This window comes from Pecten maximus, chromosome 4 (assembly GCF_902652985.1).
Source record: "Pecten maximus chromosome 4, xPecMax1.1, whole genome shotgun sequence".
NCBI lineage: Eukaryota > Metazoa > Mollusca > Bivalvia > Pectinida > Pectinidae > Pecten > Pecten maximus.
This window is the reverse complement of record NC_047018.1, coordinates 33250770-33394948: the sequence shown is the minus strand read 5'-3', so window position 1 is coordinate 33394948 and position 144179 is coordinate 33250770. Positions and strand designations below refer to the sequence as shown.

The following is a 144179-nucleotide window of genomic DNA, read 5'->3' as shown; positions in this document are numbered from 1 at the left end:
AACATTATCTAAATGATATCAAGGTCTAGATCCATGACACTTGTTAGAGGTCAACATTATCTAAATGGTATCAAGGTCTTGATCCTTGACACTTGTTAGAGGTCAACATTATCTAAATGGTATCAAGGTCTAGATCTGTGACACTTGTTAGAGGTCAACATTATCTAAATGGTATCAAGGTCTAGATCTGTGACACTTGTTAGAGGTCAACATTATCTAAAGGGCATCATTGTCTAGATCCATTACACAAGTTAGAGGTCAACATTCTCTAAATGGTATCAAGGTCTAGGTCCATGACACTAGTTAGAGGTTAACATTATCTAAATGGTATCAAGGTCTAGATCCATGACGCTACTAAGAGGTCAACATTATCTAAATGATGCCAAGGTCTATATCCATAACATTAGTGAAAGGTCAACGTAAAAAGCTTTTTTTTTTAGTGTGAAAAATCGACTTTATGATGATATTTTGAATGACGTACATGGGATCATGGTACTTGACCAGTTGTAACCTACAATAAAAATTAAAGGTTACTTAAATTTATTAATCCATCTTCGTACAGGGTCCAAAATGGTATAAATTTCAAATGTGGAAAAGGTTATAAGCCGAAAACTTGTTATTGTGTGAAGTATTGAACAGTCTAAGGAAAGTAGTGTAAATCTTGGCGGCCTTTCTGTCACTCAGTACACAAAGTTTAGTTTAGTGTGGTTTTGTATTTTACGTCATCAAGGTCATATGAAGACGTTAAACATGAAAATTGGGCCGCTGACGTACATTATAGTGTTATCACACTAAAATGCTATATCTAGACACTGGCATAAGTGATCTTCGGAGTCAAAGGACAGTGTCAAGACCTCGTAGTTTATTTTCGGAGTGCATTGTTCAAATTGATGTTTAAGGTGTTTCTCGTAAAAGTGAGCAATGAACATATTTGAGAGTTTTGTTAACATGATGGACCATTAATGGAATAAGAGTACTAATCAATATGCTATATAATATAACAGAAATATCATTATGATATTAAAACTATGTTTTAATGTTATAAAATGGGGTCATAACCATGAATTATAAAGTGATATGAGGACGTGTGTCAGGAAGTTATCCTTCTGCGCCCAAGAGATTGATTGATTGATTGATTGATTGATCAACCCGTTGACAGCCTGGATCATTTTGAGGCGGTGTCCCCTTTGCAGTTATCAGTGACTACCTCACTGAACAACATGCGGGAGGCCCATCGCATGCCATCATGAGTAATTAGGTAAAGTGTCTTGGCAAAAGACACAACCACGACAGCACAGACCGGTCCGTTTCTCTGCTTCCCGACTTAGCTATCGCGTCCCAACGAGAGGGAAAGGAGGCAAAAAAAAGACAGGAAGGAAAGGATTGGAGACAGCAGAGCATTTTTTGAGGGGTCTCAATGTCGGTAATTAGAAGATACGAAACATAATCTAGTAGCCTCCCACCATCAACATACAGTTGGCTACAGCGTCCTCTAAACAGGAGACATCTCTAAACCAACCGGGAGACTTGAGTATGATCCCACAATTAATCGCCTCTGTATACAGTTGGCACACCTTTTTCTCTCTCCTGCCCAAGTGGGTGGCGTATTAAAGCAGCGTGGTGGAGGGTTTGTTTCGATACAAACCTACTTTTAAATGACCTAGCGGGTCGAATGCGTTGACGTTATTGGAACTTGTTGTTGTTGTTGTTGTTGTTCGTTTGCTGTTGTTGTTGTTGTTTTTATTGTTCTTGATGTTCTTGTTGTTCTTGCTCTTTTGTTTTTGTTGTTATTCTTGTTTTTGCCCTATGTTGTTGTTGTTGTTTTTCTTTTTCTTGTTGTTTTCTTGTTATTGTTTTTCTTCTTCATCTGTTTGTCCTTCTTTTTATTCTTCTTCTTTTGTAAGCAACCCCGGTATAAGGATGATTACGTTTATTTTCATTAGTTGTGTGTAGTGACATGGGAGAAATGTCGGTGTGTCTTGCACAAATCACGGACACACAAAGACATATTAGCTTTATTAAAACTATGACACACATTATTTCAAAGACATCATAGCAGGATGTATCAACGTTAGGGACATCATACAGCTGTTTTGTCCTTCTATGACTCGTCAGTGATGGTAGGGACATCATTCAGCTGTTTCATCCTCCTAGGACTCGTCAGTGATGGTATGGACATCACACAGCTGTTTCATCTTCCTAGGACTCGTCAGTGATGGTAGGGACATCATACAGCTGTTGCATCCTTCTAGGACTCGTCAGTCATTGTAGGGACATCATACAGCTGTTCCGTCCTTCTAGGACTCGTCAGTGATGGAAGGGACATCATACAGCTGTTGTATCCTTCTAGGACTCGTCAGTGATGGTAAGGACATCATACAGCTGTTCCTTCCTTCTAGGACTCGCCAGTGATGGTAGGGATATCAAACAGCTGTTCCATTCTTCTAGGACTCGTCAGTGATGGAAGGGACATGAAACAGCTGTTTCATCCTTCTAGGAATCGTCAGTGACGTTAGAGACATAATACAGTTGTTTCATCCTTCTAGAAGTCTTTGTTGATGGTAGGGACATGATACAGCTGTTCCGTCATTCTAGGACTCGTCAGTGATGATAAAAACATCATACCGCTGTTCCGTCCTCCTAGTACTCGTCAGTGATGGAAGGGACATCATACAGCTGTTTCATCCTTCTAGGAGTCTTTGGTGATGGTAAGGACATCATACAGCTGTTCCGTCCTTCAATGACTCGTCCAAGAACAATAAGACACGGGAAAGAATTTAGGAAAAACGAAAAAGCCAATGTTGTTACTAAATTACAAATTGCAAAGAAGTATTGTATGTACACATTTGTCACTTGATATGGACACGTTAAATGAATATGTAATCTTATTATGATGTTAGTATAAAAAACCCACAAATAGCTACATTACGGAACAGGGTTTACTGGTTGCTATGAACAGTGCACATAATGGGGATCAAATAACCTGCTTGAAGTCTAAATATTTATCAAGGCCGAGTGATCTAGTCCTATATATTCATTAAAAGAGTACTTATAACCTTAAACAATCTGAAGGTAACTGGTTTGTTTCGTTTTGCTGTTTTTAGTCAAATGCTTAATGGCCTATCAACAAGTCACATGGGACAATTAGTTACAGAACACAAGCCAACCAATCACATCAAACAGACTGAACGTTAATATAGATCCCATGACGTCAGATAGATCAATAACAACTGGCAGGCGATTGGGGTGATACGGTACTGTCAGGAGCACTATAAAAAATTCCAAGGCGCAAATGTAAAAGAAATAAAAAAAAATGTACAGAAACAATTTAAATGACTGCCGAATGTCGACCCTGCGAAATTGATTCAACATTTACAGGACCGAAAAGAAAGTCTGGTGTGTTTTTCTCATTTTCTCCAGGGTACAATTGCGGTAGCGTGCGCAAGGGACACTGGGATAGATTGCACTGCTGTGCTGTAACAAAATTGTTGGGATTTCAGACCAAATAATATTTTACCAGACGGATACTCCGGACAGGTTTGGCGAACACTAAATAGAAGGAAAGGTTAGAAAGAGATCATATTAAAAAAATAACACGAGATTCGAGAAAGCTCTCCAACTGAATGTCGTCTATATTGCGTGCCCCCTTACCGGCCACCATCAGATCTCCATAACGTAGTTTAAAATGATCATCTAATAATCTGGGCCCAGTTGTTCAAAAGGTGATTAGGTTAATCAGATTTAATAACAAATAACAACTCCTGATATGATCATTTATGGTAGAACTAACTTGACAAAACTTTCTGAAATTCTGTAATTCTTAGTTCTCTTTAAACTGGCATAATTTCAAGACTATATACAGTACGCACAGGTTTTGCAACAAATGAGAAATGAAATTTTCACTAATCAAGTGATTAAGCTAATCACCTTTTGAACAACTGGGCCCTGATTGGTCTTTGTTGGTTTTATGAAGGACTAATCTATACTTTAATTTTCTTTCTTTCCTCTTTTCCCCTTAATAATTTGATAACAAGAAATACAGCCTACTTCAGTTAAGATCTTTATGTACATGTAGTCACCATTAACACATACTTTAAGGGATGATTTTGGTGTTTCTGTAAGTTTATAAATCTTCATATCTTGTTCCTTTGACCTCTGTTGTTAACTCCAATTGAACATATAAATGATGTACATACAAACTTGATATGTTGTCATCATATGACATTGAACTGACCTATTTTGTCAGTATACTCCTTGATATGTCGTCTTTATCATCACGTGGCCTTTATTAACTGTTCTATTTGTAATCATATGACCTTGAAGTGTCCTATTTGTCATCTCATGATCTTTATTAACTGTTCTATTTGTTATCATATGACCTTGATGTGTCCTATTTGTCATCTCATGACCTTTATTAACTGTTCTATTTGTTTTCATATGACCTTGATGTGTCCTATTTGTCATCTCATGACCTTTATTACCTGTTCTATTTGTTATCATATGACCTTGATGTCTTATTGTCATATGACCTTGATATGTCTTACTTGTCAACATATGACGTTGACGTCTTACTTGTTCAACATATGACGTTGATGTCTTACTTGTCAACATATGACGTTGATGTCTTATTTGTCATCATATGACCTTAATGTCTTATTTGTCATATGACCCTGATGTCTTATTTGTCATCATATGACCTTGATATGTCTTATTTGTCATCATATGACCCTGATATGTCTTATTTGTCATCATATGACCCTGATATGTCTTATTTGTCATCATATGACCCTGATATGTCTTATTTGTCATCATATAACCTTGATATGTCTTATTTGTCATCATATGACCCTGATATGTCTTATTTGTCATCATATGACCCTTATATGTCTTATTTGTCATCATATGACCCTGATATGTCTTATTTGTCATCATATGACTTTGATGTCTTATTTGTTAACATATGACCTTGATGTCTTATTTGTCATCATATGACCTTGATATGTCTTATTTGTCATCATATGACCTTGATATGTCTTATTTGTCATCATATGACCTTGATATGTCTTATTTGTCATCATGTGACCTTGATATGTCTTATTTGTCATCATATGACTCTTATATGTCTTATTTGTCATCATATTACCCTGATATGTCCTATTTGTCATCATATGACCTTGATGTCTTATTTGTCATCATATGACCTTGATGTCTTATTTGTCATATGACCTTGATATGTCTTACTTGTCAACATAAGACCTTGATGTCTTATTTGACATCATATGACCTTGCTACATGTATGTCTTATTTGTCATCACATGACCTTTATTATCTGTTCTATTTGTTGTCATATGTTGTCATGTGACCTTGATGTTTTATTTGTCATCATATGACCTTGATGTCTTATTTGTCATATGATCTTGATATGTCTTACTTGTCAACATATGACCTTGGTGTCTTATTTGTCATCATATGACCTTGATATGTCTTATTTGTCATCATATGACCTTGATGTGTCCTATTTGTCATCTCATGACCTTTATTAACTGTTCTATTTGTTGTCATATGTTGCCATGTGACCTTGATGTTTTATTTGTCATCATATGACATTGATGTCTTATTTGTCATATGACCTTGATGTCTTATTTGTCATCATATGACCTTGATATGTCTTATTTGTCATCATATGACCTTGATATGTCTTATTTGTCATCATATGACCTTGCAATGTTCTATATATCCGTATATGACCTTAATATGTCCTATTCGCCATCATCCATCTTGAACTGTTCTATTTGTCATCCTCGATACACCCTACATTAGTATTATGTTGACATATGACCCTAACATTTCCTATGCAATCCATCATAAGACTTGTGTTATGATGTTATTCAACCCCAAAACAGATAAAGAGCTAAGAAAAAGGTGATACATCTTCAACCAAAGAAAGTATACACAACAGAAATACCTGTTATATGTGTTTATTTATTATTATTTATGACACCCATACAATATAACAGATATTGACTCCATATACAAATGTCAATCTCTAACCCAAAATCATGGTCTGGGTACTTGAGTGATCACTTGTTCATATGTAAGCACTATTTTGTAGTTCCTCCTGATTACCATTCCGACCATCTGTAAATCAAGACCCCTCCCTAACAAATCCTTTCAAATCTAGTTCTTCTGCAAGTTTCCAGACACTTAAAATGTTTGTTAAAAAACCATGTTGATGATCTGTTTACATTGACAAGGTATCAAATATGACCTCAATAATCAACATATTAATAAGTGCTACATGTGATAAACGAATTTCAAAATATGCGATAACCATAATATTATACAAAACAAATTACCAGGTAGTTCCTTTTTCAACTATACAATACTTTAAGCTTGCATGACTTGCTGCACTGCAGTACACACTAGGTATGTATGCTGACACCATCAATCACCAGGGATTGCTGCCACAACGTATAACAAGTTCCAATACAGGTCAGGCACTTTTACTGAAGGTCACAAGTAAAGGTCACAATGATACAGAGCATTTTTTACACTAAAAAATCTCCAGAAACATGGCAGAAACTGGCTGAGACTCCACAAGACTCTGACACAAAATTTGGTATAGATGCCAAATTTTCTTCCCCAGGGTGGATACAGAGACAAGTTTTGATGTGCTGTTGACATAGCTGAGTTACGGTGATCATCAACCATTCAGCTGGAATTGTCTATAGTCAGAACACAGATTCCTGTCATACAAGTTCTCCACAGTTTGTAATTGAAATTTTATCTGTTGGTTTCCCAGACTTTGTTCCACAAGCCTTAAAGTAAATGACAAGCACATTTAATAACATAGCCATGCACAACCATAATCTACCATATCTCGGACACAATCACACATTTACAGAGTGTGGAATCTTTATCCAAATTCTTTTTCTAAATAAATGTGTCTATGGGTGTTTTTGTCTGGTATAAACTGCTATGAAAACTGAAATTTAAATATATATATGAATTACAGTCTTTGGAGTTTATCTCTTTAAGTGTAAAAATAATTTATAACCAAGGGTTAAAATACCAGACCTCCATCCATTAATACATATCCTTTGGTAACTATGTAGAGGGAATTCAAATGTCAATAGCTTAACTGGCATAAAACTATAATCATATTTCTTGTAAAATGAATCCAATAAAACTTCTATTATCTGACATCTGTTCAAAATTTTGCAGTCCATTAAGTGTTTAATTGTAAAAGTTGGGTGTATAAATTCATGGAAGTGTATTTCAAAATAAAAGACCTGTACCAAGGAAACATCACAAGGAATGAACAAAAAAGTAAGTCAGATTTTAAAAGTTTACAGTAATCAAATTTATTTTACCTCCATTTTCCTCACGATCTCGTAGCCTTCAATTACTTTGCCAAACACCACATGTTTACCATCCAGCCTGTAAATCAGAAACACAAAAAGCTAACATTTATTCTTTCTTAACAGCTTTTATCATGACTTCCATTAAGATTTCCACAAAGTATCAGATTTAGATGGGGTGTAACTAATATGTTCATCAGCAGCAAAGCAATAAAATCAAAAGTAAAGTATGCAGGGTTTACACATATATAGCCACTCCCAACTCATCAGTATTATATATTAAAATGATACAGATAACTATTTACTATACAAATTTACCTGTACATTATGTTAAAGTTTTTTCCAAAATGGTCAAGTATGACCTTTGACGACTCTTTACCATTCATCCCTAAAACCTAACTAGGTGTACAACTTGATGATATGATACATGTTCCAATGTGCTTTAAAATATCAACTACTACATTTGTTGATAAGTTCACGAAACATCTTGTACATGTGTGGTAATCAATCAAATTCTTCATTTGTAGGTCCCTGTCCCTGTAAGAAGTGAAAGTTATGAAGCTTTTATGTACTCTCTCTGGTATTTACTGTTCAGCCACGGTATCTTCTCCATCTGTTGGAAGGGAGATAACTTGTTTTTTTTTAGTAACTGATCCTTACACAACTTCAAAGCTTAAAAGATTTTTTTTTTCTCGCCATCTATTTTCTCTGTCTCCATCAAAATATTTGAATGTCCACTTTTCCTTTTTTAACCATTAACATTTTGCTTGACAAACTATTTGCGATACAAAATTTCAAACCAAAGATTAGTGAAAATTTGTTCAGAGTCAGCCTTGACCTGCAGTCTATAATTCCAGGGAAAATATGATCTAAAGATGAAGACTGTGATTGGTTACCCACACAATATCATACTATTTGGAATTTTGGTCACCTATATGTACAACCATAGCCAGGGGAGAGATTTGGTCAACATGTCAATGAATTAGCTCCTCTAAATACACAGTCTGATGCTCCGCCCCATACATACAAAAAATCTGATAAGATTGGCTTCACAGTGGACCCGACCAAAAATAAATTGCAGTGAAGTAGTCAGGAACCTTTGAACAATTGACTACATGGGAGGATAACAATTGTCAATTGGTATTTTTATCACAGGATATTGAATTTTAAAGCCAATTACCAGTCAGTTTTGTCAGTACAAATGAAGAACTGAGATCCATTACTATTGGGTCCGGAGTTGGCCATCGACATTGTACCTGTTGTAAATAACAGAAAATAGTTGTAAACACATCAGGGTTTTCTTATTATTGACAGACGATAAAAAAAATACAATGAATCCAATTAAGCTTCGAAATAAACAAAATAATGATTTATGATAAGAGAAACACTAAACTATATTAACCTATAAATTTTATTAGGAATACAACTGATCAGTTATGTGCATTCCATTATGAAAACACAATAGATTCCAGTCACTAGGATTTTCTACTTAACATTATCACTTGGTAAATTTTGTAGAAAGAACATTCAATGTCTTTGTTAACAATTTTCTCCTTTATTTAAGTCTTACCTGGTGCTGTGTGCTTTAAGATGAAATTTTCATCTTCAAATTTACGCCCATATATGGACTTGCCACCAGTTCCGTTGTGGTTGGTGAAATCTCCTCCCTGGCACATCTACTTCTGGTTAAGGAATACATTTATCTAACAAATATGCATTCTTTGTCATAGTCAATTATTATCTTATTAATATACTCTATAGCATTACATATTTGTGTGCACTTTCATTCATTATTTGGCATGGTAAGCCCATGAAACAATAATACACGTGTTTATATTCAAAGTTCCATAGCAACCACGAAAAACAACAAAAGTTTATACACAACGAACATTTCTTGTTATACAGTATTTATCTTCAGATAAGACTCCTTCTATACTTTTGCAGATCGTCTAAGAAAGGGGGCTTATCTATTAGAATATACCATTTCTCTTTGAAAATCTGTTACAAACACAGGGAATTGACACAAGTTTCACTCCCACTTTCATACAGTATAACAATGAAGGATACAAATTGTGGAATAACCCTGTGAAAACTGCTGCCTTTAAAACCAAAACCTTTCTCGTGAGTGCAGAGACATCGAAAGTTCTCTGAAATGTAAAGTTATATTGTAGTATTACCAATCAAAACACTGCTATATTATCAATCAAATTAAATCAAAACATTCAATTCCATCAATAGTTTAAGCTCATTATATTATCTGGAGGTTTAAACCTTACTGTTCCTATAGTAATGGGTTTCAAACTTCATCACTTTTTAATTTTATCACATTGGAATATACATGTGTATTTTTTTAATTAAGCATTGATGTCATCTTTTTTTTAGTTTCATTGGGGTATGAAAAAAAATTATTTGCAAACTATGAATCTGCATAGCAGATTCTTACAAAAGTTTGCAAACAAGTTTTTTTCATACCCATTGAAACTAAAAAATAATTGACATCAATGCTTATAATTAATTTTTGAAATTGATTTTCAAGATTAAAACATGTTTTATGTACAATTGATCTGATCTTATAAGGGATTCTTTTTCATAAATCAATACGCAATGTCAATGGCCGTGTTGTGACGTCACATATTTCGCACCATTTTCGGAATTTTTTCATAGAGGTATGAAAAAAAAATTTCAACCAATCAGAAAGCCGCATTCTGTGTATAAACACTGGACAATTAATTATATTTCTTTGAAAGCTTACCTGCAGTTTTAGGAACAATGTCTGCCCGCAGTTCTATGACCACACGCCCAGATGACCGATTGCCAACCTTGATGTCTAAGTAGACCTGCGGATTACCTTTGCTCCTCTTGGGTGCTGATGCTGTTGTCTGAATTAGAACCGAAAAATGTTAAATTAATATTTTATGCTGCCACAGGCCATCAAATTCTACACTGTCCTTGGGCTGTTCAAAAGTACATGTACATAAAACTATAAATATTTTTTTATCTCAATGTTTGTGCAAATAAATTAAAGTAGAACCATTTTAAAAGTATTTCATGGTACAGTATAGTGTATTGGTATTTCAAGTTTATAATGATTTCTTTACTAAATTACATACCAATGCTAAAGATTTATAATTCCTTAATCCAATATACACATGTGTAGATGTATCTATGGTTTTCAGGGGAAAATTTCACACAAACATATAATTTCTGAATTGATGTCACATTATTTTTGCTGCATGTTTATGACTTGATAAGGATTTTGAGAACATGATTGAAAACAGGATATATGTAATTCTTTAAAGAATTAATATGAATCTCAAATTTTAATCTCCAAAGTACTGAGAATTTGTATCACTGTAGCTGTGAGAGTAGCCCTATTCCTATGTAGGTTGTGTACACAACTTATTTTTGTTCAGTAACGATTATTATTGTTTTTTCGCGTAGTTCTACAATGATATTAGCCTCTTTATAAGCCTCCAACCTACCACATCTGTGTCCTCAGCAGCCCTCTTCACTCCAGTAGCACTATCTCCCTCATTTGCCTCCTCGTCCTCTGTTTTGTCAGGTAGTGTCTCACCGGCATGCTTCTGTAGCCATGTGTCTTCTGACCAAACTGTTACAAAGATACACACAAAATATCAAGTGTTACAACAAGTAATTTGTATTTCTCTGTATTCAGGTATTGTGCGTTAATGACAAGTGTTTTTTTTATTATCCAAATCATCTAAAAGGCATTTAGTATAGCTTTAAGCAAGAGGGATAAATAACACACCAATCTGACGATTAAACCTGGTGCTTCCAGTTATTAAAGTGTGTGACAGTGAAAAAAAAAGGAAAGTTGCAAACATGTTAACAATTTGTAAAAATAGCATCATGTTCACAATATGCAAATCAATTAACTTCATTACATGGTAATTAATCATTTGACTGCACTGTACATGCTGGCCTCTGCAAAAACTTTTTTTTAAAAACTTACTCCTAAATTTGTTGCCTAAAAACTTAATAAGATATAATTTATTTATTTATTTTAGACCCCACGATGGGTAATGAAATGTAAAAAGAGATGCTCAAAATGGAAATAATCACCCTCTATATTCCGTTCTAATTTTTGACAAATTAGTATTCAAATTCTTTAATCTCTATCATGATTTGTATCTATAATCTCTATCATGATTTGTATCTAACATGTTGACAAAGATAACCATTTACAAATGGTTTTATTGAATCCCCTGGAAAGGTAATACACACAACATACCTGCTCTTGATGCTCCCTCCTTGATTTTCATTGGTTTAGCTATGTTAACTCGGATTGTTCTGCCAAATAGCTCTGATTCATTCTGTAAACAAATAAATAAAAATCATTTTTTATTCAATTAAAAGCTTTTGAGCATTTTTTATTCAATTAAAAGCTTTTGAGCATATGGTCACCAGTTTTCATAAAAGACCATATAACATGTGTTTAATATTAACAGACAATACAGCATGATTTGTTTATTTCACATTATTAGAAAATAATAAAACTCACCATGTTATCAACAGCAGCTGCAGAATCCTGAAACAAACAAAATTTACATGTATCTGTTTCTGTAACCAATATAATAGATTTTACATTTTATATCGTAATTCATATAAGATAACCTAATTAATTATATTTCATATTTTTGCAATAAAGTATGATCAAAGCTTTAAATTATTTTTGGAAATTTTCAGCCATACAGTTATCAGTAAAAAAGGGCCAACATTCCTGTATAATTTTTGGTACCAGTTATTATTATTAAATTAATCGGTAGGTGTTTCTTGACAGTTTTATATATATTTTTTTTTTTCCTTAAATGTAATTTATGCATACCTAAATTATAGTGAATATAAGTGTTAACTTTATTCCAACCTGACAAAGTGGAATAGGTGAAACATTATTGTGTAAATTTCTTTTATTTGATATTTCAATTTTTAAATACCAACCATATACTGCAAATATTTATGAAATTTCTCAATCTTACCTCTAGAAGTTCAAATTCTATGAAGGCAAATCCCCTGTGCTTTTCTAAAATAAAAGTGTAATTAAGAATAAAGAATAAAGAAACCCATCTCAAATGCAAATTCGCAATAACAGCTGATCAGCTGATATGAATTTTGTGAGGTTCATTATCAAACTTAATAATGTCTGTAAGATCATATCTGTTCTGCCTATATATTGTGGCTGATTAAATGCTCTACTACCAAATATCTTACTCTCATTATCTTGTAAATGTATGAATCATTATGGTCATATCCATCAATTATGGACCTTTGGTGAGGTCAATATAGTGTCATACTGACCTCGTAGAATCAAATATTTACCGAGGGTGAAGCCCAAGGTCAATATTTTAGATTCTATCACGTCGGTATAGCACCATATTGACCGAATCAAAGGTCCATCATTTTTATGTTATATGAAACTGTGAAATGGGTGGAATTTCATTACCTTTATCTTGATAACAGGAAATTTACAATGGAGCATTCATTATGACATCACAATGATAATGACATCAAAAAGCAAAGCTTACTTGGTGTTAAGAAAATATATAGAAACATCAGGTTAATTTCACAAAATATTGACCTGCACAAGACAATGTTTTAGCCAGTAAGAACTGAGAAAAATCAGACGATATCTGATATTACATCATAATTCCTTTACTGCTGTATTTTCATCTTACCTGTTTCATAATCCAGTGGAATCTGTATGTCTGTGATATCTCCAAAGGGGATGAAGGCTGCATGTAGAATCTTTTCATTCACCTCCTCTGCCAAACCGCCTTAAGATTATGTTATGAAGATAACAAATTTAATAATCAAAATTCACAAAATTTCTTAATCTTTTATGGAATTGTATAAACATTGACAGTACATGCAGATCACCTTACTAGCTCTCACTAGTGGGAATTTCCCTTTAGCTGAGTAGTAGTAGTAGTAGTATAACTTTCGAGAGACGAAGATGTCACTGTTTCGAGTCACAGCAGAGACTGGGTATTTTTTCATTAAACCTTCCTATTATAGAGTTGGTGTTATTGACCAGTCAACATGTAAACTATAAGAGAATGAAAGACTTCATCTGAGCTAAAGAATTTTAGCTCCATGTGGTTGCAATTGTCTTCGGGGGTCAAGACATGCAAGTCTGCAGCACTGGTAGTCGCAGATTGTTAATAACAAAGATCTTTAGATGTTTTATTATGTCATCATAATAAAGACTTTGTGAAGGAAGGAATAGTGTAAACACTAAGAGTACAAGTGTTAAGACTAATGGGAAATTCCGTATAGCTTAGTGATAGGATGTTTTCTCGGAATAGCGAGGGGTCGCTAGTTCATACATCAGCGCAAACAGGGTATCTATGTTTCACTACTCAAACAAGTTACTGGTTTGCTAATAAACACCTGAATAAGCCTATATAGAGAAGATCGTTCCATATATCTGCCTATAATATGTATATAAAAATGTATATATATATATACATATTATGTACATCATGTGCACGCACAAATGCTTGTATCTGGTTACTGTTCATAACCAGATAAAATACCTGTGATAATAGCTACTGTTGAAGCCACTTGTCACTTTTGAAGAACACACCGGCCGGTGAAGCACATGATAATATCCTGATTTTGAAGAATGGTATACGCGCGGTGGGCCTGTTCGTTTATGCGGACAAACCGGTTCGTCAGTTTTTAAATGTAATAATTCAAAGATTTATCATGGCGGACCTGCAAATGTTAACACAGGCCTTGGAAGTCTTAGTCAATGCTCGTCTGAAAACAATATAAAATCACCAGGTCCGTCTTTATTTCATAAACGAACAACACCGCGGTCCAACCGTCCAAACCACAAACATAAACCGAAAACGGCCCTATATTGACCGGAAATCTCCAGAGTCAGTTTGTTTAGCTTTAAATTTACAAATTGCACTTATCTCTGATTTGATTTTACTGGGTTGCCGTGAATCACAACTCATTTAAAATTTGATATATACTAACAAACCAAAACTTACCAACATAGACGATACGTTTTGAGTTCGTGGTCGCCATGTTTTTTCTGTTGTGATACTAATTGCCGTCCGGCCATTAAACTACGTTTTTATGGACAAGATAAATACTAATGTCTAACCATTGAACTTAGTAAAGATAACATCACTAAATTACTATTTCTTAAATTTATCTTTTGTAATAGAAAACAACCTGATTATACAAAATGACCTTTATTTATAATCACGTTACACAAAATATGTTCTCTGCTTGGCGCGCTGTGTTTCTCCGGATAAGTATTACAGCCCTTATGACTTTCACATGCACTAAAACGTTTGTCACGCAAAGTTTGCTATGCAAAGCGTCTAAGCGATAGATATTGGCTCGAAATTCAAAAGTATATGACGTCTGCTGCAGGTGCTTATTTTGAAACGGGTAAGGCTTTTGTTGTAGCTAATTTTTCATGTTCGCATAGAACTTAAAGCCAAAATGCATTTGACCAATTGTTGCATTTTTTATCATTAGGCTACGTGAACACATCTGACGAAGGAAATTTTGGGAAAATGTCTCTCGGAGTTTCTTTTTGGCGGTCAAGTGAGCAATCGAAGTTGTATAACAAACAGTTTGAACGCAACAATTTCAGAAGTCAAACCACTTTCTCAGAAATCTGAAGGGTCACAACATTCAAATATACCTATATCAATATCCTAAGAGTTAGATAAGAATTTTGGGAATCAAAGCATATTCTCAAGGGTCCACTGATCAAGAATGCCTTCACAGGGGCTTGGCACGATTTTCCAAATGATAGTCTATATATATATGTATACATATATATATGGACTATCATTTGGAAAATCGTGCCAAGCCCCTGTGAATGCCTTGTAACACTAACAGCCAACATTTTAATCATATTTATTTATCGGGCTAGAATCTAAGTGGCTCCACCATCATATCCTGAATGACCTTACTCACAAAATAGAAAACTATTAACTATGAGGTGTATACTTATATAGATATATACACAGGCCAGCTGAATCATCAGAATGACTTTCTTGATGATTAAAAAAAAAAGTAGGTAAAAAAAAATTAAAGCGACATGTTGAAACAAAAGTTGCTTGTAACTACATTAACAATAGGCAAAATAGATGATGCAGTTACATATATCAATCAGGTGCCCTAAATTCCAAAATTTTGATATATATGGCACACTATTTTGTAAAATACAAAGATATATGTGTAATATATAGCTCCAATCATTATATACCATTAAATAAACTGAAGTCTTTAATTACTACTAGTGTAATGGTTGCAATTGATATAGTACCTGTGCCTACCGGTAATTACATTTTGTGTATTTTTTCAGATTTGCTCTTATACCAACTGCAGCCAGCAAGTGAAAGCCAACAGTCATGGTGATGGTGGATAAGATTGCCTATTTCCTCACCAGCTGTGATACTGACACAGTTAGCAAATATATCAACTGTGTGAAGACAAAGCTTTTAGACAAAAGCAGCAATTCAACAACAGGTCACTGTCTAATTATACAAATGTAGTTCTAGAAATACTTCTACATGGATCCAGCAGATAATACTAGAGCTTGATCATGAGAGGACCATGGACTCCTTATAATTAATCACTGAAGTTTTACATATTGGAAATGATCATTTTTATTTTCATCGAAAATTTTACAATTAACATAGGCGATAATTAAGATTACTTTTAAATTTGTCTTTCAGAGTATTGTCAGTCTAGATTATCCCACCATCAGATAGTCAGCTTTTCAATTTGGCTTTATCTGTGTATATGTTAATGTATCGTAGTATTCCTTTATTGCTTCCTTCCTGTAAACAAATGTTGTCATTGCTATTTCTGATAAACTGCTGATAGGAACTTCTTGAAACTTCAGTTCTTTGTGTATGTGAAATTTCGAGCTTCAATGAAATTAGATTTGTTAAAGATAGCCACCAGCCAGTGTTTTGGATTTTGATATTTGACGTTTTTTAATGCTTTTTCACAAGACTACCGAATAATAAAGTGCTGTTGTTCATTCTTTAGAAACATTTTCAGTAGTATTTTAGGGGACACTGCTTCAAATTTAGCCTTGTGGAGCATTCAAGAATAAAGATGGCCACAGTGTTGGAAATGTTATCTACAAGTAGATGCAACTTTACTTGTAAACCATTTTAATCTATTTTAGCACATATATATACATGTATATGATAACAAGTATTAACATTTACAATTCATTGATCAGGATGAAATAATAACTATTCAAACTCAAAAGTTAAAATGAAAATATTTATACTGAAACTATTCAGGACATTATTTGCCTTACATTAATTAATTTCATGTACATATTTCTCTTTTCCAGAAACACGATCATGTGTGGTGTTAGATTGTGGAGGTGGGAATGGACATGAAGGAGTCATTAATTTAGCCCAGTACTACATGTCCCTTTGTCGTAAATACAGCCTTCTCCCAAATGAACGGACAACTCTACTTTCAAGTATTGACCAGGTTATAGCACTACAGCTCTGTTTGGCAGAAAAAAATAAGCAGGTACAGTGAACTGTAATTTTATAAGTACATTGAAGTAGTAGATTAATATAATCTATCATGGGTCTGTTCCGTGGACAGGGAGATCTCAACCCGAGTGTAAGACTTTGGCCAGTCAGCACGAGGCTCGCCGAGTGCTGGCCAGCCAAACTCTTACACGAGGGTTGAGATATCCTTGTTCGCGGAACAGACCCATGATTGATTATTTTTCTCACATACTTGCATACTTAAGTTTTTTAATGAGTTTTTCATTACGCTTTCTTCAATGCTCCTTGGAATCTGCGTCAAAATTTATGACGTCATCATTTACGCCTTGGTTACTCAACGTAAAATGATGACGTTACGTTATTGTGACAGCGTCATATAGCGTGTGCCTGCCGTCTTTACCAACCCTGTGTAAGATCGATTTATCTTTTCCCTAGCAACCGCCGGATAACCCTGTGAAGTATGGGAGAAATGTTTTTCTCTTACACTGGACAAAGATATCCACAATTTACTGGTGTAAGGCTAGGGTTGAGGCAAGCTACACAATATTGTCATGTTCTGTGCAACAATAAAAATAAGTGTATGTTTTGATGATGTGATGATGTCTTACGAAATGACAAATTTTTCAAGCTTTTTTAGAGTATACTTCAGTTTTCAGTTTATACACTGATAAACCAATTTACCTATGTAAAGTTTAATCCTTGAAGGGATTGTGATCAAAATGACAGATGAGGTACAGAGACTATAAAACTGTTTAGTACTTGTCATTGGTTCAGCTTAGCTACAAATCTAGAAAACATCTAGTAAAAAATTATGTTTCTGGTTTATATTCTGGATAATAATTTATATCAATAGTTCATTGTATTGTTAAATCCATTGTCTGAACATAAGTTGATATTTCAAGCTGATTTGATAGCTTGATATATACTTCATGTTTGTTCAAATGAGGGTGTTCAAATGAAAATTTAGACCTGTCCAATTGCAAGCTGTCATTCAAAATAGACCATTGGTAATTATTTTAAGTATTTTAGTCTTTAATACTATGAAAAATTGGTCAGTTTGTTGTGTTATATGATAATATAAATGCAATGTGTACTTCACATTGTGTTGGTTCTCTGATGTTGAAAACTCATAACATTTCTGATTTTACTACATTGGTGAAAGTGTTCAGTATTGATGCTAATATTATTGGTAATAATTTCTGCTATATGTGTGCACGTGTCGGACACACATAGAAATTATTACCAAAATACTGAATACTGATGGACAGTCCATGATAAATTTTGACAATATTTTAGAATTTCGAGAATTGGATACTTTCACTCATGTAAGTTGTAACTATTAACAAAACTTTCATTTAAGGAGAGAGGAGAGTTTGAAGTTGAGACCAGTACTGTGATACAGGCCAACAAAGACATAGTAAAATACAAACTTTCTCTGGTCAAGGCAGCTCAGGAGTGTGTTGAACAAAGTCGTCTCCCTTCCATCGAGACAGAAGATGTTTATCCTGTGGGAGATGAAATAAGACCAGAGTACCAAGCATTTCTAAAACACTGTAATTATATAGACATGTGTGAGGTGCTACTGGCTGTGTGTAAGGCATATCACAACAATCTAAGTCTTCAGGCTGAACTTGGTATAAAAGATATCATTATCATTGGACTTCCAAGGAATGAAACAGAGGTATGCAGAATGCCTGGCTAGTACAATTTCTAGATAAATGTTTTCGTTTGATAAATGCATATTATACAAAGATTAAAGCTAGAGAGCAGTGTAAGATTTCAAACTGATCTAATGCTCAGTACTAGAGCTAGTTTACTCTATTTATAAGTTTTTGAAGATTTTTTTTATGTTTTATGTTTTTGATTTATTCTATTTAATTGTTTTCGGTATAAGTTTGGTTTAATGTGTATCCCTGCAAGTCATGAAATATTGCCCTTAAACCTATCATTGTCTTTGATACAAAAACCTATACCCTATTACAGTTTGAATAGACAAGAAGATTTTGTCAGTAAGATTGTTAAAGTCACAAATTGATCCAGTAATTAGGCAGAAAAGCGAAATAATGTACATTTTGTATGACCAAACAATTAAACTTGGTGACATCTGCTATAAACACCTTTGAATTAGGATTATATATATTGTATGTGTTTCAGAGAGCAATGGTTGAATATCTTTGTGAGGGTCGTTTGATAAAGAACATTACTTTAGAGGTTCCATTGGAGATGGATGATGAGACTGATGTCAAGGAAGAAGATATTAATATTCTGTACAGTGAAGTCACTATGACAGAGGCTTTAGGGGAAAGTGGTGGAGACAAAAGCTTCTTTCAACCCACACCCAAGTCAAGTCGGCCCAAGTCACTCACAGAGGTAAGCACTCCCCATGTATCTTACAGTGGTACATCTCGGAGATGAGTCCCAAGTTTGTTATTTCTTATGTATAGTGTTATAGACATATGATATTTCAGGGCCATGCCCTAAGTTCCCTACTGTACCCTATTCTCCAATAGAGGTCTTTGTTAACATACTGTAGATCTTATACAACAAAAGACTTTCAATGTGTTAATGATTTGCTATTATATGAAACATACAGCATTCATCTACATCACTTGATTTATTTTCAGCTCTCCAAGTCCAAGATTATTTGATCTTGGTATTTTCTCTTTTATTATTCTTTCATACTGATCAATGTGTTTCCTTTCCAGAGCTATATCCAGCTGGTGTATGGGTCCTACTTGGAACTTCTGGTGAACTCTCGTGCAGAACTAGCCCTAGCTCGCTCTATCAATGTACCAGAAAGGGAACTAACTCACCAAGCTTTCACTGATGTCAAACGTGAATCTAAGACAAAAAACATGACTATGTATCAGGTTAGTGTTGTTGACATCATTGCTTCTCGAAACACTTGACATTGTAAGCTAAGGTTAACATACAGTATGTATTTGGCTGAGATTTGTTTCCTAATTGTTTTGAGGAAAAAACACCAGATTATACAAACATGTTGTTGTGCTATATATATATACTAGCACTTCTGTTGTATGGTAGTAAATTAAAGGCAAAATTTATCAACAGAATACAAGTCCACCTGTTAACATACATTTTATTTGCTTACAGATTTTGAACCCTATCCAAAGATTGTTGACTTTGAATAACAATGCTTATATATATAAACTTTGTTGTTGTTTTTTAAACCTGATTGAGGAAACTTTGTTGTTGTTTTTTAAACCTGGTTGAGGAAAATTTGTGTCATCAGTTGTGTATGCTTGTAGACTGCTGTATCCTATGTAATGAAGATTCGTCTTGGAGGTAAGGGGTATGCACCAGACCCAAATAGCCCCCTGGCTCAGCATGTCAAAGGCCTTGGCGAGTTTGTCACCCTTGTTCATAAATTACAGACTGTGATAGAGGAGGAAACTGATAAACGGTATGTCATTACAACAAATAGTTATAGTGATATAGAAAGTGCACCACAACTACCAAATATAATTCTTCAGATCTTTATATATAGACTGCATGATTTGAAAATCTATGCTATTAAAAGTTTACCTCTGTGTCTGAAAATTTCTTTCTGTGACAATCTACATGTTAGGATATCATTATTATTGGTGTGGAGACAAGATACTGAGATATTGGTGATGCTATACATAGAGGATATTGAATGGTTTCCCCTGCTGTTTAATATAACATATATTTCACGGGTATGACAGAATATCGATATTTTTGTCATACGAGTAAAATATATGTTATATTAAAAGAGAAACCCTTCAATTTTCTTTTTATTGCATTTTATATACTTAAGAACAAAATTAAAAACAGAAATATTGATAATGTCAAAAAGGGCGGGAATAAGTAACATAATTCATGACGTCATCCCTTTGTGACGTCACTCCACATCAACTTGACAGCGCCATTTTGAAAGAATTGATCAACGCATTTTAAGCGTTTTCTGCTGTGCATGAATAGCTAACGTCTAGTGAATAATTCTTCAAAAGCTATTCAGAATATTTCAGAAATAGAGCAAAATAATCTATCAATTCAATTGAAAAAATTGGCAAGTTTCAATGAGGTGAATACAAAGGTTCGCTCTGATTGATCAAAAACAAAACAAAAACCCGTATATTTTCACTTCTCATCGCTCCAGTGAAAATATAAGTTTTACTAGTTTGATAAATGTCTATATTTAACTGACAAAAATGTAATAAAGGGGGTTATTTTTCAAATATTAATAAAAAAAAAGTTTAAGTAAGATCTAGTGGTATATTATGAAAACTTGGATAATGTACATGTCTTTCAAAATTGATATAATGTATATTATTCCCTTGTGAGTAGTCATGGAGTGGATATATAGGAGCTGACTGTACAAACTTATTTGCAAACTTCTGACATCCTTGCTCTACTGACTTATTTGTTACCTGATTGCCACGAGACTTGAAACACATGTTCAAAACCAGGATTAGGTACTGGGGTCAAAAAGAGGTCACTTTATGATTATTACAAATAAAAAAAAAATGATTATTACCAATACAATTGTTCTTCACCTTGTTTTACCAGCCCAATGTTAACCCTTTTTATTTTGTATCTGATACATTTCACTAACAATTATTACAATTCTGATTACACCTGAGATGAGAGGATCAATGTCATTTGTGATGCCTTGTAGGTAAGGTGCCAGCATTAACTATCCAGTGAAAAGCTTTAGAGGCTGGTAAAGAACTGTAATGGTTTGCACTGGATATTTCATTCATGTAAATAGGGTCATTTTCAGACATAATGGTGTCCCTCTGTATAATTTAAATGGGATCCTTTCCATTTTCTATGCTTCAAATTACAATGTGATTACAGTGTATACAGAAACTTTATATGTACTTGAAAGAGTCCTACACAATATACATGTAAATGCAATTATTTTTTCAGAGTATCCTGTCGTAAAGTGTTGAACATCATCAAGAAAGAGATCATCAAATGTCGTGAAAATCGCTTACGTATCACAAATGTTGAGTCTGTGTGTGAAAAGCTCCAAAAAGAGGTGGTTCGTGTCATCAACATGTTTGACTCTTCTGTCTCCAGCTCTCCAGATAAGGTGAGACATAAATATGGAACATCTGCTTCAAATCCCCAGATGAAATAGAAAGTCAGGAAAATTAATAAAATGTTTTAAGCATCTCAGATAAAGTAGGTTTTCACCATAAATCCTGTCTCCAACTCCTCAGATAAAGTAAGTCTTCACTATAAATCCTCCGTCTCCAACTCCTCAGATAAAGTAGGTCTTCACTATGAATCCTCTGTCTCCAACTCCTCAGATAAAGTAAGTCTTCACTATGAATCCTCTGTCTCCAACTCCTCAGATAAAGTAGGTCTTCACTATGAATCCTCTGTCTCCAACTCCTCAGATAAAGTAGGTCTTTACTATGAATCCTCTGTATCCGAATCCTCAGATAAAGTAGGTCTTCACTATGATTCGTCTGTCTCCAACTCCTCAGATAAAGTAGGTCTTTACTATGAATCATCTGTCTCCAACTCCTCAGATAAAGTAGGTCTTCACTATGATTCGTCTGTATCCAACTCCTCAGATAAAGTAGGTCTTTACTATGAATCATCTGTCTCCAACTCCTCAGATAAAGTAGGTCTTCACTATGAATCATCTGTCTCCAACTCCTCAGATAAAGTAGGTCTTTACTATATAAATCATGTCTCCAACTCCTCAGATAAAGTAGGTCTTTACTATGAATCCTCTGTCTCCAACTCCTCAGATAAAGTAAGTCTTCGCTATGATTCATCTGTATCCAACTCCAGGCCCTGCAGGTAGGGCGTAAGAATTGTACCTGCTGCCCCCATTGCATGATCGTAAGAGGCGACTAAATTTGGGATCTTATCTTTTCTCTTTCTGAACAACTTTCTTCTTCCTAATGTCTCCCTTGACAATGCCTCACTTTTGGCCTTTAGTTGAGCGTTCGCCGCTGTGAGGAAGGCTTTGGGTTCTGTCCCCTAGCCGAGACATACCAGAGTCTTTAAAAATGGTAGTTGCTACTCCTGCTTAGCGCTCAGCATATTTGGAGTGGGACGACTGGTTTGCCCGTTGTCAGTATAATGTGACCGGGTGTCTTCGGCAGTATGCTTCAGTGAGGTAGCACTCTAAATCGGCAAAAGCTCCGGCCTATCACAAGGAGACTTCACACAAACATACCACAGCCTCCCAAAACACACATACGCACTCATCACACGCATACATGTCGCACGCACGGGAGGCCGTCCTTAAATGACCTTAGCTGTTAATAGGACGTTAAACAAAATAAACCAAACCAAAGTATCCAACTCCTCAGATTAGGTAGGTCTTCACTATGAATCCTCTGAGGATATAGGTTGTTCTAAACATGTTCTTGTATATCTGTTTTGAGCTATATTTTAGAAATAGAAAGGTTTGACCTGTTCATTACTGGTATGTTGTGTATCCTCAGATAAAGTAAACTCATCACTCTAGGTCCCCAGATGAAAGAAGTCAGCAATATAAATTGTCTCCAGCTCCTCAGATAAGGTCACTCTCCTATTTTTCTTGAATTAAAATTAAAGCCCCGGTACATATACCTTTTCAGAGAAAAGAAAAAAAAAATCTGATTTCTGTTCTTTTGTTATTCTAAACATGTTCTTATATATCTGTTTTGAAATATATTTTAGGAATAGAAAGATTGGCCTGTTCATAACTGGTATGTTGTGTAGTTTGATGTCGTGACTATCTTTCTTTTAAACCAAGATAAACCAGCTTTTCATTTGTCTTCTAAATTTCAATTACTGTTCATTTTACCGTACAATGACATGTTACAGGCTGTGCGGGATGGTGGATCTGCTGTTGGTAGACACACACTCAAGGTATTGCGATACATTGTTGATAAGCTGGTGTCAGGGATGGATGACTTTAAAGTACAAACCCTTGATTTCCTGTGTGATGGGTTCTCTAGTCAAAGAACACCTGTACACTTCCCCTGTATCATGTCACAGTTCAGGTATGTTCTTATGTATCTGCATATGTAAATTTTCTGATTCTTTTTCCATTTTGCATCACATTTCCCATAGTTTTCATAGCTTAATAATCTGTCTGCTTCAATTGGATCAAGTTGGTACTCAGCCTTACAGATAATATACATACATAAATTTAAGTTTTTTCAAGATCCGGATGACTTTAACAAGGATTGGTTGTATCAATTAAACTGTTTACAAAAAAAATAACAAAACTGATTATGTACCTTTAGATATAGACATCAAATTTCAAATCTTCTATTAGCAACATCACTGTGGTGTTTTAGTTATAATTTAAACCTTGTTTTATACAGGTCTCCCTGAAGAGTACCCAGACAATCCTGATGACCCTTGCAATCAGAGTTTGTCTGACCGTCTTCTGTCCCAGCAATCAACAGAGGTACCTTTTATTGTTTATGGCTGACAGACTGTAGTGACTGATAGTTTAAATCAGAGTTAATTTTGGGTAAAACATTAAGATTTCTGACTTGAAGGCCTAGGAGCAATATATCTCCTCCCTGTAGATAATAGTTTAGAAAGGGTACATACAAGGCCTACGAGCCAGTGGAAGATTTCCCTATAGATAATCAGACTCAACAACTTTATGTTTATCATATCAGTAAATCAATTATAAGGCCAAAGATCTATCCAAAGTAGGGTACATCCTATTTATGGATTCGATCATATATTGATTATATTTTTCTGTGACAGACACCAATTCATAAAAAGCGGTACAAGTCTTGCATGGACTGGGCTGGCCCTACACATGTGGTGGATATCAAGGACAATGGGCAGGACAGTGATATTGTACTTACACAGTCAGAGGTTGTAGTCATCCCAAGGTGTGTATATAGGTATTCACTCTACTGTAGTATACGGTTACCACAATCAAGAGGTTCTTTTAAAAAGTTCTTACCATTGATAATGTAATATTCATTGTCTTTTGATAAAGTAACTATTTCTCTGTATGGATTTATGCCATCTTAAATTGATGTACATGTGATGAAGTTGTTTTAAGTTAATTGTGGTGTGGTTCAGTTAAGATTTACCCAAACCTAGGATTCCCAAAGTTCATCACTCAATCACAGGGGCATGTAGCATTGTTGCATGCCCTTGTGCTATTATCCATGAGTAGGTGTCCTGCCTTAATTTTTATGCAAATTATTAGATTCATACCTGTCTTAAGTGAAATCCAGCATGCAATGTCTAACTTCAGTTAAATATGTACATTCCTGTATATTGTAGAATTTTATATGCAGTCACAGTATAATGCATACTTGTCTTGTTTGTGATTTGCATTTTAGTCTTATTTTATCTCCAGCAAAACAATTGTACACGCTGGGAAGCACACAAACAAGGAAATGGGAGTTGCCAACCGGGTAGCGGAGACCCTCAAAGACCAGGAGAATGTTCCCACAACTGTAGAGGTCACAGAAATATCGAGTCAAGGGCAGAAGGAAGCAAAGATCAATGAACCAAAAACCAACAAAATAATTAAGGTGACAAAAAAGAATCCAGGAAAAGGACAGAAACGACCCCTTGTGTCTGGAGATTCTCCCCCAAAAGCCAAGAAGAAAACGAAAACAGAAACCAAAACCTGTCGTCGAAAACTACTTCCACAGGTCAAAGGTCAACAGCAATTAACAAAATTCTTCAGAGTATAAATTTATTGTTTACATGGAATTTTAGTTTAGTGTTATTGTAATATATTCAACTTTAGCAGACTATGTATACTGTCAGATTTGTATGATTCATAACTTTTTTAATTGTATGTACATAATTATGTATGTGTTGATTTCCTTTTTTTTAAGTTTCCTGTTTGATCATCAAAAATATTTTTTCCTTTAATAACCTGTGAAAAAAATACTTAGCCATGTTTTAATGATGATGTAACTACATATATTGTTTCTAACTGCATAGACATAGTTTTACTGAGCCAGTACAATTACTTATCTCTTAGATACATTGAATGTGATATATATAGGTTGTAGGTAGAGAATATACAGTAAACCTTCAGTCAGTTCAAACAAAATTAATATAGTTAAAGCTATACATATATATAGGATCTTATATGAGCTTATAAAGTTGAAACTTTGAAAGGAGTTTCATAAAATATATGAAATGAAAACAAATTTAAGATGTTTTTCATTACATGACTAGAAAACTTACATTTTCAGTCTTCATAGTCTAAAGGTGGAATGCTTAATCAAACAGCCATTTTGTTACTCCATTCACAATTCATGATATTACATCATTTTCATTTCTGACTGGCATAGCCAATTAAAAACATGCCAGGTTATATTACTGTCACCTGTGCAAAAATATTACTGAAGCAAATTGATTGGATAACAGGCCGATTATGTGACAAAACATTTATATAACATGTTTCAATTTACAAAATGCTACTGTAAAATGGCTTTGAAATTAAGCTTATATCATTCCTCCATACTCGAGTAGGGAGGAAAGACTAGAGCACAAGTTTTTGAAAGGATCTTTTAGCTATAGTTCATAAGTCTTTTCCTCAACACCATTTTCAGTTTGGTGTATATTAATGCATTAAAGTAAAATAATTTTGAAATATTTTGTAACTTTTTCAAATTTAACCATGTTTTGGACTTGTCACAGTTATTGAAAGGTATTAATTTAGCATTGAGAATTCAAATCCTAATGAATTTCTAAAATTTTAACATTTATAAGCATTTTGCAATAGCAGCCACCAGTTCAATGAGCTTCACAATCATTGATAGCACTGGATTTTATTCATAAAAAAGGTTTGTTCGAACTGCTGAATTGAACTGACCGGAGGTTTATTATACATTAATATATACTCAGGAAAAGGGGTATGCAATTATTTTTAAATATGTGATCTGAAAAACAATATTATATAAATGAGCCATGAATGATATTATTTTAATGAGTTATTATTTTTTTTTTTTTTTCAAAATTGCAATAATTTACTATTTATGCTTCATGAAAATTAATTGTAACAAAAATGGAAACCACTGTTTTAATTTATTGATCTTTGTATTTATATAATATTTATTGTGAATTTATTTTTAATAAACACATTTTCTTTTGCAAATATTTTCAGTATTTGTTATTTTTTGACTACTATATAAGCCATTTTATTCTTTTAGACTTAACTATAACAGTACTATTTACATGAGAAACAACAAAAAGTAAAATCATAAATGACAAACAATCGACCATTATAATAGTAAAATATTTATTGTGATTTAAAAACAAAAAAAATCTCATATTTCCCAGCACCACACTTTGTACCTGACAAAATGTGCAGAAAAATATGTATGATATAACATAGTTATACATATTCTGATTCGTATTGAATGGTATGTAACATAGCTACACACAGCAACTAATGTATTCCTACCAGCAATTTGGCGAAATTTTTACGCAAGTGATTTCATTGTTTTACAACAAGCCTGTCTCCATCTAAGAAACTGATATTTCAATATATAATTATTATTTTTGTCAGCTAAATGAAGCAGTGACCTTAACTTCTAAACCGATAAGATAATCATTTTCTACTCTCATAGATAATGGCTTTACCAAGATTCTCCACAAGGCTTCATGTAGTATGGATATGTAACCAGATATGAACTTAAAAGTTATCATTCGATATTAAGTCCTGTTGACAGATATTTACATACTTAAAAAACCTTGTGACAAATAGAAATACAATTCATACTTAAAGCATATTTGCAACTTGGGCATAAAAATAACTAAAAAAAACATATCCCTTAATAAACCTGACATCTGTTAAACATTATTTTAATAAAACGACAACTTTATGGTGAATAATTAGGTTCAAGAGATTAACGAACTTTAAGAGTAAACAACATTCTATGGGGGCAGAACACTTGTGTAAAAAATAATGAGGTCTGAACCATCTGGTAGTTAAATTATATACTGCTCTTAGTCATGTGAATTTGCATAATATATATGGATTTCGTGTACAAAATAACATCATCAATAAGCTGGTGTGTCAGGAAACTGCAATAATTTCATCTTATCTGTTGCAGTAATCTTAAGTACTTTGCAATAATTTTCAGAAAATAAAAGTGTCTATGTTTTAAAATTCACTGGATATGTACAACAGACTTAAATTATAATTGGGGTTATACATTCTGACTAAATACAATGGTTTTTTAACACTGAATCTTATTGTGATTATTGGTAATAGTCCTGTAACTCCACTCCTTCACCATACACTTTCAAAATCTTACACCATCACATTTGTGTTTAAGTAGCGGGGGGTGACCATTGGTATTAGCCACTAAGTGTACTGCCTGGAAAATTGTAACTCACTTTCATTCTATTGAAACGTCTTCAATCCAGAATATCTGGTAGCATATGCCATATAGGTAAGCTTTTACAGATTTATTTAAAGGAGCAGCTTTACAAGTCTTATTTTATTTATAACAACTATACAAAATGTATGGACATCACAGGGAAAATATATCCATTTGTTTTCAATAACACAAGTATTGATTAACTTCACAATATGTATTTAGGATAAAAATTTTATGCTACATGTACCTTACTGAACAGCATGTGTTTTATATAGAAAGATATATCTTCTAACAATAAGGAATCGCATAGCACTATCTATTAATGCTATTAATAACTATTAATTGTGTGCACCTTGCAATTGTGTCATCAATTCTTGGGTACCTTTTAATTATTATATATAAATGTACCATCAATTAATTTTTGTACACTTAGCCATTGTGTCATCAATTCTTGGGTACCTTGTAATCAATGTGCCATCAATTAATTCTTGTGTACCTTTCAATGGTGTCACTAATTTTGTGTACCTTTCAATATTATTGCGTCATCAATTTGTGTATTCATTTCAAATGTATAATCAATTGTTTTCATACATTATAAAGGGATTTGTTAACGTCTTAATAGTAGCTCCAACTTTCTATTCATCAATTTTGAAACTCTTTTGTAAAGGAGAAACAGTCATTAAGGTACACCATATAACCTTAAGTGTGAATAAATAACAATATCTACACCAATCTGTTGTAATGTTTGGCCAAAAAATCAAGCTGCCAAGCTTATAACTATATGTATATGAAGGGAGGTAACTGGTAGAGCCGACTGCTAAATAATTGATAAATACTTGTACCAAGCACAAATTGTCTAGCAGATGGGGGAAAACAAACTTAACAACAACACACTCAGCACTTGTGTTTTACCTATAACTACAGCATACATGTAGTATCACAGCAGAAAAGTTTGGGAATTCTTTAGTAAGCTTTACACAAAACTATTTTCAACAAAACAACCAATAATGAAAATCAAATATTTCAAAATTGCAATAACTTTTAGACCATATTTAAGATATATAATCCCAAACATCCTAAACAAGATGAATACTTTCTACATGTATTAGCACAAAAACCTACTATCTATCATTGATTGACAACCTTATGACAAATGATACAACAGAAGAATAATTTAACAAATTAATGTATAAAATTGCAGAGCTGATCGCATCTTTGATAATTCCAGTAATTCCTGAGAATGAAATAGTAAATAATCAAACTAGAGAAAAAATACACTTAACACATTAATAAGCAAATCAAGATTCCTGAAAAATGATGTCCAATCTTTTGGTAATTGGTCTGGTTATCTTTAGATCATGTTTTGAATAGAACACCACCAGTATGTCCATATTTTAATTCTGGCTCTCCCTGTATCCAGACCATATTTTGGCTATCAAATTCTGTTATATTTAAGCTTTAGTACATGTACCGGTACTTCTTTCTTGAGAAAACCTTTGAACATGTTTCTGACTGCTTCCCACGCATATTTTGGCAAAATTTAATCAACATACATTCAGTACCAGACTTTTTCTCAGAAATCCTCTTTTAGTATACACATATCCCAGAGATGTTAAGAGATTATGTTTCAAAATATTGAGATTAATTTCATCATGGAGCTACATTTGTATATATATATATTACATAAACATGAATATATTTCAAATCACTATCACAACCAGTTTTTCTATTTATCAATGCTGTATTTCCACTAAAACCTCCTCTGACTGTTCATTTCAATATACCAGGTATCAAAGTGTGAAGTATTTTGTTTAATTTAAATAAACAATTATATATGAGTATAGTAAAAAAGACATCATCCATAATGCCTAAAAATATAATGACAACCTTTTAAAAGAAAATGTGTTGGAAAAAAATTTAGTCAGTAAGACTATAATAACTGCACATTGGGATAATGAGCAGCCTTGTCTGGGTCGTCTACCAGTATGTCAGAGAGTCTGGTAGATCAGTGAATTTCTTTCCCAATTCAGTTCCCCTATTTTCCGGCTTGTTTTACCAATAGTGAATTATAAATAGCACGTACTGCGTCAACAAAGGACAGACATTTTGCAAAGCTCACAAACATATCTGTGCATAAAAGCACAAAAAGCACCATAGACAAAGGATTGTAAACACTTGCAGTGTATACGGTGCAGTATAAATTAAACCTGCACATGTGGTTTGGCTGCTATAAAATAATATATATCTATCAATGAACTAATAACATTAAGAAACATTTTTTCCCTACTTCTAAATTGTACAACCAATATGAAGAAATACCAATTAACCTCTTTAAGTAATTCAAGGATTAATCAACTTGTCAGATCAGAAGGTTTCAGCACCTATTCAGGACTTAAAAAAAAAAAATTAAAATCCAATACTTTTCTAGTTCTGTATGATTTATGTATAAAATACTTGAATGTATTGATTATAAAGATCAGTGAGCAATAGTTATGTATATTGTATCACCGGAAGTTTAACAGTCAAACCTGCCTATAAAGACCACTCCAGGGAGCAGAGAAAAGTGACCTTTATCATATAGGCAGGTTATATATAGGTTCATATACTGAACAATGAATCATGTTACATTGGAAATAAGAACAGGTGGTCTATATAGACAGGTTTATAAACGTGACCTTTAAAGGCAGGTTACACATTTGTAGAATATTGGATAGGAACTGGAACATCTTATTGTGTGCATTAAGATACAAAAAGCATTGAATGGTCGATCACCATTCTTGATACTCGAGGAGTTATGCTCACTTTCCCTCTCTTCACCCTTGGAACATGTCATGGCAAAATTGATGGTTCTGTCACAGCCATCTTGTGGATAAAACAAAAAGATTACTTTATCCTTCTAAGTACATCATACGAATCTCAAGGTTGCACTACTGTTAAACTGACTAGTTTTGCCATTCCACTGTAATCTTCCAAAGAAATGCATCCATTTAGCGATTGGCCGGGTTTTCTTTCCTGACAAGAATAAAATACCTAGTTATGTGGTGGCTTTGATTTTAAATGGCATGTTACAAGGAGCAGAGAGTGCAACTGAACTTAATCCGGGGAGTGACAAGGATGGTTCATTGCATGAACACATGATTTTTACCAAAATGAACTTGTCAATCAACAGATTGAACTGAAAGTAAAAAGAAAAACAAAACAAAAACTGTCACATGAAGATTATATATAGATCATCAAATACACCTGGACAACATCATTGATTTATACAAACACATTCAGTTACTAAACAATTGTATATTTCTTGTCTGAGCACAACTTTCAGTGTTTTCAGGGAAATTTTTAAGTTGATAGTCTTTGTTAATATTTCACAAGAAGTGCCATAATGTTGTTAACAGTCCAATTTTAAGTACTGGTATCACAACGTTTTCTGGATATCAAATGCACGAACAAAAATTAATGAAATCTTACCATTTCGTCCCTTTAAGGATGGACAGACACACCATGAACAAAAGGCAATTTAAAAGCTGAGGATGGAGGGCTAAAAAATGGGCATAGATGTGCTCCTTGGCTCAAATATGGTACATACTGAGTAAAGATATTTGTCGAGGAAATATTATTCATGAAATAAAAATTCTTAAATTAGTGTAAGAAAACAAGATCTGAAAGTACAATAGTGTTAAGTACAAATATTTTGATAATCTATTAATCGTATTATAGCACATTTACATTACATATTAAGTACCTACAATGTATATGTGCTTTCTATGTTGATGTTATGGATTGCCAAGTATAAATGGCAAGGTTTTTTAACCTGAGAAAAGCTATAATTACAAAATGCCTGAAATATGATAAGAATGTACATATAATTTCATAATGATGCGAAATAAGTATACTGGTAGTATAATAAAGACTTATCAGGGACCTTAAAAAATAGTAAATATTCTAATATAATTTACTTAAAACATATGTAGATTCTCTTATTTTAATAAAACAATTGATTAAAAATCCATTCAGTATTTAATGTGAAAATTTAAAAAGTAAGAAATAATCCATTTATGGCACCCTTACTTGTACATTGTATTTTGAAAATTACTGAACTGAGAGTGAATGTTTTTTACAGAAAAATGTTGGCATCATGGATATGTATCAAGTTGATAAATAATATAACATGAATTATTGAGAAAAAACAAAACAAAACCTTGTACTGTTTTAACAGTATTCAAGACGGTTGATAAAACTGACATTATATGCATGGAGATCATAACTATGAGGTGATCCTATGGGCTGGAGTACTGGGTTAAGATTACTCAGGGGTGACCCTATGGGCCAGAGTAAGGGGTTCAGGTTACTCAGGGGTAATCCTATGGGCCAGAGTAAGGGGTTCAGGTTACTGAGGGGTGTTCCTATGGGCTGGAGTAAGGGGTTCAGGTTACTCAGGGGATGATCCTATGGACCAGAGTAAGGGGTTCAGGTTACTGAGGGGTGATCCTATGGGCCAGAGTAAGGGGTTCAGGTTACTGAGGGGTGTTCCTATGGGCTGGAGTAAGGGGTTCAGGTTACTGAGGGGTGATCCTATGGGCCAGAGTAAGGGGTTCAGGTTACTCGGAGGTGATCCTATGGGCCAGAGTAAGGGGTTCAGGTTACTGAGGGGGTGATCCTATGGGCCAGAGTAAGGGGTTCAGGTTAATCAGGGGTGTTCCTATGGGCCAGAGTAAGGGGTTCAGGTTAATCAGGGGTGTTCCTATGGGCCAGAGTAAGGGGTTCAGGTTACTCAGGGGGTGTTCCTATGGGCCAGAGTAAGGGGTTCAGGTTTATCAGGGGTGTTCCTATGGGCCAGAGTAAGAGGTTCAGGTTATTGAGGGGTGATCGTAGGAGCTGGAGTGAGTGGTTCAGGTAACTAAGGACTGATCCTATGGGCCAGAGTAAAGGGTTCACGTTACTTGGGGGTGATCAATTGGATTTCAGTATGAGATTCAGGTTACTTGGGGTGATCAATTGGATCTTAGTAAGAGATTAAAGTTACTTGGGGTGATCAACTGGATTTCAGTAAGAGATTAAGGTTACTTGGGGTGATCAATTGGATCTTAGTAAGAGATTCAGGTTACTTGGGGTGATCCATTGGATTTCAGTAAGAAAATAAGGTTACTTGGGGGAGATCGATTGGATCTCAATAAAAGGTTGGGGTGATCAATTGGATTTCATTAAGAGATTAAGGTTTACTAAGTGTGATCTTAGGACTTTAGTAAGAGATTTGGGTTACTATGGACCTGATTAACAGATTTGAGGTACCAAGGGGTGATCTGATGGACCCAAGTGTGACATTCAGGTTACTAAGGGGTGATTCTATGGACTTGAGTAAGATCTGATGGACCTTAGTAAGAGATTCAGGTTACCAAGGGGTGATCTGATGGACCTAAGTAAGAGATTCAGGTTACTAAGGGTTGATCTGATGGACCTAAGTAAGAGATTCAGGTTACTAAGGGGTGATCTGATGGACCTAAGTAAGAGATTCAGGTTACTAAGGGGTGATCTGATGGACGTAAGTAAGAGATTCAGGTTACTATGGGGTGATCTGATGGACCTAAGTAAGAGATTCAGGTTACTAAGGGGTGATCTGATGGACCTAAGTAAGAGATCCAGGTTACTAGGGGGTGATCTGATGGATGTAAGTAAGAGATTCAGGTTACTAGGGGGTGATCTGATGGACCTAAATAAGAGATCCAGGTTACTATGGGTTGATCTGATGGACTAAAAGTAAGAGATCCAGGTTACTAAGGGTTGATCTGATGGACCTAAGTAAGAGATTCAGGTTACTAAGGGGTGATCTGATGGACGTAAGTAAGAGATTCAGGTTACTATGGGGTGATCTGATGGACCTAAGTAAGAGATTCAGGTTACTAAGGGGTGATCTGATGGACCTAAGTAAGAGATCCAGGTTACTAGGGGTGATCTGATGGATGTAAGTAAGAGATTCAGGTTACTAGGGGGTGATCTGATGGACCTAAATAAGAGATCCAGGTTACTATGGGTTGATCTGATGGACTAAAAGTAAGAGATCCAGGTTACTAAGGGTTGATCTGATGGACCTAAGTAAGAGATTCAGGTTACTAAGGGTTGATCTGATGGACCTACGTAAGAAATTCTGGTTACTAAGGAGTGACCTGATGGACCTAAATAAGAGATTCAGGTTACTAAGGAGTGATCTAATGGACCTAAGTATGAGATTCAGGTTACTAAGGGGTGATCTGATGGACCTAAGTAAGAGATTCAGGTTACTAAGGGGTGATCTGATGGACCTAAGTAAGAGATTCAGGTTACTAAGGAGTGATCTGATGGACCTAAGTAAGAGACCCAGGTTACTAAGGGGTGACCTGATGGACCTAAGTAAGAGATTCAGGTTACTAAGGTGTGATCTGATGGACCTAAGTGAGAAATTCAGGTTACTAAGAGGTGACCTGATGGACTAAATGTAAGAGATTCAGGTTACTAAGGGGTGATCTGATGGACCATAAGTAAGAAACTTAGGTTACTAAGGGTTAATCCAAATGATTTGGAGATTTGGATAAGGCAAGTGGGTTACTAAGAAGCAACTGGATGGATTTTGGTTTGAGATTCTGTCAAGAATAATTAAGTACATTTACAAATAGTAATGTCAATACAATATATATCATTCTCTATGTATATGAAAGAATTTAAAAACTAGCAACAAGACATTATACAACAACACTGAACTTTTTCAGGAGTACAAAATACCTGGTTCTGATACAGTATGAGACCCTAGTTATCTATGTGCTGTGAAAACACATTTTCTAAAGAAACCACAAGAGTAAGTTTCTAAAAAATATAAAGTAAAAAAATAGAAGACTTGAACATGAGATTCAAAAACATAGACAATTGTGACAAAACGATAAAATTGGATTTGATTTGGCAATGTAATATAATGGGCTCAGTGCTCTCACATTTTAGCACACTGAATTTTGACAGGTGAGCAAAATTATTTCTGGTTAATCAACAATAATACATCTTATAAAAAAAACTTTACACAGAAAAGTGTGATGATCATAATATAATGAACACAATATTTCAATGCAAAAAGGGTTGAAACATGATTATACTGTACATTAGTATCATATACCGAAGTACAACATATTTTTGGGTTCCAATACGCAATTTCTGAGTTCTAACTTTCCGTTTTCCGTGGCAGTTATCACCCCTGAAATTTAGTCCCCTTTTGGTGGCAGAGGTATAGTGTACTAACACAGGAGTAAGACCTAGAATTGGAAGCCAAGCTGTTGTCTCATCACTTTCATGATGTCGACACATTTCTACTATGTGCCAGGTTGAATTGTGGTGACAAGAAATCTTAATATATTCATCAAATATCCATGCATGGATAAAAGGTGTAAAATTCTTTTTGCTGCCAAACAGAAAAATAAGAGTATTCAGAGAAAGTGAACGTCGCTGATTGTGAATGGCAAATTGTCCTCATCATTTTGTTGACAGGAAACCCACCGAGACGAGCCTTGTCCAAATATTGTTCCCTTACATCAACTCAAGTTTATCGACACTTATGCAGTACTTAGAAAGCTTTCATATTTGCTCATTATTTAGTGTTGTTTTGTGTTTAAAAGGTTTTCAAGATAAATAGTTACCGATATTGTTTAGTTCTCTGTATCTACTATATTTCTAGTAAAACTGAGATGTGTTATGCAATTCTGAAACGCATCAAGGTAACATTTTTATTCACAGTAATCATATTGCTCTGGCCCTACCAAGCAGCAAATTTTGAAGAGTTCGCAAAGGGAGACAACTCAGAAATTGTGTATTGATATGAAAAACACAATTCAACCAACAGCTAGATATCTGAACTACTAATTTAATTATAGGCCTAAAGCTAAGCATTTAAACCGTTTATTCAAATATTGATCTACAGCAAAAAAAACACACCACTCATTTGTTTAACTATGCACTGTATATTGGCCTACTATTAACTATAGCTAAAATCTGGACCACTTTTTTTAACTATAGGCCTACAATTCAGAACTTGGACCCACTAATAACTGGCCTACAGCTAATTATAAAAATCATGGTTTTTTTTTTTAACTCTTTAAGCTTAACTGTTACTACAGCGAAAACCTGGACCATTTATTCAACTATAGACCTTCAGCTAAGATATTGTACAACTCAAGTTGATATTGCAATTAATTTTGAAAAAAGAAAGCTTGTCATTGCACAGATCCTTGGTCCATTTAATCTATCATTTCATGTTATGTTTGATAATTTGTATGACTAGAATTTGTATTTTGTCAGCTTGTTTGATCTACTCAGTTATGCCCTTTCTTTCTACATTATTCCCATTTAACTGGGAGGTAATAACCTTCATTGATCTTGGATGACCTTCAGCTGACAGCCAGAGAGGACATGCGAACTTCAGGAACAGGTTTGTACCTCGACGACAGTTTCACTTCTGTTGTCAGTGACTTGCAGCACCAGAGCATTCCAAGACGTACACTGATTGACGACATTGGCGTTCTGAAAGGATGGATTAGAAATCTCTGTTGACAAAATGTTGTGAAATATCTTATCCTGCAAGATCTGTTTGGTCTTCACAGGTTCCTCAATAATAAAAGACTGTTATAGATTTGTTTTTTTATGCACCCTAAAACTAATTTAATGTCATTTATTGCTTGAAACTCAATATATATACATGTGTACATGTATTCAATCAAGCTTCAACAAAAAAGATAACTTTCTTTCAGAAGAGCTCTATGAACTAAAAATTACATTTTTATATCTGATCTTAAACCAGTTGTTCTTCACTACTGGCAGATTAATGTTCAATAGAAATATTTACTTGCCAGCAGCCCCATTTTGCATGGTCAAAATGAAAACACGAAAAAAGGGTGATATCTTGGAACACACATATGTTTGTGTGTAAAGTTAAATGGCAATTCGGAATAGTGTTTTTGACTGGTGATGTAAAACATTGTCTGTAAAATGATCATCTATAAGTTTGAGTCAACAGTGAAGGTGACCTTGTTTATCCATCCCAGAACATGTATGAAGTCTTACTCATGCCGGAGGTGGTATTTGTGAATATGGAGCTGTGTAAGTTTCATGATCATTTACCCATTCAGATGAGAAGTTAAAGTAGAGTGAAATATCAGAATTCTATTTTTTAACAGTGACCTTTGTTCTTTGACAAAAGAATGTCAAATTGTGCAGTTTTAAAAAAAAGGTGATAAGTTTATGAAGATGTCAATTTTTTGACAATCAGAAACGGAAATAGGTCTGTAGAAACTTTGAATTGTAAGCACACATGAAAGTTTCATGGTAATAGTTCTAGAAAAACATGTGCAAAAACCTTTCTTTCCATTGACCAGTGAGTAAAATCTATCAACCGTGTTCATTAGTATCAAACCAACACCAGTTAAACCAAAGTTCATTGTTAACAAGGTACAGATGAACCACCACCCAAGACGTGAGCAGAATGATCTTACCAGGAACAAGGACATTTCCCAACTACACAACTGTGGTAGACAATGTTAATATAAAATATCAATATTTATAAGTAACATAGATATACAAAATTTATATATAAAAAAAAAACCTTTGTCTACACTACAAAAATATCATTGTTATAAATGTACCAAACAAATGTACCAAAACATAATTTTTATGCAGATAATAATTTTGATAACAAAACTTGTTTATTTTAATTAGTAAATATGGAACAATACTGCTAGTTTGAATAATAACTCTTGTACATATTAGATTAAGACTGAAAGACAGAAGCACACACATCTAATTAAGCGTTTGTGTAATATCTTTATCATCAGCTGATTTTAAAGGAAGCACATATACCATATACTAGTAATTAAAACTTCAGTTTAAACAATCTGGTAACTTGACCTACCTCTTTTGTAAGATCTGAAGATATCTGTTCCAAGGAACGTCCTTTTGTCTCCGGGACAAACAGAAATACAAATCCTGTGGATAACCCACAGATCAGACTGAATATGAAAAAGGTCAAGGACACTCCAACCTCATCTGAAGGTCAAAGACAAAATAATGTACATGCATATATTAATGACTACATTTCATGTATACATTTTAACAACAGATTTAGGAATTATGGCTTGAAATTTTCAAAATACATCTAATCTATATTATGGTTATAATGAAGTAGGTTTTAAAACGTACCACACATGTGACTTAAGAGCTCTGTTAACTGAAAATGACATTTTCCTAGTGTAAACTTCAAAGATTCTGCTTTCATATACAGGTACTAAAATCAGTCAATTATAACTAGTTATAAGATGTAGATGTTAAGGAGGCACTGTTTACAAAAGACAAACCTTTCACCAAGAAGGCCAAGGTTAAATGATCTGATCCTGTGTAAAAATGTATTACTATATCTGTCCATCCAGCTGTGAGTTTTCCAGTTTCTGCCTTCACCAAATGTTAAACTCAACTATACTACATTTCATAAGCATAAATTTCTTAAACTGGTGTTTTCCAATATAATTGCATGAATTTAACAAAAGTAACGTTTTTAATTGATTTTTTTTTGTTGTATGATTATTTCAATGTCAATGTGGTACATACCAATAACACTGAGAAACGCAGAGGAGACAACCATATTGGTGCCCCAGTTGAGAACTGTTGCCATACCAATGGCCCGTCCCTTCAATGAGGATGGGAAAATCTCACTGAGGATCAGCCAGGTAACTGTTTTAAAAAAAAAAGAATCTGCAGCTCAGAGGTTGTCACATATAAGGTCAAAGTGAAAGTAAGTTCATCTATTCAAATATTAAAACATTTGAGGTCAACACTCATATGATATGATGAGTCTATAGGATGAAAATGAAAATAATGTTTTCAAAACTATAATTTTTGATCTTATCTAAAATATCACATAAATGTATTTTAATATATTATCCACCAGGTATGTTACCAAGTAAAAGCATTACAATCATGAAGATTAAGTTGAATTAAGATCATCACAAAAGTTATATATTATATGTACACCTATACAATATATTGCATCCGTATTAATTAAGTCAAAACTTGTTTCAATCGATAAATGGAACAGTGATATTTGTGATGTTCTAAGAATGTGACATTCAGACCTTAAGAGAATATATTGGTAAAACACATAATTATATACCTGCCCCACACCAATACTTTGATGGAAATCAAGCTTAAAATATGTGCATGCATAAGCGAGATATGGACAAAATCTCATTCAAGTCAGTGAAGCAAAAACAAGAGGCCCAATGGACCTGCACTGCTCACCGGTATTCAATATAATTGGCAAACATATTTTATATTCGTGAAAATTAAGGTTAAATATGTTTGATTCTTGGTTGAAGGAAAAGAAAGCCTGAAACTTTTTGTTTATTTTCAAAACAAACTAGTTCTGTGAGGAATGACACAGGCCAAATCAGTAGAAGTCATTTGAATGATTCCACAAATCTTTAAAAGTTGACCCCTGTGACTTGAATATGGGTTAAGGTTTTTTTTTGTTTTTTTTGCAAACTTAATCTTGAGGACCAAATAATATCATGATTCTAGGAATTCTTGTTAGTCAGATCAGTTTTTTTTAATTTAATAACATAACAAAGTGACCCCTATGACCTTGGGCCAAACTGAAAAGTTCATTTCTTTGTGACACCATTATCTATTTAAAACCAGATTATATACCTGGTCCAAATCCTATGGCATAAGCTGCCACAAATGTCATTAAGGCTATAAATGCCACCACTTTCCCAGCTGTGTCCCCGTGTACCAGAGGTGCATCATCAGTGGAGTTAGACAGTGTGGTTATGATTGAGTTAGTCAGGTTATCTCCAGTGAGACTGTGTGATTGGTTGTATAGAAACTTTTGGTGTTGATGATGGCCAGGCACACATGCCTCACTCTCGGAGCATGTCTCTTTGTCAAGTTTGTGATTCTGAAGGTGGGTCACGAGCCCCAGACACAGGATGGCCACACCCATCAATATAGCACCGGTCAGGAGAAACTTCCTTCTTCCCCATTTATCCACACACAGTAAGGCAATCACAGTCATGATAACCTGTTAACATCAATTTCATATTAAATGAAACATAATCAAAAGCCCCGGTACTTTCATTTATTCGTTTTGATATACTTGAAATCATATAGCATTACTTCCTCAAGAACTACAAGGATAAATTTAGTTCATGATTTTTTATTTTGGTCAAAAGATGACAAGGATTTACTAAATTTGACAAGTTTGATAGCCTTATTGTTTTTTTTATAAATTCCATATGTCAACGCTTACCTTGATAACCCCTAGTCCTACTGTTGCTAGAGTAGCCGCAGAATGTGACCCAAAGCCTACAGCCTCAAAAATGGTGGGTGCGTAATACAGCACATTAGGCTGGCCTGTAAACTGTTGAAAGAAGACAAGTCCTGCCCCAATCAACATCCGCCCTCTCATGTTGTCTACACTGCTACACAGATTACAGCAGGTCTGGTTCTGGGGAGGTAAACAGAACAGTTCATTGCCATCTTATGTTTTCTTTAGAGGTATAGAAGAGAATACACAATAGGGATGGCAGCCATTTTGAATATTCTTGCAACTTCAAAAAGTAGCATGCACAACATGTCCCTAAATTTTCAAGAGGAATATCAGCAAGAAACTTCATAGCAAACTGGGAGTCATATCAATATCTGATTAAATTCAAAATTCAAAACAGGGGCGACACAAATTGTTTATGAGATGGGTAAACCACCGACAAAGAGTGATTTGAAAATCACACCACCTTATGATATTTGGCTAAGAAGAGATACAATTGTTTGAAACACAGCATCAGTATACAAAAATATCACTCAAGAAAATAACAAGCTAAACAGTATTTCATTTATAATCAGAGAATGCAAAAATTTGATTTCAAAATTTTAATAAGCATGAATAATATCCTCCTTTTGTATCAATTAATATAAAGAAATAAAGATTCACAAAATTAACTGGTTATGTTAATTAAATATTTTATAATCAACCCGGGAATAGTCTCCATTTCAGAAGTTAATGCTTCAATGATCAATACATACCATTTCTCCAGCAATGGATATCTTCATGGCATTCATCTCCTTTTCAACATCTCTGCCTCTCAGTTTCATCAACACTTCCTTGGCCTAAATAAAAACAACATCCAAACAACTTCTACATTTATTGAGGTCCGGATACACAGAGAAATATATACAGGCCATCAATGTTTGACATCTTAAAATCTAGAGTCAGGATATGATTATAACAAAAAAAAACATAATAAATCAACTGGATTCATCAAATGTGTTCATTTTTATTCTTTCAATTATCATATACCGGGTACATATACCCCATGATTGATGGAGAGAAATCTATGAAATGTGACATTGGGAAGTCAGCTTCCACAGTGGTAACACAGTAATTCATCATAGTTTTAAGTTCATGAGAATTCATGAACTAATCATGAATTGTCATGAATGAAAAAGTTCATGAGTATTCATCATAGTTTTAAGTTCATGAATTGTCATGAATGAAAAAGTTCATGAACATTCATGAACTATGATGATTTCATGAATGAAAAACTTTCTTACATAATTCATGAATATTCATGAACATAATTTGAAAAAAATGTTCATGAAGTTTTAAGTTCATGAATTTCATGAAAATATTCATGAATAAATCAAGAATATTCATGAATTTCGTTCATGAATAATTCATGAACTATTCATGAATGTTCATGAATTATTCATAATCGTTTCGCAGGGGACTTGTCTTTCACCAAAGGATAAAAGCGTGCATTAGGGACAAGTTATACTCTCTGGTTTTGATTTGGTTAAATGTGACCTTGAACCGACCTTTGCCTCCTGTCTTGTCAACATCAAAAAGCGTGGACTCTTAGGAAGAAACATCATCCCTATACCTTGTACAACTGCAGGAATTGCAGACAGCCCAAACATGTAACGCCTGTCCGAAAACATGACACAAGTTCAAGTGTCTATAAGTAATGGAGATTCACAAATAATCTTTTTTTCTTCTGTACTTTAGTAAGGTAGTAACGATGTATTTTTAAAGGGTTTTGTTTTTTCACTGTTTTTGAATAGAATACAATTATGAATTTGATAACTTGAAACTTGATTCAGAAAATAATTAAAACCGGGGATATTCATTTCACAATATTTATTTCTGCAAAATATATGTTGTTTTTACTTAAAATTTTGTTGAACAATAAAACTTCAGACATCATACAATGTATTGTACACTACATACCAGCCATTGTCAACCTGAATAAAGAAGTAGTTAATGAGGTAAGCCAAGAGAAGTCCAAGAGTAATGCCAAGCTCATTCAGAGATACCAGCACTCCTCGCTTCTTCTGAAAACAGGAATACAAAAGTACAGACTCGTGCTGTGGTCTGTGAAGTAAATACACTGAGTTATCATTTTGTGTGTAGATATTACTATTTTAGGCGTACAAATGTAGGTTAAAAACTTACCAAAGCAGCAATTTATCTTATTAACGATTTTATAAACTTTCATTATGAGCGATACCAAGGGTATATTTTCAGTACATTGCCATATCCCTCCCGTGTCCCTTGAATGTCTGTTTATAGTTTTACATAAAAAACTCATCCATGTTTGGATCAATATTTATCCATAGTCAGGGAAACAGTTTCCCACTAAATTCATGTGTATTTTCCTGATCTATTCAGCAAAATACAATTAAACTGAAATTATGTAAACAGACTTACAGCAGGTGCTATCTCCGATATATAAACACATTCTCCTGTAGCAGACACAGCAACAGCTATGCCAATGACCAGGCGACCAAACAACTGCAAAAACAATGAAACAAAATTATTGTAATTATACCCCCAAAATATAAGGTCAAATGGTCAAGTGGTCACTGGAAGGTAGGCTTATCATTGGATAATGACAAAGAATGTTTTTGTCTTTTAATTAAATTGTAATGGACTTGGTGTGGTTTCATTACCATCGACTAATTCATATATACAATAGATATAGACTGGGGAACAAAACACTGATATTAATGTATGGATATAATCATTTGCCCAGAAATTCTGATTTTCCTGAGGATAGCTGGTGACCAAAATTCAAGCGCTTAATAGGATTAATCAAATACTTACCAGTGGAGATAATTTGTGACCAGAATTAAAGTCAGTAACAGGATCATACCAGTACTAACTAGGGGAGATAACTGGAGACCAAAATTAAACCTTTAATAAGATCATTCCATTATTTACTAGGGGAGATAACAGGAGACCAGAATTAAACCCCCTAACAGGATCATACCAGTACTAACTAGGGGAGATAACTGGTGACCAAAATTAAACCTTTAATAAGATCATTCCATTATTTACTAGGGGAGATAACAGGAGACCAGAATTAAACCCCCTAACAGGATCATTCCAGTACTAACTAGGGGAGATAACTGGTGACCAAAATTAAACCTTTAATAAGATCATTCCATTATTTACTAGGGGAGATAACTTGGAGACCAGAATTAAACCCCCTAACAGGATCATTCCAGTACTTACCAAGAGGGGATAACTTGTGGACAGGGCTAGAATAAAAGCTCCTACGAGGAATACTCCAGCATTGAGAATGATTGTCATCCTACGTCCATACTTGTCTATCACAAAACCTGCAAGAACCAACAATGTAAATATATCTTGGTCTCCGTTGGAACTCATATTCACATTCATCAGTTTTCAATTCCAATTGTATCAACAAAATGTCCTAAATCTTGTTTTCTCTGACATAGTAATTGATGTAAGACAAATCAAATTGGTCACTTTACAGTATTTTGTTTTTAAATAATATATTTTTTAATACATGTAACAGTTGTTTAATCAACCTTTCTGATACATTTTTGTCAATCAGTCTTCCATTCATAGTAAAGTTCATAGTTATATAATTAATTGTCCAGTGTTTGTACACAGAATGCACCTTTCTGACTGGTTGAGATTTTGTTTTCATACCTCTATGAAAAAATCCGAACATGGCGCGAAATATGTGACGTCACAATACGGCCATTGACATTGCGTACTGACTTGTGAAAAAGAATCCCTTATAAGAACAGTTCAATTGTACATAAAACATGTTTTAATTTTGAAAATCAATTTCAAAAATTAATTATAAGCATTGATGTCAATTATTCATGGGACGGTATGAAAAAAAAAATGTTTGCAAACTTTTGTAAGAATCCGCAACACGGATTCATACAGTTTTCAAACAATTCTTTTTCATTCCCCAATGAAACTAAAAAAAAAATGACATCAATGCTTAAATAATAAGCAAGCATGTTTATCACAAACTTTGGTATCACTCTAAGTTTAAATTTGTTTTATTTGTAGCTGAAATCAACTTATTTGCACCTTCAGTATGGCGAAACAAAATACCTCCAAATCAAGAGGATACTGATAGTTTTGAGTTTTAAACTTTATTCGCTTATAGTGACTTACTACCAATTCTGGTTAATAATTTTATATCCACCTCGCAATTAGCCAATAACTGTATAACTCTTTCCTGTGGAGGCTTTGATGATGTTCAAACATTTGACTTCTCTGAGAGTTTTAAAAGTAATGATCGGCATCGTACCTCCAAATAGGGATCCCATCATGGCCCCTACAAGCATGATGCTCACAACCAGCTCCCTCTGGAAACAGGAGAGACAGAACTGGTCCTGCAGCTGAAGGACAGCACCGGATATGATACCTGGGAACAACCAAACAAAGACATTCATACAACGACATCAAAGTATGACTACCAGCAGGTATACCAATTCATTCAGTACACAGGGAAAAATTAGAATAGTTGTAGACCCTTTTGAAATGTTAAAGGAACTAGAAAATGTCTGTTGTAAGACATGAATGCCCCTACGTACGCAAAGGAATTAGTGGTTATAATACTGTGGTGTAAGCTAACTGGATCTGTCGAGGGGTTCTCAAAGTACAATATTGATTCAGAATGGAATGGGGCAAGGTACCACAATTGTCAAACATACATGTATAAATGCTCCCCAAAATGGTGGGGGCATAAAAACAATTTCAATATGAAATTACCTATGTCATATCCAAAGAGGATACCCCCAAGGGAGGCCATGACAGCCGCCAGACTGAGGTAGCAGTTGGGAGAGAAATCTTCAGAGGGGTATTCCTGGTGGGTGGGACTAACAACAGGACTGTTGTCAAGGTGATGATCCTCCAGCTCCATCTGTATGGACTGTATGGGATCCTCATCCAAATTGGAGTCCATGGACCCATTGTGGGAACTGTAATTCTTCAGTAGAATCTCTGTCATAAAATAACAAAAATACAAATGAATTTATACTTTTTTTCAACTGTCATTTTTATGATGACAAAAATAGATAAATTTCCTAAACAATATGACATATTATAAACCTTAGGTAAGCATACCAACGTTCTTTAATAATAGAGGTTCTGGTAGACTTGGTCAGATGTTACAGGGTGTTGGTAAAGTTAGAGTCGGTAATGTCGCCGTTCTGGTAGACTTGGTCAGATGTTACAGGGTGTTGGTAAAGTTAGAGTCGGTAATGTCACTGTTCTGGTAGACTTGGTCAGATGTTACAGGGTGTTGTTAAAGTTACCAGACTTGGTCAAATGTTACAGAGTGTTGGTAAAGTTAGTGTCGCTAATGTCGCCGTTCTGGTAGGTATGGTCAGATGTTACAGGGTGTTGGTAAAGTTAGATTCGGTAATGTCACTGTTCTGGTAGACTTGGTCAGATGTTACAGGGTGTTGGTAAAGTTAGAGTCGGTAATGTCGCCGTTCTATTAGTCTTGGTTGGATGTTACAGGGTGTTGGTATAGAGTTAGATTCGGTAATGTCAGTGAAGCATATGTTGCCTTTCTGGTAGATTTGGTTGGATGTTACGTCACCGTTCAGGTAGATATGGTCAGATATGTTCAGATGTGACAGGGTGTCATTAAAATCAGTGTCTGTAATGATAGTGGAGCATGTTGCCGTTCTGGTAGATTTGGTTGGATGTTAAGGATGTTTAACTCTTTACCACCTTTAAATGACGACATATGACGCCCCTGCTATTTCCCCAAAAGCTATACTTGGTGAAGCCCTAGAATGATTAATAGCTAACTGAAAAATTTAAATTAATCAATGATTTAAAACACTGAGAAGAAAAGAATTTATTGTTGAAGATATGATTCCCATACACCAAATTAATCATGAGAGTCTCCAGAATTGAATTACAGTTTGCAAATCCAAAAATAAAGTTTCACTTCAACTCATATTTACAGGTAGGTCAGCGAGCCCTACAAAAAGGTGGCAAATTTGAAATGTCGTCATATGTCGTCATTAGGGATACAGGTAGGGGCGTCGGATGTCATCATTAGGTGGTAAAGTATAGGGAGTGCTAAGTGGTAAAGAGTTAAATCAGTGTCGGCAATGACATTTGAGGTCTGGTCGAATGTGGATGTTACAGGATGTCATTAAAGTCAGTTGTCAGTAAAGTCTGGTTTCACTGTACATGATACATGTGTATCTATATCTATCTGGACAAAAAATCTTTCAGATTATCACACTGTTGTGTCATTTATTGATTTATACTTACAAAAAGTACAATTGTAACAGCTGGTGAAACTACTAATACAGTATACAAAAAATGTTCCAAGCCATATGTGTTAGTATATCAAACTATATTGCTTGGGAAATTTTTAGGTTTCACTTTTATCACTTTTCACTTTTATCACTGTGATCATTAAAACCTGTTATTAACTTAAATATGTATTGACATATAATTAATGATATGACAATCATTAACACTGTGTTACCTTATTATAATACAACCAAAACAATAGTTATCAGACAAAATAGATGGCTGAGTTGGTTTCAAATATGAATAAGTTTTTTTTAAAGTAGGACAAAGGTTACGGTCAAGGTCAGCAGGTCCACAAAGGTAACAGATGTCAAACAACTAAGCTGTATCCTCATTAGTATTGAAACAACACTGTTTTATATAAACTTTAACTTAACTGTTTATGGATGCTGACCTGTACCAATACCGGTGGAATAACATGTACAGTAAGTCCCCCTATTCCTATTTTGATGCCTGTATTTCAAAGGTGTTTGATATTTTTTTCAAATATATCTCGCTTACAAGTCTGAAAAAAACTTCCATGGAGGAGATTATGCATGCTTAATTTTTGGGGGGGTCCAACTTTGTTATCCCAAACTCCCAATAACTCAAAGGCTCTGCTCAACTCAAAGTAAAAGTTCAGTCCTGACAGTAAAACTCATATAAAACATACCCAGGACCAGTGACTTTGAGATAATGAAGTTCGACAGTTATATACCTCTTTTGAAAACTTTGATTTACTTCATCTTCTCAACAAATCAGATTTTTTAGAATTATATGAATAATAACAAAATATTGCTGGTAAGTTAAACTAGATGTGTTAATTGAGAATCTCCAAAGGTTCAGCAAGCATAAATTTATCTCCTTATTTAATATTCAAATCAAACATACTAATTTAACTTTCTTTTCAATACAATATATACCAGCTAGATCATTTCAACAACATAACAAATTTTATATTTCAATAATAGAACTTATATAAAGTTGTCTCTACCTTTATCAACCAGAGGGCCAGTTGCCTTTTTGGAGTCACCAGTGTTAATTAGTGGAGTGTTATAATTATCACTGTATACTCCGAATGTTTTGCTCAGTAAACTCCCCATAGTGATATCCAAACTTCGTAAAATGTGTTCCTCTGTCACTAATAAGTAGAGTCGAGCTGTAATACAATTCACAGGTTTTCCCTGGTCCGATTTTACTGTATACTAGCTCTTACTTCCAGTTGATAATTGACGTGGTTCACAACATCCGAAATCACTCAAGTAAAACCACTCATCCTAATCAGATTAAATCTTACACTGGTCATATTGTTATTGAATTTTTTCAGTTAATTGAACACACATCTCAAACCATCTTTATTTTAGACACTAAACACAGCCTATAGCTCCAGGTATAATAATGTAGTTTAAACTCACAAATTACCAGCCAGTGTGAAACACAAGCAACAGCTTTCACATATAATATACATATACAATCCCATACCGTTCAGACTGAACAGGTAACTGATTGCATAGGTATAGTGCTGAAAATGACCAGGTAACACTCATGTTGTACATGTACATGTATTTTTCACAGATACACAAGACACACGTGTGAACTGTTTATGCAGTCAACAGGAATCAACATATTGTATTTGGCCTAATAAATTCACACGTGTGCTTAATAAAACGATGTACAGGGAAAATTTCTGTGAAACTTTGGGGGGAAAAAACTTTTTTGTAATTTACATATTTCTATATATGTAGCAAAAACAATCTAGGGTATTTAGTTACTGAAGATGATATTGGCAGATCAGTGAGGTAAGGAACATTTAATATGTTTTAATTAGCACACCCATCCTCTTTTCCTGAAAAAAGTAGGAAATGTGGTCATAGGGGTAGGTGTGTTTATTAGATTGAATACGGTAACTACACTAAAGATCAACCAGCATTATTAATGAAGTATCAACCATTTGTAAACATGTTCTGTACCAGGCTGTTTGTTGTACCATATTTTATTTACAATGACCTGGAATAGGCATTTTTGCTTCTACACTTAATTAAGATTTTTACTGATGTCGACTCAGATTGTTGGAACTTTTCTGGAGAGCATAGTTTTTTTATAACTGGAAAAGATTCAACAGTATCTATTTGATTTTCTTGAGACGGACAAAAAGTTTTGTACAAACTGCCTGAAAGTTAAGGTACTGTAAGTGCTAAATTGCCTCTCTCAGAAATTAAAGGTCGGATTTGACTTATAGGGGATGGTGCACATGGGGTAGAATATGATAATTAAATACTGAATACCTTGTATAGTTGTAAATGTGTATAAATAGCTAATAAAAGGTTATTACTTAATTGCCTTTCTTAGCAAAAGAAAGTGTGGTTGGATTTTAGGGGAATGTGCCCATATTAGGTACATATAGAATACAGTAATTCAATCTTCCAAACATATATGTTTAATATACAGCTACTAAATCATAAACACTGTATATGCTGCTCACCAAATTAATAATGAATATTTCAACTCATAAGGGAAATGATAAAACACGCCTATGTCATGGTACGATCAATAGAAATCATTTGATCACACCTGTTACCCATATTTACTTACATATACACGTACATAATCAAGACATGATTTCATACATATCAATATATACCATACAGTACATGTACACTGAGCCATTTACACATATCATTTTTACAGTTACTGTATTCGCTGCGATTAGCGCCCTTCCCCCGATAAGTGCCCCTCCCCTTTCCAGCGGAGAAATTCAAATTATATCACGCCTCTCCTAATCGTGAAATAACTTCAAAATAAGTCATATTACTTGCATTTTTTATGTAGAGAGTTTAGTAATTGGTGATCAAATCTAGACTTCTGCTAAGTCTGAAATATTTGTTCACAATATTCATGCATCAAGCTCATAACACAAATTTAGTTACCTGTAAATTACCCCCTCTGTAACCATTTTTTTAACCCCCTGGGTGCTTAATACAGCGAATATATTATATCTTTATACATTTACATATTATATAAATAAAGCTTTTTGACATCATTGATATAACAGTGATATTGATGTTGGATGCAATTAAATGATCTACTTCAAACACAATATCCTGAACAAGAAGCCAACAGGGCCTGCATCGCTCACCGGGATATTTCACTATTTATGGCAAAATACTCTAATTAAGTTAAGTTATACATGTGTATTTAAAATATTTTCTTTCTTTTGAACTGCCTCTACCAACTATGGTTCAAACTACAGGTGGACTAAATAAATATCCTGTCATTCTTGAAAGAGAAAACATTTCTTATTTTTTTGCGATATTTCCCCTATTGGACTCCTTTCTCCTGCCCCAAGGTTGTCACATCCTTAATTTATATTACAACACTAATCTCCTGACCAAATTTCATCAAAATCCATTTAGTTGTTCAGGACTGGTAGCGTTTTAAAAAGATTTACCTATCGGCCCAGGTGAACCAAAAAATGTTAATAATAATATTATTATTACAAAGGGCAATAACTCTGTAAAGTACTATCAAAAAATTATTATTTTTGAAAATGTCTGATATATCTTGTTGATAAAGGCAGCATACAAAGTTCCATCAAACTTGGTCGATATTTACTGCAGTTATCGTATAAACAAGGTCTTATAATAATATTATTACAAAGGGTAATAATACTGTAATTAAGTTACTGTTGAATGTTTCCCATTTTCAAACTTGTCCGAGATCTTGACAATACATGGCTACGTCCAAATTTATCAAACTTGGTTGATATTACATCAAGTTATCATGTTAACAAGGTAATTGTACATGTTGATGAAAAGAGAGATGGAAGGAGGGACGGACGGATGCCGGATGCCACTGTCAGGCACATCAGCTCACCTTGGTCTTTTGGACCAGGTGAGCTAATAAAACACTATTTGTATGCATAAAACAGTTCTAAAGATTTCTAAAAATGGAATTGATGTAGCAGGATTAAATAATTTAAACCAGTAATAACATTTAGATAATAAAATTCTCCATGCATTTCACATTTCTTCAAATCAAGGAAGCGAAATTATAAGAATTGCAACATGCATATTGTCAGCTGATTCGGCCAAAGATCACAATAAAACCTTTTAACCCAGCATGAGTATGTAAAAAATCACTACATTTCCTTTGCCGGAAGTAGCCTCAATCACTATTTATTTTTCTATTTGTATATGTCATGAAAATATATGTCCATAGATCTAGACTACATGGGGTTTGAAGTTATTGAACTCTCTAAGATGGCACCCTTCAACTATATGTCAAAGGAGAATTTGTACCAGTCTGGGCTTACATAAGACATAGTAACATATGTAGTCTCAAAAAAATGGATGTAGTTGAACTTTTTGTCAGCACGCTTTCTTTTGATGTAAGAAAATAGCCGGAGGAAAAGAACGCTGTCGTGCAGACGTTCGTATTGATGCTGTTTTTTTTTTCATTGATACACCTTGTATCTAATGATATAGGAAATTTATTTATATGACATACATTTGAGCTTAGACATAATTCAGATCAAGCAAGATAATGTAATCTACTACGTCATATCTCCCAAGCCTGGAACTAAATCAATAGGGTAATAATTTACCAACTCACATCATTATGACCTAGTGACTCTTTTTTGTGCTTTTCTATGTCAATGCATGTGTACTTATATATATAATTAATACAGACTACAAATGCCTCCATGATTACGCCATCTTAAGTGGTAGCTAAAATGCAGTTTTATCAAATAACCTTCACAGATCTGTGTCAGGTGTATGACCATACATATACATGCCCATATATGATCTGTGTTAAAGCCACATACTCCCAAAGAAATATATATATAAATGTTTACATTTTAATCTCTTTAAAGTCTTCAAACTAAATATACACCTAAAAAATAATCCTGAATCCAAAATTGGAGAAAAATATGTATTTTAAAAGTATAAGGGAAATTCCCAAATGGGTCCGACGGACCAAGTTTCTGTGCAAATTAGTCCCACAATGCAACAGGCGAGTTATATTATCAGTCAACACAAAATGGTGGACCGCCGAAAGCATGGGCACCCAAAAACAGACAGATTCTGCCTATAAGAAATGTAAAAGGGACTGGAATCAGCAAAACTCCAGGATTTCTTTAGGAAAAGAATTGATTCCTGTGAACTTATCACAAGAAGAAAAAGGAATAGACTCAAATTTCGATTTTTCTGGCAGTGTATTGGATTGCTCAGGTTAGCTTGTTCCATATTCCTCTAATTACATTGTCAGCTTTACCGACCTGAATTTTGTCTATGTTTTGTTGTATCCATATTGCTATAAAAATGTAGGTTTGTTTATACTGATCAGTTATTACGAGTGTATTTTGATATGTTCAAATGAAAGCATTATAAGGCAAGTTAATGTATACTCGATATGTAAACAACATTCATGTGTGTAGTTTATGTGCAGTGTGCGTTGTTGAAGCCTTGTTCCCGAACTCTGTGACAAAACTAGAACTTGTGATAAAGATAAATGCGGCGAGTTATTTTTATACACTGATGTCGCAAGGATTTTCCCTGTCAAGCACCCAGTCCAATGGTCATTTTAATGTAGGAGAGTGTGAATAAGCGTCTTGGATTGCCATTAATACATGTACGCAACTACAATTTTAGGTTATTTGGGCGTATGCAGCTTTAAGCTGGCTCAGATTATAAAACAAGCTATACAGTTTATTTCCATTTCTATACATTACAGATGTGCTGACTTTATAAAATTGTATATTGGATTTTTAAGAAATAAAGAAGGTTTAAATACATTGCATCATTTGTCAATTAAATTCATGTACTTAGGGAGATGATGCTTTCTTTCTTTTCTTTTTTTTTCTGAATCAAATTTTACCATACATATACCAGTATGTATGATACTGAAATTTCTCTGCTGAGTTGTCAGAGCACTCACTGATATAAAATATATGCATATGGTACAACAATATTTTACATACATTCCCGTCAAGGAGATTACTGGGTCTTGTGTATAGATAGCATCGAAGCATACCCATGAAAGGAAACACAATTTAAGTTATCATACACCAGTTCTGCCTGCATCACCCGAGAATGCACTGACACCCACTGCTGTCTAAAGTGGAGGAAAATCACAAGGGAAAACCACTGTGCCTTCATGGGGACAGCAAACCCAACAGACAATGCCCCTAAGTACTGGAACCCTTTACTGAAGAGAGCAGTATGTATATAGCAATTCTTGCCAACACATTAGCATTCACGGATTACGGGATAACCATACCATAAACCTGTGATATCATATACCCTTCCATCACCCATAGGGAATCAAATATTGGGACTGTCATTCTATTCCACCACCAAACGACTAAAGAATGTTGTTTTTATTATTAAAGACTCACTAATAAAAACCTACAGAATAATTTACTGATATTGAACACATTGACACAACATCTATATATATAGCTATCTGGTCCAATATTCCAAGATTCTACTAGAGAGTGTGCAAACTATGAATGCTGTTTTCATATGGCAATAAGCCTATAGCTATATACCCTATGTAATTAAAGCCAACCCCTATCTATTTTAGTTTATAAGTAATGCCAACAAGTGCAAAACTCCATTGCCCAGAAATAAGTCCATCTTCCTCAGATATTGTATGCTGTCTTGCCTTATTGCAGTATAAATACAGTACTTTGATCATAGTGTGTATTTATCAAAAGACTTTAAATATAACACATTCATTAAATGGTCAGATTTATCATAGTAAATTTTTGTTGATGGGGTGGATGATGAAAGTCAAATATTTACCTCCCTCCTGTAGATCCTCATTTTCCATGATGAGTATCCCCTCTTGGATTTCTTTAGATCCTTAAGTGGACCTGAAAGTTTGGAGTTTTACCAATTTTATTACATGTACAAATAAATGAGGACTGAAACACAAGTAAAGATATATACATATTTGTATATCTTTTACGTAATTTGTGTTGCCATCAACTAACATGATTACAATGTGTCATTCAGAAACCATTTACGGTAAATCTTAAGGTATTCTTCTAAAATTGTTTACTTATGTCCCCTTTGTTAAATATGCTGAAGAAAATCGATCCCGAACCCTGACAATAATATTACAGTGAGAATAAGCTTACAAGAAGGGAAATACTAGAATTGTTTAATTTTGTGGATGTCCCATGAGGAGTAAAATGCAACACCTTGTAAACATTTTGTAGTCAACAGGCGATAGTCATTTATACATATTTGTGTATACATGTTTACTAATAATTCATGGTAACAATATATATTTTCAAGCTATATTCAATGACTGTAATTATAGCTAAATAAAATGATGTGTGGTAGCTCCTGTACGTCAAAATGGTATGATCTCGGAGAGATAAAAAGGACCTTAAAAATAAGATGGGGAGAAATGTGGTAAAATAAGACTGCATTGCCGTTAATAGTCCTCGGGCCGAACGTCCGGACATTTGGTTAGAACGCTCGCCTACCAAGCTGGAGGTCACGGGTTCGATTCCCGGTCCAATTTGATATTCCATTTATATTGCAACATCAAGAGCTGCATCTTTTTGCCACCATGTCCCGTAATGGTACATCTATATTAATTTACATGTTGTGGTGACAGCTCTCATCTGTAACATACTGCGGTTATGGATGTAATTTGAGTTGATCAAGAAAGCTCATGATTTTTTTTCAATACGTCACCGTTGAGGAATTATTTACCTTGTCATTTATCATACATTATCTCATGTCGCCGGGACACCCATACCTTTTATGCAAGTATCACAGAATCATCACTGTTCGTTTTCTCTCCTGTAGTGTATAAGCTAGGCCTTCAGGCCATTTTCATGCGTGTCACTCAATTCAAAACAGGAAGTTTACAACGGCTTTCTAATTTTTGTTTGAATAACAGAAAATCCATCGTCCGGATTAACAGAAATACGCTGTATATTCTGATTATTTAAAAATAAGAATCCCATATCAATTTCATATGATCACATGACAAAAACCTTAAAAACAAGTAGCCAACACTAGAGAATTGGATATAGGCCTAACGTTAAATGTTTATAAACAATTTATGCTAGGAGAATTCAATCCGGTAGAAATTTCCCACGAAGCCGGTTATCTAAAAATAAAAAAACTGTCTGGAACGGGTCACAGATAGGCTGGTACTGTAGGCCTACTGTTGTAGTTGGGAATACGACTACACACATTCTGTGAAATACCTTCTGTGATATACCTTAGAGACAGTATGGCGAAGATACAGACAGGTAAGTGAAATGGAAGGTGCAGACTCAAAACAGAGTACTGCATGTGTTGGTACTGTGCCATTTAGATTTTTACGCACATGTACAGGTAGGTATACACGTGCATGAATTAATTGATGCGTTGTGTATGTATCTCGACAACAAGTACACTATTTTAGTATGGAAAATAACTCCATCAAATCCTTTATACACATCAATCATTATGTTTGATACTGGAATAAAAAAACAATATTCTTAAGCCAGGTAAACACGACATGCATGAACAGTGCTACACTGCTTTACTTTCGTTTTTAATTTCCACTGTTCAAAGTGCCAATGCTTGTGATCATTCTCTTTCTGTTAATTTGGATTGGTGACTTCTAGAAAAACTAAACAACTGGTAACTGATATTTGGTCAGGAGATAAAAACAATGTACCCGGGGTAGAGTAGAATCTATACATTGAAGATTCCTAATATGGAAGACTTTGACATACTAGGGTCACAGTGGTCAAACAGTTAAAACAATCCATTTGAAATTATTTTCTCAAGTTTCAGGAGACTCGGAGACGTCTGATATTTTGCCATCAGGTCAGATAAAAGCATGCCATCAGCATACCATGCAGTGACCTTGACCTATTTAATTTTCAAGATCATGGGAATCAAATATGTTAAAAACTTAAAGAATTTTATCATTAAATTTAAGTTTCAGAGGCCATATTCTCTTGGACTGTGCTATAATGTTTCTTCATGTAATTGACATTTACCTGTTTTACAGGTCACCGGAGTTGAATAGGAAAAAATCCTCTAGAATTATCTCAAGCTATTTGTGACCAAGATGCCTTATATTTTGCCAGCATCTAGCTACCATAGAAAGAGTGGAAAAATCAAGTTCCCTGATATAAATTACATAAAATTGTTTTCACTGCCACAGGGATTTAATACAATGCATACTAAATTAAAACCTCTCAAATCTTCTCAAGTTCCCAAAAGCCCTACGCTTTAAATTGCCAGTGGCCTCATGTAAATGTCCTTGACCTTTCTTCAAGGGTACTTGTCAACTAGTCAATAAAGTGAGAAAAAAAATTATCAAGTTTGAGAAGACCCAGTCATTGTGCCTGATGTTTTGCCAGCAGGTACAAAATGTTTCTATATATATGCAAGTGACCCTGGCATATTTTTAAGGTCATAGTAATATGTGTTTAAAATTTCAAGCATTTTCTTGAAGACCCAAGCAAAGGCTTCAAAGGCCTGTTATGTGGCCAGTAGGTACATACAATAGAGTGGTGGTTTGGTGGCACTATGGTAACCCCAATCAAATGTGGAAAGGTATAGGGGTCACCTGCCTGAAGACATGGGTTAATTTTCTCTGGATACTTCAGTCTCCTTCTACAGTAAGACCCCTTGCACACTTCCATCCAGGCTAACAAGTTTGATTAATATCATGCCTTCTATTAAGTTGACAAAACATTTATTTGTTAGTTCATAAAAAAAAATGGTTTAAAATTAAAATTGCTCACATACATGTATACTCTTTTAAACATCTAGAAATAATATTAAAAATAAGTATTTTAATCTACATAACAACATAACCTTCTAAAATCCTGGACACTGGACTTGCTTCACCATTACTGGGTAGCACATACATTTGTACAAATTTTTCAAGCCATATCTGATAAGCAAGGTTAGGGTTGTGCTATAGATACATTGTAGGTTATATGGGAAAGATAATAGATTCCAAAGTAAATTTGGTATGTAGAGGACTCAGGAGAAGTCATCCTGTGTCTTAATCGGGTCAGTTTGTGGTCTCTAATGGTGGACAACACCCGGCTTATCAGTGTATTTCTTTATATAATAGTTATAAATAGATTTTCTGCTTCAAAGCATATAAGGATTTGTGATATTTCCTCACATACCTGGTTAACATTACCATTTTAATTGCTATAACTATATATTGTGTAATGAAGCTTTCTTTTACCTTGAATATGTTGAAAATCAGTAGGTAATTATTATCAGTACAGTGATAGTGAATTTGGAGGAAAACAATTGTCACTCTCTCCTTTATCATGATTACGACAGTGAAAACAATACAATGTAATGTTTCTTTTTAACTCATCACATTTGGAGTTGTTTCCCTGAAAACTGGATACATGTATATATTGTTCACATAAATTTCAATTTAAAAAGTCATACATAGATATATGTACTGTCAGAAGAAAAAAAAAACCCATACAACTCCCTTTCATGGGAATATCCTTTTTTTAAGTTGAGAAAACAAATGTATTGTTTGTTTCCACATAGCTGGTGAATCCTTCTATTCCTTTCAATTACATCATTGAAGATATTTTATATTTGTATCAATCATTCTGACTGGAAACATCATTAACAGTGATCCATGGTCACATAAATTTTGAATTCATACTAATCAAAACTCTACCTTTTTATGATATTTTCTACATATAAATTTGGATTTAAACCTTTGAATGCAATACATAGTTGTTATCTCACATGTGCTTGAGAAACTGACTTGGCCCCAGTTTTTATCTCACAATAGTGCTTGAGAAACTGACTTGGCCCCAGTTTTTATCTCACAATAGTGCTTGAGAAACTGACTTGGCACCTCCATTCCCCCCTTTATTATCTGAGATCATATCTCATACAATGCATTATGGTGGAGTGTCAAATGCTGAAATCGGGTCGAAATTTTGTTACCTTTATATACAGAGTTAATGCCCTTTGTTAGATACATGTACAATGTATATGGAATAATAGATAAATTCTATATACCCACTATGTCCTGTTATTGTTGTAGTTAATTTCTCTTCCAAAATTGATCTTGCTGTCAATTTTCATGCAATGATGGAGTGATATTACCCACTTTACAGAGTTATTTTTATCACAAATTTTTGTGGCACATCTCATAAACTGTGTCAAGGAACTGATTACAGTAATATTATATGACTATCAATGACATGTTATTCCAGTTCAAACCAGACCTGTTCTAATCTATGTGGGTTGTGCACTGTTGCAGTGGTAGATACGTTACACATAAGGAGATGTAAAGATAGCCTACTGCACTGTTGTATGATATGAAGAGGACTAAATCTGAAGACACGTGTTCTGTAATCATAGATTAATTGAAAAAAAAAAATGTTATTGACATGTGGATGGTTCTTCTGCGGGATGGCTGGACTTCAAGTTAATTTAAATGACGTTAAGCTATGCCTAAATCAAACTGGAAAGCCAGAACTCCTCATTAAGCTAGAATCCACCATTTGAGATACGTTAGAAAAGAGAGCACCATTCAGTCATTAAAAGGTAGACAGAGATCACTTTGGTACGATTTTATGCTGGACGACACAACATTCTGCCAAAATTATTGTTATTATTGTATATTAAAAGTGGAAAAATATTTTCACAATTTATCTTTAGAAATGTAAATCTTCATAATTTTTCCTGGAACTTTTCATTAATTAAAGTGAATTAAAATTTTAAATTTGTAAAACATTACTTTTAAATTTTATTTCCTTGTGTGTAGAAAATTTAAATAATAATGTTTAATATTTAGCAAAACACAGTTTCATTAGTTTAATGTATGTCTAAAATCTTTTTCTAACGCAGTTTTAAAAATACACGACTCTGTTTCAGTGCTGGGTCTGATAGAGCCGAGTGAGGCTGGAGTAACCATGTGCCATGAACATCTCAAGATGGAGTTTCACACGATGTACACGCCACATCCTGACCCTAAAATACAAGATCAGAAGAATGATGACATCACAATGGAAAATCTGTGGTGGATACGTCAGCATCCGTAAGTTTAAACCCCACTGTTCTAAATGTTCTAATTGATAACATTTATAGATACAGGCTCTGTTTTTAATAGGTCAAATGACAGAGGTAAATTTGAATGTGATGAAATAACCTGTTGGGACCAAAAAAACTAGACGTTGTGTGTTTTAACACCTTGAACTAGATTCAAGGATTCAATTTTGTCTGTGTCCAATCCCCTCCCCCAACAATGATAAAAAGGCGATGTGGTTGTGTGGCTTACAACCTCCATGACCTCCTCCATGACCTCCACGACCTCCTCCATGACCTCCACGACCTCCAGCTTTGTTTGTTACACCTGCTGCTGTATAATATCTTAATCCTCTACACTTGTTGTGTTCAAAAATGAAAAGATGACATTTGGTATTTATTAATTCATATTTTATGTTATTCATATTTAAAATATGGCTTGATTTACTTAAGAATTAGGTGACCATGATTTTGTTATCAGATACAGCAGTATGAAAAACCTCTATCTGAATGATGTACAGGAAGCTGTAGTGGCCGAGATGGAATATTACAAGGTAAGTGTAAATAAAGGTCAAGATCACAGATTAAGGAAAATAAACAGTATTTCATGTTAGGTGTAGATAAAAGTCAAGGTCATAGATTTAGGATTGAAATGTTTTAAATGAAGTGTAGACATATATATCAAGGTCAAAGCTTTAGGACAAACTGTTTCCAAGTAAACCATGTTCAAGGTCAAAGTTTTAGGGAGAGTGTTTTAAAAGTAAGTTTAGACAAAGTTCACGGTCTAAGTTTTACGACAGGGTGTTTCAAAGTAAGTGTAAACTAATGTCGTCAAGGTCAAAATTGCGAGGCAGAGTTTAAAGTAAGTGAAGACTGAGCTAAAGGTAAAAGTTTCAGGAGTTTTCATTATTAGATATTTAAAACAGAAGTATTGCAAGATAGAACAAGATAGAAGTTGTAGTAGCTTCTGAAATTCTGATTCATTAATAATTAACATACAGATATATTATTTGAGTAAAAATATTATTATTACTTGTGATCTGATTTATTTGAGTAAAAATATTATTATTACCGGTGATCTGATGGACTTGTTTTACTGTGACGTAGAGTAACGGAGGAGGGACGATCGTGGATAATACAACCATCGGTATAGAACGAGATATCAACTTCCTCCAGAAAGTGTCAAAGGAGACCGGGGTCAATGTAGTGTCTGGCAGTGGTAATGATGGCTTCTATTTATTATGTAAACATATAATGTTTGTATCTGAAAGTGAAACTCTTCTAGAAGGGAAATATTTTCCTTGACATAAGACAGCATATATTCTAAACGCATCAATTGCTTATCATTTGATTTCCATTTACACTTGTGTGAAACATACTCCTGTTTATTTTCAACAGAAATATTGCCACACAGCATGAATGTTATTTTTCCTGAGTTGTGGTACTCTCGGTCATATTTGTTTGCCACCTTTTATATTTACCAATGCCATAAGTTTATAACAGATTATCTGTATGTCTTTCTCCCCACATCCCAGAATAATTCAAATCTCTTGAAATGTCATATTATACCAAGAATGATGGACTGTCATATGTAAGATATATGTTAATATGGATTTAAGAAGCAATGAAAATAAAAATATATATATATAAATATTGTATGAGCAAGTTAGACCAACTAAAGTTCAATAATCTTTTGCCGAAAATTCCACGAAAATCATTAAATTAACAATTCATCATTATCAATAGTGTTAACCAAACATGGCATCCTGAAATATAAGACTTGGGAAGAGAAGATAATTGTATGTTTGAAATGTTTTTTGTTTCTTCAGGATATTATGTAGAATCGGCCCGACCAGAAACCGTTGCCATGACAGTTGAGGAAATGGCTGAGGTGATGACGACAGACATCACGAGCGGCTGTGATGATACCGATATTAAATGTGGATGTATTGGAGAGATTGGTTGTTCCTGGCCACTGGGCCGTGAGTACATAGATTAACTCCTTTTTTTACTGATTAGAACAATAAACAACTGTGAAAGATAATAATGTATTAAAGATAATACAGAAATTAAAAAGAAAATTTTACTTGTTCTCAATGAACAAAAAGGCAATCCGAGTCTATAGTTTGTACAGATCTCCTGAACCAGATAACAAACCACATTAATTGTCTTTTTATGATACATATGAGTTGGAAAATTTAACTACACGTAGGAAAAGGTATGAAAGCTACTTTATATGTTGACTCGAATTTTCATGAATAATTTAAGCTGGGAAAGATATGAAATATAACTTTTGTTCATAATATGAAAAGTACTCAAAATAAAATACAGGTATAGGGTGATAATATATACAAAACAACTGATTAATCATAAATTACAGTGAAACACAAATATGGAAAATTTTTGAAAATTAATGATGATGTAAAGTGATATTGAAAATTTGTATTTTTGGAAATGATCCATTCTTTGTTGACAGCATCTGAGAAGCGGGCGGTCCAGGCATCTGGAATGGTACAACAGGACCTCGGATGTCCCGTTATTTTTCATCCTGGTCGTCATCCTGATGCACCGTTTGAATTGGTGCGTATTTACCAGGAGGCTGGTGGCAGAGTAGACAAGCTCATCATGTCTCACTTAGACAGTAAGTATATATACTACTGGTACTGGCTGTAGGTCAGTGGTTTTCTTCAGGTACTCTGGCTTTCCTCCACCTCAAAAACCTGGCACGTCCTTAAATGACGTCCTGAAAGGATTTTAAACAAAATAAACCAAGATATACCGTACTTCAGGTCATGATCAGGTCATGTTAAAAAGTCCCTGTCTGGTCCCTGATTTAATCAATGAAAATTCCTTACCTTAAATCAAAATTGTCCATGGAAAGGCATTATTGGATCCATACTGGATAGATAACACGTCATACAAGGACCGTAGATTATGCATTATTCATCATAGAAGATAAAATTTAAATATTTCTAAGTGCTGGGTCTTCATGTATTAATTACATGTAGGTATGTAATTGTAAAACTGAAGATCATTGTCTATCTAATGTTCTATTACAAGACAATGAAATATCACAGAATGTTAAAAAAAAGTTGAAGTATAATTAGCATCCATTTACATAATCTTATATATTTAAATTCTCAGTCCTCTTCTTTCACAAGTTTCAATTTGTGATTTTTTTCTTCAGATATGTTTGGGACTTAATGTCTTAGTGTCATTTTTTTCAGTTAAAGTTTTAACGAGGTTTAGACAGGTTATATTTGTTTACTGTTCTCTTGTTTTAACACAGATAGTCTTTGAGTGACGCTGTATCCGGGTCTTTAGATATTTGTTTTTGTCCTGGTTATTCAGTACTTTTTTTCATTATTCGTTTTGAGAATGATAATATTTTTCAGCAATTTTCCATGTTTCATTTCAGGAACGTTCACTGATGTGGATCGCCTCATCGAATTTGCCAGACTAGGCTGTTATTGTGAATATGACCTGTTTGGGGTGGAAAATTCACATTACCAGTTTAGCGAAAATTTAGACATGCCAAATGATGCGGAAAGGATTCGAAGAATCAAGTCTCTTGTATATGCAGGGTTTGAAGACCGGATTACGATAGCCCACGATATTCACACTAAGAACCGGCTGGTAAGGTTCATAAGTAAATACTCAGGAAGATGTAAAATTATCCATACGAACACCAGCATATTTTATTTTCCAGACTCCAACCGAAATAAACAATTACCCAACCCTTTTCCTGAAATATACATGTATATATATACAAGACATTTGCAGATGGTGTCTGCATTGTTTGTTTTATAGATTTAGTTTTAAAGCCCCTTTATTTCTTATTAAAAATGTAGTAAATTGTTGATATTTCAAATAACATTATAAATCTACATTGTGAATACCTGTTTCAGATGAAATATGGTGGCCATGGATTCTCCCATATATTGTTGAATATCCTTCCAAAGATGCAGCAACGAGGAATTTCCAAAAAAGTTGCATACAAAATGGTAGTAGAGAATCCTAAGAGATGGCTGGCATTTATTCCTCCCAACTGATAACCAGCAAAAGATGTCTCATCATCAGACAGACAATTAACAATCTACATCTTATCCACCAAACTCATAATCAGCAAAGGTCACTGGTTTTGCTGCAGATTTAAACTTTTGTGGAAAAGTTTAAAGTGATTTTTTTTTTTAAACGCAACAAAATTGGAATAAAAATTTTAAAATGAACATGTGACTGTGTGATTTAATCTGCATGATAATGAAATAATGGAGTACATATGTTGTTTGTTAATGTTTTTAATAAAATGTTGCAGGAAACTTAGTCAAAAACGTGTTAAATTTGCCAAAGGGCCATTTAGCCACGCTGTCTGTTCAATTCAATCAGAGACCTATATACTAGTATATAGGTCTCTGATTCAATGGCCTTGACCTACAACAAATGTACTGTAAAGGTCATATTGATGTCAAATTCATGTGTGAAGATCTTTTAAACGACTTCTCAATATCCTTCATATATATTGTCTAGAATGTGCAGAGATGAAGGTCGATCAAATTTATTAATATACGTGTCAGAGGCTTACCCGCAGACGGACCGGTAAACGGCACATCTCCGATCACTAAATACACTTCAGTACACGTTTCTATGTGACAAAATTAGAGGCTTTCCGACTTTATTTCTTGAAAGCAATTACAGAATATGTATTTAAAAGACGTTTTAAAACTCAACCTGAGAGGAAATGTATGGAATATAACGTCAAATCTTCTTTGTAAATCGCCGCTGCCTTTGAAGTTATCACTGTGCGGCACTGTGCACGTGCTTGTTTCTTTGATGTGTCAATCAAATTAGACTCCACTTTATAGCGGGGACTTATTGCGGGTTGCGATTAAATAAATAATATTTAAAAAATGAGGTTTTAATATCACTTTTCAGCGTTTTATAAGGAAAATAAAATGAAAAACTCAACAATTCCAACAATCTCTCATGTGTAAAAAATCTTTTTCTATTAGTCAATTTTTCTGATCTCTCTGCGGGCAAGCCTCTTTAAGCATGCTAAAATCTTCAATTAGAATAATTAATTATAAATTAAATGTATGAATTTGATGTCCCACATCAATGATGTCTTCCAACTAAGCTGTAGAACAGGGTATATATAGGTGATACTGGTCCATTGCGCCTTTTGTTTGTGACATCCTTAATTAGTTGGGCCCCATTACACGATCAAACGTCAGAAATATTTGGAATGTTTGTTGATGGGACGTCATTCTGCCGTTAATGGATATTGCTATGTTCTTCAGCTAGCTCAAGGTCTCTGGCTAATTACTTGGTTACAAGGCGCCTGTGATAAGTTTCTCACTGTGTAATCCTGTAACATTGCTGGAGTAATTACAATGTCGACCACCAAACAAGCAGTATCGTTTTACATGGACGACTAACAAAAATAGCGCGACAGTTATACAGGTAATTATGTCCAACTAAATTCAATATCCATAATTGGGTTGTGTAACGTTCTACTGTAATGCAGCTGGCTTTTAATGTTTTATCACGATACACCTATAACTATCTAAAGGTTTGAACTGAATAACTTAAAATTAATATCGTTCACGAGTTGTATTTCTTACTACTAGTATTCTCTCCATCGTTGACGTACAATGTTGTCTCTTCAGATTAGCTGAAAACGAATATTAAACCACGCCCCGAAATAGCTATTACCTATCAATCAAAATGGCGTGATATTGTTCCAAGAATTCGGTACCAATCAATTATCACAAAAGCTGCACATGCGTAAAAGTTTAATTTCTATACAGGCCTAGTGTCGTCTGCAAGAAAAGCGTAGCCATATTTAAAAGTTTTGAATCTTTAAATTTTGAATGAGAAGACGGAATGGTTCAAAGAAGAAAACGGTATTTAAAGGCATTGTTCCAAAGGAGAGAAGGTAATTTTATCTTATTGTAAATAATACGAGTTTAATTAACGAAAGCACATTCTTCAAAATGTTCAAAGCGACGGCAACCTTTTATCAACGACGAACCGACAATAGCAGGGATACTACGTAATCATTCTAACCTCACACCTGGTTCAGACAGACTGTCAAAGTGCTTGAATTTTAACATTTTGCCTTTGAATATTACTCAAGAGTGTTTTTTTTTTTAAGTAATTCAGTTATTTTATTATTAGTTCGGGGGGGGGGGGGGGGGGTATGTACTAGAAAAAATGGGTTGAAAAAATATGAAAAGTTCTTAGAAAAATACTCAGATTTACTATGATAATCTTGGATAGTTCACATAAATGATATACAATGTAGTTCGAATCAATAAACAAATCACTGGTCCTAGATAGACCACACCAGTCCTTCAAATGTCTCGTGTAGATCCGGTGCTGGGGTCAGAGGAAACTCCGGCCAAAAGGCTACAGTTATGTCAAATTTTCTATTTTCTGTGAAACGCGCGGTATTTTCTTGGTGTCGTGGTAGTCGTACCGTTCCCTTTTCATCGGTAATCAATTTCATCTGAATGATTGCAGTGTCATCGGATGTGTGATTATCTGCATATTGTTAAGGGAAACTTGTTGATGTTTGAACGAGAGGCCGACAAAGTTTTGTATACAGGTATAATTCTTTCCACATTTTTGTTTGTTATTAAATAAAACTAAATGAAAAGTAAAACGAAAAACGAAAATGTCTCGATTTGTAGAAATGCAAAGAAAGTCATACATATTCAGTGTACTAGTATATAAAATCTGCTTCTGCCCCTACTCGCACTATGCACATCTTGTTGATATATTAGCAGTAGGGGTTAATATATATATATATATATATTTTATACTAACCAGAAGTCGACGCCTGTGTTCAACGTTTGAGGAATCAGTACATCTGAAGGGGTCGGGGCGTGACACGGATACTGTATTGTGGACGTGTTCGTTCCACAAGTCTTGCGTTACACAAACAATCTTGTTAGTGTTCGTATCTATTATTTTCGCCCCTGAAAATTAATGTGTCGTCATTTAAGATTTTTCCTTTCCGTCTTTCCATCCTACTGACTGTCCTACCTGAGAGGTTTCGGTTTTTCGTCATATCTCCAGATAAAAAGCTGGAATTTGGTATATATATATTGTGTAACATTTTAGTTTATTACTGCTCTATGGTCTTTTGAACCCCCTCCTAACTCGAACATCCCGCTCGAGATGTTTTCCGAAACTTGGTATTCACGGCTTGTAGTAACTTTTTCTTTCTGATCAAGGATTATATATGATATCAGCATTCGCACTCAAAGCAAGAACAAGAATTAAACTGCACCTTGCAGCTGTTTCATCTAAACATTCGTTATACTGGACATTGGCTACGTAGCAGATAACTGTTGACTGCAGATTATTTTGTCTGGATATATGTTTTATCGAGTCTGCTTGAATTATAAAAAGCATGCTTGACTAACTTTAAGATATCGGTTCAAATCCGCGTGGAGATTATACAGTTACGCCTCACACGGTATTTTCGGCCACTCTTTTATCAGTAGTCCCATACTCTTCTAAAATCAAGTTAATTGTGTTATGTTGATTTCCCCTTTGGACATTTTGTATTTATTATATGCATATTAATGGACATAAGAAACGTGATTTTATAGTAAGAGTTACCTCCCTTCGTTCATAAGAACACCAGTATCCATGTTGTATTTTTGGGGGGGTTTTCATTCTATATCGGAAAATATCCATTAAATAAAAAGATATATATTAAATATGAAATAAATAAGAGAAAGTAAACCGATGAAATTTGAGAAAAAAATCGTTACCGCGTTATCTTTTGTCCTTCAAGAGTTGGCATATATCCTAGAAGATTGTGTTCAGCATATTTATAGAATAAAAGATGGGACATTGCAAAATGTACCATCTTGAGGGAAAATGTTCTGACAGTAATGATCCTGTGTGGGAATAGTATCAAAGCTTTCGCGTTGTATGGATCACTTTACTCTGCTCTTGTGTCATGAGTGAGTCTGACAACGCATTACATGTATATCTTTATTTCGGGAATGCTATGAAAGATATTGCGTGTTATATAAATCCATCATAGCTTGCTTGCTTTTATAGCCAGCTGCCGCCAATGACATCCGATATGCAGAACATATTGTCGGATATTCCAGATTGAACTTAGGACAAATATCATTCAGTTTGACAAACATTGAATTGTATTGACTCGTCTTGTGAAATCTGGTTCATTTTGCACTCACCGTGCCAAGTGGTTGTACATGTACACCCAACGGCGGCTTTTCATTTTCTCGGATTGGGGTCTTTTTTCTGTTGGTCTTGCATAACTGGGTCCTCTGATAGAAGCCCCTAGACGCATTGTTTATATCCCGCTGTGGTAGATTCTACTACATCTCAACTTTGTAATAGATCTATCAAGATCAGCTTGTAGATCGTCATTGCATTCTACTAGTCTACTTCTCAACTTTGTAATAGATCTATCAAGATAAGCTATAGTTGATCGCCATTGTTTATATTCCCGTGGTAGATTCTACTACGTCTCAACTTTGTAATAGGTCTATCGAGAGCAGCTTGTAGATCATCAAGTCATTGTTGATATCCCCCCGTGGTAGATTCTACTACATGTACATCTCAATCTTGTAATTGATCTTTAAAGATAAGCTATATTAGATCGTCATTGTTTATATTCCCGTGGTAGATTCTACTACGTCTCAACGTTGTAATAGGTCTATCGAGATAAGTTTGTAGATCGCCATGTTGTGATTGCCCTAGCTTTAAGAAAAATGAACTTTCGCCAGCGTACTTCGTCCGCCGCCCGTAAACTGTTCACATATAAAACTTCAAAGTTCTACCAATGGGATACAACTCAAACTTGCCAAAATGATCATTAGATGGTCCTTACCGAGTTTTGTTATTTTTCGGGTCGGTCTGAAATCCAAGATGACCACCATGTTCGCCATCTTGAAAACACATTTTTAACTTCTCAAGTTCCGTGGTGCCAATGAAATGAAAATTGTTGGGGATGGCCGCCATATTCAAAACCACATTTTGAACTTTTTTTCTCAAATTCCACCTGGCGGATAAAGCTCTAACTTTCTTGAAATAAATTTGAGATGGTCTTTGCCAAATGCTATTTATCAGGTCGGTCTGAAATTCAAGATGACTGCATGATCGCCATTTTGAAACTAACATTTCAAACCTCTTCTCAAGTTTCAACCGAAATTTGCCTGACCAGGTGTAGTCATTTTTCGGATTGTTCAGTAATCCAAGATGGCCAGCATACAGTACTGCACAATTCCAATTGTCAGTAGCAGTTACCGAGTATGTATATACAAAAGTACTAGGGTCCGTTAAAGTCAGATGACCGTTCAAGCCCATGAACCTCTTGTTTAAAATCGAATGCTGTTTACATCAAAGAGGGGTACAGATTTTTACCGAATGATGATTTGAGTTCATTTGACCATTAATACGCATAGCCCCACATATGTCACGGTATACTAAATGTTCAGGTATATGTGATCTGCTAAATGTTGCAGTGTATTTCGGTGCGATTTAAGCACATATAAAGTAGTTTACGAAGGTGTTTGTGAAGAATTTGAATGTACACTAGCATATCATCATTATAACCGGGATGAGAGAGGCGCTCTTAGTCTTTAGATGGACTCTGTCCAAATTTACCGCTAAAACCATCCTGATGTATTTTGTTTGAAGCACGCAGACATCATATCTGAATTAGTTTTAAAGGCTCTCGACTGTAGATTGTATACTATATTTCATGATTCAAAATACGTGCCTACCTCACTGAAAACGGCACGTTTTCTTTTGTTTTGTATATGAGATCAAGTCTACTTTCACATACAAGGGTTCAAGTTTTACCTTGTCTCCACCATTATACATAGAGAACTCCACGAGCCGCATTTGGGGGGCCGCAGTGGGCCGCAGTGGCCGAGTGGTTAAGGTGTCCCGACACTTTATCACTAGCCCTCCACCTCTGGGTTGCGAGTTCGAAACCTACGTGGGGCAGTTGCCAGGTACTGACTGTAGGTCGGGTACTCCATCTTTCCTCCACCTCCAAAACCTGGCACGTCTTTAAATGACCCTGGCTGTTAATAGGACGTTAAACAAAAACAAACAAACCAAAGCCGCATATGGTACTTGTAGTATCTGTGTTGATAATCATTCAGTTAAACACTCTGCTTTCTTACATTAACAGTTCTTGGTAAAATGCTTTTTTTTATCATTTTTATGATACCTATTTAATACGTACGATATACATGTATATCTATTTTGATGTAACTTCAGCTTGTGTCAAATCCTCTGTTTTTGGCTATAAAATATGCTATGTCAATGTAGGTATACAGGTTGATGAAGACCATAATATAACGTTTGATGGTAGGCACCATCATCTACTTTGGAAATATTCTATTACCTTGTCCGATTTTAAGTCCGTCGTGTTTGATACTTGTTGACATAACTATTGGTTTCGTTGTCACCACCCGATCTCTCATTTGAGATTATAACTTAACACGAATTGGCGGATGTCGTCGATGAAGTAAAAGACGCTTAACCTTCCGGAGCTTTCAGGAGTCTCCGTGCAAATCTGTTAATCGATTTTGAGATTAATTGATGGTTTTGTCAATATGTTAGTATTATTTGTTGTTTTGTAGACTAACAGTCTTTGTAACGTATTAACGTGTATACTCAATCAGTTTACGTCAGCGGTGTAACAGAATATGTATTCAATCAATTAGCATAAGTGGTGTAAGGTGTTATTGCCAGATAAAAACAAAACGAAATGCTTATACCAGATATTGGTTTTATTACATAAAATAATTTGAGTTAATTTGATGTACTTTTTACAATATTTACAAATTTAATCATCATATATAATAATCGTGCGAGTGACACAATAACAAATATCATATAGAAACTGATAGTAAATGTTTTGTTTAAAGATATTAAATAACCCAATATAAAAATGACATATTCACACATTGCAACAAGTAGTGTATAAAATCTCATATGCGGGAAAATGTCAAAATCAGAATTAGTTGTAGAAGAACGACCATAATATAAAAACCATTATATCTAGTGTTTATGATGAGAAGATAATGGAACGATAAATGATACGAATTGTTCAAATGCGCATGTGTAACCGCATGACGTTAATTGGTCCCACGGGAGAATTCAGTTTCTGCAGATCGGAAAACAGCATCCTCATCATGATTAAGTCTCAGTAAATGATCTTTTCTCACGTGCAAGCATTCTATGATGAATCGTTCTTTAATTACGTTACAAACCTTACTCACTCTTTCTCATTTTGCTACTGTCTGTCTTTTCTATAGACAAGCGGCATTTGTCTGCATTTGTTCCTCTCATTACGCATTCACGTCATTTCCGATCATAACCTCTGATCCCAATCTCTCAATTTGTAATTCATTAATAACTTGAATTGACCGTTATATCTGTACTCTATCTTGCGAGAAACACTATCAAACACTTTAGAAGAACGTACAATATCAAAGTAGTAAATAACAAGCGCTTTTTATACAATTTTATCTACATGAAATCTCCAAGAAAGGGGTAAAATATGATATCTACTTGTAATTTCCACGAATTCTTATTCATTTCTAGTTATTATATATATCTTATCAAATCATATTAATTAATAACGGGATCGTATGTTTAAATGCACATGAATTTGTCATAGACAGAATTTAGTGAGTATTGTATATAAAAATAAGCTTACCTTCCCCTTCAAAACAAAATATAATTTTTATAGTAATCATTTCAGTAAAACCATTGAACTTCGTATTTAAAAACAGAATAAAATGAAATATTTTAATGACGTGAATCTGTTTTAAAAATCGATTGTAAATACAAATTGAACACATTTATGCATCATACACACATCAATAAACATGAAAAAACGCATTAAAATTTAGATACAGTTCATGTCAAATGTTTTTAAAATTAGAACACATCAACAATTTCACTGTGGTAATTTAATTTGCTAATATTGATACACAGCCAGTTATAACATTCTATATTTACGTATAATAATCATAATACATAACATATATACGTATAGTGTCACATTGAAATTATCAGCAAACGTATAAGCCGTTCAACACAACTTTGAAATCTACTTGAGTAGTTTCTCAATTTGATAAAAGATATGCGTAGATTTTAAAAATCGAAAAAAATGTACAGTGCGTAGTTTTTAATTCCAAGCGTCCTTTATCCCATTGCGTAGGTCACAAGTTCGTATGCCACGTGTCACTGACAACTCGTGTCAATAATAACAACTGTGTATGTACCGGTATGTCTAATGCCAATAACACAACTTTGTACGTCTCGTGCTAACAACACACTTTGTATGTCTAATGCCAATAACACAACTTTGTAAGTCACGTGCTAATAACACACCTTGTATGTCACGTGCTGATAACACAACTTTGTAGATCACGTGCTGATAACACAACTTTGTAGATCACGTGCTAATAACACATCTATGCATGGCGTGTCGATAGCACGACTTTGTATGTAAGTCTAATGCCAACAGCACAACTTTGTATCTCGTATCAATGACACAACTTATATGTCACGTGTCGATAACACAACTTTAAGTGTTTTTCTCTTGCTAATAGCGTCATTTTATATGTCCCGTGCCAATAACACACGTTGTAAGTCCCGTGCCAATAACACAACTTTGTATATCTAATGTCAGTAATACTAATTTGTATGTCACATGACACTAACCCAACTTTCAGTTTTGTATATCTTGTTCATAGCATGTTTTTGTGTCACGTGTCATTAAAACAACTTTGTAGATCACGTGTCACTAACTTTGTACATATTGTATATCATAATTTATGTCAATGACACAAATTTGTATGCCGATAACACAACTTTGTACGTCATATGCAAAATATATGAGTTTATAGCTGTACACAATAGTTACACAATATTGCGTTTGGCGCTTGTAAAAGAAACATAATACAACTATGTATGTAATGCCATACAGCAACTATTTATGATGATCACGTGTAACAAATGTTACGAGCAATCTGCAGTTTAATTTAGAAGGAAGTATGGCTAAAACAAAATCGAACTAAGGCAAATTGATGGAAATCATTCTATACAGTTTATATAAATCTTTTCTCAAATAAAATTCATCGCAGCGAATATTCCGTTAAAATGACCGCATTTATCGAGTTCATGTACGTAGCTGGTACGCTACTCATCTCTCCTCATCTACAAAAATGTTCGACTCGGTTTGATATCTGACACCTTTGAACCATTGTCAGCTTTCAAAAATCGTATTAGATTATCGTTATCCGAGAATGAAGGCTTTGCATGATAAACAATCCTACATGTGGCCATGATGGCGTTCCGGTGAAAGAGAATCTATGACCTTGACCGGGGAGCACGTGCAGGTTGCTGCGCGAGTTCGTAGTGCAGACGTAGCATGATTGCTCGTGCGTGGAAGCGGGTAGATTCCTCACCGTTTGTCTAGTGATTTTTTATACAATGTTGTTAAGAATTGTTTAATTTTCCCATGAAGAAATTGAACACGTGCTTTGTTTCAAAATTCAATAAAGAATAATTTGGCGAACTTTAAAGTTGTTTCAAGTTATAAATTTCATCAGGAAAGAAATTTACGAGCGGCCTCCAATATGTCAAACAGCAAATCTTATACGGAGTTGGCATACTTCCATCTTTCGATCTGTTGAACAATATTTCTATATCAAAGAAGAAATCTGCTGTCAGACTGCGCTATCTCGGACATTCCTGTCAAGGAAGTAAATGGAACAATGTATTAAATACAGTCAACCTTAAAGTCTTCGTTATGTCGAATTCTAGCATTACATTTACATTATTACAGCCTTCACTATGTCGAAAAGTTATACCGTCGAGTATTATCATAAGCAGTCAGCCTTCGCTATGTCGAAAAGTTATACCGTCGAGTATTATCATAAATAGTCAGTCTTCGCTATGTCGAAAAGTCATATCATCGAGTATTAGCATAAATACGCTATGTCGAACCATTATTGTAACATTACCTTGGTATCAACATATATACAGCCAGTCTTCTACGAGCCGAACAGTATTAGTATAGTCAGCTTTCGCTATGTCGAACTGTAAGTCTTTCTGAAAACTGTATGAGTAAATTTCCGTTATGTGAACGATATCATGTTGAGGAAACGAAGTGAATAAGAGTGCACGTAAAAAAGTTAATACATATACTAATACACCAAGACATGACTTCGACATACATACACATGAGTATTAATAAAAATCCTCTAAACAAAGTTCGATTGTACATTTGCGTGTAAAAAAAAAATAATAACGATAATGCTGAAACTTAAACAAAGCAAATTAGAAATGATAAAAAAAATAATAAAATGTTTTAATTGCTGTGGTAGAGATAATATGAGACAGGTATAAAATTTGATTGCGTGTGTAAATAAGACCAACGTTTCATGTTTTAGTTGTTCATTCCTCCATCGACTCAGGAAGTTAAAATGAGGGAAAATAACGTTTGTTTTCAGTCTTCATTTCATTTGGCATCAACACTTGTCTTTGATATTTTGACAAAGTGCACACACACGTGTATTACAAAAAAAAATCATGTTTTTTGGGACATAAATAAAATACATATTCCTGATTTTTAATTGTAAAACTGAAAATTAAAAAAAAACGTTGGTCTGAGTGAACTACCGCTATACGGAAGAGCATAATACACTCAAGGCCCCTTAGATTAGCCGCTGGGACGGCAGACTAGTGGGAGAATTAAAATTAGACTAGAACTTTCTATCAAGTTAAATAGATGGATGACAATTGTAAAACTAGTGTGCATGGGAAAATAACGTAAGTAACAATGTATACTTTCAGTTTTAGTCAATAATTGATACTATCTTCAAAGACAACTCTTCTCTATCTATGACCAAGACAATTTCCATATATGGTCTTATCTATGTTGAAGGCCATTTGGGACTTGTGTAGCGCGATGATACATATAGAGGTGTAGTGCTAGCCGTCAACGTAATATTGACTTTTCATATAAAACATACTTTTTTTTTAAATTCTGTTTCTTCTCACAAGTTTATAAGTATTCCCATGTTGTGCTTTCTCTCAGAAGATTTCATTTAAATTTAAATTTCATGACATATGGTAGAAAATACGCTGAATATTTTATATCGCTATTTTTATTCGTTATCCTGTTGAATAAAAGATATTCTGTGTCTGTAAATTTGTGTTTATCTGGCACGAGAAGGTGTGTGGAGCAATACTATCATATAAAGTATATAAGTGAATTACATATTTATTTTAACATGATATCGTAGATGTGTGTAAAACTATCAAAGATATACATAATATCCCCTTCAAAATAATACTGAAAATATATAAACTTGTTTACGTGCGTGAGAGTACGAAAGTTGGATACCAGATTCGAATCAACGGTGATCTCCAGGTTAGATCCTAGGCTTTCCAGTACCTCAAAATGCAAACCGAAAATGGTGAAATTGTACACTCTCATCGCATACGCTTCTTAAATGAAATGTACCGCGATTGTTACTCATGAAATTATTTAGAGAAAAAAAGATATCGAATAACAGCGAGAAATGACAAAATAAACTAATTCACCAAACAATGAATAACATGCTTATTATGCATTCAGATGTATCTTTATAAAATGAAAAAGAGGTCGTTTAGTGTATTAAACGTGTAAATGTTCATCACTCATAACTTCCTAGAACAAATTTGGTTTCACCCAATTTGTTAACGACAATGAGTGTATTTAACATAAAAACTAATTACTACCAAGTATTAAGATTATTATTATTATAAAATATCCAATTTATCACAGTAATAAGAACAGCCACAGTTAAAATACATGGATTCCCTCCCCTTTTAAAATATGTCTCCGATACCGGGTAGTGTTGGAAATGATATAATTCATCAAAGTAAAAATAAATCATTATATACAGTCATGAGTTTAGTTAGTAATAAAATGTACATATTGTATATGTGGTTGCATGACTCCTCCACTAAGCGATCCTGCATCCATTGCATTATAACTGCTTTGCGTTTCTACGCGTATCAACAGTGTCGAGTTTCCATGGCATTTAATCCAAACAAATTCCTTAAAAACTTACCACAAACGTTTAATTAAACTTCGTAAAAGGGATGATAATCAGTGTTTTCCATTTCATTAATGGGTGGAGTATCCTTGAATAGTATATTCATAGTCAACATGATAGCGAGGATTTTCATTCCTGATGAATAACTGTGGTCTCCGGATTGCAAGATTCCAATAGTTTGTTGCTAGGTAACTTCCACGTGATAGAATATCTTCAATGAATGATGAAATGCGCATGCAAATATGTTGACTGTCGTTTTCATGTACATTGACGATGTTTGACTATAATTCAACAGATTGGATTGCGTAGTTGTTGACTTTAGCCAAAGTGTTATGGAGTTTTTCATATCACACGTTTAGGTATACATCCACATTTTCCCCATTTTTTATATGTTTGTAAATAAAATGTGTGACGGAAATTACAGTAGCTCCCAACAGTTTCTCTTTTTCACCCGACAATCTGACCTGATGAAGTGACATGATGATGTGGTGTATAGATGATATAGTGATATCAACAGTAGACAGGTAGGCATTGTTTTAAACCTGTCCATGTGACACACCTGTCCAAGTAGTGAGGCACAATTGATAGCAATTTTCAGCAACATTGTCTGAGCATCGGTCCTCATTTGCTCGTGCTCGCAATCTTTTCCCTCACATTTGCTATCTTAAGAATGCATAGCTTGAACGAGTTCGAAGGAATCTAAGGAATGTTTAGCTAACGAATGTGCATTGTATGCAATTAAACTCTCTGGTCCCGTTTGCATTTCGACTTTCGTCAAGTGAGATGATTCCACTTTGGTGAGGAAATAACTATAAGCCTAAATTATTTTGAACATGGAAGACACACAGCACTGAGATGACTTTTGGTAGCCGACTTGTAAGGTGATCTTCAATGAAATGTTCCCCACTAAGTGGCTATCGACAGCAAACCAGAAGTCATTTTGACAACAAAGTAGTCATTCTTAAATCCACTTGTCGAATGGCATCATCTTTGACCTTGACCTCCGTGTACCGGAAGTACAGGCAGATAATTAGGTTAGGTACACAACCACATTGCTCCCCATACGGAGCGGTATATAAACACCGACGGACGGAATGTGTTTCTTTTCTTTCTTAAACACCTTTATGCTGTCATCGACACAGGTTATACCTCCACTTCATCTCCATCGTCGAAATCGTCGTCCTCGTTTTTTACTTTACAGCAGAGATAGAATGATATTATCATTCCAACAATCTGGAACAAAGAAGTCAGTTGTTATAAACAACGTATTCAGATATAATACATAATTAAATCAGTTGTTATAAACAACGTATTCAGATGTAATACATAATTAAATCAGGTGTTATAAACAACGTATTCAGATATAATACATAATTAAATCAGTTGTTATAAACAACGTATTCAGATGTAATAAATGATTAAATCATGTGTCATAAACAACGTATTCAGATGTAATAAATAATTAAATCATGTGTTATAAACAACGTATTCAGATATAATACATAATTAAATCAGTTGTTATAAACAACGTATTCAGATATAATACATAATTAAATCAGGTGTTATAAACAACGTATTCAGATATAATACATAATAACATTAGGTGTTATAAACAACGCATTCAGATGTAATACATAATAAAATCAGTTGTTTTAAACAACGCATTCAGATGTAATACATCATAATTGAATTAATTGTTAAAAACAACGCATTCAGATGTAATACATGTTTAAATAAGGTGTTATAAACAACGCATTAAGATGTAATACATAATTTAATCATGTGTTATAAACAACGCATTCAGATATACTACATAATAAAAGTAGGTGATATAAACAACGCATTCAGATGTAATACATCATTAAATAAGGTGTTATAAGCAACGCATTGAGATGTAATACATAATTGAATTAATTGTTAAAAACAACGCATTCAGATGTAATACATAATTAAATTAAGTGTTTAGAGGAAACATAGAATACTAAAGTACGTACAGTCATGTACATTAGTAGGAGTAAGTTAGGTAGTGGAGTAACTAGAACCGTTTACGTAAGTGACTTACCAGTAAAAGCGGAACAGCACCAGCAACTATCGTAATGTACATACTATTGTTTTCTATGTAATCTAGAGCTCGGTCATAACAACCCTGAAACAAACAAAACAGCATTTTTTATTCTATTTTCATGAAATATTTAAATATAGTTATTTATTCGTTATTTATTGGTCTTTGAACATTCTGAAACTGCAACATTCTGATAATCATCAAATCATTAAAATGCGATATATGATATCGTTCCCCTATCGAATTCAAATAATTGTTTGGAGAACAACCGTAAATAATGACAGGAAAATGTTATTAATAGTAAGAAAAAACGCAAAGAAGTAGAGACACCAAAACCGCGAAAATTAATGATTCCAAAAAGATGTGTTTCAGTTAGATAGAACCGCGAAAATAAGTGACAGCAAAACTACACGATTAACAGTAAGATATATAATATCGTCAGGGCAGAAAGATGTGCAGTAAATGAGTTTTGAGTGTTCTCTTCCTTCTGGTAGATACACTTTAGCGCATGCACTGGACGATCATTTGATAATATAGACTACATATCTCCTGAACCTGTTGGAATAATCGACATTGGCACGAGCCTTTTTTTCAATGTTAAATACCAGTTATTGACTAGGATTATATTGTTGTTTTGTAGCTACAGAAAATGGCCGCTTTGGGGGAGTTGGTCATCTCCGTAGGGAAACATACAGTCCGTGTGCTGACCATACTTTCTATCCAACTGCTATCGATCGATCAATGGCGTATGCTTCTTAACAAAAACTCCATTATCGACACAAAAATAGCTCCGTACTAATATTTAAATGGAAAGAGATGTGATCGTGACTTATTTTCCCTTTAATTTGTAATATAAATGTCGAGACACGTTTGCTGGTATTGTGCAAAGGAACATTGGTCCTCTCTATCGTTACTGGTACGAGCCATGTCGACACGACTATCTCTCAAACGCTACATATAAATAAACGCTCGTGTCTGCAATGCCGTCGGCACCTAATCAATGCTTCCGTACTTTTGAAAGCAGATTTTCTTGTACATGTATTGTACTTTCTCTCTTATTTCCTCAAAGATAATTAATTATCATCACAGACGTCATTTGAGATAGACAAGATTCCATAGAATGGCTGGAACACTGTGTGGGTTTGACCTTCCGTGTTGGGGGTCATCTCCAAATGGCATTTATATCAGCAAACCCGTCCTATCTAATGACGTCAGTGACGCGACCCAGAACTTACTGTCATTGTCTATCTTTACTTATCAACACAAAAGAGAATGGAAGTCAATTGACGTTTGACATATTCACGGATTATTACAAATATCAGTTATCATTTTGAAATTTTATCTGCTTTCATCTTTCAACAGAATTTCGCTTGGACGGGTTATGTAACGCTTCTCGATGGTATAAAGCCCCCGCATCCCACGTGTATCAGAGACTACAAATATAACCCGACATTCTATGACCTATCATGAACAAAGGCTATGGACTTTCGATAGCATACTGAAATATTACACTATAATACGTTAATGAGGTGTTCGGGTCTCCTGTTCACCTTCATTTTAAAAAACTTATGTAGCTGGTACAGCCTACGCATGGCTTTATTAAACCACTGTATCTTGTCTATCCAGTTTGCATTTAGTCCTGTGGCCTCCCATGACTCTTTGAAATTCTGGATTGTAATCAGATGACTGCAGGTAACGGACACCATGCAATTGATTTGTCATCTCGATTGCATTTTGACAGTGAATACAAACTGATGACCGTTAAATAGTTTTAAGTGAATACCATTGCTCTTCCTTATCCCCACTACAGATAATAACAAAACATCGACGGGTTTCCTTCTCAACTTAATTTGTTGAACAGGAAGTACTTATCAATATTACCTTAGATATTAAGAAGACAAAAAAAAATGAAGCATCAGATCTATATAATTTGTAAACAGGAAGTAGTCACATGTATACTTATAACGCTGTTTGTAATTGGATAAAAAGTCACCTTTTTCAAAAGGGCATCGTTAGCCTCCTCGACGTAGCTCTGTCCCGGCCCTTTTACGGGAAACCCTCTCCTTATCTTCCCCAGTCCCTGGCAGTCCAACTTTGACATGCCAATCACACAACAGCTTTCCGGGACGTACGGTCTGTTTTCTGTGGATAAAACACACACGTGTTATCAGCTGTTATCAGAGAAAGCATTTGGCGAGAACAGGGTGCATGTTATCGGAGATATCACTGTTATTGCAGGGAGGGGAGTATGCTATCATATCATGCTATCATCAGATCATTGGCATGTTCTGGTAATGTAACCCAACACTCAAGTATTTCAAGTATAGGGAAGTACTTTAATTCAATTAGTTGTATTATTTTAGAGGTTCCTTACCAACCACGAAAACCACGTTTACCATGTTTTACACCACGAACATGTCATGTGATACAGTATCAATCTTAAAATGTTGGGTTAATTGACCCCATTCTATATTTTGAGATCCGCTTGCATCAGTTCTGATTTTCCGAACCTCCCTTTCAAACTTTTGGTCCCTTGCATCACTTACTTGTCCAAGAAGACGCTAAGCAGCTGTATGATGCAGTTCGATTAATCATGTGTTATGTCCTGTGTCAAATTTACATTTAAATGTGCATCTTGTCTTGTGTATCTTTTGTACAATCCTTGATATCATACGTGTTATTGTTGATATAGTCAATGTTCGGAACACGACGGTAAGATATCTGTATATAATGATATTATTGTGCTGTCAATAAATATAAACATCTTTTCCCCATGGCTATTGGCAGAACACATATTCACCGACCTTTGGTGCTGATGGGGCATGGCAGCTTCTAATGGACTCGCCATTATACTGTTCACACGTGTTATCAAGATGGCGACATTTTATTCATGTTCTCCGAGAAAAATAATACTTACAAGTTAGTCTATAGTGGACCTAAGTTTACACGAATTCATCAACAGGCGTTTTTTTTATTGCGGAATACATCGAAACTGAACAATTATTGTAAGGTACTGTGGGAATATGTATTGATTTTATTCCCAGGACGATTGGGGGATCCACTCTACAATAACCAAAGGTGTTGTAAATGTCTATTTCTGTCTTCATTTCCTAGATCTAAGTTACCCGCATGTTCTTTTGAGATCAATTTCAGATTAAGGAATTGGATATAATCAAAGGAGCTACAAGTCGTATTGCGGTGTCGTACCCTTACATAGGGGCGGAATCAATTAACACCAAAAAAGTCAGCAGAAAGCCAGGTTCTCGAGAAGCCTCCCTATCCTCATAGCCCCATATCAATTATACATGGCCATACTGTTGGTCGAGTTCCCTGGCTCAACCTTAGAAATAAAGGTTTTCAGTAATAACAGTACACACGAGCATGGAATCTGGATTTTCCATGATAAGACAATGCGATGCATTATTTAAAGAAAACATCGACCACACTACATTAGCGGAGTTTGACTTCATGTAGTGCCTTTCATCACTATATATACGCAGGTCTGGTGTTCTCTTCCGATATGATCAATTGAGTTTATCATCTAGCAAGTACCTACCACCTGTCGGTATAATCATGAACTATCCTATTACAAAATGTAGCCAAATGTTTCACTGTACTTACAGGATATACATTTACATTGTATATAAAATCGAATTAGTTTTTATTAGAGTGCACGTTTTTGTCCAAACTTCTTCCTAGTTTTTATTCAAATCTATACAGCAGTTTAAACGAGTCATGTTAATTTTGGTTTTTATCTTGTTATAGCGAGTTAACTTTTATGACATGGCACGTATAGGCTTCTGTAGCCTACATTGTATTAATTAATTAATTTCTGTCTTATTTTAGCGAATGAAAATGTTTGCGACCAAAAACCATATGAAGCATAACCAGGAAGTCGTAAAGGTAAGGTAATTGAGTGATTTACAGAAAATGAATTTCTTAAACAAGTCAAGATCAAAGTCTAGGTAAAGGGTTGATTTACAAATCGTTAAAGCACATTTTACAACTTCAATATCTAAGTAACAAAAAAGTGAGGTTTCTTTTGTGTCTCATCTTATTGCGATTATGTCAATAATTTCGAAAACATACTAACACAATACCTTTGCTACCTTTTCTGAGCTTACCATTATACTGAACTAAAAACCAGGGCTTCAACTTTTGCAACATACATACCGTGATAACTCCCAGCGCCCGGAATTTCATCACACAATATGGAATCGGAAACATTTTAATTAGACCAAGCACTAAATTTTCATGGGGGGATTCCTGTGCAATTTTAACTAGAAAAGAAAAAACGATATATACTTACGTTTGTCTCGCATTTCCACAGCGTACCAGTCGCTGTGTAGTTTGAATATAGCCCAGCTGAAGAGTGAATCTTCGTTCCCAACAGCCCCACAGCATTGTAACTAAAAGACAAAACAAAAGTTAAATCACATGGCCGATCACTTCTTTCTCAAAATAAAACTGATTGTAGAAGCAAGAGCTGTGTGGAAAAGTATTGAAGATCTAGTAAAAGACAATTGTATAGTTTTCTAATTCATGTATTCAACAAATGCAAGAGCCATATTTGCCTGTCTACTACCGGCCCGTGTATATTTTGTCAGGTTGCTCCTGATTGGAGAGAAAGTTGCACGACATGTACTGAGGGGAAAGTCTGTCGATGTATCTTAACATTACAGGGCATCAACAAAGGTGTGTGTTGGTATGGTAAATGTAGTTTTGAGGAAAGCTTAGTCGTGTATCTTAGAATGTTGTGGGTTACTCGTACTGGCAAGAATGGCGTGGTCCTTGAATTTCTCAACTTCACACTTCCGGGCTTTCCCTGACGAAATGTATTACTAAATTAGCAGTTAAATTGTCACTTTGTGTCTGATTACGTATTGGAATGTTCGATTGTTGTTCAATGTGAAATAACTATTACCCACAAGTGGGACTAACTAACCTAACCATAAAAAATACAAAGATAAAATCTGAGTGATGTACCAGGGGAATAAAGAAATGGCTGGAAGATAAAAAAAAAACCAGAACCAATCACTTGAAGTTAAATAAAACAGAAGACCCTAGAATACGAACAAATTGCAAGACATTAAACTTTAAATTCAATAAGTAGATTGTATTACGTAGCAGGCCACCATATCCCAAAGACGATACCCTTTTTACATTACCTTTTCCTAGCAAACCTTTTTGTAATCTGGTTCCCATTACTTAATTAATACAATTGGTTTCCAGCAATGGGATTAGTGTTACGACCTTCCAGATACTCGATCTGTGCCTCTCAGATTGGAGGCTATTCCTTATAGATCGACTATGAGGTAAAATAGTCAATGCTGACTTACTGAAGACACCTCTCCTTTTAGGAGTCTAGATGTCTCCATTTCCGCGAAAATCACAACTGTTCACACCAAAATAACCAAAGACTGTTTGACATAATTGTAAATATTGTAAATACTGCCGTATACTGTACATTGTGTTTTTTCAAATGATATTGCACCTCGTAAATCATTACACAGCTAGGGTTATTTTGAGCCTGCAGGGTTTGCATGCAGCGACTGGTAGCTTCTTCATCGAGGGAGATTCGTTATATACTATCCATTGCGATTCATGATAAGTGTCGTTCCCAACGACACAAGTCAGAAAGTACAAGATGATTCGTGACCTCAGCTCTATGAGAAATTCAATTTACCCCAGTTAGTGATTGTATTTATTAAACCACAAAACTTGACCTTATTCACCTGAGGCTGCTGTATCTCCTCGCCCCACCCTAAACCCCAAGCAACAACAACCAACCAAGCTCTCAAATAAATAGATATGTTACGTTATTGTAACGAATGTGATTATGTTTCAATTACGTGTACTCAATTCAAGTTATTATTTAATGACCCGGAAATAATATTTTCCAATCTAGATTGAACGACTGTTTCAGTAATTAATTTAATCTTACCGTTCTCTGCATGGCGTCCCAAGCGTCTGTTACCAATCGGTTGAAGGAATTTCGTTCCACGTCAACTCCATAGTGTTTGATAATCGATGACTTAAAATGTTCAGTAAGATCTTCTTTTAACTGAAAAAAATAACAAATAAAAAGGAAATGTACGAATTAATTTATTGCGTGAAAGAGGTCTAAGATTAAAAGTCGGCTATGTGCTTCTAATTAAATTCGTACATGAATACAGCACGCCCGTCGGCCGCACAATGGAGTCATTGAAGGAGTGGTAAAGCCCACAGGAAGTCTGATGCGCACAGTGATGTACGCAGCGTTTGTCTTGAAATAAGTTCGCTGGCGTACGACAGCACACAAGGTTGATTGGACCAGCTAAAGTATGAGTTTGATGCAGTGAAGATTATTGAAGGCTCAATTGAAACCTTATTGACAATATGCTGCCAATATCCCAAGTCCGTTCCGCAACTGTTTTCATTATACCAAATGTATATGCGTAAAGACCCAAGTCGAATTATGTATAAGTGATCTACGAAATTCTACAACGTAGCGTGGTTACCCATACCAACCCGTCATACAAACACACCGGGCCGTTTTCTTCACTTGCTATTGCATAAAGGTAAGGATTGTTACAATGAATACATTTTGGGTCGTGCTTAATCAAATTGAAAGCAACCTAATTATTTTCTGTTGCACTTTGACGGTACTGTCAGTACCCTTGTTCCCTGATGCAATCTAGTGTTCAATTTAAAAAAACCAAACTTTTTTGGACGATATCAAATATTGTTGCATTTTCACCGTGCTGTTTCATTACTTCTCGGTTGATTTCTAGGAAACTTTCTGATTGTATCAACAAATGAAAACAGAATAAAATTATCTCGGAGCCCTGGAAGTCTAGGAAGGATGTAGACAGACTGACCCCATTCATGCTGTTCACATTTTACACTGCACAGATAAGATATATATATGGATTTCAATATGCAATAATAAAAAAATGTTCCAAATAATATGACTACAACAGGAATAAACATACGAGATATGAAGATATACCGTGTCAGTCAAGATTTGTCATCGACTTTATCAGAATAGGACATTATTGTTGAGGAAGTACGTAATAGAAGTTTTGGGTAGCTATAGACTGGCCTCAATCCGCTAAGTTTGATCAACTCCAAGTTTGAAACAGACATACCCAAGAGAATAAAATCATAAAGGTCAGCTTGATTTATAATTTTCACATTCTAGAGACATGGCCAGGCTTATTTCGGGACGCCGTTATTATTTTTATTACCCGTCAAAAGAAACTAATCGTATTGCATTGTAACATGCCGACCAGTAGCCTCAGTTTACAATCGGATATACAATCTGCCAATATACAAATGTTGAATTATCATTTATGTATTTTTGTACGTACATTGTATCCAATAATGTCTGCAACAATTCGCCGTAATTTCCAAGCCGACGCCTACAATTACATGTAAATCTCTCCATCGATTGCAGTACTTGTCAAGCTCATAGAACCTCGCACACACTCAATCAGGGCCACAATCATAGCTATTACCACCCGAAATTAACATAATGTTTATTACCTAGGCAATAACAATTAGCAAGCAATTACCTCCGATCTGAACGTGATCCCGAGCGCGAATCCGGCAAACAGCATCAATATCACAAGAGTTAGAACGGTACCATACTGAAACAAGAAAAACAATTTTCCCTTAAGGCTGTTAGGTACCTTTATAACATGCATCTCTTTTCCAAAAGATTTCACAAGTAAAGGAATATATGAGATGTGATTATTGTTTGTTTATTTCAATTTACTTTAGTTTTTTTTACTGAAATGGTTTGTTTTGTAAACAATATTTCACGAAGGTTACATCCCTTTTGCTAGTCCAAAGTATAAGGAAATGGATGTATGATTTGCACAAACAAAATCTGTAACATGGAATTACTTTTCATCTGCTGAAGCACAGTATAATGATATGGGATTGTTGTAAAGTCGCTTACGATGATTTTAGACCAGCAAAATGAAACCTGGCTTACGACCATAAATCCAAAATATCGTGTAAATGATAACAATCTTGTTTTGTGACACCATTTATTGATGAGAATATTTTGATAACAATGTCATATATTGATGCAACTACTATACTGTGTACATGTTGTAAAATAGTGGTGATAAGTTGAAATACCTAAATTAGTAATCATCGTTTACAGTTTGGACAGTAAGTAGTATAAATCAACTATTGTTATATAATTATGGTTCTTATGGTAGACTTGTAAAAACAATTAATAAATTATTTAATTCAGATTATTCTTTTTATGAACAATTCACTATATTGTTTTGAGAAAAGATCGTTTGATCCACTAAAATCTGCAAAATTAATAAGAATTTTGTAGTTCAAACTACCAAAGATAAAGAAGATCTTTTAAATAACCTGTTAAATATCACTTTTCAAAAACGTCAGTATATATTTACAGATATGTATGAAAATATGCTTACAAATCCAAGGACAAATTTGTCCTGACGCATGGTCCCGCAGCAACCACAAAAGGCAAGAATGGCGACGGCACCACCACCTGCCGTCAGACCATACGTTAAATATTCGAAAAGACGAGATCCCACAATCGCAGAAATCTCGCGAGAGTTGTAGTCTTTCACAAGCAGCCATACTCCGACAGCTAAAACACCGGATCCTAGAACCTATAAAATATAAATTATTCACGAGTTACTTTATAGTTATTGTATTTTAATTAGTTTTCAGACGGTACTTGTAGAACCAGGGAAGGCTGCAGGTGGAATCTATGTATCCTTGTTAAGATGTTAAAAAGGTATGGCACAAGGAAACAACTGTTCCATACCGACGCTTATCGTTAAAAAGAAATAGTGAACCAGATTATACACAATGGTCTAGGTGTCTTTGGTGCTTTCAACGGACAATGCACACTGTTGACTAATACATGTCTGGAAAATGAATGTATAAAAGATCGAGCAATAGAGTCTGTCTCTTGACAGTTACTTCCCTTGTCATTCTATTTGTCCCAGTTTTAATTCTGTGCAATTAGATTTGTCTCTTGACAGTTACTTCCCTTGTCATTATATTTGTCCCAGTTTTAATTCTATGTAATTGTGATACCTGGACAGCAACGTCGGCAAAATTGTTGGTTTGCGATGATAAAAGTACGTTGTCTTTTAAAAGAAACTTTCATATAAAATGACTATGAATATTCCATAATAATCACAATGCGTACATTAAACAATACCATTTAACTTGACGGTACCTTTATGCTATTTCTTTCATTTCGTTTTTAAACGAGGGACGTTTTTAAACGAAACAAAATCTTTTATTTAGATTAATTTTATGATAGCCGATGAAATATCTACAGACAGATTTTCAACACTTTTTATCACCGGTGTAATGATGTTTCAGCATGAACTGAGGGGGAACTCGAATTGTCCGATAATTAGGAGTGAAGCCGTTTGGTCACGGACAGGACTCTAGGCCCTGACTTATAGGGCGCATGGCAGCACAGTCCACATTTATATCCATACAAACAGAGCAGACCTCGCGTGTTGTACTAAATTAGCGACCTCCCCTTGTGTCGTTCGTTAAACACTGATTAAGTAGCGAGCGCCAATCTCACTCTTCACAGATTGTAAGACAATTGGCAGTTAAAACATAAATTCAAATGTCACTATAAATAAAAATACTATACAGTCCGACACGAGGAGGAATCTAATTTTAGTTCCCCGGAGAAATTGAAGCCGCCGGTAATTTTGACAGTACCCCTACAAGAAAATGTCTCGTTTCGTTTGCCATGAATAATAGATAAGTACTTGAGACTTACGTTGGACAATATAGGACCATTCACACGCTGGCACCTCATGACTGTATCTCCTGCTCATACACATGATACGCCCAGTAGTCTGTCGGTAGCGATGAACTGATATTAACATTTCGAAATTGTTTTCACAAAACCTTCTTACTTAGTGGCGTGTAGATTCGACGTTTGTCAAAATCATCCTTGCCTCATGAAGTAAAACTTCCGGTACGTGACAACCGATGTATCTCCATATCTTAACAGACGCTATGTCAAAAGTGAAAAATAAGTATGTTTTGTATGTCAAATATGTTCAGTCATTTGTCACACTAGACACACAATTTTCAGAAGACGGGTCATTTAGTTGACATGTCTTGCCAAAATAATTGTTTCCTGTTTCAAGAATATTGCTGCAAATTCAAAGGGAAACATATGTAAAGTGTCATGATCAATTTGTGTGTCGCCCCGTCAAATCACAGACGTCCTCGGTCATCAAGCATTTGAGAGACAGGAAAACTGCGTAAGCTCAATCCGCGATCGGTGTATGTTGGGCGGGGGCAATATCCGGATCCGTTACCGCGTTGTTGATTAGAAAGACTATGATCACGTGTTCGATCATGGCGTCGCGTTCTTCTCGTTAGTCTAGCAGATCCATCATCGACAAAGAGTCGTCTTACACCTAATGGCAGTGACAACTTGCTCGGTGCGTCCGAGGAAATATAGTGATTAAAACAATCTACAGATTCGTCATCCTCCGAGCAGCACCGAGAGAACACTGCAATAGTTCCGCATGAATACATGCAATTATTCTCAAGTTGTCTTTCGTGTACGTGTTTCGATCGGTTTGACCAATTTTACAGGAAAATCAGACTTAATTTAGAAAAGAAACCCGGGTAACGTGTATTCACCAAAAAACCGATTTGCACGCTCTGAAAGAATTGTATTTTCAGTCAATTTAATTGTATCTCCGATACGTTTAAATTGGAATAAAACACGACGGAACACCTTTAACAAGAGATTCGGACCTGGCCAGAACTATCGACAACAATTTCCCGAGGTCTCTTCTATACTGGCTGTACTTTTATCTTCAAATAGTAAACAAGGCATACATACATTTTATCATATCTTACAAAACGATGGTTGGCGGAGATCTTTGAATTGACAAACTCAGTACATTAACTTAACAGGCCAGCAGGACTGTTCATGAGGCATGCGGATAATGCCAACACTAGATCCGGCTGTTCAGAATATGTTCTCTATTTCACTTAATCAGCTATTCATTAAGGTGATGCATTTATCAGAAATTCCTTTTACTTTCAGATAGTTCATGATTATTTCAAAGACAACGGCATTATCTTAAGACCATATATTAAAAACCATTGGAATGAAATTATTTCAATGCTCAATATCGTTAAACTATGAGATTGTTTTCAGACAATACAGCATGACAATGGAATAATGTATTACCCATCCCATGATTATGTCTTATCGGCTATATAACAGAATATTGTCTTTGAGAGAAACATATGGGTTTATAAGTTATGATATTGATCTACAAACAAATCACGTGCGAATCGTTTCGGGTTGATTTGACAAGGATGACATTTTTATGTAAATACATTATCGCAGAGCAATGCGTAAAGCCGACAAACAGTTCCCCATATCTGCCGCTTGATCTCGACGTATGACGAAATCAATGTGAAACTTGGCATCAGTTTTACGTAAAATCTTTGAAGCATGCGCTTCGAGTACTGTCAAGTGTCTGTCAGATCCCTTTTACGCTTGATATAACCCCTCCTTCAATCCCTCTCCGCCTATCGATGCATCGTACACATGCTGTCTAGGTAAAGATATCGATGGGCAAGCAAGACCTTGAATAGTTCAGTCACTTCTCAAAACCTCAGATAACGATAATAAAAAGGAGAGTTCCGACTCGACTGAGCGCGCGCAAGGAACTCTCTCTTACAACAGTGATCGATATATAGTAGGAGATTCTCAACTCTTGTGTTGATTAATCAAACTGTTAATTTTTAAACAAAATCTTGACAAGAAAGATGACAGTTCTGCTTAAATTGAATTTCAGTCTTTGTTGAGAATCAGAAAGATTTCTTTCATATTTTCACATATACATTCATGTAACTGGCCTGTTCCACAATGCCATACGTCCCCATAAAAACACAGTTGTGACGTCATGAATGCCATCAATCGATTGTCTCTATAATGAAAAATGCACCACTTGAATCGAAATTCGCCTATTTTATGATAGAGAGCTTAATATTAGATTTGTCAGGAGTCAATAGACACTTATTTTAGACCTTTTTCACATCTATTGGAACAGAAAATGTCAGTATCTTGTGCTGCGACTGGAAGGATAGAAGACAATTTCTAATTGTTATCTTTGTAAATCTTAAACCTCTTCTTTTAAGTCAGATTTGTTGGTGGACGAACAATGGCATAAACACATGGGGTTTCTGAACTTTAAAATCGGAACCGACAAAAAAACTTAATCAGAATGAAACCAATATGAACATTGGCCTTTTCATGAAGAGTTGTAAACAACCGGGTGAATTGCGTTTAGCTAATAACACCTAATAAAACTCTCTTAGATTCGCACTCTTCCATTAGAGCTGTGTTATAAAATCAACCAATAACGAGTACATGAATTAAACGATTTTTTCCTCAAAATAATTTCTTGCTAACTCAAAGACACTCGAGTAGAATGCCGGTCCATTATTCCGAGCTCGACAGCGACACACTGCATGGTATGAAATTCCTTCCAGATTGTTAATAACCTCGCTAATTATAAACGCCTTCTCATCAAATTTTAATCAAGCTACTATCTTCTTCCCATGAATCTATTTTTTCTAGTGTATCAAGTTCATATATTTGTTTATCTTCCAATTTCATTTCCTCGCACATACTTTCTGTCCCTGTAATTATACTTTTCCTTGCAGGCGTTTATTTTTTCTGGGTTTCTTTCCCAATGTCTTGGTTTGTATGCTTACATTTTTCCTTTTTTTCTTTGCTTATTTTGGTATATAGTTCCACTTGTGTATAATCTTGGAGCATGCGATACGGTCCTCAACAGGTGATTGTTTTCGACACGAAGAACACTCCTTATATCGAGATAAACGCCGTCTTACCGAGTGCCCTGATCTGAACTGGAAACGGCATCTCTTTACTCCTATTATTATTTACATACATGTAGTTTATGTGACATGTAAATACATACACGTATATTAATAAACTACTCCAGTATTCCCTATCGCGCGAGTTGGCCACCAACATTCGCAGTGGGTATTTAACCGGAGATTGAAAACCTTTAAACATAGCCGACAAACGCCTTTTTGATAGAATAATCAATCAAAATAGAAGGAATATAATTTGAGATATTTCTGTTGTTCATGCGAAATATAATAACACAATTGCTTTTTGATAATGGTCGTCATCATGAAATACGCGACAAAACATTGTAGATAACGGTTGGAGTTAAATAGGTGCCTTTAACTCACGGGGTCTCCTAAATCGATCAAAACCAGGCACGCGATTTGTAACTGTAGAGTGACTGTATTTATGTTTCTAATTCACAAATGACCTATTTCTGACCTTTGCCGTAACTTCGACATCTCTATGTGCTTTTATTACCAGTTACATGCATGTTTCTTCATATTTCGCCAGAGATCTTTATCGTGTAGAGTTATAACTACATATTCAGTGTATATCGCAGGAACAGATACGGGGTTAGATCACGGATCTTGCTACACGGAATGGCAGAATGCATCATGTTTATAAAAATAAATGGCACCCATTATAACAAACATAGGAATATACAATGCGCTGTCTGTATATACTCAAGTATATGTTAAATTACATTCTATTGTGGTATTTAATTTTTGTATTCGTGATGTGAGTTAATGTAACACCCACTCCACCTACCGGCACTCCCATCAAAACACAATCCCAAGGACAAATTGTATTCAATCTTATATTATAAACATTTTTCTTATGATAATGGATATTAGATAATTTTGTAAGTAAGACATAGAACGTGGAATATTGATGTCGTAGGCCTAGGGAGCTATTTCCATCGTAAAGTTTTCCTCATAGATATTGTGGTTATCTCCCTTAACTAACGCAAATCACCACCAGGCGGTGTGAATTCCGTATTTCCGTTTTGGGCAATGACTGCGTGATTCCTTTATCAATACTAAATATAGCTACTTTTATAACATCGCTAGCATGCAGATATCGCATAAGTACCTAAACAAAAACATGAATATCAATAAAGAACCGTTAAAAACGTGTTGGTAAGAATAATTGTGACGTCACATCCGGGATTCCGGCAAGACCGCCGTAGTATTTCTAAATCGTTCTTACCAGAACCACAAGTATTGCTGCTACTACAACTCAAATGTGTTTTACGACAACCGTTGTTTATACCGAACAAGTAGACCGAACTCATTGTGTAACGAACATGCGTAGAAAAATAATAAGCTTAATGGACGACGGGTCAAAGAATGTTGAAGCTATTTGAAAAAATAAAAATTCATCCTTTCATACACTCGTCTTTTGAAACTACTAAACAGGCAATGGTTTCTGGAAGGTCGTAATCGCGATAAGAAGATAGAATCATTAAGTTGGCAGCCGGTCAAAAATAAAACAGCAATCAATTTCAAAGAGGTGAAAGGCTAATTTGTATAACACGTAGTTAGGTAAGTAGCTAGGTCATGGCTATGATACCGGTAATTAGTGGAATTTGAAAATCGTGTTTGTTACGTACCAGTAGAAAAACATTGTAGCAGTGTAGAATTCCGGTAAGGTAGGAGACACAGTTCCGTGTCGGCTCCCTTTTTAGACGGATCTTCTGGTGCCTCTGATGCTCCATGTAGCCTCTGTGACTGTGATTATTATGGTAATTGTTTGAATGTTTCCTAGACGTGCCTCGACTCAGCGGCTGTAACAAAAGCAACACGGTTAGTCATACTTATTCTCAATTACTTATCTATCGCGACATTTTTTGCTGAATATTACATCGCGAAATTAAACAATCAGCAAAAACAACTTCTCTTATTTTCTCTGAATATTAAACTCAAATTTTGTTGTCATTACGAAGATACAAACCTCCACAGTAATCCAACTGTTAGAAAAAACGTTCGCGTTCATTAAAGAAACATTTATACATGACAAAATTAACATTTTTTCTTAACTGAATTTACCAGGATATCTAAAATACCTAATGCAGTAGCGAATAGGTCTCTTTTTATTCCTTATGTCCTTCAGGAAGTGACGTACATACATATATCCACGAAAGGCTTCCCAAAGTATTCCCTTTATACCTGACATGTAGACCGTATACCTTACAACATAATATATATCTAAAAAGCACGTCGCCTCGTTTTGGCATTTATAAGATAGAAATTTCATTTCCATTTATTCCTACCGGGCAGTATACGAAGTTTATCAAAATAGATGTCGATATAATAATATCATCAATGCAAATATTTCTTGTTATTTGAGAGGTGCTTAAATCCACGTTAAAATGATGGGCTTATAATCATTTAGTAAGCCTGCTGTTCTTATCCTGTGGTCGCATCAGCAAAGGGAGATAAGCAACCTGTGTATAAAAGCTATGTTTTACCTATATTTTACACCACCTTGCACTGTACATTCTTTTACAAAATTCCGCTCGTATCTTTACTGCCTAATATTGTTATTGTTCATAACAGAATTATATCCCATCACATAAACAGACACAAACGTTTGAAATCCGAGAATTCGAAAATGTTGAGGTCCTTCTGTAGTATAGTTTCTATTGAATCCGGACGAAAATCTATACACTCTCAAACACTATCACATGTTCCTTTTCGAATTCTTGCAGCTTTTAATCCTATGGATATCAATGTTACTTATTTTGTTTTGACACCTAACTCTTTACCAACTCCCTGTCAAGCAGTGTAGATCCTGAGAGGAGTTCCTGGGCGAGCTAATAAGGACATACTAAACGGTTGTAACGGAGATTACAATGGTCAAGACTGGCCAGAGAGGTCAGTTCAATGTTGATCTCAAAGAAAAACATACTTGACACATGTGCGTATACAATTAGCTTGAGTGTACACACAATACGTACATTATATGTTGTTCAATTATAACGCTAGTTGAAATGTTAATGTATGTAACCTTGTTGAGACGTTCACAGCAATTACAGTTGTACAATTTGCCGTGCAAATAATAAATGGTGACTATTCAATGCGGCAGCAATATGACATTGGTATATACTTATGACCCCTAAAAACATGTTTAGCTGAAAAGATTAAAAAGATTCAACTGATAAAAGAAGAAATCTAATATTCCCGAGTGTTTGAAAAAACTTGACCGACGTTCAATTAAAGAAAGATATATACTTTCAGTATGAAAATTTACAAACAAAATAGCAGCGTGTATTTAGATTAAGCAGCAATTTACTACGTTAAATAGTCTTAATAACTTTAATTTAGGTTATTAATTGCGTTTATAACATACCTATTTATATATGTTGTAATTTACATTCCATGTATAAAGCGTTCGGATAGAACAGGACCACGTACAGTTCATGTTCACACGGTTAGACGTCGAGACAAAATGGCCATTGAGATGCATTACAAGACCAACTTGTCATCAATTGTCTTCAAGAAAGCATGTGACATAAAACAAAAAACAGCGGCCCACACAAACGGAATTGCAAATCAAACACACCGGAAATGCTGCCGGGATGTCACTGAAGACGTACGAGTAGGTATCCTCAGTGTCGTCCATTGTTGTCGGCACAAAGACGCGGACGGTTTAAAGAGAACAGCCGTCGAAACTGATCCGAGAACACAAGAATTGTGCGACAATAGGTCTATATAGGCAATATTGTACTACAGATATCGCATACCGCAGTGCAGAGCGTAGACAGAATTATCATTACGTTTACGAGAAACAATTGTCGCGTAATTATGTCAAAAAAGGACCAAATGTAGACTCGCAAATGCTGGAACGTTACGCTTCAGTATCAAAGGGCAATTACGTATACGCGCCTGTCGAACGATAATACCCCAATAATGGCCGCTAATTGCCGCGCCATGTTACTAGTATGCGGTCGTTTAGGAAAAACAATAACAAAAAGACTATGCTGGTGTAAAGGAAGTCGTCTTCACCGGGATCTCCATTTAACGCAATAATACAAAAAGTAAACAGTAACTTGTTCAAATATTTGTAGTGTAGATCAGTTTTGGATAAAAATCTTGTTGAGAAAATTGCCCGAGGAGAAAACTGTCGTAATTGTACAAAGCACGCCATTCCACGCCCATGATTATATGTGTATGACGTGCTGTTCAGTTGACAATATAATGCTGTCGCATAATTGCTCGTATTATCGTGTTGTTGTTTCTCTGCCGTGGTCAGTGGTGTTGTCTTGCTAATTGTTACTGTTACCATATATGGTAAACATGACTATGTCTCTTATCGTTATTACTCTACACTTTGTTATGATTTCTGCTCTTGTACCGAAGTCTGAGAATACAGGAAATTCGGCTCATGTATTTGATGTGTATAAATTTTACACAATATGGGTCAAGTACACAAGTGCGAACAATTGTAACTTCAGATTGTCGTATTGACAAGTTCCATTATCAATGGTACCCCCTACTATACACCGGCGCACGAGGACAGTGGTGTCGATTTCGTTCTGTATGGGCATTAAGTAATACATTGTAGCCGTAATAAATATAGAACATCTTAATTAGGTTGTCATTCTATGATAAAACAAGTCAGTGTAGAAGTGTAAACTTTAGAGAGCAATGTACAAGCTAGGTGTATAATAACAATCCACACAAATCAGAAACGTGACAACAATCCACACAAATCAGAGACGTGACAACAATCAACACAAATCAGAGATGTGACAACAATCCACACAATCAGAGACGTGACAACAATCCACACAAATCAGAGACGTGACAACAATCCACACAAATCAGAAACGTGACAACAATCCACACAAATCAGAAACGTGACAACAATCCACACAAATCAGAGACGTGACAACAATCAACACAAATCAGAGATGTGACAACAATCCACAAACATCAGAGACGTGACAACAACCCACACAAATCAGAGAATAGATAACAATCCACACAAATCAGAGACGTTATAACAATCCACACAAATCAGAGGCGTGACAACAATCCACAGTCCACACAAATCAGAGACGTGACAACAATCCACACAAATAAGAGACATGACAACAATCCACACAATCAGAGACGTTATAACAATCCACACAAATCAGAGACGTTATAATAATCCACACAAATCAGAGACGTAACAACAATCAACACAAATCAGAGATGTGACAACAATCCACACAAATCAGAGACGTGACAACAATCCACACAAATCAGAGAAGTGATAACAATCCACACAAATCAAAGACGTTATAACAATCCACAAAAATCAGAGACGTAACAACAATCCACACAAATCAGAGATGTGACAACAATCCACACAAATCAGAGACGTTATAACAATCCACACAAATCAAAGACGTAACAACAATCCACAAAATCAGAGACGTAACAACAATCCACACAAATCAGAGACGTGACAACAATCCACACAGGTCAGAGACGTTATAACAATCCACACAAATAAGAGACATGACAACAATCCACACAATCAGAGACGTTATAACAATCCACACAAATCAGAGACGTGACAACAATCCACACAAATCAGAGATGTGACAACAATCCACACAAATCAGAGACATGACAACAATCAACACAAATCAGAGACGTGACAACAATCCACACAAATCAGAGACGTTATAACAATCCACACAAATCAGAGACGTGACAACAATCCACAGTCCACACAAATCAGAGACGTGACAACATTCCACACAAATAAGAGACATGACAACAATCCACACAATCAGAGACGTTATAACAATCCACACAAATCAGAGACGTGACAACAATCAACACAAATCAGAGACGTTATAACAATCCACACAAATCAGAGACGTGACAACAATCCACACAAATCAGAGACGTGACAACAATCCACTCAAATCATAGACGTAACAACAATCCACACAAATCAGAGACGTGACAACAATCCACACAAATCAGAGACGTGACAACAATCCACACAAATCAGAGACGTGACAACAATCAACACAAATCAGAGACGTGACAACAATCCAAACAAATCAGAGACATGACAACAATCAACACAAATCAGAGACGTGACAACAATCTACAAAAATCAGAGAAGTGACAACAATCCACACAAATAAGGGAGGTGATAACAATCCACACAAATCAGAGACGTGACAACAATCCACACAAATCAGAGACGTGACAACAATCCACACAAATCAGAGACGTTATAACAATCCACACAAATCAGAGACGTGACAACAATCCACACAAATCAGAGAAGTGACAACAATCCACACAAATCAGAGACGTGACAACAATCTACAAAAATCAGAGAAGTGACAACAATCCACAGTCCACACAAATCAGAGACGTGACAACAATCCACACAAATCAGAGAAGTGACAACAATCCACACAAATCAGAGACGTGACAACAATCCACACAAATCAGAGACGTGACAACGATCCACACAAATCAGAGAAGTGATAACAATCCACACAAATCAGAGACGTGATAACAATCCACACAAATCAGAGACGTTATAACAATCCACACAAATCAGAAACATGACAACAATCAACACAAATCAGAGATGTGACAACAATCAACACAAATCAGAGACGTTATAACAATCCACGCCAATCAGAGATGTGATAGCAATCCACACAAATCAGAGACGTAATAACAATCAACAGAAATCAGGGACGTGACAACAATCTACACAAATCAGAGACGTGACAACAATCCATACAAATCAGAAACGTGACACCTATCAACACAAATCAGAGACGTGACAACAATCCACACAAATCAGAGATGTGACAACAATCCACACAAATCAGAGATGTGACAACAATCAACACAAATCAGGGACGTGACAACAATCCACACAAATCAGAGATGTGATAACAATCCACACAAATCAGAGACGTGACAACAATCCACACAAATCAGAGACGTGACAACAATCAACACAAATCAGAGACGTGACAACAATCCACACAAATCAGAGATGTGACAACAATCAACACAAATCAGAGATGTGACAACAATCCACACAAATCAGAGATGTGATAACAATCCACACAAATCAGAGACGTGACAACAATCCACACAAATCAGAGACGTGACAACAATCAACACAAATCAGAGACGTGACAACAATCCACACAAATCAGAGACGTGACAACTATCAACACAAATCAGAGATTTTACAACAATCCACGCAAATCAGAGACGTGACAATAATCCACACAAATAAGGGAGGTGATAACAATCCACACAAATCAGAGACGTGACAACAATTTACACAAATCAGAGACGACAACAATCCACACAAATCAGAGACGTTATAACAATCCACACAAATCAGAGACGTTATAACAATCCACACAAATCAGAGACGTTATATCAATCCACACAAATCAGAGACGTTATAACAATCCACACAAATCAGAGACGTGACAACAATCCACACAAATCAGAGACGTGACAACAATCCACACAAATCAGAGACGTGACAACAATCCACACAAATAAGGGAGGTGATAACAATCCACACAAATCAGAGACGTGACAACAATCCACACAAATAAGGGAGGTGATAACAATCCACACAAATCAGAGACGTGACAACAATCCACGCAAATAAGGGAGGTGATAACAATCCACACAAATCAGAGACGTGACAACAATCCACACAAATCAGAGAAGTGATAGCAATACACACAAATTAGAGGCGTGACAGCGTTACACACAAATCAAAGAGTCCCAACAATCCACATAAATGAGGCAATTCACAATAATCCATTCAAATCAGACAATTCACAATAATCTACACAAATCAGAGACGTGACAACAATCCACACAAATCAGAGACGTGACAACAATCCACACAAATCAGAGCCGACAACAATCTATAAAAATCAGGGAAGTGGCAACAACCATCATCATCGATCAGGAAGAAATGGCAGCAATCCTTACAAATGTGACCGACAATACACAATGTCTCGAGGAGCATTCCACGGCGTGAGCGGTTATCTATTTGACAGGTATGGCGAAAGAAAATAGGTTTTACTGACTTACTGAACCTTAAACTTCATTGTGAGAGTGTCCATTATTTTTATTTCGATTTTTTCACTTGAAGATCTCACAGCTGTTCTTCTATAACTTGCCTATCCTGTACATGAAGGATTTTTTATACAATCTGAGCGCACAGAACGTCCTTCAGTATTTGCTCAGACATTTTTGTGTCCTAAGAAGGATTTATGTATACCCATATTATTTAAACAGGGTTTTAGTTTGAAGATAAATTATTAATTTTAAAATAAATAAAACCTCGATAAAACATATATCTATAAAAGTTCTATTTGTGTAGATAAGCAGTTTAAGGGCGTCAGACCATGAAAATGGGTATTTGAACATATAAATTGCAAATTTTATAAATTCATTAATTCACAAAATTCACACGAAGGGCACAGTGTATACATCTACATGACGGTTTTTTTATTATTGTTATTCATTTTTTGTCTTAAGATAGCACTCCTATCAAAATGCTAGTAGAAATCTACCTAATGCGCCATGTTTTATAACTACATATACTTGTGTCGATATAACATTTCAAAAACCAAGTCTGAAATGAAAGAACTAATTAGAACATATTTTATGAAATTTCTCAAAATTCACCTTAACATCACATTTTAACCAACAAATGCCATTCTTCTAAGACTATATTACATAGTTTCAACAATACTACAATATTCCCAAGCCAATCTTAACGTGAAATGGACAACTCATGAAGATTCTATAGACCGGATGTTAAAATCACAAGTTTTTACCTCAAAAATACACACAAAGAAAGAATAGAATTCGCGTAATTAATAAAGAATTGAAGTAATCCAGTTTGTGCGGTGTCCATACTAAAATGATTGTTTTTACTTTGGTATTAGTTGCACTGCTTCTTTCTGAGAAACACTAAACGCAAAACTTTCCCAGAATTCCTAATTGCCCTTGTACCCTAAAATATGACGCTCCACTATTAATGGGTATTTTAGCGTTTCCTACATATGATCTGTAGCTGTATATAAGGAGTTCGGTTAGAATTGCACATATAATATTTCAGTAGGGAGGTTGTAACTCGAAACCCTTTTGAGAAAATTTAAAAGTTGCATTGATGACGACATTTTGTCACCGGAAAATAACATCACGAAATGGTATAGTATCCACTTGTTTGCTAAGTTGTTTAATAAGTTATTCTTACTAATCAGATGATGTCTGCAGTAAAATAAGAAATGTATGCATGTCTTTGATAACAGCTGTAACATTTTTCACCCATTCAAAATTGCCGACATGATTTTGTATGAATACTACCCGAATGGCTTACGGAATACGTGATGGAAATCAAAGAAATACTTATTGCCTGTTTTGGAATAAGAAATATTTTATCTATTTATAACGATAACTGCCATTAAAACTCAAAACGTTATGAAATGTAATAGCTGCAAAATTACACCCATTATCTAAGGTATACCAAATGTAGTTTTCTGCAAATTGTTGTTTTGGTTTAAGCATGGTCGGCGCGCGTTAATATCTACATACTGTACATTTTTGAAATATAGTATTTGTCATATTGTGTAACCTAGATACCTGTAATTACCAGCAGTATAGCATCACATATGGTGAAGAAATCTGTGTCCATGTTATTAAACTGTGAAATCTATTGGAATCGTTAGGTAGGAAACAACGGCAGCGTAACCAGTTTCAAAAGCAAAGTAATGAATCTCAACAGTTCTATAATACATGTATAAACTACCGATAATAAACTGGGAACGACTGATCAGACCACACACTAATTTGTAGTCTGTGTTATCTCTCAACATTCATTGTTTTCTTATAAATGGAACGCGAACAGAAATTGTGTGTTTACATTTTTTTTGTAAAATGTACTTAAACATATTATCATTTATACACTGAAGATGTAAAAGAATAGTATACCTCTTTTTTCGTGTCATCCGCCAATCCGGGAAGTTTGTATAATCCAGATTTAGTAAACATGACGATACCTTTTCTATCAATTTTTAGGTAAAATCACTCAAAATCAGAACACAACCAATCGTGTGACAAGGCCAAAGGTGAACAAAACGAATGTCAAGTCATGATGAATGAATAATAAGCTGTCGTCATACAATATTCTACTGAAAACGCACTCCTTTCTTTAATATGTAGTGTTCTTTTCCGGAAAAGCCAGCCGACTCACGTCTTAGTTATCCCGCGGCCGAACACACAAACTTATGTGTGGGATAAGTAATCCACTTCACAAACATAGCTCGTGATATTTAATAATCACAAAGTTTCACATATCACACTTTTCCTTATTTGGTCATACAATTTTGATCAGCCACTAAAGTTCTCAATAGTCGTTCGCTGTACCTGTCGGCGGTGCTGACAGTCTCGGAATTTAATATCCTGCTAATGCAACTTGTTCCTCGTTTTGATCAAGCGTATTAAGTTGGTGTCCTCTTTTGCTGTACCGGTAAATACTGCCGTTTGTTTCCCAGTGGTTGGCTGAGCTGAACAACGCTCGTTCTTTGTATAGAAAGATTGGACGTAGTGAAGATGGGTACAAGCAAAGCTATTGGAAAAGATCGATAGCAAAAGCGGCCTCAATAGATTTCCCTTTTTAATACGGCAACGTTCTCTCCTGATAAAGCCCTACCACGGTAATGAATTGTGGTCTGTTATCGGTCTCAAATCTTTCTGACAACTATTACGTCAAATTAGCCCGAGGTGCTTACCTGGACCAAAGGTATGACCATGTGTGAATAGGTAACACGGCTATATCCCGGGGGTAGTACAAACAGCTGACCATCGCACAGGTAACGAGGCGAAATGTCGGTGTTCACGGTGACTCGAAGGTGAAGTAAACACACCCATTTGTGAATAGGACTAGCACCAGTAGGGGGTGTTGATCGGGTACGTGTATACGTTTGTAGGTAACATTTGGTTATACCCAGTTAACATTTGGTTATATCCAGTTAACATTTGGTTGTATCCAGTTAACATTCAGTTGTATCAAGTTAACATTTGGTTATACCCAGTTAACATTCAGTTGTATCCAGTTAACATTTGGTTATATCCAGTTAACATTTGGTTATATCCAGTTAACATTTAGTTGTATCCAGTTAACATTTGGTTATATCCAGTTAACATTTAGTTGTATCCAGTTAACATTTGGTTATATCCAGTTAACATTTGGTTATATCCAGTTAACATTTGGTTGTATCCAGTGTACATTTAGTTGTACCCAGTTAACCTTTGGTTGTACCTGGTTAACATTTAGTTAACCTTTCGTTGTACCCGGTTAACATTTAGTTGTTCCCATTTAATATTTGGTTGCACCCAGTTAACATTTGGTTGTTCCCAATTAACATTTAGTTGTACCCAGTTAACCTTTGGTTGTACCTGGTTAACATTTAGTTAACTTTGGGTTGTACCTGGTTAACATTTAGTTGTTCCCAGTTAATATTGGGTTGCACCCAGATAACATTATGTTGTACCCCATTTACATTGGTTGTACCCCGTTTACATTTGGTTGTACCCAGTTAACATTTGGTTGTATCCAGTTAACATTTAGTTGTACCGAGTTAACATTTGGTAGTACCCAGTTAACATTTGATTGTACCCAGTTAACATAAGGTTGTACCCAATTAACATTTTGTTGTACCCGGTTAATATTTGCTTGTTCCTAGTTAACATTTGGTTGTACCCAATTAACATTTGGTTGTATCCAGTTAACATTTGGTTTTACCTGGTTAACATTTGGTTGTACCCAGTTAACATTTGGTTGTACTCAGTTAACACAAGGTTGTACCCAATTAACATTTTGTTGTACCTGATTAACATTTGCTTGTTCCTAGTTAACATTTGGTTGTACCCAGTTAATATTTGGTTGTACCCAGTTAACATTTGGTTGTGTCCAGTAAACGTTTGGTTGTATCTAGTAAATATTAGGTTGTACCCAGTTAACATTACCTAAAAACCATAACATGTTTTCTTTCCTTATTAACACAGGGTAACTTTCAAGTCGCAGTTGAGAAAATCAGGTTTTTTCACAATTTTTTTTTATTTTTTTTATTTAACTTTTAACTTTGAAACATGTGCAGCATAGTGATACTTTTGTTGGACTTACATATGTACGCGCTTTTCCCGACTAAAATAGCAACATGGTAACACAATTTAGTACTGTATACATGTAGGTCATGTATAATTATAATAACTCTGTACATATGTTATTTTGAGATTTTTGTTTCATTACTTTCATATTGTAATCACTGGATTATACACACATAATTCAATAAGATACCTTCTTATTTATTACTTAACTTGTATAAAATCATACAAAGACCACGTGTACTATAAACTAAATGACGAACGAGAAAATTGTATCTTAAAGCTCTGCATCCTTGGTCAAGCACCGATAAGGTTTTTTTTTTAAAAGACGACAAGATGGTGCATATATTCAGAATGACATAAGCCGACGAATCCTGTATAGCCAGATGTGCTAAAATTAAGATATGTCATACCAAAGCCGGACGGAAATGTTATTGTGTGCAGTAAGAAAGAAAGTTCGAGTACCTTAGAATAAATGGATTGGTACAAAAATGATATCCGCAATGACAAGGTGTCGCGCGGTTAATCATCATACCGGAAGATGTTACTGATGTCTGCTGGGTAATATAGGAAAACGGGAGCCAATCTACACAGTTTTCGCTCCTTGCGCTCACTTACGGTAGTGGGAGGTGTAGCAGGAACGACAACTCTGGTTGTTCATTCCCAATCTCTGTCCAAATTGTCGTTCCTGCTAATCTCCCGCTCCTTACTACTGGTTACTTGAGTGTAATAAACGACAATTCTGAGTACTTGATTTGGCAGGAACAACCAGAAATGGTTGGAACATAATATGGATGATGTATTAACAAAGTGTCTCCACCTATCATAACCCCGTGATATGGATGATGTATAACAATAGAGTCTCCATCTATCATAACTTGGTACTGTGGATAAATGTAAAGGTTTGGTACAGGTACATGTACGTACTGTAAACCCGTCCCTCCTTCATATAAATCAGCAGTAAGTTAGTCACGTGACCTCAAAATTCTCACTTCAAAAGCAGTTATGATGGTGTTTTGATAATATGAAATATTTGACCTATGTTTCCCGAACTTTCACTGTTCTCTAAGTCTTAGCAAAACACAAATCTTCGGGTTCAATGAATTGTCTTCCACATACATGTATGTAAGGAGAGTGTTTCATATCTAGCACTAATCAAGTGACCTTATGACCTTAACCTTTCACATAAGCCACCTGCCATCCATATTTCACTTTTGATACTTGTTCTACACTTGCATGGTACACACGTGCATGTAAATGCACTAGTTGTGGTGATATTCATTTAATTAATCCGAAGAATCTTATTTTCTTGTTACCTTCGTGATAAGGAATGGTACTGCATTTCTTATTTCTTGTAAAAATCCACCCTGTACATATGATTTACAAAGGATTCGTTCACGCTGTTATCAAGGTGTTTAATACATTCTGATCATTCTGAACTCATATTTGTCTATGCAAAAATAAAGCAGATACCAATCGACAGGAGTAATTATGTCCACCACGAATCTCACATTTCGCGAAAATGCTGGGCCGCTAAAAATGATGAGATATGCAGAGTATCTATCACATACCACATCGCTTTGTTTATATAAGGGCTGTTCTGTATCAGAAACATGCTCATCATTTACCAAGTGTCGATGTATTGATAAGTCCGTGTAACACAGTTTGTATATACAATGGATGTTATCGTCTCGTTAGTACAACACATCGAGTCATATTTCAGTATGTAGCTCGAGGTAATCTTGTGTTAGAGAGAAAATAATGGGTCTTAATTAAGATGGAGTGTGGCTTTAATCTGCTGAGTGGAACGCTGCCTTTTCTACAAGCTCATTTAAAATATATTTAAAACATGCTTTATAATGTATCGGTGGAGTATATGGTGTTATAATAGTAATGTAACCGGGTTTAAACAAGTTACACAGAAAAATTATGGTATCAGACTAAAAGTTTTTACTCTTAATAGCTTTCAACGGGGAGTCATAATTTCTTTCTTGTTTTAATTGAAATTATTAGCTGAAAAATCCGTCTGGCAGCTTCAACGAATACAATATTTTATTTTGATAAATTATAACTTTGGATTGTGTCCTGCATAACAATTTCATTTATCCCAACTTCGTGTTGTGTACCGTTATTATTCTCAGAAAATATTTATTGAAAACGGCGGGATTTTAAAAAGCAGATAAATACACGTATATATCAAATACTATGAGATTTTATAACGCATGGGCTGCAATTAAAAAAAATCATTTAAGGCCATATGCTACCTTTTCACATGTAAGAAGTTTTCTTCCTTTCGAAAAAGTTTCACTTCTTAATAGGTTATCGAGAGTAGTCAATATTAAGAATAAATGAATTATTGTACAGTTACTAGAATACCACATAAAACACCAGTGGAGGTAAATCTAATAACCCTAAAAATGGTCTTGATGATAATTATATAGGTAAGGTAGCATGTACCCTTAACACATTTTCCAAGGCTTGATAAACTTTAAATTGACTTACGTGTGTGCCATTGCCCATGATTTCCATTTCTGAATGATGCGCATGTCTAATGTTCCGTGACGTGTCTTGGTAACGGCCTCGATGTGGTTCGCGGTAATAAGGCGGTTCATCCATTGGTTGTTTGGAGGCAGTGCTTTCACCCTGTCAAATAAAAAAAAACGTTACGTGAAATGAAAAAAAAATACCCGACTCTCCTAACGTCATACTTTCTAATTATAAGTACTTCATGAAATGTTCTGTTGGTTGAAAAACACACAATTGTTGAATGCAATTTCTGAGCATGATTCCTGATACTCGCCTCTCTCGGATATCAGGACTACCAAGATGCATGATAAAGAAAAGCCATTTTAACTCATGGGTATAGTTACACTCCCAAAGATGGCGATATGGGTGTAACGAAATAACTACACTCCGATAAGGGATTAATTAGTGTAATACTACGTTGATACTTTATCAAATCAAATTGTAGATAAAAACCTTGCCCGAAATATCCCGTATTAAAGTAATCAAAGATGCAGTACGTGTCTCACGTGACACCTAAATGCCTGGGTCTTATGACATTTGCGTTGAAAGAGTAGATGATATTCAAGAGAACTGATATGAATATTATACGTAAAAGTACTAGGAGGCTATTGGTGACGGTCTATAATCTTTTATAGCCATTCTCGGGCCTATTACACATCGAAGAACAAGGCAAATGACGAGTATGTTTGCTCACGAAAATATATCAATAATTTAATTTTTAATTTAGGAAGTCTTAATGGATGTTATTACATATCAACTATCTGAAAATATAATGTATATGAAGATGATGTAGATATTCAACGGGCATAAGCTTCATACAAGATAAATCTGACCGATTGAGACCTACGTTCAATTATTACACGTACATTACAAATGAATGGTAACTAGTTTGTCATGGACATTTTTAATAGATGTTAACTTGAGTTGTCATGAAACGTTTTCTTCTTACAATGAATTTCATATTGCACGAGGCGAAAACAGAAGCGTCAAAATGACACGGATACCGTTTGTGTTTACAGGCAACGATCAGTCTTCTGGTAATGTTGGCAGAGTGAGTGCAACTACATTACAATGAATTACATCCAGATGATATGATAAATATAAATCAGGATTTCTTATTTTGACAGACGTGCTATATTTCAATTATCTTACAAACAATCAGTTGCGATAAAACCATTGAATTACACCCCGTAAGCTTTCCATTCCAACATTTTCAAAGTGATATGTTCATTTTATGCGATAGCCTTGGGGAATACACCACGTCATTCAAATGTGTACGGACGTTACGAACAGTTAGAACAATCAGTGTGGTTTGCAGGCCATCTCAGCCAATTAATAATCTCACATGGCAGGTAAATTCGATAAAATTACGTGGTTATATTCCATTAAGTATTCTATAAAATCTCGGTGGCTGTAATTCACTATTACAGACTGACGGCTCTAGAGAGAGGGTTGGATTCATACAATTACAGATAGCTCTGCATCGGACGAAGTAATCAATGCTCCGAACTCAGAAATAAAACGTTTGTAAGTTATTTAATGAATTAAACAATAAAACTTGCAATCATATGGATGAGTTTAATTGATTTGAACGCCAACAATGTAAAATTTAAAGAAATGCATATTTGAAGGGGCAAATTAAATAAAACGAAAGATAAAAGATTGCTTTCTTTCATTGTAAATGGAACTCATCAGCGCCATTTTTACATTTCTCAAATACGTAGTTTGGTAGGCTGAGTAAGAGTTGTCCTAATACTGCTTTCTGTTGATCATTGACCAAAAATCAATACAAAAGATATGGAAATATGTATATTAGAATTTATGAATGCTCTCATCACTACAGGAATATAATGTACACCTACTTCGTACCCACTTCTAGGAAAGTATGTGTGACGTCATTAATATACTAACGCTAACAGCGCATCCACATAACGCACTGCAGCAAGAATTCGAGCAAATTTTACTTTTAAAATATTAACTATATGGAAGGAATACGACATATATAGACGCCAAAGAGAGTCGAGAGGTGTTCACTAGAACTATTGGCAGCCGAACACACAACGTTTGCCCTTCAATAAGACCAGTGTCGATGTAACACAATTAACAAGTATTACTTCTACTGTTGCTGGCAAGATCATCCAGATTTTTTTTCTATGCAAACGATTTTCCCCGTTTTATCTGATATGTTCATTAGAAATAAGGAAGGACCTGGTGAATTATTTTACTTTCTGCCAATCCTTGATCACGACTATACGGCCATGTATTGATATCTGAAGGCCTTCATGATTTATGCTCCTGATATGTTACATTAAAAATGACGAACCGGTTTCCACATAAACGAATAAGCAGGTGCTATGAACAGTCTGCTATGGAACGGCAATGCACCCTGGGAGAGATTGTTGGCAAGACACCATTCTCGAACTCTTCAGTGAGTAGTTTTCCCGCCTTCTTCCTGTTTCGTCTGCCTCCATTTCGAATGATATATTGATTAGTATATCTTCATGTATTGCTCTATTAAAAAACATAGGATGACTCTATTGTACCCTAATTATTTCATGCGTCGTGATATTCTCCAGAGTGTTTTTATCCAAATGCGTGACTTTCATTCTTTTTTGCAAAAAGCAACTTCCTTTGAAGATTGAAACTCGAGTTTGCTTACTAAATTGATATGACCAGAGAAGAAAGAAAACAGTAGCCAGCAATGTCATTTGATTTGGCATTGTTTCAATACACACATATACATCTGAAAGGTTTGTGTCTATAAATACACATCACCTAGTATGATTGCATGTGTATGATCTTAAAATAAATATTGGATGCGATCGGCGATATTCCCTTTTATAGCAGTCCGTTCTTGTGTGTCCAGGGAATAACGTTTTGAAGGGTACTAAGGTCGGCTGAGGTCTGGCGTAATCTTACAAAGATTATGTCAGTAAGTATTCTGTAGTTTTGTGTATCAATAAATATTTCACCGTTAAAACCGGTTGTCAATTGTTTCCATTTCCAAATTGTTGTAATTTTTCTTTAACAAAACATTATTACACTTAGGACGTTTGTCTTAATCGTTTAATTGAGAATATTTATATACTCTCATATTGTCCTATCTGTTAGAAATTTTAAGTTCATGTACCTATCAAATAATTATGCTAGACTATTCAATGAAATATTGTTTAAAACAGCCACACTCACTAAAAGTATGGTAAACAGTTTCTAATTTCAGTCGGTGTAATGCTTTTATATCAAAGAAAACATCCAGTCGATTTGCTGGCGTTTCCATGAAAGGTTAATTTAAATACTAGGAAAACACGACAGAGAGAGCAGCAATTGAAAGGGATAGCCAATACCGATACATAATCCTTATGGGGAAGGCTAAAGGAGTAGTCTAAAATCCGGATATGTTAACCGGATGTGGAGTCCGGAAATGGCCCGGAACATTTTGGGAAGGTTATTCCAAGTATGACAATGCTGCCTGACCAGCTAATGGAAGCTTTTTAAGTTAACATTGATTTGGAAATAGCAAATTGGTTTCGTGGAAGAAAACCTTAAAATGTCAATAAGGCCTGATCACTAGCTAGCCGGTTTATCGTTGAGGTTGTTTGGAGCTAATGGAAGGACCAGGGCAGGCAGATTCCGATAGAGCGACGTTATAGTCACAATTGCCAAGCTTTAATTATTCTCACTAAAAAAACAGGACAAGTGAGATTGTCAATAACGAGGGCTTTATAGTTTAATACTTGTGTAAAGTGTTCTAAGTTCTAACAACATAAAGGACCAAGGGAAGTTTTGTAAGAAGGCTGCCACTGTTCTGAATTACAATTCTGGTTGTTTCTAGTTCTGTATGCTGGCGATAACAGTGGTATACATACGATACACGAATGGACATTTGGACAGATGAAGGGACGGTATTTGCGCTGGGTATTTACAATTACATGGGTCCCTTTTAGATCAATGGAGTCCCTCTGTATAATTTGAATGGACTACATATTATTATACAATGTATATTGTATATGAAAAAAGCGAAGTCCTTTTCATCCATCCTTTGAAATACTTTGAAGACGGTTTAAAAGCCAACTTATGTTAAAACCATACACGGAATTCGTTTTGTGGTATCATTTCCCGATGACAACTCTTCCAATTGTCTCTCTCCGAGCACAGACCTACTTTCCTTATGGTATTCCTCCGTCACTATGAGTCTCAGTCAGTCTTACAGTTTTACTGAAATTTAGATTTACTCAACATGCAAATTATCTTACATTGCGACTACATTCTTTATAAACAGATGATTTGTACACGACCCTTTCCCTTCGCCATCTCCGCCATCTCCGCCATTACCGCCACTTTCACCTCAATCCAGCTACAAATGTACTTGAGGAGATTTTAATGGCCGAACCTACTTGATCTTTGTCCTGTTTCCTTTCACAATCTTATGATACAGAAATCTAAAGGACTTTCAGTACAATTTTACGCTTCGTTCGTAATCTATCTTGCACATAAGTGACTTGTCTGAACGTACTGCATCCCAGTCGGACTGATAAAGTCGATCACGTGCCGAAAAGTTTAAGTTACATGTAGGTACTATGCCAGGAAATAGGTCGAGAGTTTTAATCAGATCCAATCACAAACTACCGAGAATTTGAAGCAAGTTCGTGGTATAGCTGAGTAATACAAACGTTCATCACTAACTAAAGTATTGTGTTCATACCTATTAGCCGTCACTCTATTGATATCAGTACTGTCAAATTGTCGTTGACCGGTCTGTGATGTCATTCAATTCAACGCTTGTTTGATGACGTCACACAGTAACAATATCCAATAGAGTATGAACGGCGACCGTTGAAATATCCTCAGAGCTCCAAACCCCCTATCCATCACGGAGTAATAACGATTAATTGGACAGAGATTTGCCTAACCATTACTTTATGTGGCTATAATTAGGCCGGTTTTATACAGGATATTAGCGCATTCTGTAGGCTTCAATGATTCCGAATCGTTCAAGCGTTTAATTGAATAAGAAGAAATGTTAATCAAACGAGTGAACCTCTTTTGATTTGTTGCAGTCGTTTAGGCCGTATTTGAACTCTTGGTCAGGAAAATATAGACATCACTCTTCATTAAATTATATATCATGGTAAATGTGAAATCTTCAATTAGTGAGGCGGAAAACGTAGTTTAGGGTATAACCCTAACGCTGTATATATATATTCATCAAATCGAAATATACGTGTGCAGATAAATGGTTTGATTCCTCATTATCAATACAGCCTTACAGGATCATGTGATATACGGGAAAAGATAAAGGAAATCTCATTGATAACCGATTGGTAGAATTTAGTGAATGTTAACCGACATCGTTCTTGGTCATATCAGTCAACCACGTCCATAGTTACTGGATGTCAGTCAAGTTAACCTATTCAATAGCTACTTACTGGATGTCAGTCAACATATTCAATAGTTACTTACTGGATGTCAGTCAACCTATTCAATAGTTACTTACTGGATGTCTGTCAACCTATTCAATAGTTACTTTCTGGATGTCAGTTAACCTTTTCAATAGTTACTTACTGGATGTCAGTCAACCTATTCAATAGTTACTAACTGTATGTCAGTCAACATATTCAATAGTTACTTACTGGATGTCAGTCAACCTATTCAATAGTTACCTACTGGATGTCAGTCAACCTATTCAATAGTTACTTACTGGATGTCAGTCAATCTATTCAATAGTTACTTACTGGATGTCAGTCAACCTATTCAATAGTTACTTAATGGATGTCAGTTAACCTATTCAATAGTTCCTTACTGGATGTCAGTCAACCTTTTCAATAGTTACTTTCTGGATGTCAGTTAACCTATTCAATAGTTATTTACTGGATGTCAGTAAACCTATTCAATAGTTACTTACTGGATGTCAGTCAACATATTCAATAGTTACTTACTGGATGTCAGTCCACCTATTCAATAGTTACCTACTGGATGTCAGTCAACCTATTCAATAGTTACTTACTGGATGTCAGTCAATCTATTCAATAGTTACTTACTGGATGTCAGTCAACCTATTCAATAGTTACTTAATGGATGTCAGTTAACCTATTCAATAGTTCCTTACTGGATGTCAGTCAACCTTTTCAATAGTTACTTTCTGGATGTCAGTTAACCTATTCAATAGTTATTTACTGGATGTCAGTAAACCTATTCAATAGTTACTTACTGGATGTCAGTAAACCTATTCAATAGTTACTTACTGGATGTCAGTTAACCTATTCAATAGTTACTTTCTGGAAGTCAGTTAACCTATTCAATAGTTACTTACTGGATGTCTGTCAACCTATTCAATATTTACTTACTGGATGTCAGTCAACCACGTCAATATTTACTTACTGGATGTCAGTCAATCTATTCAATAGTTACTTACTGGATGTCAGTCAACCACGTCAATAGTTACTTAATAACTGGATGTCAGTCAACCACGTCAATAGTTATTTACTGAATGTCAGTCAACATATTCAATAGTTACTTACTGGATGTCAGTCAACCTATTCAACAGCTACTTACTGGATGTCAGTCAACCTATTCAATATTTACTTTCTGGATGTCAGTCAACCTATTCAATAGTTACTTACTGGATGTCAGTCAACCACGTCAATAGTTACTTAATAACTGGATGTCAGTCAACCTATTCAATAGTTATTTACTGGATGTCGGTCAACCTATTCAATAGTTACTTACTGGATGTTAGTAAACCTATTCAATAGTTACTTACTGGATGTCAGTCAAGTTAACAACCTATTCAATAGTTACCTACTGGATGTCAGTCAACCTATTCAATAGTTACTTACTGGATGTCAGTCAAGGTAACAACCTATTCAATAGTTACCTACTGGATGTCAGCCAACAACGTCAATAGCTACTTACTCGATGTCAGTCAACCTCGTCCATAGTTACTGAATGTCGGCCAACTTCGTTCTTAACTTTGTCCTTGGTTAATGAATATCTGCCTTACCCGTCCTTAGTTACAACGAGTATCAGCAAACCTCCTCCTTCGTTATTGAATGTCAGCTAATTTCGTCCTTAGTTACTGATTGTCAGCTAACCTCGCGTCCTGAGTTACTGAATGTCGGTCAACCTCGTCAATAGTCACTTAAAGTCTGCCAACGTCATCAATAGTTACATGTGTATGTTCTTCATGTCAGTCAACCTCGTTGATAGTTACTGAATGCCAGTCAACCTTGTCCATAGTTACTGAATGTCGTTCAACCTCTTCCACAGTTAACGGAAATCACTCGACCTCATCCCTAGTTACTTACTGGTTTTCAATCAACGTCGTCCATATTTATTGAGTGTCAGTCAACCTCGTCAATAGTTACTGTATGTCGGCCTTCCTCGTCCTTAGTTACAGTGAGCATGAGTCAACTTCCTCCTTCGATACTGAATGTCAGCTAACACCGACCTTAGTTACTGAACGTCAGCCAATCACGCGTCCTTAGTTACTTAATGTCAGACAAACTCGTCCTTATTTACTGAATGCCAGATAACCCAGCTTAAAAGTCAAGGTTACCAATTTGGTTAACAGTTTTTGCAAGGCGTCAATTAATCTCGTCTTCGGTCAATACGTGTCAGATGACCTTGCGCCCGTTAAGTTAAGGTCAACTGACATTGTCCTATTTCATACATGTTCATACAATTTAAACATTTCGACCTTAATCAGAGTAATGCATGTCTACAAATACTTAGATTAAAAGAAATTCTTGATTGGACAAATTCGGTAACTTCTGGTGATAGAATTCAGGACGGCTCCTAATAACGGTAATGGACTGGCCTTTTCACCCATTACGACAGCCGTTCGCTGTCATTCCGCGACGGCACGTAGTGCCACACAAAAAATCGTTCTGTTGTTGCAAATTAATAAAGATTAACGAACAAAAATCAAGTAATGGAAATGAAACATTTGAACATGTTGCTACCGTGTCAACGAATATTGGACGTCGTGTGTATATGGGGAGAGGTAGGGAGGGGGTGGGTGTCCACACGGTGGCCAAAGTGTCCGGAGAGTGGACCCTTGGACGTGTGTAATTGTATTGTCGTGATTGAAGAAGCGCTTCGGCAGCACCACTCCGCCAAGCCACGATTGATTGCCTGGCCAAGATCCATTTACAAATGTCACCGAAGGTTAAACTAGCGCTGGAGTACTTATTACTTCTGTAAATAACTGAGTGAGACGGCGCAATAGATGGATCGGCAATGCTACAATCGGACAGCGTTCAATGTCGGAACAAACTGCCAACAAATGAAGATTTATTGCCATTTTCATAGACTCCTTGATAATATCAGAGACCAACTTTTCCAAAACTTTCATAGAATAAAATGTAACAAATTTACATATATTTTATTGACGTTTTTACAAGATTCAATAAAATTTGTACCATTTTTTGCATACGCAGAACTTTAACGCACGCAGGCATTTTGGATATTCGCCAGAAAGAATGTGGTGAGGTATAGGCAGCGAGTTTGGGGGAAGGTGATAAGGTTCATCAAACAAAGATCATCATGTACGGGATTCTATTCCTGTTGAACTGCTGAATATTTTCATTTAATCATTTTCTTCTCGATTAATATCTCCTGCCACTGTTTATAAACACGGAAACATGTGAAGTCGGAGGAGAGGGGGTATCGTGTTAATCATATAAGTACATATTTTTATTCCAATTACGGACATATTGCCAAATCACTAATTCCTATAATAACGATGTCCATGGATGATGGAGTAGCTATAGTGTAACCAATCGAAAAACACGATACTGGTCACATGGGCGTACTGACAAGGAACTTGCCCATCTCTATGCAGGTCAAAGGACATAACCGTTTTCGTTTTGACAGATGCTTAATACTAAGTCTAAAAGCGAGGTGTTGCCAAATAAGACATTAGGAAACAAAATTGTAGACGTACATTTTCAAAGGGATATAGAGAGTAATTAATATCCCATATGTTACAATGGACGCCGCGGATTAATCTTTGTCATTTCCGTGTTATTCTATGAAGAGAAAACAAAACGAAATTCCCAATTCTGCAATGGGTCTCTTCATATCTCGCTTCTATGGACATGACGAAATGAGCTGAATATTCTTTTCTCGCTCCCGATTTGCATCATTGAAATACTGACTTACTGATTTTCGGGTTTCGGTTTCATTAAACATTCTCAGTAAAACATTTTTCTCAACTCAACTAATTTACCTACATGCATTATGTAAACAAGAGGTCCAGAGGAGGCCTGCATCGCTCACCTGGATATTTAAGTTATCATGGCAAAAATATTCTAAGTTACATTACAGTTATTTTTCTACCTTTTTTGCTGCATCTTCAAAATATGGTTTAAAGTCATTTCCCCTATTAGGCCCCCTCTCTCCAGTCCCAAAGGGACCCATACCCCCCATTTATGCAACATCAGGTCTCCTTTGCCCTGAGTCAGGGCCAGGCGAGCTAAAAACGAAAGTGTTATTTTGTCTGATAATAGTCTGATAAATATTTCTATTGGGCAGAATAAGCACCAGGATGAACTATTTTCATATAGGTATTCCAAATTTAATCAAAGCATCTCACACCAAACCGGAAGTAGCTAATAGCTTCTCTGACAGCCTAGTGCAGAGTTGTGATATGTGTTCGGGGAGGAGGTATCTGGGAGGGAGATGGAGTCAACCGTTTCCGGTTATTTTTACTATTGTCTCGCTGATGAAAAATAAACTTTGTAAGTGATCTTTCAGTATGTATCATTCAACAATCACGTGCAGATTAGCATTCCTTAGAAAACCAATGATCCACGTGAGAGAAAACAATAAAACCTAGATTCGCCATTGCATGGTCGATTTCTGGTCAAGATAGCGTCACTGAACTGCAGGTTAACACAAACTAATTCAAATAACTACCATCAACAAAAGGATGGGAGTTTCACTACATATAAAGATCCATTACTCTACTCCAGTAGTGGCCACAGTTTAACTAGGGAGATGTATTTGTTGCTATTTTTATTGCTGTAAGCAGTAAATAACAATAATCAATAACCCATAATGTGTTTTATGGGACCTTAACTGCAAACTGCACATACAATTGTACAGACACTAAAATTAAAAAAGAAAATATCGCTCTAATAATCATCTCAACGTTAATGTTGATATTTATCATATAAAATATCAGTTTCACAATGACCAAGACCTCATTTTTATAACAGCTACAGTTTCGAGCACTATGGCGTCTGTGATAGGGACATGGTGTCAATAATAATATATCTGTATTTATAGATTTCAACACAAATAGGAATGATATGATATGAATAATACTGAATATTCTACATAAATGAAGATAAGCAACTGCTAACTAACGCAGGGAGGATATTTTCTATTCACATTGGAGCACAAAACATTGCTATATTCAGCCAGTCTCTACACAACAGTATCTGAAGAAAATTAATTAAATACAAGATCAAAATTCGCTAGAACACCTACAACTAATTTGATCCTTATCTAGGATTGCCCTGGCACATGTGTAAAGAAAATCTGACATCCACGCCCATATTAACTAATGACTGAAGTTATATATAGAAGACATCGCCATACCAAGATGAAATCTGACTAAGTGGGTGTCAATTACAAGTTCATATACCGACACTAGCCATTTGATAGAAAAACTAATAATTGGAATACTGTACGTCATTTCGCATGTTAAAAGAAATAGTTTTACAGAAAAATACTTTGGTGATGCGGACTCTCCTTAAGGTTTGGGTCAATACTTTGTAAATATGAGATTCTAACTGGATTCTGATTAAAGATTCACGAATGAAAATATTTTCAACAGCGCTCAATATTTTCAAACAGTTTACTTCCGGCTATTTAAAGTTAAATTTTCGCTGAATTCTACAGAATGACATGCTGTTCTTACAAATGTCTTGTTTTGGGCTGTTTACACTCTTGTTTGTTTTATGCGACTTTAACAGAATAAGAGGAAGTGTCGAGTGTTATTACTTGCCTTAGTACCGGTTTTGTCCGCTAGGATTCCTGAAATTAGAGCTCGGAACTCTCTTAAATATTTATTTATAAAGTGTAGTGAACGATCGAACCCAGGAGTTGTTTTGGAAACATTCATCATGATAAACGTATTGAAATATATTTGAAATATTGTATTTCAAAATTTGCAGCTTCTAAACGTATACGACATTATCTGTTTTTTAAGCCAAGTGTGGCGTGGAAAGACAATGTTTGCATACGTTTCAGAAAAACTCATAGCAAACTCGTAATATCCATACTTAAAATATTTTGTGGAATGTACATTTTACACGGCGAGAAACTTGCTGAGCGCTATTATGAGAAGTACCATGTATGGTAGTAGATATAAACATAAACACTGTGAAGGGTTCAAAGAACTGAGGGAAAACACGGCAGATGATCCAGTTTACTTCGGTTAAGCAGCCAGAAATTGAAAGAATCAGAGACTAGTGTACCGAAAGTTATCCGACGAAGAATATAATAATTCTACTTCCGGTTAATAAATTAGTCTACTTCCGGTTCTATATCAATACCAATTTAATCAGCAATGTCAATAGAGGTACACTGAATGTTATCGAATATCATTTAGCGTAAATGTACCTGCGATAGGCAATTTCCTACTATATCTAAACACCAAGTAAGGTATAAATAAGTGGTGTCGAGTCGAGTGTTTGTTAATTGGCCGGTTAAATACTGTCAATCAGCTGTTCCGTGTACAAATGACAAACATAATTCTCAATTCTTATGTAAAAGCTGAAAGTCACCTTACTATATAAGCGGGGATTTTCCTCTAGCCTATAACAGTAGCCAGTAGAATGCATACCTAAAAATTGAGAGGTCAATAGTTCGAGTCCAAGCGCGGCCGCACAGGGTATTTTTCAATGTACATGTACAGTAATGTAGGAGATTATGACGCTTCCTAGGAGCTAAAGAACCTGGGCTGAAGAGGATCCCATCTCCATCATGTTTGTGCTCAGTTTCTGTGTCATATTGTATTTGTTGTCATGTTAAAATGATTAAAAATAAAACAAAACAAAAATGTTTTGCTCAGGGACATCTGGTGGTTATATAAATAGTCAGAAATATAATTTTGTTTAAAAACGTGACAACGTGACAACTTCAATCGAAACATCGGCCAATTCCGTCAAGGCTCATAATCAATTAAGTTTTGATGTCTTGCCGAAATAGTGTGTCTGAATGATATACTGTACCGAATCAAAACTAGTCTATTGTCATTCATGAACGTCCCTCAAGCGGAACTCTTTTTAAAATGGGGTACCAAATTCATGTGTCCTAATATCTTTGGAGTTCCGTTATGATAGTATAGGTCTAACCTAAGCTTCAAAACGCGACTGGGAGCTGAACTTGGCCAGAGTGATACATTCATGTACGTAGGGGACCCACGTGTAAAGAGATAATTGACCCAAATTGACTTTTATGTGTGGTTTTCTCGCTCCTGGGCCATGTGTGTGGACACTATTGTTCATATTAGAGCCGTATCATTGTAGACACTACCCTTCCTATAACTGATGTCGGACGCTTAACTGTTCGGCATTTGTATTATTGGCAAAAAGGCCAATTCATTTGTGTTTTTTTCAGGTTGAATAACCATCGACTTATGCTTATATTGTATCATTATATCTTTGTCAACTCTTGGTTGTGTTTCCCTAAACAATGCTCTTATAGATAAACATCAAAACAAATTAGCATTTTTCTCGCAAATACAAATTCCGGGCATAACCGGATTTTAACATCAATAGGCCGGCTTTTGAATTGTATCGATAACAAGGCAGGGCTTTATTGAAAGCTGTAACTGAAACAGTTGATGTTATCTAGGAAACCTCAATCCTCCATTGTAGCGTGTTTTAGTTCCAGCTCCCCTTTTGTACCGAGATGTAACAGTCTTTCATTTTGCCGGGTGATGGGTCGGCAGCGACAGAAAAAATACTGTGTTTGGTGATAGGACAATATTTTTGAAACATAATACTATCATTAGTCGACAGAAAGTAAAAGCAAGAACGAAAAAAAGGAATATGAGAATGATTTTTTTAAGTCACTGAAGTTCAATATCTTAATGTATACACATTCTTATTCCAAGTTATACATACGTAATAACTATAATACATTTAGCACCCGTGACCTTGAACAACATATCGGATTATTCCTAAATAACCGTGTCCATTTTTGTAAATGAGAAAACAGCGAGTCTCGCCATTTAACATAAATTGAATGTACTGTCATGATTCATCAATTTACGTTGAATGTAATAAGTTGTAAAAATGATATGAAAGTCAGAATCTGGCTTAAATCATCTACAAGTACGCGAAGGTATCATATTTTACCATATATTTTTTATTACACACTGTCGGTTCTATTGAAATCGCTTTCGTTGTGATGTTACGCTTTCAAGTCACATTTTCTTTATTTCGTGTAAAACGTCGAAATGATATGAAAGACGTTTCCGGTTGCACTTTCTGTAGAAGCGCGAGGATTTAAATATGTTGTCAGGTCAAACAGCTACATCTGTAACAAACCCGTAATAGCAGGTTAGTCGTGTATTCATCCGCCATACATGGAAAATGAGTTTTTACACAAAGTTACGTATACGCTAGTACTACTCACTGTAGTCGCAGCTCGCAAGGAAATCGAACTACACTCCAAATAACGCCTAAATTTGAAATGTAAACTGACAATTTGAAAAATCTGTTTAATCCCAAGGGGTCAATTCTGAGAAAATTCTGTCGTAATTCCATTCCGTGCGAATGCAAACTGTCGATCAGCTGTACCGAAAAGCTATAATATCATTGCGACATGTTTTAAGTGTTTCTAGAAGATAGCGTGATGCCTCTCAATCCGTCATGACCTCGCGAGAACGTTCACTTCTTGAGCAATTACTAGTGTTTTATCTCAATCACATTTAATAAAAATTAATTGCCAATTATGGCGCGTTTCGTTTCGAGAAGCCATACTTCAGCAGCAATGTGCCGATAATTAGATAGTACAATTTGTATATGGTTCCTCATTGCTCGACTAGTTGTGCCTGGTATGGTCATTCGATATGTGCCGCGATGAAATATAGCTTCTATGTTTTTATATCAGATTTTTTCCAAACATTTATTTTCAAAAATTGAATTTTCATTAATTTAACAAAGAAATTAATGTACAAACAATGGCTTTGATACAATTTCTTATCACATTCCGTTTTCTGTCATACAGATAGCACTTCGCCTTTTTATTGTAAGTAAATCGAATTGTACCAATTCTATTGCCTTCTCCACTGCTAGAAAATGCCAGTATATATATTTTAACCAATTTAGTTCATCCACCTTAATTAAATCTCGGCCAATGAAAACCGACCACGCGATATATAGCATTGACGTATATTACTATATCTCTGCTCCGGAGCTATCGGAGCTGTGCGCCGGTAACATGCATATCGGCTGTTAGAATGTATCTAATCACAGTTAATTTGACAATATACTACAATTTGACATGCAGACAATTTAATTGAAAATCCCGTGAGGATACGATATCACTCTCGTACGAATTAGAACGTCGCTATCACACCTCCCACGGGACGAAATCGGGCGTTGTTGTGGCCGATTGTGTTGGTTTCAGGGTGATTCTTGTGATGTATGTCTCAGAAACTCATTGTCAAGGTTCATGTGGTAAGCCTCCACTATAGAATATTATAAATGTACGGATCAAAAATACACCTCTTCCGGTACTTCTTAAAATAGAATACTACATTCTACTTCCGGTACTTGTACGTCAGATTCAGCTGATCAAAGGAATTAGTATGCACTGTATGGATTTGGCGGGTAGCGTAGTAGAAAACGCATACGTATTCCATCATGACGACAGCGGTTCCATTTCCGTATCGCACCTGAAAGCTTGGGTCACGTATCCGACCGCGTCACTTTTTCCAGACACCTAAGTCCTTTCCCGTTTCCACCAGGACCAACATATATATAGCATATGTATTCGTGACTACACTTACAGTACTCCTCCAGCAAAATTAAACTTCCCAATATGACTGATTTTTGCTGTCTTCTGATAGTTCCTCTCAGACAGGTAGAGCCAAAATGGAAAACTTAAATCATCGGATACCGATGGTTGTTGCACTGCGCTACCCTACAGTAAATTCCACCATAACATACACGTATGGTTACTACAGTAGGTTCTATCATAATATACACGTATGGTCACTAGTCACTACAGTAAATTCCATCATAACATACACGTATGGTCACTACAGTAGGTTCTATCATAACATACACGTATGGTCACTACAGTAGGTTCTATCATAACATACACGTATGGTCACTACAGTAGGTTCTATCATAACATACACGTATGGTCACTACAGTAAATTCCATCACAACATACACGTATGGTCACTACAGTAGGTTCTATCATAACAAACACGTATGATTACTACAGTATGTTTTATCATAACATACACGTATGGTCATCATAACATACACGTATGGTCACTACAGTAGGTTCTATCATAACATAAACGTATGGTCACTACAGTAGGTTCTATCATATCATACACGTATGGTCACTACAGTAAGTTACATCATAACATACACGTATGGTCACTAGTCACTACAGTAAATTCCATCATAACATACACGTATGGTCACTACAGTAGGTTCTATCATAACATACACGTATGGTCACTACAGTAGGTTCTATCATAACATACACGTATGGTCACTACAGTAGGTTCTATCATAACAAACACGTATGATTACTACAGTATGTTTTATCATAACATACACGTATGGTCACTACAGTAGGTTCTATCATAACACACACGTATTGTCACTACAGTAAGTTACATCATAACATTCACGTATGGTCACTACATTAGGTTCTGTCATAACACACACGTATGGTCACTACAGTAGGTTCTATCATAACACACACGTATGGTCACTACAGTAAGTTGTGTCATAACATACACGTATGGTCACGTGAGTAGGTTCTATCATAACATACACGTATGGTCACTGCAGTAGGTTCTATCAGAACATACACGTATGGTCACTACAGTAGACTTGATTTGTTCTGTGTTTGGTTTACTTATTTCGGGGATGACGTCATAGGAAAAAACTTGTGTCAAATGAAGACACGGTAGCAAAGAAGGAGCATGTAGGAGAAAATGACAGTACATCGCAAGTTTTAATTACTTTTGATAGTAAATCAAATCTGGTGTCTTCAATATTGTCTTACACAGAAGAAAAAGAAGACACACGCTACGCCCCATCTCCATTGTTCCGCATTGTCGCCTTTTAGATAAGAATACAGTAGCAAACCAGCTGGCATTGTACATTCGGTGCGATGTAGGAACAATCTGCATTCTGATGCCAATCGGAACTCCTCGTCATGTTCTTCGAAACTACGTTCGCAGACGGAGGCGAGGTGTTCCGATTGATTCTGATGCAACACATGTATGAAATGCGTGTGCACAGCAGGACATAAAGTGTTTTCCTGAACGTGTCCTTTATATCACAATGTACACAGCAGATCAGTAGAACTCGACGCTCAAACCGTGGGATATCCCGTTCTCAAAAGTCACAACCGGAAGTCACTGAGTTCTCTGTATCATCATTTCCATAACTTTGGATAAGACTTGCATTATTGTCAGCGGAGTTGACCCCAACCCTAAGTGTACATCTTCTATATACTTTGGGGATAAGTAGTACATGAAGTTCTACATACATAGTATATTATTTATCTACATTACATTCAACGTAGGACTTGCAAATTGTGTCATATCCTGGTCACAAGGACACGATAATCAACTGCATAGTTTATATATTGCACAACCCTTTAATATCCTGGTCACAGGGGCATCATAAACAATCGCGTCGTGTGTGGACAATACTGGTTCGTGTACAGAGTATAGCTAGCATTGTAATTATGTAAGTTTATGGGTTTAAATATGTGTTCAACACTTCGTAAAAATGTCCTTCCAAATGACAGTACACATTTTTCATATTTAATCCGATCCTCAGGTCCCTGTGTAAAAAGACCCAACTTAATCACATTAGCACACGTTTCTATTTGGTGACAGAATTTCAACGTCTATGTCTCTTTCACCGGTATCATTAAATAGATTCAGGAATGTGCAGGTATGTCCCAACATTCCAGCTGGACATTTTGAATGAAACTTGCTCGACTTCAATAACTATGTTACATAACAATGCTAACCTGTCACAGTGGTAATCTTTACCTCATTTATCTTGTACAACAACAACTGTTGAGTGTCAGCTGCCGTACAAAAACATTACAGACAAGGTCAGTCTAGTGGGCAAATAAATTCACCGAGTGGCGCTAAATCTCCCGCGGTAAAAGTGGGAGGGGCGGTAGGGATTTGTGGAAGTAAACACGCGGGAGGTTGAAGGGGTCGATCAGATAGGGAGGCCCCAGTGTGTAGAAGGGGCTAGCTTTCCTGTCGTAGACAAGTGTGCTGGTGGTTGATTACGGGGAGCGAACAAGGGGATGGGGGTTAAAGTTGAATAGATCAAATTACAAAATAAAGACAACTTACCCACTGGGCGTCTGGTTTCCTAGGTAAGGAGTTGCTTTCTTCGAAATTATTACAGTTTGCCATCGGTCTGTGAGTACTAGAACTTGAATCAGCCTGACAACAGAATAAGATTACATTGAATTATCATTTATCAAATCGCCATGTCAAAGATTTACGTCAGGAAAGCATGTAATTAGGGATATTGTGTTACGTCTATATATCACAGCTCTATACAATATCCAAATCTAACATATATTTTCTTTATACCAGGCTAAGTGTTTAAGGTCCTGTCCCTTTTCGTTTTAATCAATGACATTTCTTATTAAGCAACTAACTTTAAATATCATCGTCATTTTGTGTTAATCATTGCTACATGTAGCTACGCTGTTCTCAAGGTGTGGAATAAGATAGTGTAATTTATTCTCACGGTCCAATGATTTTCTCGTTTTGAAAGAAAATACTGCAACACTAATCGGAAATGATCATGTCCTGAATGCTGATATCGATTTTTTCCCTATCCCGGTAAAGGTAAGAAAGCTATATATAGCCTTAGTCCAGCTGGCCCAGGTGATATCTAGTCGACTGTGACGTCATGCTAATTCTAAATGACATTATTTTATAGTTGTTAAAGCTAAAGCCAAGTGCGCCATATGGCACCTAGGCGGGGACACGGACACCATAAACCACAACATACAAGTTAGTTATTTCACTAATATTCTAAAAATAACGCCCACCTTTTTACACTCAAATATTCCAGTTATCTCGAGGTTCTGTGACTCGCCTCTTGTATTTTACTAATGTACCCCTCCTATTATCTAGAAAGTGCTACCGTCGTTTTATGATAATTTTCTTATAAATAAATATTCCCCTCACACCAGTCAAATCTGTCTCCTCTTCTATTTCACAAGTGTCATTAAATTATTTCAAACTTAGTATCTCAAAGATTTCTTCCCTTTATGTATAATTTCAAATAACTCTATTACTGTAGGAGTGGGAAATAAATACCTTCCTTAAGACCGTAATCGATAAAAGATTTCAGGGATCAAACCACTCCCGTTGTCATACCTGGTGATATGACAGCAGTTTTAGGACAAATCGTCGTTTCCGTCCATTGCGTAATATCAGCTTAAATTCATAACTTAACGTGTAAACTCACTTTCCTTCGCAAAAAAAAAAATTGAATTAAAAAATGCATTCCTGCTGCAAAATCCATCGTTTTTCCGACCTTTCTAGCTCGATAAAGGACATCCATGTATTGTATTTAAACCATTATTTTATCGACACCTTCTGGACAGTGCCATTTTGGTAGTATAAAAGGTAGTTGGTGATGTTAAGAAGGCCACATAATTGACATTAATCAAAACAAGGACGAAAAGTAAAGTAGCTGTTGAATGTACGCGATAAAACCCGACTGACAACATCCCCGGCTGTTACTATTAATAGTAATACTCAGACTACGTATCGCCATTAATGAATTCGTATTTATCCTGAAATAAGTTTCAAATTTGAAATCCATGTACGTCAAAAGTACACTGATTTAATTTAAGCCTTTTTTATGTTTGCGTTTTCATTATTCTTATTATTTTTATTATTATTAGCTGCTACACCATGCGAACATTTAAATCACCACGCATGTAGTCACACACGCACATGTCCAATTGCCATACTTGTACAGCTTTTAATTTCGGTGTCAACGCCCCATTAAACCGTAATTTGATCACGTGAGTCTGGTGTGTGTAAGGGCGCTGCACTATAGCCCTTGTGCTTGTGATAACGGTACAATGTTCACCGCTCCCCCTATAAACATGGCCGACATGTTTTTGTTTACAAAAGTTTCGCTTTTACGATTACGTTCCATGGAATAAAACAAACTTCGAATACGGTGTTTTTCTCATATATATATAAATGTTTACATATTACTTAAAAAAGGATAGCCTGTTTACTTACACTAACACACGAGCAATGCATGTACATTTTTTGTATTTCCCCCGCATTAACAGAGAATCTATTAATAATAGCATATACAAACGTTTTCACATATTGTGAACGAACCCAAACTTACACTATACACACATTTCTCACAGAAATGATTTTCTCGATTATAAAACGAATCCTTTTCCAAAGTCAAAGCGTTTCGTTGTAATCTAGCGGATCATATTTACAAAACAACTTGTAAAGTCCGTCAAGTATGATAAAAAAGTAAACTTTCTAACTCTACCTAAAGAAAGTATCAGATTATACAGTTTCCACGCAACGATTTTTAAATAATATAGAGATTTTACACATTATCTATCTTACGTCACTAGCCTATCCTTACAAATCACCTCCCTGTCTGCTATACCAACTTAGGTGTCAGATTAGTTAGTTTTCACAGCCACAGATTCGACAGTTTTCAGTGACAATTTAGACAGTTTTTACAATATCAGTTTAGAGGTTTCACAGTGTCAGATTAGACAGTTTCACAGTGTCAGATTAGACAGTTTTCATTGTGACAGTTTTCAGTGTCAGATTAGACAGTTTCACAGTGTCAGATTAGACAGTTTCACAGTGTCAGATTAGACAGTTTCACAGTGTCAGATTAGACAGTTTTCACAGTGTCAGTTTAGAAAGTGTTCATTGTGACAGTTTTCAGTGTCAGATTAGACAGTTCCACTGTGTCAATTTAGAAAGTTTTTACAATGTCAGTTTACACTGTTTTCACAGTGTCAGATTAAACATTTTTCACAGTGACAAATTAGACAGTTTTCATAGTGTCATATTAGACAGGTTCACGGTGACAGTTTAGTTTTTAGACAGTTTTCACAGTGTCTGATTAGACAATTTTCACATTGACAGATTCGACAGTTTTCAGTGACAATTTAGACAGTTTTCACAGTGTCTGATTAGACAGTTTTCACAGTGACAGATTAGACAGTTTTCACAGTGACAGATTAGACAGTTGTCATAGAAATATATTAGATAGTTTTCACATTGTCAGATTAGACAGTTTTCGGTATTAGGTTAAACAGTTTTCACAATGACAGATTAGACAATTTTCAAAGTGACAGACTAGAAACAGTTTTCACAGTGACATAATTAACAGTTTCGCATTTACATAATATAGAAATGTTATGAAATTTCCTTATATCTTATATATATATATATATACTTTCTGATACATGCGCTGTATTATTACGTATAGCTTTATAACCAGAAATATAGGACGAGAAAAGACGAGAAAAACATAAACACGTCTGACTTCTAACTGCGTTCATAAAAAGTCCAAATTAACAAGTTATTGGAAACATATGTGAAATTCTAAACGTCCCATATCGTGAGACGGGAGTGAAAAATACTATCTCGCATACTGTTGACGAAATATTATTAATATGTGTACTCACTTCAATTAGTTCCGGCATCTTTGACGGTTCCATAGTTGTTTGCCTGTTCAATATGAACAGATGGTGACGTTACAGTAGAGTCCTCGGATACATTACTAATAATCCAATATGGGACACCTATAAAATCCGGCTAAATTCGCGTTAACTATTACAACACAGGGGTGTCGTCACACCATACAGAAATTTCACAAGAGATGATCACACAATTCACGTGTTGTATTCCTTTACCACTTGAATCGCCACAAATAAATCCCAACCACTGAGTAACATATATTTATCTCCGGAAGAAACTTCTGACCACTCACGGCCGGCCTACGTAAAGTGGGGATAAGCTCACTTTCACTGCTTTATCATAAGGATATCCAACCACTGCAGCCAACGTAGGACGTGACCTTCTTATTTTTAATCTCTTGCCTTCGTCGAGCAGTCTGCCTGTGGAGCTGAAACCCTGGGAGCTGACATATCAGATGTCGACTACATGTGGACATGTGCTAGATGGTACTCCGGCACTTGTAGACTTCCATTCACAACAAATGACGAAAAATATTATGTGCACACGTGTGTAAAAACTCTACACGTGTTCCCGCGGATTTGAAGACCTAAATTTAAAGTGTTATTTCACAAGACATCACAAATCCTTGAAATGCATAAAAATCTTTTGTAGTATAATGTCACACAAGGTTAAAGTCTCCTGAGTAACGATTTTTAAATCCCCACAACAAAGAAATCGAATATTCCGTTAGTTTGGGGGAGTGCTCCCGTATCATTGGCCGGTGACTCGGCGCGTATCCCGGGTGCTCTTTGTTTGGGTACGATACGCCTCTATTCACAGCGCCCTATTCGATAACACAACTAGTTGTTTGTTCAATGTCAGCGATGTTACTTCTTTACATCCGCTGTATTGTCAAATATTTTTCCTAAATATAATCATAAAACAATTTTAAACGGAGAAAAGTTCGCACTTCCGGTACTCCTGTCGTTTATATATAGTATACTGTTAAAGTGTTTCAATGTAGAAAATCACCACCGTTCAGCTGCTGAAATATAATTCGATAAAGTCATTATTGTACCAAGCGTCATCAAAATTGCCTCATATTATGCGTAAATTACAGAAAGGCTGAGACTACCGCCAGCTTTTACGACCAGTAACAGAATCGTAAAAGCATGGTTAGCTTTGATAGCTTTTAAATACAGATGTATGCTACCAAAAATATCTCATAAAACAAACTACATTTATAATATTTAACAGTTTAATACCAATGAAAATGTACCCGAAGATTAAGAAAAGTATAGAACATAAAAATAATATTACGGGAATTGGCTTTGTTTTTCTGTCTACGGTAGAAAACTGAAAAGGCTTTATACAAACAGGGGTCTGAAGAGAAAATTACCTTCCGCTTGAAATGCAGCGACATTTAAGTGTAAATTCATGGAAACCTACGTTATACCATATAGTTGGAATTAAAATGGAACCCAACTGGCTATAATGCTGGCAAATCTCGTAAAGAAATATCCGTTATAGAATTTTCAGATTATAGTTTTACAAGAGGATAATAACCGGAGGGACGTGTGGATTTTTATTGTTCTGTGTAATTGGAGCGAAATCACGGAGATCCACCTGGTGACATCTATATGTGGAAAAATTATGTCGTAATAATTATCTTTTACAAGTTTTAATGAACGCTAAGTGTAATATTAAAATCAAATATACGTAAAGAAGCTTATTACATTAATAACGCTCCAACATACCGCTATAAACTTTGTTTTTAACAAAAATAATAAATGGAAGTTTATATGAAATAGACGAGAGGCTTGACGTACATGCCACACGGACGACAATAAAACGTATATTTCTCGAATGATTACATAAACGTTATTACACGTAGTCTTCAGGTATGGCGGTATATCACTTTTTTATGTCCAGATTTCTAAAATTTCTAAAATTTAACAACTTCATTGAAACTGATAGCAAATACATTTTACCTTTGCTTTACATGTTCGGTATCTTAATACCAATTTAGAAGCTTCACTGAACTTTTCACAAGCTGGTGTTAACTGTTTTGAAATTGTACGGTGTATTCTAGCGCTATATACTCTACGATGCTGTTAAATTATATGTTTCGGAGTTTTTCTTTACTCCAGCTTTGCGATAGCTTTCCATACTAACATCATGATAGAGTGTTGAAGAAGATTATGGGGTACATCCAATAGAAGCACTTTATAATGCTACCTTTCCTAGTGGGTACGTGCACATACAATTTACCAGAGTTACCGCCCTTTACGTTGCAATGGTTACCGATCAAGCAGTAACCACGGTTGTATCGTTTCCCGTTGAAACTTGGTAGACAGCATCACATCCAGATGTTTATTGTCAGTTAAACAAAACCAACACCCCCAAACAAAAACATCATGACCGCCAGCACAATCATCCTCACAACCACCAAACAGACTTACAGCACTACCAATAACACCATCACCACCAATCAAACCTAACTTACTAACACAACCAAACAGACTTCCAACATCACCAAATCACACCACCACCATCAATCAAACCTTATCGGTCTTTTAACAATCTGAGGCAACGGTTCACCGGGCAAACTAACATCAGAAATCCTGCAATAGTGGATAGGGGGGGGGGGGGGGGGGGGGGGGGGGGGGGGGGGGGGGGGGTGGGGGCATACCCATATAGGCATATATGTCACCACACATAAACAAATCAGCCAAACCAAATCGCCGCCATCGCCACCAAACCAACCCATCATCACCACCAAACCAATCCACCACCACCAAACCAATCCACCGTCACCAAACCAATCCACCATCACCAAACCAACCCGCCATCACCACCAAACCAATCCACCATCACCCCCAAACCAATCCACCATCACTACCAAACCCATCATCATCACCACTCAACCAATCTACCATCACCACCAAACCAATCCACCACCATCAAACCAATCCACCATCACCACCAAACCAATCCACCATCACTACCAAACCAATCCACCATCACCACCAAACCCAATCCACCATCACCACCAAACCAATCCACCATCATCACCCAAACCAATCACCATCACTACCAAACCAATCCACCATCACCACCAAACCAATCCACCATCACCACCAAACCAATCCACCATCACCACCAAACCAATCCACCATCACCACCAAACCAATCCACCATCACCACCAAACCAATCCACCATCACCACCAAACCAATCCACCATCACCACCAAACCAATCCACCATCACCACCAAACCAATCATCATCACCACCCAAACAATCACACACAAACCAAACAACCACCACCACACACACACAACACCATCACACCAACCAATCCACCACCACCCCACCAAACACCAATCCAACCATCAACCCACCAAACACACCACCACCACCAACCATCCACCATCCACAAAACCAACCTCCCACAAACCAACCACACCACTCCACACCACCAAACCAATCCACCACCACCACCAAACCAATCCACCATCACCACCCAACCAACCACCCCCATCCACAACCACCAATCCACATCACCACCAACCAATCCACCCCACCAACCAATCCCCACCCCAAAACCAACCCACCACCACCAAACCAACCTACCACCATCACCAAACCAATCCACCATCACCACCAAACCAATCCACCATCACCACCAAACCAATCCACCATCACCACCAAACCAATCCACCATCACCACCAAACCAATCCACCATCATTACCAAACCAATCCACCATCACCACCAAACCAACCTACCATCACCACCAAACCAATCCACCATCACTACCAAACCAATCCACCATCATTACCTAACGAAACGGCATCATCATCTAAAAACCACCCCGTCATACATTTCATTTAATATAATCTCAACGTTACGAACAATGTTATACAGAGATAATATAATATAATATAATATAATATAATATAATATAATATAATATAATATAATATAAGAATGCAATGCGCATGCGACACGCCATACGACCAAAGAAACAAAGCACGAGCTGAGAACTGGAGCGCGTTTCCACGTCTTCTGTAGAAATGGCGCCTGTAAACCGTTCACAATGGTAATAGAAACTGAGGTTAGAAGTACGGACAAGTAATTATGTTGTATTGTTCAGGTAACACGAGACAGCTGTAATTAGCGTCTGTATTCACCTGTAGCCGAGGCTGCACAGGTGTGTCGTGTAGGGAATTAATATCACTATATGGACTTGGCCTGAAAAGATAAGGTCAACCGTCCTCAAATAGTTATCAACTAAAATAAATTACTCGAAATTTAAACATTATGAAGAAGTATGTGATATATTTGATTGGGAGAGGGAATTATTTTTATCTGGATATTCAAAGTTTTATTAATTAACCACTTTACCCGTGTCTACCACCAGCCAGAGTATGACTAAATGATTTACTCATATATATAAATATATGCCAACACCCGGGATATGAGAACCAGGGGACCAAAGTCTATCGATCTTGTTAGTTTTTACCATACCCCAGGTGTCTGTTGTGTCTCTACAAGTAATGACCGGGCACATAATACATAATCAATATGGAATGTATATAGGTAGTGAGATGTTCTAGGGTTGGTTTTATATATACATCAGTCCTACACAACACGTGAGTCAATTATATATACAATGATACTACCTTTCTTCTGTTTGTAAACCTGTCTGTTTGATACCTTAAATATGATTTCGTAGGCAAATCAGCAAAACTATTTTACACAAGATTTCAATTTCATTGAACATACACAACATACAACAGCATTTGGAAGTCCTACTACGAAAAAGTGGTGGTCAAGGGACTGTTTTCTTCTCTAATGCATATTTGGTCAATGAGGTTTGATAAAAAAAAAAAATTCAAGTTTAATTCGTGTTTTTATCTTGATTCCAATGGACCCAGTATCGGATTATCTCAATACAATGCTGACACATATTACAGTTTATTATATGTAGTCAATAGAAGCTGAAATTTAATTGAACATCTGAAAAGCTATTATTTATAAGATGAGTTCATATACAAAGTGCAGGTATATCTTATTATTCTACATTTCACGTGTATGTGTAGAGGTTTTATCCGACAGACATATTTGAACGCATGTTACACGGAGTGAGATACACTACCGACACGGAATCGGATAGAGCTCTAAAAGTCAGATGAAAGCTTGACGAAACAAACTATATAATGGGTTTAAAAACAAGTATTTACCTCGCCCCTTTGTACTTCTGAATGTAAATGTTCTTTTTGAGTTCACACGAGCGTCCATTTTGAATCCGATGTAAAGATTCCTTTCATATATACCGGAAACGACCGGAATTTGGCGAAAGTATTGTTCACGAAAGCTTGTTATCCGAACATTCATCACGCTATTATATAGAATGTCGACACGCACATATTATACCTTTGTGTGAAGTGCTAAATGCTTTAACTATTTTTTCACTTCGGTTTTTGTGTTTCCGTTATTCACGCTGACGCAATTTTGTCTTTTCGCATTGGTGTGTTTTCGTATTGCAATGTTTTGTTGTTGTTGTTGTTGCTGCTGCTGCTGATGTTGTTGTTATTTATTGCCCTGTAAATAGCCAGGGTCATTTTGAGAAATGGTATTCAATATTCGATGGGTATGTGAAGCGTCGTGAGGTATATCTGTGAAGTTCCGATTGTACTTTGAATTAATTGGGGCGAGGTGTTCCTAATGTAGGATACATAAGGAACACCTAATGTCCTAATGTAGAAGGGGGCCGCGGGGGCCGAGTGGTTAAGGTGTACCGACACTAGCCCTCCACCACTGGGTTGCGAGTTCGAAACCTACGTGGGACTGAACGTAGGCCGGTGGTTTTTCTCCGGGTATTCCGGCTTTCCTCCACCTCCAAAACCAGGCACGTCCTTAAATGACCCTGGCTATTAATAGGCATTAAACAAAAACAAACCAAGCCAATCCTAATGTAGGAAGTCTGCAAATGTGACTTAAATCTGAATTGATTTAGGAAAGTATATAACATAAGTAACTAAACACAGAAAAGACTTATCATATCTCCGTTAGAATGTATGAAACACGATAATGATTTTTCTTCTAAAACAACTGCATCAAATGCGAGGATGTACGTTTTTGTATCAAAAGTTGTTTAAATTGGAGTTTTATTTTTGCGTTGTTTCACGCTAATTATAACGTGTGAATTGCTATTATTTTGTAAGTTGATGATATCAAGACTGATTTTGTAGCTTGTAAGATGGAATTATTATGAGTGCGCGTCTTAACCTATTTCACGTTTGATACTAGTATGTAGCGTGTATGATAGAACAATTAAGAACAGACGTCTTTGTCCTTTTGTTATAATATATATTTCCTATAAGTTTAAAACTTTCGGGGTGAAATTGAATTGAATTGTTCCCATTGCATTTTTCACTAGAATAAGCGTATTTGATTCGCAAGAATTACGCAATTAATACATATATGTAAGCTGAAATTATCCCGGAAATCTCCTGGGAGAAATGCTAGTAGCGAAATGGTTCTACTCGTGTTCTTATCAAACAGTCGCTGTGAAGTCAAAAACACTTCAAACAAACATAAACCGAACTTAGAATACACTTACATATCCTCTCTTGAATTCACACGCGAATTGAATTTCTGTACCTACATGCCATAATATATGGTGGCTTGAAATATTCTAGATTTTCTCACCTTCACTTGTTCTACAAAGAGATTCGCAAGAGAACAATAAACATGGATACATAACTATGATCAATGTTCCCCAAGTTAAGTACTCGTTTCCACGTAAATGATGTGTACCGTGTATTACTCATGCACGCGAACCCACGGGCATGTGTCAGTGGTAAAATGTGTATTGTAGCAAGACACTAAAACATACCTTATATGGATGTACAACAACCACTCCTAAACATTGCACCAAAATATGACCTTCAAAACCAACCAATCAATGATCTCATTTTAGACAGTTACAAGATCGTGTGGCAGGATTGTTCTATAAAGTTCAAGATGGAGAAATTCGTGAAATGCAGAAATCTTATAATATTCTACGCGAAAGTGACCAGATGTTATCTAAATTCTATTTTAACGACATAGAATGATCACTCGTTGATTTTTATCTGAATATAAACAAGTACGCATAACCGGATATGACGTAAACTGTGTTAAAGTTTGAGGAAGCGGAATGGATGAGATTGGGTTAAATCGGAAGTTTAACGGGCGACATGAAATATTTATCTGTCACCCAAATTGTATTCATATCGACTGTATACTACCATTTGGTAACAGTTCAATGCTTATATTTACATTCATAAAGATTTTTGTATATATTGTAGGTTATGACGCGTTTAAATTTGCCGCTTACCCTATCACTGACGTCATCAAGTTCAAATACCGGAACAGCCGAAATTTCCAGAAGGAATAATATAGTCCCTCATGACGTTATTAATAGCAAACACATAAAATTTTGCTTTGTTTTTTATTTCATATACGCTTGCAGGTATCGTCAAATTGTTTACAATTGCATAATTTCTGATTGTTTAAAATCGAAACCGTTTTTCTGCGTAATGGTACATACGGTTAACATTTAGAAGTGATGCGGCGTTGAACGGGCATTGCACAGGACAGACTCGATTCCTCGGAAACACTTATGTTTCTATCGACAGAATTTACGCTATTTTCAGAAGAATATCATAATAAGCTTCTAAAGGAAAAAGAAAGTCGTCTTGACAGTAGGTGAAAACGATTCCAAGGATATTTCGTTCGAAACAGATTCCAGTCTAACCGGTCACATCAGTGTCGCTAACATAGCAGACGATTTTCAACTTCACAGGGGCTCGATTTTGTAAGGTAGGCCTTTGACATCAGTGAATAACCACAAAACTAAAATACAGTATATATACACAACCGGAAACTATGTCGATACTCCCGATTTTTTACAAGGATTTTTTTTATATAAATACCTGACTTTTAATGCCCCTGTGAGTGTGACAACATTGACAATTGGGATAATTTCTTATAGATCAAGAATGGCACTTATAGTAATTTCGTGTTGGCTACATTTTTTAATTATAAAATTATACTCTCATACCTTGTGACGGTGCTTTATTTTTCGTTGCGGCTTCTGTAAATAAATGCTAGCATTCGAAAGCTCTCTAGGCCGCCAGTGCAAGTGACTGGCGGCCATTGTTTTACCTACAACACCTGGAGCTGTATTCCTACACTGACCGAATCACTGTAAATTGTACATACAGTCTCATGAATACAATTTGGTTCACTAATAACATATAGGTAAATGCAACACAGAATGTAAATATATATTGATATTTGAAATCAATCACTAAAAAATGAAGATATTTTGATACGCATAAAAACATAAAAGAAAAGAAAATATTTAGAGTATAATGCTATAAGGCAACGTCGAAATGATAGTAAAATAACCGGCAATCTGTAACCGATTTCATTAAATTTTAGATGTTGCGTTGATTAGATACATATATGCGGTAACGATCTAAAGTTATTTATCATTAGACTTTTGTGTATGGTCTGTATATCACGAATAGGTAAAAGGCTGGCTCCAGACCCAAATGCGTTATATGTTATACAGCAACACAAACTGAGATCATCTCTCAGACGAAACATTTATCAGTAGCTAGGTTTATTTAGTTATTATTATTGATATCCGGGCGCGAGGAACAATAACCAATTAGTTAAATCATAACTTATTTGAAAATATTCAAATGGAATTGGACACAAGTTGTATATATAACTTTAAAACGTCCTATCTATAAACATGTATATTAATGGTATTTACAAATGGCATCATTTGTGATATAATGTAAAGATATGTATATAAGAAAACAACATTAATATATATGGTGCAATACACAATTTCGTATGCCATACCAGTACCCACAATTTACATAAATTGTATTGATATTTGTTAAGTAAATAAGTTAAATGAACATGCCTTGGTTATTGAAGTGAATATCATATACAATATACACTGGAACAAGTCACATATTGTCATCTCTGTGTGATACTTTGAGGGGACTAATGTAATCACGTTTCCGGGTCTGGCCACGGTTTCATCAACCTTCCTTAACTTAAGGTATTCTTTCAACTTTCTTAAGGAAAACAATTTTTGGTGTCTAGCGTTTCTGTGTGTATTCTAACTGGACCCACTAAAATACACCTTAGATCAGTTTCTCACTCTTTTCTAATTTTTATGTTATTTTGATAGCGTCTTTCTTTAGCTTCACTCAAGTACGAGTAAAGCTTCTCTTTTCGTAGGGCCGTGGTGGCCGAGTGGTAAAGGTGTCCCGACACTTTATCACTAGCCCTCCACCTCTGGGTGGCGAGTACTGACCGTAGGCCGGTGGTTTTTCTCCGGGTTATCCGGGTACTCCGGCTTTCCTCCACCTCCAAATCTGGCACTGTCCGTAAATGACCCTGGCTGTTAATATGACGGTAAACAAACAAACAAACAATCTCTTTCCGTTTTGTCGGCAAAAGCCAACGTCGATACGAACAGAAGGAAAAAGGAGAGAGTAGATAGAAAGAACGGACAGACAAATAGTTCGATTGAAATATGTACGTATAAAGTGGACAGACTATTTTAACAAATGAATTGTCAGTAAATATTATATTGTTCATGGTTTCAGTAGACGATGTAAATATGAAGGTTTAAGTCACACATTGCACTGAAACGAACTCCCAATCACCTGCCTATTTGTATTATAGGTATCATATACATACAATGCATATATATACATGTATATTGATTGGAAATATGTGTCAAGTCCATGTGTTTTAAAGGTTTTATTCAAAAGGAGCTTTATAAATGTACTTCTAGAAGGCTTGAAATTCCCCAATGGAAATTTCAAGAAATCGTCGGCGAGTATGATAAAGAAAGGAAGCACAACAGCATATTCTACAGTCATGCTATGAGAAACAGTAGGTTGGTTACCATTCGCTACCGTCCAATCTCCCTATACCTAGACCCGCACGAGACCGGTGTGATCAGATATTTCCCTAATTATACCATGATAAACGAAAAAACAAAGACTCCAACAGGTGTAGATTGGCATCAAACACGTGAAAATCGATACGTCTTTCACCTGTATTTAGATTCCACAAACAAACATGTATTGAATATCATACTAAATGTTTGCGAGGATCATTTAAAGTCATGAACAAATGACTATTTGTTTATAAGTTTTAGTATTTATTAAATTGACACACACTTTGGCAGTTCATCAAATAAGTACTTCTGTAATGGCAATTAGCTCGATGTTTACCTATATTTAACGATGGCATTTTACTGCATTCGAGGTTAGTTTGACGTTGTATATATTTACAATATATATTGATCGAGTACAGAAACGCCAACCTGGCGCGTAATTATCCTACGTACAGCTGTTCGAGTGTTCCAATAATTGTGATACAAAACAAATGTACTATGGCTACATATTTAAACTACGGCAGCGTACTAGGGCCACTACAATAGTCAGGTGTGTACCAAATAAGAAGCGATGCGAGATAATAAAAAAATAACAATAGGCGTGGCGACTTATTAACTCACACCTATCATAAGTCGTCACTGGTACAGTACGAGATACACTAATCCGTGCGTACGAGAAGGTAAGTCGTACGTCATACATACGAGATAATACACGTGCGTCATACATACGAGATAATACACGTGCGTCATACATACGAGATAATACACGTACGTCATACATACGAGATAATACACGTATGTCATACATACGAGATAATACACGTGCGTCATACATACGAGATAATACACGTGCGTCATACATACGAGATAATACACGTGCGTCATACATACGAGATAATACGCGTGCGTCATACATACGTGATCATACACGTACGTCATACATACGTGATCATACACGTACGTCATACATACGTGATCATACACGTACGTCATACATATGAGTTATACACATACGTCATACCTATGTGTACGAGATGATACACGTATGTCATACATACGAGATAATACAAGTGCGTCATACATACGAGATAATACACGTAAGTCATAAAAACGAGAGAAAACACGTACGTCATACATACGTGATAATACACGTACATCATACATACGTGATCATACACGTGCGTCATACATACGTGATAATAAACGTGCGTCATACATACCTCATCATACACGTACGTCATACATACGTGATAATACACGTGCGTCATACATACGTGATCATACACGTACGTCATACATACGTGATCATACACGTGCGTCATACATACCTCATCATACACGTACGTCATATATACGAGATAATACATGTACGTCATTCATACCAGTTAATACACATGCGTTATACATACGAGATAATACACGTGTGTCATACATATGTGATAATACACGTGTGTCATACATATGTGATAATACACGTGCGTAATTCATACGAGATGATACACGTACGTCATACATACGAGGTGATACACGTACGTCATACATACGAGATAATACACGTGCGTCATACATACGAGATAATAGACGTGTGTCATACATATGTGATAATACACGTGTGTCATACATACTAGATAATACACGTGCGTCATTCATACGAGATGATACACGTACATCATACATACGAGGTGATACACGTACGTCGTACAAACGAGATGATACACGTACGTCATACAAACGAGATGGTACACGTACGTCATACATACGAGATAAAAAAACGTACGTCATACATACTAGATAAAAAAACGTTCTTCATACATACGAGATAATACACGAGCGTCGTACAAACGAGATGATACACGTACGTCATACATACATGTACGAGGTCTGCCCTGTAGGTAGGATGTAAGAATTGTACCTGCTGCCCCCACTGCATGATCGTAAGAGGCGACTTAATTTGGGATCTTATCTTTTCTCTTCTTTCTGAACAACTTTCTTCTTCCTAATGTCTCCCTTGATAATGCCTCACTTTTGGCCTTTAGTTGAGCGTTCGCCGCTGTGAGGAAGGCTTTGGGTTCTGTCCCCTAGCCGAGACATACCAGAGTCTTTTAACATGGTAGTTGCTGCTCCTGCTTAGCGCTCAGCATATTAGGAGTGGGACGACTGGTTCGCCCGTTGTCAGTATAAATGTGATACATGATACATGTACGTCATACATACGAGATAATACACGTACGTCATACAGCGAGATAAAACACGTGCGCCATACATGCGAGGTTATACACGTGCGTCATACATACGAGGTTATACACGTGCGTCATATATATGAGGTTATACACGTGCGTAATGCAAACGAGGTAATACACGTACATCATACACACGTGATAATACACGTACGTCATACATGCTTGATAATACACGTACGTCATGCATACGTGATATGCACAGGAAAAAGAAGTCGCACAAACGACAAAGTAAACGGTACGTTTACATATATATGAGATTATATATATATGATTATCTAGTGACCGTTGTACGCTACCGTATAAAACATCAAATCGTCTTACACAAAAATGGTTCCATTCTACTATTTGTAGTTTCCTATCCCAATAATTAGTAACACTATCAATAGTATCATTTTTCTTTGGTGAAAACTAATAAATGAGACAACACATGGAATATCACACAATATAACGCCGGATACAGACAGGGAAAATAATTATAGTTGGGTCGTATTCAAATAGAACATGCGAGCTTTCAACGCAAATGTCGCATTTAATGAAGGAACGCTCGAAGTAGCAGGGAACAGAATGGCATTTGACTATCTTCACAATAACAACGAACAATTGAGATGGTGTCTACGTGATACTTAAATGGTTACAGTGATGTGTATAGAAAATAACAGATAATATCATGTTATATTCGTCATCGTATCTAGCAATACATTCTAGATGGAAAAGTGTTCAGAATGAGATACACAAATGTACATTTAAAGAAGGAAGCAAAGTTCGTCATTTATTTATCTATTTATTTATTTTACAAAAACAAAAGTAAAACAAAAACAAAAAAACCACTATGAAACGAGTTATATTAACTTATAACAATCATTACTGGCGGACAGGATGGAAGTGTACATTTGGTTCTGACAGCGCCAAAAGGCCCGCAATCATCGACAAATTTAATATTTTTTCAGCATGTGAGAGAAGTAATCGATACGATTAACGATTACTTGTTCGTTCATTGATACTTTGAAAATAAAGGAAGAAAACCAGGTTGCAGATCAGGGGTGATAAACAAGTTCCTGATCCAGGGGAGATAACCAGGTTATATATCCAAGGGAGATAAGCAGGTTTCCGACCCAGAGGAGATGCCCATGTTACATATTAGGATCGAGACCACAATTAGCTTCGCTATATGTTTCATTGTAACATTAAAATTCATAATAAATTCCCAATATCTCATATGCAACTTTCCATCTCACCTGGCCAAGATCAACATCTGAGAAGCAAAATATAAAAGTTTCAACCCAGCATGTTCAGCATTTTCTGGAGATAGCTGTCAAAATGTGTCACCAACGTGGACTATATACATCCGGGTCAGGGGTAGAGGTCAAATCAGGACTCATCACACAGGGTCCTGGAGCACATAATAAATGATCAATATTATTATTTTACATCACAAAACCTAGATTGACATCTCTACTATAAATCCACATTAAATTCATCAACAGAAATCAAGTTCAAAGAGGCTTTTGATTTGTTTTCCTGAAATACATACATTTTTGAGGGGACTTCATTCGTGGGGCCTGAACCCGGAAGTACTTAATTGTGGTCTCAGTCCTATTATCCAGGGGAGATAGACATGTTCCTGATCCAGGGGAGATAACCAGGTTATATATCCAGGGGAGATAAACAGGTTCCCAATCCAGGGAAGATGACCATGTTACATATCCAGGGGAGATAAACAGGTGCCTCATCTAGGGGAGATAGCCAGGTTATATATCTAGGGGAGATAAGCAGGTTTCCGACCCAGAGGAGATGATCATGTTACATATCCAGGGGAGATAAACAGGTGCCTCATCTAGGGGAGATAATCAGGTTATATATCCAGGGAGATAAACAGGATCCCGATCCTGGAGAGATAATTAGGTTACATATCTAGGGAAACAAACACGCTACTAAACCAGGGTAGATAATCAGGTTACATATCCAGGGTAGATAATCAGGCTATATATCCAGGGTAGATATTCAGGTTACATATCCAGGGTAGATATTCAGGTTACATATCCAGGGTAGATATTCAGGTTACATATCCAGGGTAGATAATCAGGTTACATATCCAGGGTAGATATTCAGGTTACATATCCAGGGTAGATAATCAGGTTACATATCCAGGGTAGATAATCAGGTTATATATCCAGGGTAGATAATCAGGTTACATATCCAGGGTAGATATTCAGGTTACATATCCAGGGTAGATAATCAGGTTACATATCCAGGGTAGATATTCAGGTTACATATCCAGGGTAGATAATCAGGTTACATATCCAGGGTAGATAATCAGGTTACATATCCAGGGTAGATAATCAGGTTATATATCCAGGGTAGATAATCAGGCTATATATCCAGGGTAGATAATCAGGCTATATATCCAGGGTAGATAATCAGGCTATATATCCAGGGTAGATATTCAGGTTACCGATCCTGGAGAGATAATTAGGTTACATATCTAGGGAAACCAACACGCTACTAAACCAGGGTAGATAATCAGGTTACATATCCAGGGTAGATAATCAGGTTATATATCCAGGGTAGATAATTATGTTACATATCTAGGGAAATAAACAGGCTTCTTAACCAGGGTAGATAATCAGGTTACATATCCAGGGTAGATAATTAGGTTACATATCCATGGGAGATAACCGGGTTTCCGATCCAAGGGAGACTACCAGATTCCAACCCAGGAGAGATAATCAGGTTTCCGATCCCGGAAATATATCAAGGTTACTTTTCCCAGGGAGATAAATAATAGGTTCCTGATCGAGGGGAGATTATCAAGTTTCCCATCCAGGAGAGATCTAGTGTTGAATCGTGGTAGACACGATAATCTTCGAACATCCGAAACTTTTCCCATCTAGAAATACCTACCTTGTTTTCTGGTATTCTGATATGTTTAATTTCCACTTTAACTGATGAACAATGACCTATGATTTAAAAACGTTAACTCCCAGGTACCTTTTGTATGTCCTGGGTTTTATGTATAAATATCGAGTGACGGTGGGGTCGGGAGTGTCATCGGGTAAACAACAACCATCTGATGGTAGTCAAAAGGCTACTGTTTACACCGGAAGTATTAACAATGATGTACGACTGTGGCTGCTATATGACGCCACTTTATTTCTGGACACATTTATCATGGAAACGGTATGTTAAAAGTAAACTTAGATAATTTGATATAAGCTGGAATAGTTCACGAAAACATAAAAAAAAATCTTCAAAACATGTACACTATTGTAGGCTTCATATATCCCCGCAAAAGAAAATGTTATGCAGTCGGACTTAAACAGTTCGAACACATGATTTCATAATTATGACTTTCATATCGTGTTTAATCAAGAGGTAATGATACAGCAAACGACTCGGCTTAAATAGCACATCCGGTACTACTAAGCGGAAGTACTTACATTAGCATACGGTCGTACGGAGTATTCCCCCAAATCTAGATCTAAACCCTCACAACAGATGTCTAGTGCTGATGTGTTTGTAAAGTGTCATTATTTTCGGTAGGTGTAAAATAAATATAGCCTGACCTTTGGCCTCAACATTTGGGACAGCATTTAGGGTAATGACACATGGCACGCGGTAGTGATGGATTACTTCATAAATGTGTCATTTGTTATAAGAGATAAAAGTAATAACACGAGCAAAAACTGTCGTCCAAACGGCAGCTTTCGGGTGGGTTTTGAGAGGGGACAATACCAGCAGTCGGACTGGCTGGACAGTTTCCGGAAGTTTTGAGATGACCAAAGTGGGGTATACCACAAAAGTAAATAGATCATAACTCTCACGATGAATTATGGTAAATTTGATACATATAGTTGAAATATGTCATCCTTTGATGTAGTGACCCTCAGATGTTTAACACAGCGCTGTAACAATTTTCAAAAAGCATGACGAAACAATCAGTGGGTGATCTAGCTGATCCATTCAGAATTCGGTTACAATTGTCGTGACAAGTCAGAATTCTTTGTAATATCTTCATTTCTTTTCTCAGTTTTTCTCAATGACCTTGAAGCATATCTTTTGAGCATGGAATAAATTGTCTGCAAGATGTAGACTGGCTATTCTAAGAAAATATTGGCGCATTTTTGAATCTGTATATTCTCTTGTATGCAGATAACAGTGTAATTTTTATCTGAATCTGATTTATAGACAGCCTTGACGGTATTTAGTGATTATTGTCAAATATGGACGTAACACAACACACAGTGTATATTCGGAAAAAAACATGTAAAATCAAGATAGATTTACATTTTCCTGGGAACAACCCGGTGGGCATATTGTTACAGTACCATCGCCATAGACTGTGTAAACTGTCCATGCAACAAAGAAAATAATGCGTTACTTGTTATATGGCATAGTAATCATCAAAGTTTCTGAGTTTCAAAGTTTGTGATAGGAAGATTTTTTTACTTTCTAAAAGTATTTGTGCATTTCTGTATTTTTAGGAATCCAGTTACTTTGAAGAAGGTGATTTTCGTACATTTCTTTATTTGACCTTATAGTAAGTATTGAAACATTATTTTTCAATAATTTACTTTGTTTTCACTCCAAATAGTTCTTTTCTGCCACTTCTGGAATTTGCAATATTCCATACACGGACATGATCAGAGATGGCCTTTCCAATAGTCCTCAAATGGAGCTCCATGCAGTTTAAAATGATTTATTTGCATTCAAATATGTTATTTTTACTAATTTACTGCAACAGTTCCACCCACATTTGATTTCACAGGTTTTTTTTTCGGTTTGTGATTTTGATTTACAGTTTTACAAAAAATTAACTTGCTTTCTTCACAACAAACAATGCGTAATATAATTCACTCTGTAGTTTCAGCTCAATCGGTATTACATTTGTATGCATACTGTTTCAGGGAATCATCTGCATCGGTGGCTTTCGGCGACTAATTGGCTGAAATACCCCGTACTATTGAATTACGCGGTTTTCGTATGAAATTGTCTTTAAAAACCCGATTCATTAATACAATTGTGCTTCTTTCAAAAATCAACTGATTAAGTCAGAATTTAGAATTTACTCTTTCCAAACAACATGTTAACAGATGATTATCGTTTAGATTCCAAGATACAATTTTATTTTGGTTTTACAAGTTATCAGTGATAGCTCAGTCGGTAGACCATTGGACGATGTAACCTAAGGGGACGATCGAAGGTGTGTGGTTTGGTTTCTTCTCGGTTCGGTTTGTGTTTATCATGATAGTCATCATACATGGTTGTAAATTGGGGCAAGGTTTTCGAAGAAATGCGCAAATCATGTATGCTGTACTGGTGCGGTAAGGTAGCCACCAGCTTCTACAATGAAACCCGTCTCCAAAATGATCCTGGCTGTTCACGAACCGATAAAACCAGCAAACGAACATACTTTGAGTGATTGGTTAATATTTTTTGGACCTGTACCATTCCACATATCTCTCCTCTGGATCCGTGCCTGAATTATTTGATTCAGTGAATGAGATCATATACACGTTATTTGCGTTCTAGACCGAATTCATACCTATCATTTATGTATCAAACCACTTACATGCTGTTAAATTGACATAAAGCCGTTTCAAAATTATTTCATTTTAAAACATGAATAGAAAATTAACTTTGAAAAGTGTCTAAATGTCAAAACTATGACGTAGGGTGTAGACTTGATCTTGTCATATTAATGGAAATATACAGATATTACCAAGATTTCTGTCTACGTTCGCATAAATATGGAATTTGGCGGGAAATTGTATGGTCTGTCTCTCGTGTTTTCTCGCGCGATTTGACAAGTCGTTATTAAATGCAGTAAAACAGAGATTTGACGGGTAATGCAAATACGCCATACAACTGATCATAAATCATAGGATATTTGTAAGCGCGATTGTTTTACGACGCTTTCCAAACACTGACTTTCACAAGTGCAGCCCATGTGCCCATGTTTAGTCATTAAATTTGACAAGAAGAAATTATATCAGAAATTTGAATGATCGTTTTGCCGACCAAGCCAATTGTCACTTCCTTCTAACAATTTGTTGTTTACTTTGGGCTCGTAAATCCGATGGCTGATCTATATCATATAGCCGACATATAATGCTCCCTGTGCTCTACTGTAAATCCGTTAGAATATAAGCTCTCTCTTTATGGTTCTTTGAAATGTTAATAATCAAATTACGCGTACATTGTTTCTCACCGCAAATAGCTTGATGTTAAAATATATATATATATATACATGCATAATAGGAAT

The 144179-nt window shown here is 35.6% G+C and overlaps 6 protein-coding genes across 7 annotated transcripts; 3 read left to right on the top strand and 3 right to left on the bottom strand.

Moving 5' to 3' along the window:
• Nucleotides 1–5962: 5962 nt before the first annotated feature.
• On the bottom strand, nt 5963–14514 carry LOC117325888 (peptidyl-prolyl cis-trans isomerase E-like). Its single transcript, XM_033882392.1, has 12 exons — nt 14381–14514; nt 13055–13153; nt 12359–12402; nt 11884–11910; nt 11614–11695; nt 10844–10971; nt 10114–10240; nt 9429–9508; nt 8932–9037; nt 8542–8617; nt 7374–7440; nt 5963–6818 (listed from the first exon to the last, which is right to left on the bottom strand). The coding sequence occupies exons 1-12, from the start codon at nt 14415–14417 to the stop codon at nt 6750–6752; spliced, it is 942 nt and encodes a 313-aa protein (XP_033738283.1). The 5' UTR covers nt 14418–14514; the 3' UTR covers nt 5963–6749.
• Nucleotides 14515–14713: 199 nt separating this feature from the next.
• Nucleotides 14714–26992, top strand: LOC117326511 (PCNA-interacting partner-like). Its single transcript, XM_033883265.1, has 13 exons — nt 14714–14789; nt 15718–15881; nt 16726–16913; nt 18258–18578; nt 19052–19267; nt 19603–19767; nt 20167–20321; nt 21812–21977; nt 23717–23895; nt 24050–24084; nt 24223–24308; nt 24620–24750; nt 25230–26992. The coding sequence occupies exons 2-13, from the start codon at nt 15764–15766 to the stop codon at nt 25570–25572; spliced, it is 2103 nt and encodes a 700-aa protein (XP_033739156.1). The 5' UTR covers nt 14714–14789; nt 15718–15763; the 3' UTR covers nt 25573–26992.
• A 7177-nt stretch (nt 26993–34169) lies between these two features.
• Nucleotides 34170–54755, bottom strand: LOC117325886 (solute carrier family 2, facilitated glucose transporter member 10-like). Its single transcript, XM_033882390.1, has 15 exons — nt 54644–54755; nt 53674–53744; nt 45320–45550; nt 44856–44972; nt 43793–43899; nt 42986–43069; nt 42506–42609; nt 42094–42202; nt 41302–41385; nt 40529–40726; nt 39928–40300; nt 38830–38952; nt 38138–38271; nt 37722–37751; nt 34170–36753 (listed from the first exon to the last, which is right to left on the bottom strand). The coding sequence occupies exons 2-15, from the start codon at nt 53699–53701 to the stop codon at nt 36652–36654; spliced, it is 1824 nt and encodes a 607-aa protein (XP_033738281.1). The 5' UTR covers nt 53702–53744; nt 54644–54755; the 3' UTR covers nt 34170–36651.
• Nucleotides 54756–54987: 232 nt separating this feature from the next.
• Nucleotides 54988–63146, top strand: LOC117325887 (phosphotriesterase-related protein-like). Its single transcript, XM_033882391.1, has 8 exons — nt 54988–55145; nt 58768–58930; nt 59399–59471; nt 60025–60136; nt 60747–60899; nt 61394–61558; nt 62336–62553; nt 62826–63146. Exons 1-8 carry the CDS (start codon nt 55127–55129, stop codon nt 62967–62969), a joined length of 1047 nt encoding a protein of 348 aa, XP_033738282.1. The 5' UTR covers nt 54988–55126; the 3' UTR covers nt 62970–63146.
• A 6546-nt stretch (nt 63147–69692) lies between these two features.
• Nucleotides 69693–126264, bottom strand: LOC117325885 (tetraspanin-18-like). Of its 2 annotated transcripts, XM_033882388.1 has the most exons (11): nt 125701–126264; nt 122342–122434; nt 104722–104862; nt 91644–91817; nt 85545–85745; nt 84660–84734; nt 83048–83167; nt 81413–81512; nt 79097–79245; nt 77104–77187; nt 69693–76274 (listed from the first exon to the last, which is right to left on the bottom strand). In XM_033882388.1, the coding sequence occupies exons 1-11, from the start codon at nt 125731–125733 to the stop codon at nt 76185–76187; spliced, it is 1260 nt and encodes a 419-aa protein (XP_033738279.1). In that variant the 5' UTR covers nt 125734–126264; the 3' UTR covers nt 69693–76184. The 2 variants fall into 2 exon arrangements, with proteins under 2 accessions (XP_033738279.1, XP_033738280.1); XM_033882389.1 differs by lacking the exons at nt 104722–104862; nt 122342–122434; nt 125701–126264 and adding an exon at nt 100045–100823.
• A 2134-nt stretch (nt 126265–128398) lies between these two features.
• Nucleotides 128399–129586, top strand: LOC117326510 (extensin-like). Its single transcript, XM_033883264.1, has one exon. It carries the CDS (start codon nt 128399–128401, stop codon nt 129584–129586), a length of 1188 nt encoding a protein of 395 aa, XP_033739155.1.
• Nucleotides 129587–144179: the final 14593 nt, after the last annotated feature.

What these genes read in the sequence shown, in the direction of transcription:
- LOC117325888 (XM_033882392.1), bottom strand. Translation starts at nt 14,417, where the DNA reads ATGGCGACCACGAACTCAAAACGTATCGTCTATGTTG. An exon ending in CTGCTGAGGACACAGATGTG is followed by an intron (nt 10,241 to 10,843) that starts GTAGGTTGGAGG and finishes GTTCTAATTCAG; the next exon opens with ACAACAGCATCAGCACCCAA. An exon ending in TGTACTGACAAAACTGACTG is followed by an intron (nt 7,441 to 8,541) that starts GTAATTGGCTTT and finishes TCTGATTTACAG; the next exon opens with GCTGGATGGTAAACATGTGG.
- LOC117326511 (XM_033883265.1), top strand. Translation starts at nt 15,764, where the DNA reads ATGGTGATGGTGGATAAGATTGCCTATTTCCTCACCAGCTGTGATACT. An exon ending in TGGCAGAAAAAAATAAGCAG is followed by an intron (nt 16,914 to 18,257) that starts GTACAGTGAACT and finishes CTTTCATTTAAG; the next exon opens with GAGAGAGGAGAGTTTGAAGT. An exon ending in GATGACTTTAACAAGGATTG is followed by an intron (nt 24,085 to 24,222) that starts GTTGTATCAATT and finishes TGTTTTATACAG; the next exon opens with GTCTCCCTGAAGAGTACCCA.
- LOC117325886 (XM_033882390.1), bottom strand. Translation starts at nt 53,701, where the DNA reads ATGGAAAATGAGGATCTACAGGAGGGAG. An exon ending in CCTCTTTGGATATGACATAG is followed by an intron (nt 44,973 to 45,319) that starts GTAATTTCATAT and finishes GGTTGTTCCCAG; the next exon opens with GTATCATATCCGGTGCTGTC. An exon ending in TATCCATTGCTGGAGAAATG is followed by an intron (nt 40,727 to 41,301) that starts GTATGTATTGAT and finishes TTACCTCCCCAG; the next exon opens with AACCAGACCTGCTGTAATCT.
- LOC117325887 (XM_033882391.1), top strand. An exon ending in TGGTGGATACGTCAGCATCC is followed by an intron (nt 58,931 to 59,398) that starts GTAAGTTTAAAC and finishes TTTTGTTATCAG; the next exon opens with ATACAGCAGTATGAAAAACC. An exon ending in CAATGTAGTGTCTGGCAGTG is followed by an intron (nt 60,137 to 60,746) that starts GTAATGATGGCT and finishes TTGTTTCTTCAG; the next exon opens with GATATTATGTAGAATCGGCC.
- LOC117325885 (XM_033882388.1), bottom strand. Translation starts at nt 125,733, where the DNA reads ATGGAACCGTCAAAGATGCCGGAACTAATTGAA. An exon ending in AGATGCCGGAACTAATTGAA is followed by an intron (nt 122,435 to 125,700) that starts GTGAGTACACAT and finishes TTCTGTTGTCAG; the next exon opens with GCTGATTCAAGTTCTAGTAC. An exon ending in TCATGGGCAATGGCACACAC is followed by an intron (nt 91,818 to 104,721) that starts GTAAGTCAATTT and finishes CTTTTGTTACAG; the next exon opens with CCGCTGAGTCGAGGCACGTC.
- LOC117326510 (XM_033883264.1), top strand. Translation starts at nt 128,399, where the DNA reads ATGTCACCACACATAAACAAATCAGCCAAACCAAATCGCCGCCATCGC.